This window comes from Bombyx mandarina, chromosome 16, assembly GCF_030267445.1.
Source record: "Bombyx mandarina strain Sakado chromosome 16, ASM3026744v2".
NCBI classification, from domain to species: domain Eukaryota; kingdom Metazoa; phylum Arthropoda; class Insecta; order Lepidoptera; family Bombycidae; genus Bombyx; species Bombyx mandarina.
The window spans coordinates 10,947,047-11,063,145 of NC_143222.1; the positions used below are offsets into that span (position 1 = coordinate 10,947,047).

Genomic DNA, 116,099 nt, shown 5'->3' on the forward strand with positions numbered 1-116,099 from the left:
TACTTGGGTCCGCGGTCTGCTCCCAACATCTGCAGACCAATCAATCAAAATATACTTTTATGCATATAGATTGATATTTGAAAGAAAATCAGATTTGATTTATTCCTCATCTAATAAGTAGGCAGTACTTTTGGTCAGTAATTTTGCCATATTTCACACACATCTTTTGCATTAACTTGCCTGGCCGCTCGCAACTAGAATATGCCCTAGAATAGGTAGGGAAATATATAAAAGGACTATATTTTACACGGAAATACACTCGTATGTACTACGAGTATATGGACAGGTGCAAAACATTGTCACTCAGTTTTAGCTAAATATGAGTTTTATTGTAATTCTTTACATATGTCAATATATCGACTTAAATATACCGAGATGTTAATAATAATATTCACTATTTTGATTGAAAGATCTTCGTTTTTTCTACATCTGTAGTAGACATAATTATGTCGACGAAGTCTCGTCAACAAAATTAGATTGTCCTTCTGATGCTGATATGAAAATATTTAAAAACGCTTTTTGCATTTTTTTTAGAGCATCCAAAAATTCGTTACAGCGTGGGGTCAACGGCCTCGTGTGAACGCGGGGAGCGTCCGCTCAATGCGTTCACTTCAGATTGCGGGTCACTTTGCTTAATCTATCAAGGGAATCTAATGTCCCATTTGCGTTAGTAGTTAATTCACATTTTCGCTTTATTTTTCATTTCATCACAACTTCAAATAAGTAGCTAGTGATGCTGGATCTCAAAGGAATGCTGGTAATGCACAGAGCACAGCCAATCCCCAATCTACCGAGAGGGATTCCCTCACACCCCGCTTGCATCTAATGCTAATCAATTTCCAGTTTCTTGAAGGAGCCCTCGACACTATCAAAGAAATCAGCTATGGTCTTCGGTTTTCCAGGTCTTAGTGCTTCAACGATCCTCTTCTTGTTTTCCTCGACGAAATAATCTTCGTTTGCTCGTATTTTTTCTAATGTATCTTCTGTAAATAGATTTGATGTTGAATTTCTTTGTTCAAGGTACACAAACAGTGGTCGTACTGCAGCAATACAAATCAATGCAAATAAAACCCGTCCCTGATGCAATCGTCAAGTTAGGGTAAAATTAACTTTTAAAAAAATATGAGTGATGTCATAAAATTCTTCGGAGCTTTTTAATTGAACATAACATACGAAACGAAGAGAGAACCGAAATCTCTGAGTATATCCAGAGATGCAAAATATTCCTGAACTCACAGTTCAGATTAGGACTACAGATAATCCAAAGTTTTGAAGTCGTCGTGGCCGAAAGGATAAGACGTCTGGTGCATTAGTGTCTAGCGATGCAACGGTGTTGGAATCCCGCAGGCGGGTTACCAATTTTTCTAATGAAATACGTACTTAACAAATGTTTACGATTGACTTTCACGGTGAAGGAATAACATCGTCTAATAAAAATCAAACCCGCAAAATTATAATTTGCGTAATTACTGGTGTTAGGACCTCTTGTGAGTCCGCACGGGTAGGTACCACCGCCCTGCCTATTTCTGCCGTGAAGCAGTAATGCGTTTCGGTTTGAAGGGTGGGGCAGCCGTTGTAACTATACTGAGATCTTAGAACTTATATCTCAGGGGGGTGGCGCATTTACGGCCACGTTTACCACATTACGTTTTTAACCCTAATCTAAGCCCTTTCTTTATAGACTGTTAATATTGCTCTTTCGCACGAGTACTTACGTTGACACTCCTCTAAGCTCTTAAACTTGCCACCAGCTTCCTTAGGTAAGATATCAATATCAATGATCTGCTCTAATGTGTTGCTACCGTTTTGATGGACGATGAATTTCTGAATATTCTCATTCTTGTAGAACGCTTTTGTGAGTGTGTTCACGCGGTCCATGAACGTGGGCGTATTTATGAAGTGCAGACCATTGAATTTCGCTAATAATGAATCCTGAAATTCGTGAATGATTTTCTTTAAAACATAACACAATGCTCGTGTGGGGGGGCATTACCTATTGAAATGTACTTACAGGGAAATAAGCTACGAACTTTTGTATATTCTGTATATCCAATTTGGACAGTAAGCCCATTTTTATTCCTTGTAAATCGAAGATGAAGATCAGTCCTGGCCATGTTCCCTCCTCGTACTGCCATAGGTCCAGCATCATAAAGACACCCCTGGTTGATTAAAGGCATATGAGTTGAGAGGTAGGTTTACATAATTTGTGAATGTGGTAAACGCAGGACACGTCATTGGACAACCTTCCGGTCCGAAGGACATAAAATCCGTTGTAATAGTTTAATTGAGACTTCGACTTTATATATAAAATTGGATAAGTCTAGAATACCTCCGAGTATTTTTTACTTAAGAGGCAAAGTGAAAAAACTCCAGAGGTGTATAAGGGTGAAGTTTTATTAATTTTCAGAAATCTTGTTGCACAATCCGACTATATACTCTCTCATCTGTAATGGTTTAAATTTGCGCCTAAAATATTCAAAAAAAGGTCAGGAACATAAAATTTCGCGTGACGTCATATGAGGCCAAAATAGACAATGCTCTAACAATAAACATAAGATCAGCTACATAAATGCTAATACATACAATGCGTCGTGATTGGAATTTAGTTTCGCATCAGAAATAGGAATATTAGAATGTTGAGTGAATCTAAATCGATTAAAATCTCACTGATAGTATTTTAATCATCCATTGAATTTAGTGAACATTCCCAATAGCTAATCTTCACATTGTTATTAACGTCCGATTGCTAGCCTCAACAAAAAAAAAATCACAGTCAATCAACAGAAAAATATCAGCAGGGTAATATTAGTAATACAAAATAGTCGTACTTAACAGCGGTGGCGAAGTCAAACTTGTTGACATCTGTGTCCAAAATCCTACCGTAAAAGATCGCATCGCCCCCCTTGGAGCGATTCGGTAGGATAGTGACGAGCCTTAAAGAAAGAAACAATAGTCTTAAAAGATGAATGGAAAGGAGAAACCCCATTCTGGGCCTAAGCGTTACACGAATGGGATATGTACCAAAAAATTCGTCTATTTTGCTTAATTAACCTGTTGAAATCTTAGCTTCATTGGCAATGGCCAAGTATAGAAAATAAGTTGAATTCAATTTTTTGTTTTAAACAATCTTTGTAAACATCTGCAACACTTATTTCAATATACGTAACTAGCTCCACAAACGTGCGGATTAGAATTAGAGCATCCATAAAATAGGATCGATTTAGTGGAAATCGAGTGTAAAAAATAATTAATACTCTTTTGCTTTAGGATAAATGACTGTTTTTATAGGTATTTTAATCAATGTAAATAGAGTATGGCCATCGAATCGTGACACAACTACTTACAATGGCGACAATTCAAAATATCTACAACTGACAACATTTAATATAGCATGAAAGGATAGTTTTGAATTTTTATATTAATGTGAATAAGCCATAGAAAAACACAAATGTATTAAATCGTGTTAAGTATTTTTTTTTTAATTTCTTTACGGCCAATGGTACAAGACCTTATAGCATTCGTGTTATGTTATCTTTAATGTTGCCAACTGAAGATATTTTGGATTGCCGCTATCTAGTTGTGCCATGATTCGCTGGCCAGACTATAAACTTAATCTCATTGAATAACGTAACGTAAAGCACCAAAATCTACTAACAAAAATCATTAAAAGAAATAAATAACTGTGCCATTTAGTTATGACACGAAATCATGTCGGCAACTGCGGCAATTCAAAATATTTTCAACTGGCAATCTTAAATATAACATGAAAAAGTCGATTTGGTACTTTGAGTTTTTCTATGGTGTAGTTACATTAATAATTTTACTGGTGGTAGAATCTCTTGTGAGTCCGCGCCTCCCGCCCGCCTATTTCTGCTGTAAAGCAGTAATGCGTTTCGGTTTGAAGGGCGGGGCAGCCGTTGTAACTATACTGAGACCTTAGAACTTATATCTCAAGGTGGGTGGCGCATTTACGTCGTAGATGTCTATGGACTCCAGTAACCACTTAACATCAGGTGGGCTGTGAGCTCGTCCACCCATCTAAGCAATAAAAAATAAAAATATAAAAGGCATGAAATAAAATGAAATGAAATGTGATGAGATAATATGGGAGCACGTAATTATTTATATTTTATATAAAAAAGTTATCATATAAATATAGTTTTTCATATAAAAAAGTTTTCATTAAAATTAAAATAAGACTGACCTAAAGGTCTTAGTTACCAGATCATAAAATACCTTAAAAAATCATATCGTGCGCAGCGCGTTTCGCATTACGTTGTTTTTAATTTTTGGCTTTCGTTCGTTTTCGTAAACAACCTAATGCGCGATTTCTCGTAACAGGTTACATTTTTATTTTCAAAGCAACCTGTTGCTGCAACAGGTTTCGTAAAAAATTACTCATCTTTAGTAGAAAACAGCCTCAAAAATATCGTTTTTATTAAAATATCTCGAACAATAAACATAACCTAAAATGTAAACATTGTCTGATTTTACCAATTTGGCCATTGCTGGGAGACCTGAAAATTGGGCTCATGAAACCTTCTTAGGTATTGTAACTTATGCCCAAATTCTAGCACTGTAACGCCAGGCCCAAGTTTGTATGGATTTCGGGTTTGTCCTTTAGAGCTTATGTTTGACTTTTGAATATAGAACTTTTCTGTGAAAGCGCTGATAAGATTAGGTCACTTAAGTATTTCCCCTTACATCCAATAATAATAAATGTTCAATAATCCTATTTATTATTAGAATGTATTTCTATATCTTTTCTTTGACTATACCTGATAAGCAACGTGATATTCGCCTAATTAAGTGCTTGCTGTCTTCAAAATAATCGTATTGGTAAAAACTTGTATTTGACAATATTGGTGACTATTTTAATACATGTTTTCCCTCGTGAAAACTCACGGCAGTTATATATCGAAATTGTTTATTGCTTCTGTTTTATTTAGAAATTATAATTATCAGTAGAGAAATTCAATTATCTCAGTTAAAATTAATTTTGAATACACCCAGCTCATGCAAACTAATATCCTTTTCCAAATGGAGTTCAGTTCCAATTAAATCCAATCGAATTAAATTAATTCAGCTTCTAAAATACCATACGATTTTTTACTAGAGAATTCGGTCTTAATATGGATTTTCCAGTAAACGAAGAAAGGAATTAGATTATGTTAACGCCTTTGCCGTATCTGCGTGTCGTCTATAATCTATAATAAGCGAACTACTCTGTAATTTAAATATAATCTGTCTCTTAACATTTTTACGAGGGAACAATTCCCGCTTCTTATTCTACCTACTTCATTCAATTTATACAAGCTTCTTGCTTCTTTACAAATGTACTTCATTCAATTCATCAAAAATACAAAACTAAACATCTCTACTCTAACAAATAATTGTCTAATATAAAATAAAATGTCGTAACAGAAAACAACGGGATTTCATTGTATCATCAGATACAGATTACAGTAATTAAAATAGACGTCCGTTGACTATTGTAGGTTCAGAATTCCTCATTGTATCAGTATGGAAAAAATAAAATATATGGCAATACTTTACGCGGTCAGGAAGAAATTTTCAATATCCTTATTTAAGCTTCGGTCCTTGAAGAAGGATGTAAACAACGTCCTTAGGGTATACTGATTATCGATCTCCTGTTTGGAGACTTGGATGCTGCGGTCACATTTGTGGTAGATCAGGATCAGATCTAGATCTGGAATATGAAGAAACAATAAAAGTAAACAGTAGAGTACCTTTTTCTTTAAATTATAGAGCGCACCTTTTTATTTATTAAAGTTAGTAAAATTTTATTCATTCTCTTCGATATTTCGGTAGTATAACTGTGTATTCTTCTTCGAATGAGGTTTTCAGTTTTTCTGAGATAGAAAAGCCACAATCAAAGCCCTTCCGTTAATTTATCAGCGTCTGTTTTCTATTGCAAATAGTAAATGTGTTTTTTTTTTCAATCATTAAACAGTTTCCGCTGATGGTTCTTGTTCACCTGATGGTGGTCTGGAAGAGATTGCTCTTTCTTGGTTTTATTTTCTACCTAATCGCCGGTAGCCTGTGGGTTATTCCAGCTATGAGCAGAACGACAAGTGAGCTCACGGGCAGTGCTTCGCTGAATCTACCACCGGATCAAAATCACGACCTACTGAGAAGGGGGAAAAATTCACTGGGTAGATAGTTCTTAGCGATAAGACTCACACCTTGTATTTTATTTATTGATATCGCACATACGGTTCAATAACGTTACTTATGCAAATTATGTAACTTTTCAGGAGAGACTTTGGAAAATTCAACATCTTATTATATAATTCTTATATAGTTCTAGGCTGTAGAAATAAAATGATGATATTTAAACTGCAACTTTAAGCTTCATCAGTAAAAGCGAATACCGCTGGCGGGTACCAATTTTTCTAATGAAATACGTACTTAACAAATGTTCACGATTGACTTCCACGGTGAAGGAATAACATCGTGTAATAAAAATCAAACCCGCAAAAGTATAATTTGCGTAATTACTGGTGGTAGGACCTCTTGTGAGTCCGCACAGGTAGGTACCACTGCCCCGCTTATTTCTCCCGTGAAGCAGTAATGCGTTTCGGTTTGAAGGGTGGGGTAGCCGTTGTGACTATACTGAGACCTTAGAACTTATATCTCAAGGTGTGTGGCGCATTTACGTAGTAGATGTCTATGGACTCCAGTAACCACTTAACAACAGGTGGGCTGTGAGCTCGTCCACACGTCTAAGCAATAAAAAAAAATAAAAAAAAATCTTTCTCGTCTCAATAATAAAAAATGTATTTTCTCATACTCAGTTCAGTGTTAAGAAAAATTGCATAAGTGACTTTATAGTACCTTATGTGTGATATATGAAAAAAAAATCATAAATTTGCTATTAAATTGTGCAATAAATCATATTATATTCTACATTTTTTAAGACGATTTTATTAAGTTGACGCATACATAAGTACGTACTATCTATGTACAGGAATCTTTAAGAATTATATTTACAAGCTTAGACATGTCCTATTAACTTGAAAATTTGCACATTTATCAAGAAACGATGACAAGATGACAAGAGAAGATGCATATGACTAGGAGATGTATAGAAATGGTAGTGCAAGGTAGAGGGGGAAGAGGTCGACCAAAGAAGACATGGATGGAGTGTGTGAATGACGATATGAGAGAGAGAGAGAGGAGTGAGTGTTGAGATGACGGCTGATAGAAGATAATGGAAGAGATAAATTAGCTGTGCCGACCCCACCTAGTGGGATAAGGTGGAGAAAAAGAAGAAGATGATAATTCAATCAATTTATTATGTTGCCCTAACAGCCTGGCCGGATTATCGGAGTTTAAACGTATTCTTTTAAGATTAAGCTCTATTTATTTGTACTGCTCTAGATGGACAGATTTATTTTTATTGCTTAGGGTGGTGGAGGGGTCACATGCCCACCTGGTGTTAAGTGGTCGCCAGAGCCCATAGACATCTAAAACGTAAATGCGCCATCCACCTTGGGATATAAGTTCTAAGGTCTCAGTATAGTTACAACGACTGCCCCACTCTTCAAACCGAAACGCATTACTGCTTCACGGCAGAAATAGAAGGGGTGGTGGTACCTAACCGTGCGGACTCGCAAGAGGTCCTACCACCAGTAATAATGATGAGTTCAAGCCCTAAAATTTTTTAAGTGGTTGGTGCTGATGATTAGGGACGCATTACAGTTGGTGGCATGAAAATCACCAACCTCCGATACGCCGATGACTACTCTTCTACTACTACTACTCTTCTTGCAGCGAATGAGTCGGAAATGGTTGCGCTTCTAGACCGAATGGAGCGGATAAGCAAGGAGATGGGACTTTCCATAAACAAGTCCAAAACCAAAGTCATGGTGGTGGATAGGTCTGGAAAATTGGAACTCACTGGCGCATTAGACCTAGAAATAGTGGACAATTTTAACTACCTGGGTTCCAACATCAGTAACAATGGCTCGTGCGAGAAGGAAGTGCGCCAGAGAATTCGTATGGTTAAGAGTGCCATGACTCAGCTCGGAAAAATCTGGAGAGATCGCAACATATGCGTAAAGACTAAAACCAAACTGGTACGGACTCTAGTCTTCTCGATTTTTTCGTATGGCGCTGAGACGTGGTCACCTAAATCTGCAGGCCGTAGACGCATTGACGCCTTTAAGATGCGGTGCTGGAGAAAGATGCTGCGTATTCCGTGGACAGTATTTCGGACCAACGTATCAATCTTGCAAGAACTCAAAATCTCCTCGCGGCTGTCATCCGAGTGTCTTCGCAGAGTCCTTGAATACTTTGGTCACATCGCACGGAAGGATGGTAGCAATCTCGAGAGGCTCATTGTGACTGGTAAGGTAGATGGGAAAAGACCTCGGGGGCGCAACCCAATACGTTGGTCCGATCAGATCCACACCGCTCTTGATTCCACTTTTGACAACGCCCTCCACACCGCCAGAGACAAAAATGGATGGAGAAAGATCGTGCGTGCGAAGGTGATACAAAAGGGTGGTCACGACCGTCAGCAATGAGGAATACGACGCAAGGAGGAGGGCTGATGATCATAACGCGGTATCCGCCAGCCAACTTGAAATATGAGGTCTACTAATCAATTGTACACCGGTTATATCAACGTTCGAACCAGAACGAATAGTGGAAATATGTGGGAAGGTCTCTCGAGTAGACCAATCGTCTTCAATTTCAGTAACACTACCTTACACAGCTTATGTTTCCACTTCGATATGTGAAAAAGAAAGAGTGAAATATAATTTCGCTATCTCCCTCGGACTCCCGCACTCAGATAGATCTTATGAACCGTTAATTATTTATTTATTTGCTTATTTTTAAATATTTATTTGTTTCTTCGTTTATGTATTAATTTATTTAATGTCAGCTGAATTATGAATACAAAGAAATACGCAATAGTTGGCACAACATCTTGGCATTATAAATAAGAACAATTGTAAAATAACGCAATGAAAATTTTTGCGACCCATCCGCGTTGTAATCGTCAGTTCTTAGCCAAAGGATCCCACAGACACAGCCCACTGAATTTCTCGCCGGATCTTCTCAGTGGGTCGCGTTTCCGATCCTGTGGTAGTTTCTGCGAAGTTCCTGTAACACAAGTTCTTTACGAACTTATCACGGGACCAGTTAACGTGGCGTGATTGTTAGTAAATATTTATAAATATTTACTGTTCTTGCTAGGGCTAGTGTTAGCAACACTCCCGGTTTAAGCCCCGTGAGCTCACCTACTAGCTAAGGTTACGCTGAAATAGCCTCTCAAGGCGTCATCAGCTTAGGTAGAGAAAAAAGCCAACGTAGAGAATTGAAATGTTCACTAACACTTTTAATTAAAGTTTCCAAGTATAAATTGAAGCAATTTCAACATACCGGTAAGGTTCTTTGGCAGATGCGGTTGAGTGTCCAACCATTGGCGTAGCTTGGCAATATCATCTGCAGTGATACCAGTCGGCTTACTATACTCTTCCTCCAGACTAATTCGCTTTCGCGCCGGCATTTTAGTCTGTAAAATTATACAGATAAGATATCATTTATTATCTGTGCTGTGCCAGCCTTGAAGAGCTCATGCAACTTTCGGATTAGATATTATTGTAAACAGTTTGTTGGTTTTAAATTTCAATGCAAGGTATTATGTAAAAAACAAAAGGTTTTTTTTTTATTAATAAATTCTACCAAGTATTTTATGAATACGCTTTTATTAGCTTCATACGTATGTTAGTATGTAAGGGAATCTTTGAACATGATTTTGACCACTTTTAAAACGTCGGATTAACTCTAAATTTGGCATACTTATTAAGGACTGATGACAATTCAATATTTTAAGCAGTTTGATCCGTTATCCTTACAAGGATAATCAGAAAGAGAAGCTGACCTCGTAATAACTGTTTAGAATGGATTAAAATCGCTGCTTCTTTGACGCATCTAATAATTTCGCGCCCATTTTACTGGTTATCATATCAGTTAGTACAAAGCCAAGAAAGCCGACCGCCAACTCATCGATGCGTTTGAGATGTGGTGCTGGAGGAAAATACTCGGAATTGATTGGACAGAACGAAGATTTTTTTTATTTATTACTTAGATGGGTGGACGAGCTCACAGCCCACCTGGTGTTGAGTGGTTACTGGAGCCCATAGACATCTACAACGTAAATACGCCACCCACCTTGAGATATAAGTTCTCAACGGCTGCCCCACCCTTCAAACCGAAACGCATTACTGCTTCACGGCAGAAATAGGCAGGGTGGTGATACCTACCCGTGCGGACTCACGAGTGGTTCTACCACCAGTAAGCAGCAACGAATCTATTCTTACCGAGCTTAGGATTTCGATACCACTCAGCGCGTAGTTTCGAGTTGTCCAAAGACAATATAGGAAACCTGCTGGTAATACGCAAGGTATGCAGAAGAAGGTCCAGAGGTAGAAGTCCTTTTTTTATGATTGAAGGATTACTGGTGGCCCGGAGGCTTTTCCTGTTTCATCAGGACAGATGGGCAAGCAAAGGCTCAGCCAGGAGGGGCGGGATTTGCTAAAAGCTGCCCGAGCGCCTCCGAAGGAGACCTAACAACTCAAGAGCAACTGCTTCGAGGGAAAAGTCCAAGGGCTGACCAGATATCGGATATACCTAGACCAGATATAGATCGGACCAGATATCCTCTATCTCAGTCTTACCACCTCAGTCCACCACTTAGATCCAGGAGAAAGTTCCCTCAAAGGCTCTCAGCATTGAAGCTTATTGACGCAAGGAAGAGAGATAGCAGTTACTATTTCTAAGAAAGGCTTAAAGTTCAAGTAGTAATGGTATTTTTTTTCTCTCCTACCTATGCTGATAGCCTCGAGAGGCTATTTCAGCTTCTCCTTGACGTGTAGGTGAGCTCACAGGGCTCAAACCGGGAGTGTTGCTAGCACTGGCCCCTAGCAAGAGCAGTGCTTCGCAGAATCTACCTCCGGATCGGAAACGCAACCCATTGATGATTGATCCGGCAAGAAATTCAGTGGGATGTGTCTGTGGGTTAATTTACTCGTCGAGCCCTTCATCGCAAACGACGGGTTCGGCGAGGACGGTGACCGGTGCCTGAGGTACCTACCTTTAATGGATCGGGAGGGTCCATAATGACGTGGATAAGGTGACGGTGGTTAAGGAGAAAGGTTAAAATAAAATAAAATAAAAAACTAACCTCCATGTGTTCTCACTAAAGTTTTAAATGTAAATGTATGTGATAAACTGATACTCGATAATGAATATCTATTGAAACAAAAATCTTAGGCTATATCTCCAACTGTGGAAACATTAAAAAATATACGTAACATTTACGAAATACGATTCAAATTTCAATAACCTAATTTCATGGTTTATCAAAATTTATTCAAGAAATATTAGTATTTTACCGATAACAAAGCATCATATCTTCGAACTTCATGTCATTACATTATTAATTACAGTGTACTTAGATTGCAATCAGCATGATCGATAGTGTGTCCAATTCCGGAATAAAAATAGCCTGAAACTAAGCCAAAGACTATTAAGGTTGTTTTTAATGGCTCCAATGCCTTTTTTTTTTGTTAGGAGGAAATCACCGGACTTCTGCCCTCCACTGGGGATGGAGGGCGGGGCATGTCGGAGTTGAACCGACTAAAACCTTCTGTCGCTCAACAACCACCATCCAAACCTCGCATGAGACAGAACTCATGAAAAGGTAAAAGGGGGAAAGTGAAGTGTTTATTGCGGAGCACATCTCACCCATCACCCTCCCCTGCGGGACGCCGGACTGGGCTCCAATGCCTTAGGCACTGATTTTGCCAATGTCAAAGATACAAAAATGACAGGTGCTTACATAAAATATACTATTAGGATTCATCGCTTAAGCTAGGGCTGTCCAATTCACCATTAACTGATCGCAAAAAGAAACCTAATTTCATAGTATAACTATACGGGCCAGCACGCACATCATATTGCATACCGATGCATTTTATATCAAAGTCATTCATTTTCCACTCAGTTCGTGTACTGCCATCAGCAAGGCGTCACGTACTGGCATAATTTTATTTTTATCACATAAACAGTCACCAATCAGTGTAAGCATATCAATAAACAATTACTCAATATTGGAGTTGTTATCATTATCACAACAGAGGGTTGTGTGGACAAACCGTATAGTAACATTAAACAAAAGAAAATTGTCAAATGTTTTTGCCTTGAAGACTTATAACGGTGCCTTTATGCTATATGGTCCGATAGTACAGCTGTCTCATTAAGGCAGGTATTCGAGTCTCTTGCGAGACCTCTGTGTCGGGAGGTTAAAGGACCCACGAAACCATCACCTTTTTTTTCCTACCTATGCTTATAGCCTTGAGAGGCTATATCAGCGTTGCCCTGGCGTGTAGGTAAGGTCTCGGAGCTCAAGCCGGAGGAGTTGCTAAAACTGGCCCTAGCAAGAGCCATGTTTCGCAGAATCTACCACCGGATCGGAAACGCTACCCACTGAGAAGATCCGGCGAGAAAATCAGTAGGCACTCTTTCCCGAAGCATTTCAAACTTACCATCTTTTCCCTACATAATCGTTGGTAACCTATTTCTTTTCTTATTGCTTTTGTAGGCAGACGTGCATTAACATATAAACGGCATGATATGTGCGTGGTAATGATGTTTAAATTAAATTTGTAATTGGAGGTCATTTAAAACGGTAAATGATTTAGATTGCTGTCCTATAAAAACGGTATAGAAGTACCTACCTGTACCAAACCGCAATAACTGTCATGAGAACATTGCTGAACATAGGTGGAAGAAGCCCAACCCAAGATGTACAATGTCAATCGCATACCCGGTCGCATCTTTTTTGTTTTCCTACCTATTCTAGTAACTTCGAGGGGTTATTCTATATTCGCCGAGCTAATAGGTGGGCTCACGGGGCTCAAAACGGAGGTGTTGCTAACACTGACCTTAGCAAGAGCAGTGCTTCGCAGAATCTACCACCGGATCAGAAACGCGACCCACTGAGAACATCCGACGAGAAACTCAGTGGAGTGTGTCTGTGGACTGGGTTGAAAGATGGCTTTTTGCAGTACAACGGCTGCCCCAGTCTTCAAATCGAACCGCATTACTGCCTCACGGCTGAAATAGCCAGGGTGGTGGTGCCTACCCGTGCGAACTCACAAGACGTCCCAATACCAGTTTTTGGACCCAAACGAACTTGCTATGGGTCCTATTGTGGATTTCACTGTTCATTCGAGGTCGTGTTAAGCTAAAGCGGGGTAAACAAGCAAACAAATAAAATATATTTTCCTTTAACTAAAACTTCCAGACTAACTGGCTAATACACTAACTAATTACAGATAGAGATCTGCTGAAAAAAAATCTACCACCGCATCAGAACGTCGACCCACTGAAAAGATCCGATGACAAATTCTATGGGTTAAGTTGCACGACGAATTCTTTTTTTTTTTTTATTGCTTAGATCGGTAGACGAGCTCACAGCCCACCTGGTGTTAAGTGATTACTGGAGCCCATAGACATCTACAACGTAAATGCGCCACCTACCTTGAGATATAAGTTCTAAGATCTCAGTATAGTTACAACGGCTGCCCCACACTTCAAACCGAAACGCATTACATACTGCTTCACGGCAGAAATAGGCGGGGTGGTGGCACCTACCCTTGCGGACTCCGATCGCCGATGCATGGAATGGCTTTAAGCATCGAGCACCGAGTAACGCTTTACAATAATAGGGCTTCGGTAATCAATAAACATAAGGCCGTGAGTCTAATCAACAATTTAAACAATAATTTTTTTTAAATTCCTTGCGACGAGGTCTTGTACACGATAATTATAATGAAACAAGCTGACCCGGCATACTTCGTAGTGCCTCAATCGATAAATAAAAGACCTAAACTTTTGTATAAAATAAACAAAATCTTATAAAATATAATCAAAATATAAAATAAACAAAAGTTATCCGTCCGACGGGGTACACATCAAAGGAAAAACAAAATTGTTATTTTTATTTAATTCCGAGCATTTTCATATTTATCTACCTTTTAAACTTTCTCTGGACTTCCACAAATAATTCAAGATCAGAATTAGCCAAATCGGTCCAGCCGTTCTCGAGTTTTAGCGAGACTAACGAACAGCAACTCATTTTAATATTATAGAAGATAGATAGATTATAATAATTATAGTGAAATTGTATTTATATTTAAATTGTTGAATTACTCTGTCTGACCTGTGATCTATTGGACTGATAACGAATTGCATTTTTTCAACTACATATTGCAAACGTTTTTTTTTTTTTTGTATCTTTCCTTCACCTATTAGCTTATAACTTAAGGAGCTATTCCGGCTACACGCGGACGGATAATGTTTTATTTAATTTTCTTTATTGCTTAGTTGAGTGGACGTGCTCACAGTTGACCTGGTGTTAAGCGGTTAATGGAGCCCATAGACGTCTACTTACTTCGCATCTTATATCGCAATGTAAATGCTGCCACACACCTAGAGATATGAGATCTAATGTCTCAGTTTTTACAGTACAGCGACTGTCCCATCCTTCAAACCGAAGCGCATTACTGCTTCACGGTAGGAATAGGCAGGGTGGTGGTACCTACCCGTGCGGACTCACAAGAGGTCCTACCACCAGTAAGAACATCACTAAAGTTTGCTGCAAAGGCGTCATAAGTAATAAAAAATACTTTAATTAGAGTACAAATTTCGTTAAGATAATTTATTCAATCGAAAAATAATTCTGGAAAAATCATTAGTGCGGTCTTCATCTGAGCAGCAACATTCCATTGTCGGAGACGTAGTTCGAGCCGGTTATGCTTCTAGCTTTGTCACTCGCCAGGAACAACATCAACTCAGCTATTTCCGATGGTTCTCCTAGTCTCTTTAATGCCGTGGCAGCCTTAAAAATTTCCCAGGTAATTGGAGTATCAGAATTCTCAAGGATATCAGTTAAAACAGGACCTGGACTGATGATGTTGGCTCTGACACCATGAGGAGCTAACTCCAAGGCAATGCCACGTGTAAAATGATTCAAACTAGCTTTCCCCATGCCATATGCCAGTAATCCTGGCAACGGTACCATGATTCCACCGATACTGGATACGTTTATGATGTTTCCCTTTGTCTTGATGAGGTGCGGAGCTGCGAGGCTCGTTATCAAAATTACCGCTCTCAAATTAGCCGCTGTGACTACGTCGTACGATTCAAGGAGGTTGCCAGCGAGCAGGGACCCGGCTTTGTTCATTGCAGCGTTGTTAATGAGCACGTCTAGCTTCCCGAAGGCGTCAACGGTTTGCTGGACGATGGTCTTCGCGTCGTCGTCTTTTGAAATGTCAGTTCTTATGACGAGCGGTTTTTTGCCGACTTGCGCACATTCCCGGGCCACGTTGTCCAGTTTCGTAACGTTTCGACCTACTATGGCCACGTCCGCACCTACCTTAGCGAAGTGTACGGCGGCAGAGGCACCGATACCTGAGCTGCCGCCGGTGACGAGAACCACTTTATTTATGAAACTCATAACGTCTACTTCGTCCAAAGCCCCTGCGTAAACTGAAAGGTATTTATTGGGAGGCCAAACGTTAACCCCTTCGCTATCTATCACAAACAAACAAATGAGACATTTAGTGAAAACCATTCATAAATAATCACTAACATACCTAAACGACATGACATGTGCGTGGTAATAAATATTGTGTTTCCAATAGATTTTTTGTTTTGTTCAATTAATATCCAGACTTATTTTCTGGTTAAAAGCTGCGTCCGGGCCGTTTTCTGGGCAGCCCCGCTGATCTAGAGCAAGCACCCTGTATCAAAAAGTTGTCAACAGCTGTGGCGAGTATATTATTCGGCCAATCTAAACGTACCATCATAGTTCTAATACTGGAACACATCGGGTTAATTAAAAACAAGGAAACTCATAAATCTGCTGTCATATTGGAGTCGGGAGCTAATTTCACAAACAACACGTAGATAATTACTAGAGGTCGGAGTAGGTAGATTGACTTAAGGTCGTTGACGTCAAACGTAGAGGATAATATGGATATGCCCCCAAAATACCGGAACTTCATATTTATTGTGATATTTGTTCCGGAATTTTTAAATTAGCATGAATCTGTGTTTAAGGTGAAAAACTTATTAATAATATTAATCTACGCTATCAGCGCTAGCTAAAGGTGAAAGAAACCAGTATTTTATTTTATACAAAAACGCCTTGAAATAGTTGCACCGTATTTTGTCCCTTTCTGTTGAATTAGAAATGACGCTTGTCAGTATGAGACAAAACTTAGACAGGGCTTTTTGTTACTTTATCTCATAAATATAGAAATTGTATCCGATGAGGATAAAAAATTATTTTTTCAATTTAAAAAATAATCATTATGTATAAAATGGAATGTCCATATTATAATATCTTAATGCAAGTATAGAAAATCAATCTACCTACTCCGACCACTGATAATAACAATAGGGGTTAAAATATAAAATTGCCATTTTTTTGTTGTTTTGTTTTTATTTTTTTTATTATTGCTAGATGGGTGGACGAGCTCACAGCCCACCAGGTGTTAAGTGGTTACTGGAGCCCAAAGACATCTACGACGTAAATGCGCCACCCACCTTGAGATTTTATTGTATTATGTAGTTCGAATTTACTTAAAGAACCTTAATGGTTTGGGATTTTTGAATTAAACTTTTTTCAAATGGTACCTATGAGGTTCTTCTTTTAAAAAGTGTGCAAGATTCGACTATCGACTTTCATATTTTTTTTTTATTCAGCTTAGACAAGAAAGATGGATACTTCGAAAATTCGAGTGATTTTTGAATACGAGTTCCGACGCGGAACTAACGCTGCAGAAACAGCTCGCAATATCAATGTCGCGTTTGGAGAGGGGACTGCTAATAAACGCACAGCGCGATTTTGGCTTAAGCGCTTTCGTGATGGAAATTATGATTTGAAGACCGAACCACGTGGAAGACCATGTGGATAACAATGAATTGAAAGAGATGGTCACATCTGATCCGAGTCAAATTACCAAGGAATTAACGGCATATCTTAGTGGCATCCAATCCGAGCCAAACTACCCAGGAATTAATGGCATGGCTTGACGTTACCTTACTAAGATTATGGACTCATTTACGTCAAATCAATAAAATAAAAAAATATGAAAAACTGGTGCCTCGTGATTTCACTGATCTGCAGAAAGAAACGCGTGTTGAAACTTGTTGAATCGATACAGAAATGAAGGAATATTGGATCGAATTGTAACTTGTGATGAAAAGTGGATTCTTTACGATAACCGTAAGCGAAAAATGCAATGGTTCCTTTACTCCTTTACTGTGCACGCGGTCAGACTGTGGAATTCGTTGCCGGCTGACATCCGAGTTTGCAAGTCTGTTTCTGTTTTTAAATACAAGGTCAAACAATTCTATCTCTCATCAACCGAATGATCATTGTTCTATACCTACTCTTCTTATATACTGTGTTACTTATAATATTTTGTATTCAAGTTTAACAATATTTGCTATGTGTATGTGCATTACTATAATTCTCATGTTGTATTTGTTATTTTAGCTGTTCTACACATACTCATCACTTTTAATTGTTATTCTCATAATCCTCTCGCAGGTCTGCTGGAAGAGATTTCCTAAAGAAATAAGCAGTGCCTTTGTACATAATTTTCCTATTACTCTGTACTATGTCTTCTTTTTTGTGTGTACATAAATAAATGAATAAAAATGGTTGACCCCAGGTCAAACGTCGCAAGTGTCCTAAAGCAACGCATACCAATAAAAAGGTAATGGTAACTGTTTGATGGTCTCAGCATGGTGTTATTCACTATAGCTTTCTCCGATCTTATCAAACAATAACGGTAGATGTCTACTGTACTGAACTCCGGACAATGATAGCAAAACTTGCAGTGAAACAGCCCTGACTCATGAATCGATCTTCACCATTATTGCTCCATGATAACGCGAGACCTCATACAGCACGAGAAACCGTTTTAACTCTACAGGAACTGCAATTAGAAACCATTCGTCACCCTCCGTATTCGCCAGACCTTTTGTTTAATTTTTTTTGTTTAATATAAATATAATTTTTTTACTAACAATCACGCCACGTTAACTAGTCCCGTGCTAAGTTCGTAAAGAACTTGTGTTACAAGTACCAGATAACGGAAATAAATATAATATTTTTATTATACACATACATATATTTAATATACACCCATAACCCTGGAAAGACATTTATATTTATCATACAAATATCTTCCCTTGGCGGGATTCGAACCCGCGACCCCCTTGTGTAGTGACCATGTCACTTACCACTACACCAGACGGCCGTTAAACCTTGCTAAGACGGACTACCATTTTTTTCGTGATTTGGACAAATTTGTACGCGATAAAAAGTTTTCTTCCCAGGAGGCAGTACAAAATGCTTTCACCCAGTTTGTAGAATCTAGATCAACAGAGTTCTATCGTAAAAGCATAAATGACCTTCCTATTAGATGGCAGCAATGTATAATAATGGTAGATATTTTGATTAAATAAATAATATGTTAAATGAAGAAAAAAACGAATTTCAATTTTTCAGTACAAATCGGCAATTTCATATTTTAACCCCTAATATTATCCGCCACTATAACCCGAGACTTATCAAAGACGATATTGAAATAGTACATTGTGCACCATTTTCCGCATTTTCCATTTTCCAAATTTCCAACTTTTCTCCCTTGGTGCACATACTATTTTTTCTCCTACCAAGCCGAAATTTCGTGGAGTACCGAGCCGGGGTCCAGGGGCGAAGCCCCCTTGGGGTCCAAGGGCTAAGTCCTGGCCGGGGGTAGGGGGGGCGGAGCCTCCCGTACTCACAAAAAAAACAATTTAACTGTTTTTTTTATTTTTAAATAAACTTCTACTAATTAAATAAGAACTGTCTGATGAACTCATCTTTGTTTGATACTTCACTATTAAATTTTATTGCCTTTTGTTTATTTTACTTTTACACTAAACACAATATTGCAAATTACCCGAACACAACAATGACGGAGAATTTTAGGTGCATGAGAGCAGACGTACCCTGTTTTCCAATTACAGCACAAGAGCGCATTATGCGGCATAATGCTCAACGATAATATACCTAAACAAAATTTCGATCAATGCCAACTTAAAGAAAAAACACTTGTCAATTTTCTGTCACTGAGTCGGTATCGATTGCGAGTATCACGCGAGAACAATACTTTTGAGTGCTCGATTGTGCGAAGCGTTGCTGTAGTTGAAACATTCAACGTTGAGCATTATGCCGCATATGAGGTGTTTCAGGATTATCCATTCATTCTGGGACACCCTGTAAACTCGTTTGTACGACAATACAGGGTGTCCCAACATCGAGCAATAAGCCTACCGTTGTCTACTTACCGTTGTCGGAAGGCTTATTGCTCGATGCTAATCTGAAAGTATTTTTATAGTTTCCAATCTTATCATTCGTAAATTCGTATCGTTATTGACTTTATAAGTATTTCGAAGATAGTTTTAAAGTATTTTAAATGCTTCTAAGACTGTCACAGTCAGTGATGTAGCTTTAATTTGTCTTTATAAAAAAACGCATCGAATTCTGTAGACGGGATCACCATCTACTTGGTTTTTTTCATAGTTATTCGCTGGTAACCTAAAGGGCTATTCCAGTTTCGCGCAGAATGTTATGTGAGCTCACGGTCTCAACTTGAGAGAATTGCTGACACTAGCCCTAGCGAGAGCAGTGCTTTGCTGAATCTACTAACGGATCGGAATCGCGACCCACTGAGAAGATCCAGTGAGAAACTCAGTAGGTAGATAGCTCTTAGCGATAAAACTTACTCCTCGTGAATCGCAACGAGTATCATAGTCATTAGGCCACGGATATTCCCAATGGTCCGGTTTTGGCTACGTAGACACGCACGTTTGACGATGCAGGCAAAAAAAATGATGCGAATGTGATACACATTACTAAACTACGCTGTAATGGTGTCTTATGTGTCTTAAGTAATAGAAACCACTTTAATTATACGTAGTTCAAATTTCGTTAGGATAATTTATTCAATCGAAAAACTCAAACAATTGAAAATGCATTAGATGCGGTCTTCATCTGAGCAGCAGCATTCCATTGTCGGAGACGTAGTTCGAGCCGGTTATGCTTCTAGCTTTGTCACTTGCCAGGAACAACATCAACTCAGCTATTTCTGACGGTTCTCCTAATCTATTTAAAGCTGTGGCGGCCTTAAAACTGTCCCAGGTAAACTGGGTATCAAAATTCTCAAGGATATCGGTTAAAACAGGACCTGGACTTATGATGTTTGCTCTGACACCATGAGGAGCTAATTCCAAGGCAATACCACGCGTAAAATGATTCAAACTAGCTTTCCCCATGCCATATGCGAGTAATCCTGGTAGCGGTACCATAGTTCCACTGATACTGGATACGTTTATGATGTTTCCCTTCGTCTCGACGAGGTGCGGAGCCGCGAGGCTCGTTATCAAAATGACCGCTCTCAGATTAGTCGCTGTGACTACATCGTACGATTCAAGGAGGTTGCCAGCGAGCAGGGACCCGGATTTGTTCATTGCAGCGTTGTTAATGAGCACATCTAGCTTCCCGAAGGCGTCAATGGTTTGTTGGACGATGTTCTTCGCTTCTTCGTCATTTGAAATGTCAGCTTTAATGATGAGCGGCTTTTTGCCGACCTGCGCACATTCCCGGGCCACGTTGTCCAGTTTCGTAACGTTACGACCTACTATGGCCACGTCGGCACCTTCCTTAGCGAAGTGTACGGCGGCAGAGGCACCGATACCCGAGCTGCCCCCGGTGACGAGAACCACTTTATTTGTAAAACTCATAACGTCTACTCCGTGCAAGGTCCCTGCGTGAACTGAATGGTATTTATTGATACGACAAAACGTTCGCCTGTTCCTTATCTATTATCTATTACAAACAAATAAGCGAGATGACGAGTCGTTTAGTGGAAACTATTTATAAATACGCACTAACATAATAATATACGACATGACATATGCGTGGTAATAAACGTTGTGGTTCTAATAGTTTTTTTTTTTTTGTTAAATGTAAATTGTAAAGATAGACAGTAATTTAAGGTCATTTAAATTGTTAAATTATTTTAGATTTTTTTATTTTTTTTATTTGACGTCCTCTTCCGCTTCAGTTTGATTTTTACGGCCCACCCGGTGTTAAGTGGGCACTCAAGCCCATAGATATCAACCATCTACTTTAAAACTTGAGTTTTCAGTCTCACTTATTGCAGTACAACGGCTGCGCACTCTTCTAACCGAATCGCATTACTGCTTCACGGCAGAAATAGGCAGGGTGGTGGTACATACCCGTGCGGACTCACAAGACGTTCCATTACCAGTTTTAGGACCAAAACGAACTTATTAAGAAAGCTTGCTATGGATCTTATTATGGATTCCATTGTTCGGTTGAGGTCGTGTTAAACTAATACGGGGTTGAACAAACAAACAAACAAACAAATAAAACATATTATATTACTGAAATAACAGACTAATAGACTAAACTAACAAACTACAGACAGATCTGCAATGCCTTGAATAACCTAGTTTATTTGATGGATAGATGGATGATCTTGGTCACGACCCTCGTACATTTTTTTCCTACCTAAGCTGATGGTCTAGAGTCTAGAGAGACCATATCAACGTAACCTTAACTAGTAGGTGAGCTCACGGGGCTCAAACCTGACGAAGTTTCTAACACGAACCCTAGCAACAGCCGTGCTTCGCAGAATCTACCACCGGATCGGAAACGCGACCCACTGAGTAGATCCGGCGAAAAACTCAGTGCGCTGTGTCTATGGGTTAATTCGCTCGTAGAGCCCTTCGTCGCAAGCAATGGGTTCGACGAGAACGTTGACCGGGGTACCTAAAAGCACCGTTAGTGGATCGGGAGGATCCGAAATGACGTGTTTTGAGCGACGTTCATTTGGTCCGCAGGATCGGCTATGTAGTTTCCGGCGGCTACGATGAGGGGATTCGCGTGTCATGCCGCTTTATCGAAGTGGCGCATTGATGCCGACTGTAGATACTTACTGATGGACTCTAGGTCTAGGACGTCGTGCAGGTCGATGATCCTGACGAACCCGGGGCTCCGATAGCTATCCTGCAAAAGCGGGATTGAATAGTTTGAAGGGGTTTCAAGTTAGTGCGGGCCGCGTGAGCGAACACTACACTTGATAGGTCATGACGGCGCAAGTTTTGTAGAGTGTCACCTTATTTCTAAGGGACAATTTACTTCGCCTGCAAATAATCGGATAGACCCTCAAACATGAGGAATAGGCCTGCCTTGCGATTCTGTAAGCGTTGTTTAACAAACTCGCACGTGAATTTGGTGTGAGTTTTCAAATTGGCATTCTGTAAATTTCATTGTAGTGCCGAATCTACACTAGCGCCCCTCGCGGGAGATCAGAAGTGAATTGAACTAGCAAGCGTGAGTTTTTTACATAAAATGTATGAGTTGATGTTTGAAACGGCATTCTGTAGTGAAAATCACGTTTAATTTCGACAAGAGCTTCGCATCGCAACATCATTTTATTTGTCAAATCAAAAGTTAGTGTTTTAAGTGTTTGTTGTGAGTGAGAATATACGAAAACGTAATAAACCGCTGTTAATTATTAAAAAAATACTATTAATTACCAAAATTGCACTTTAAAATAACTTTATTCTTCATCGATATTTTATGGAGTGTATGTTTTTATTGAAAACATTGTTGAAAGAGGCTGACGCTACGGATCAGCGTGAAATGCGTCGAAAAACCTACGAAATTCACAATTTATCACTTTTAACTTGAGATGACGACTATGTAAAAGTATAAAGAAAGTGTATAGATTGTCGAAGGATCTTATTAAGCAGTTAGGATGTGAATTACACCCTTTCATGAAGACCACTAAAAGTCAGTGAAAAGGACTTTCAACTCTTCTAAAGGTAGGTAGGGTCATTTCGCCTGTTCGCGTCCATCGCCCAATTCGCGTCCATTTTACGGATCTCCCTTTCAAAACTCTATAAATTAAGTATACTAACACACTAATAAGTCAAAATGTCATTATATAATATATATAGAAGAGGCACGCACACATAGACAAAAGTTCCGTGCGATCAAGCAATCCTTTTTAAAAAAAAATTTAGTGACGGCTGTTCAACAAGAGAGCGCGGACGTCCGGGTTTACGAGACAAAAATAGTGGGCAGCGGTGCGTTTGAAGGTAAGTCTTATAATGTTTTATGGGTCTTTTGGATACATAGCTGTTTCTAGACGTTGATAATGATAAAAGGAATTATATTAAATATGAATTTGCTATTTTATTTTATAGTCAACAGTTAAAATAAGGTGGACGCGAATTACTACACCGAATTTATAAAACTTCCACTTTGCGTCCGCAACGGACGCAAACTATATCTACAGGGAATAATAACAAAAGCAAATCGCGTCCATTTTTTTAATTAATTCCCTTCAATTGGTTTGTTTGTAAGTATTTTTGAATACTAAATTTATTATAGGTACATTTTTGAATACTAAATGTATTGTAGGTACATTTTTGATTATGACTACAAGTTTAATACCTATTCTACTTTGAATGAAAAGTATTTTTTTAAATTCTAATTGTTTCTGTTTAAGATGAGTTATTCAGAGATAAGAAAGAAGAAGGAAAAAAGAACATACACAGAAGAAGATTTAAGGGAAGCGTTGCATGAAATTCGAGAGAATAAGAAATCGGTAAGACAAGTATGCAAAGAATATGCTATTCCGAAGACCACAATATTGGACAAAATCAGTGGGCCCAGACCAGGTGGAGTAAACAAACCGGGCCCAGAACCTGCGCTAAGAGTAGATGGTGAAAAAAAGGTAGTTGAATGGCTTCTGAACATTTCCAAATGTGGATTTCCAGTGAAAAAACAGGAATTGCTTGATACTGTTCAGAAAGTAATACGAGATGGGGGGTTTCAAAATAAATTTAAAGATGATCGCCCAGGTCAAAAATGGTTTGAAAAATTTTTGGCCAGAAATAAAGAAATCTCACTTAAAAATGCGGAAGGCATTAATAAAGCTAGAGCCCAAGTAACAGAAGAGTCAATCAGATTGTGGTTTAAAAATTTAGATGAATATTTGGACAGTATACAGCAAAAAGATATTCTGAGTGATCCTAAAAGAATTTTCAATGGGGACGAAAGTGGTTTTGCTCTTTGTCCAAAAACAGGAAAAGTTTTAGGCCCAAGAGGGTTCAAAAACTTATACCAAATAAAACCCAGTAACGAAAAAGAAAACATAACGGTATTATTAACATTTAATGCGAATGGAGATATGTGTCCACCTTGTATTGTGTTTCCATACATTAGACCACCAAAAGCTGTAGTAAATAGTATGCCCCAAGATTGGTGCTTAGGCAGATCGGAGACAGGTTGGATGAGAGGAGAAGTATTCTTTGAATACATCACCAACGATTTTAACAACTGGATAGTGGAAACTAACATTAAAAAACCCGTGCTTCTGCTGGTAGATGGGCATAAATCGCATATGTCCTTAATGCTAAGTACGGCATGTGAACAAATGCAAATTATTTTGTATGCCCTTCCGCCCAACACCACCCATATTTTACAACCAGCTGACGTTATCGTATTTGCACCAGTAAAAACATATTGGCAATCTACAGTCCGCGCATTCCTATCAAAGCCAGAAAAATTTCATTCTGCCGTCACAAAAATAAATTTTTGCACATTGTTAAATGATGCATTAAAACATCCTAACATGTCCGACAACATCAAAAGTGGGTTTAAGCGATGTGGTCTTTACCCATTCGATGCAAATAGTCCAGATTACACTAAATGTGTAAGAAATACTTTGGAGAATGTACAGGCCGTTGGGCAACAGTCACAAGATGTTACCCGCTCGGACATTAAAAGCTTTAAAAAGCAGTTAATAGTTTGAAAAAGTCTCTCCCTGCAGAAACGGGATTTGCTGAGATTTCTATCGAAACTGAATCTGAGAAGTCACATAATATGGAACTTTCAATAGAACAAAATAGTACCATTTTGAAACCCATTGATTGTAAATTGGATACAACTAAAGAAATCTTCATCTCTTCATTACACGAAGAAAACGAAAATGATCAAGCTAACTCAGATCCTACTGTACAGGTTCAAATAGTATCAGTTCTAACACATTCACCACCAAAACCATTAGCCGAGACGTGCAAATCAAAAATAACCACCAGGAATAGAAATCTAGCATCTGCTGAACTTGACGTGATATATCCAAGTAATTCAACTCTCGATACCAACAAAAACGATTCCTTACCTGACTTGTCCCTTTCGACGTTACATCTCTCTGGCAGTTACCTCGACGTCGGCTCTGTCGTGTCCTTAGACGACGTTCTAATTGTACCATTTGAAGATATTCCATCATCGCCCACTATGTTTAGTGTTGAAAAAGAAACTCTTACTAAGGAACAAACACTAGAACCGGCCTTGACTTCTTCGATTCATACAGCATCAGCTGTATCGCTACCTACTCGAGTACCACCAGCTTCCGCAGTTGTTGGAGAATTAACACAAAAGAAAACCTCTGATCCATTTAAAAACCATCTGATGCTGCCTGAAATCTCTAACAAAGCAAGAAAAAATAATCAAAGAACTCCAGCAGCCATATCTTCTGCCGCATGGAGAAAGTACTATGAAGATAAAGAGCAGATCAAGAATGAAAAGCAGGAAGCAATACGAAAAAGAAAGTTAGAACGAATAGAAAAGCAAGAACAGAAAAAAACTTTAAAACACCCTCAAACGGTTCGTAAAACTGCTCCGAAACGAAAAAAGGAAATACACCCTCTTGAAGAAGTCACAAAGAAAACTGTAGATGTGGAAATTGAGAAAGAAAATTTACCAGCCGTGGAGCGAGTGAAATGTCCTGAATGTGACGATATACTAATTTCAGATGTAGAAGAGGACGATGAGAAAAACATTGGCTGTGACAAGTGTATTAGATGGTATCATCTGAAATGCACGCGATTAGTAGGATTAAGTTATTTAGAGGCCAAAGATAAGTCTTTTGAATGTGACTTGTGTCATTAATTAAAATTCTAGGGCTTTAATCATCTTTCATCATTATCAATCATCTTTAATAAGTAAATTATAAAAAATCCAATCTCTCTTTAACTATATTATTATAAAAATATCACCCCTTAATTCCTTTTCTAAGCTGGTGGACGCCAAGTGGTCCAACGGGTGGACGCAAATTGGATTTTATGGACGCAAAGTGGGTAAATCGCATAATTCTTAATTTTGTCTTTAAACAAAAAAAAACACAACACGTTTCGAACTAAACTAAAATTTACGTTAAAATAGACTATTATAATGAACACATTACATAAACATTTAATTGAAATTAGTGCTGGGACGTTTTTATTTTCTCCTTCAAACTTGCCAACTGCACTAAGTGGACGCGAACAGGCGAAATGACCCTATTCCACGTGGTAAGATTGTGTCTTTATATAAAATAGGTACTTTGTAAAATATTAGTAAAGTTTGCCCATTTTCCCAACTCTCCCATTATTGTAAAACAATACCCCTAAACTAATCTACCAAAAATATCCTGAAAGAATACATATTAGATTCTCTAATAACTATATGTATTGTTTAATGATAATTTCTTATTTTCAGTTATTGTGCACCTTGTTATTTTTGGTCAATTGAAGTAACCAAAAAAATCATAAAAGAAAATATAAGAACATATTTGTCCCAGACATCCCAGTGTATATTTGAGGTTGTGGAGGCTCTGAACAACCCAGCAACTATGTATAAATATTTAAGATTCCCACAGAATGCTCAAGAATGGCAAAAGTTGAAGAAAAAGCGAAGAAAAAAGAAGGTGGTTTAAGCTAAATAAAAAAAAAATTTCTTCATAAAAATTACCAATATTAATGTAATGCTAAATATTGCAGTTTTTATGAAAAATTTAGAATCCTTTGGGTTATTGGGTGTATTGATGGGAAGTTGGTGGCCTTAAAAAGATCTGCTATAAAAAAAAAATGGTTTTCACTGTTATAAAGGATATCATGCAAGAAATGTACAATTTGTAAAGCTATTAATATTTTTCGAAATTCTGATATGTAATCCATAAACGAAATGTGTATTAAGAACCTATGTATTCATTTCAGTTAAATTGTAATTGTGTTTATTGCTATAAGTTATTGTGAAATTTAGTATTTATCTTAAATAAACTTTATTCAGTTATAATCAAAACAAAATAAAATCTACTAGATTAATCAACGACAGCAAGTAATGATCATTATAATTATTTAACATCTTTTCGGGCTTTCTGTATATGCTCAACGTTCCAACCTTATAACACCTTTTGCTATTTTTTTTTCATTGCTTAGATCGGTGGACGAGCTCCCAGCCCACCTGGTGTTAAATGGTTACTGGAGCCCATAGACATCTACAAAGTAAATGCGCCACCCACCTTGAGATATAAATTCTAAGGTCTCAGTATAGTTACAACAGCTGCCCCACCCTTCAAACCGAAACGCATTACTGCTTCACGGCAGAAAGAGGCGATAATGCTATGCTATGCTAGCTAATACCTGCTAATAATAGCTAGCTAATGCTAATATGGAGGAAGATACTCCTGAAGCTTTGTAGCACCGCCTTCATTCCACTGCCCGTAACTCAGTGGAAAGAACAATAGGTATGTTAAAGAGTAGATTCAGGTTTTTGCTGATCTATAGGGTGCCAATTTATCACCCTGATAAGGTAGCAAAAATAGTTGTTGCGTGTTGTTTTGCACAACATTTGCAATTGTGCAGAGCTGCCAGTTCCCATGATCTCAGATGATGAGATTACATGTACATTATGGTGGTCATGTTGAATTACTTTGTTAAATTTTACTAATTAGCTTACTTATAGTGTGAAGTAACTTCAAATATAAATTAATGATTTATAAAAATAGTTTTATTCAATAGTTATATACAATAATTTTGAAATTTGTTTGCAACAGTAACTTATGTGGAAATACAGGTTTAAAATTGCTAGCTGCATGTGCTAATTCCACCGTCCTTCTTGCAGATTGTCGACTATTCATTCCCCCATGGTTGTAAGTTTCATTAAGTTATACATGGTATTGTGTTCAAAAATGCTTTGGACGACACACATATTATTATGATCACCCTGAATCTTCACCTACAGTTCCTCTATCTACAAAATTTTCTCAATAATTTGAGGACACTCTCCTTTTCATTGTAAAAGTGGTGTAATAGCAGGTCAGGTGTTGAGGTGCTGAAAAAAATAATAAATTTATTTAAAAACAAGGTTAGGTAAAATACAATGTTTACAATACATGCAACAAAATGTTTTTATTAACAAGTAAAAGCATTATACACAAATCAATGTCCCTAATATGGTTGCTCAATGAATAGGTACTTTGACCTGAATAAACGCTTACATATCAACCCAATCTCTTGACTAACATGTGAGACCTACTGTGGCTGGAGCTACTAGTAGTACCATCACAATAAGTAGAAGTTACTTGCATTTAGTTAGAGGAGGATGACTGCAATTTATTTTAAACGGAGTATGCAGCCTACATAATGTCAGTTTAGTCAATACTTTTTTTTTTTTTTAGTATGATTGAAGGATTACTGGTGGCCCGGAGGCCTTTCCAGTTTCACCAGGACAGGTGGGCGAGCAAAGGCTCAGCCAGGAGGGGTGGGATTTGCTAACAGCTACCCGAGCGCCTCCGAAGGAGACCTAACAACTCAAGAGTAGCTGCTTCGCGAATGAATCTACTACCGGATCGGAATCGCGACCCGCTGAGAAGATCCGGCGAGAAACTCAGCGAGCTGATTCATGGATTAGGTTGCACGGCGAACTCTTTGTCGAGTTCGACAAGTACGGTTACCGAGGTCCCTAAGCCTGCTCCTAGTGTTAGAGCTGAAGGCGTCTAATGCAAAGGTTATTGGATCTGATGGATCCGTAAGGACGTGTCTAGGGCTAATCAATACTCTGGCACCGCCTGCCACCCCTGTACCAGTATGCACACCCTTTACCATAGATACAGTCACCTCTGCATCAATAAAAAACATTCCAACAACATCAATCCAACTTGCAATACCTAAATTGTTAATGATTTGATTTATTTAATTCAAAATTTTTTTTTTGTTGGTGAATTTGAGATACAAATAAATTACCTTCATGCCCTTTTAAAATGAACATCAATAAAAACGTAGTAGATAGATATATCATACATAAATAGATGTTAACATGTCCTAAATATCTCACCGGGAATGGATCTTAACTGACAAGAGAATTAAATTCCTATATTTTCTCCTATATTTGTTCCTTGTTCTCTTATTGAACATGTTGAGATTCGATTAATCCTTTTGTTTCGCTAGCTTTTAACCCAAAACGTTTATCAATGCCTCTATTTGCGCCAATGTCGGATGAGAAGAACGCTCGATAAATCTGTTGGTAATATATTTAAATTTTACATTAAAAACAAGTGGATGAAACATTGATAGCCTCAAAACTAAATTTTACTTACCTCATAATTTTTATTTAACGTTAAATTCACTCACAAAGTAACAACAAATCTAGAAAAAGCAAAATAAAAACTTCCGAACTTTCCGAAAACAATTAAAATTTTGTTTTTTAATTCTGGTATTCGCCAGTGCACGCAAAGGAACTTAGCGTACAGCCAGAAATTACAATTAATTTCATAAATATGTATATGACTTTTTCTTTCTAGTTTCTTTTCATAATGCGCTCTTGTGCTGTAATTGGAAAACAGGGGTAGACACTAACTCGCATGCGCACTTGTACCCAGGGAGAAAAAGTTACACTTTCTTCCCTGTACAGCGGGACGAAAACCGACTTTCGGCGTAGGTAGGAGAAAAAGAAAATAGCCTTATATAATACTTTAACTGAGCATAAAACTTCCGGCCATCTAGTTATGTTAGCGGAATCAGATCCTAAGTTTAGTAAACAACAATGGGTTTAACAAACAAAAAGTTGCGACGCCAAAAAGTGCCTATTACGGATCGTCGATTTCCAAACAACCAAAGTTAAGAAAGGAGGTATAATGATTTGCTTGCATCCGACTCGTAGTCTTCATGGTATCGATGATCATGGTACCTACTTGCAAAACAAAGAAATATCGGGAATAAACTAAAATTAAAAATCGTGATAAGAACCCATTTAAATAATAGTACTTTTAATAGTGATTGATTTAATTTATTTTAACGCCATCTATTGGTAATTTAGAGAAACACTTTCCTTCTTACAAAAGTGTCCTTAAATTTTGTTAGATGTTAGTCTAATCAAAATTCGTAAATTTTGTACCTATAGCTATAAACAGAGTCGAAAAATATTTTTCAATCGTATGCATTCTAATGCATTTAATTCTTTGGCACGCTCTACAATATTTGAAATATTTGCCTTTGAAATATTTCAACATAGTTATGAGGTAATATTAGTTGTGGGAGTAACAACATATCGTATATGATTTCGATACGGTGTCCACATATAAAAGAGGCAAATGGGTTGTCCGTTGTGTTTATATAATTAATCATAGAACTGGTCAAAAACACAATGCACAGAACGCATGCCTTTATTTAAAAAACCAAAGTCTGCGTACCCAGGCCTATTCCTCATGTATGAGGGTCTATCCGATAATTTGCAAGCGAAGTAAATTGTCCATTAGAAATAAAGTGACACTCTACGAAACTTGCATACGCGCCGTCATGACCTATGCAAGTGTAGTGTTCGCTCACGCGGCCCGCACTCACTTGAAACCCCTTCAAAATATTCAATCCCGCTATTGCAGGATAGCTGTCGGAGCCCCGGGTTCGTCAGGAACATCAACCTGCACGACGTCCTAGACCTAGAGTCCATCAGTAAGTATCTACAGTCCACATCAATGCGCCGCGCCACTTCGATAAAGCGGCACGACACGCGAATCCCCTCATCGTAGCCGCCGGAAACTACATATCCGATCCTGCGGACCAAATAGACGTCGCCCAAAACACGTCATTTCGGATCCTCCCGATCCACTAACGGTGCTTTTAGGTACCCCGGTCAACGTTCTCGTCGAACCCGTCGCTTGCGACGAAGGGCTCGACGAGCGAATTAACCCATAGAGACAGCCCACTGAGTTTCTCGCCGGATCTACTCAGTGGGTCGCGTTGCCGACCCGGTGGTACATTATTAAGATCCATAGCAAGCTTTCTTATTAAGTTCGTTTTGGTCCAAAAACTGGTAATGGAACGTCTTGAAGTCCGTACGGGTATGTACCACCGCCCTGCATAATTCTGCCGTGAAACAGTAATGCGATTCGGTTAGAAGAGTGCGCAGCCGTTGTACTGCAATAAGTGAGACTGAAAACTCAAGTCTTAAAGTAGATGGTTGATGTCTATGGGCTTGAGTGCCCACTTAACACCAGGTGGGCCGTAAAAATCAACCTGAAGCGGAAGAGGACATCAAATAACATAAAATAAAAAATAATAATTTAACAGTTTAAATGACCTTAAATTACTGTCTATCTTTACAATTTACATTTAACAAAAAAAAACCTATTAGAACCACAACGTTTGTTACCACGCATATGTCATGTCGTATATTATTATGTTAGTGCGTATTTATAAATAGTTTCCACTAAACGAGTCGCCTTCTCGCTTATTTGTTTGTAATAGATAATAGATAAGGAATAGGCGAACGTTTTGTCGTATCAATAAATACCATTCAGTTCACGCAGGGACCTTGCACGGAGTAGACGTTATGAGTTTCACAAATAAAGTGGTTCTCGTCACCGGGGGCAGCTCGGGTATCGGTGCCTCTGCCGCCGTACACTTCGCTAAGGAAGGTGCGGACGTGGCCATAGTAGGTCGTAACGTTACGAAACTGGACAATGTGGCCCGGGAATGTGCGCAGGTTGGCAAAAAGCCGCTCATCATTAAAGCTGACATTTCAAATGACGAAGAAGCGAAGACCATCGTCCAACAAACCATTGAAGCCTTCGGGAAGCTAGATGTGCTCATTAACAACGCTGGAATGAACAAATCCGGGTCCCTGCTCGCTGGCAACCTCCTTGAATCGTACGACGCAGTCACAGCGACTAATTTGAGAGCGGTCATTTTGATAACGAGCCTCGCGGCTCCGCACCTCATCGAGACGAAGGGAAACATCATAAACGTATCCAGTATCGGCGGAGCCATGGTACCAATGCCAGGGTTTCTTGCATACTGCATGGGGAAAGCTAGTTTGAATCATTTTACGCGTGGTATTGCCTTGGAATTAGCTCCTCGTGGTGTCAGAGCAAACATCATCAGTCCAGGTCCTGTTTTAACTGATATCCTTGAGAATTCTGATAATCAGATTACCTGGGACAATTTGAAGACTGCCACGGCATTGAAAAAAATAGGCGAACCGTCAGAAATTGCCGAGTTGATGTTGTTCCTGGCAAGTGACAAAGCTAGAAGCATAACTGGCTCGAACTACGTCTCCGACAATGGAATGCTGCTGCTCAGATGAAGACATGTAATAATTTTGTAATAACGTATGCATGCTTGTAGTAAATGCAATGCATGTAATAAATGCAATGCATTCTAGAATTGTTTTTCGTTTGTTTAAATTAACGTAATTAATTTTTTTGTATGACTTAAGTTTTTTTAATTCCCTATGACACATATTCGGCATAGTTTTGGTAATGTGGATGACATTCGTGTTAAATTTTTGATTTTCTACATGACCAGGCGATCTCGTAGTTCGTCTGTCTCAAAGTGTATTCCGGAATTTACGTTTCTCTTGAACTCCAGCGAACGTTTAAGGCGATGATCTCATCTACAGTGATCTATGGCCTTTTTTATACGAGTATAGACAAAGTAAAGTGACGTCATAGAAAGGCCGCCTTTAAACCATTTGAAGCATTAAAAATTACCTTTGGAATGTTAAAGATCTTCAACGCATGATATGATAGGATACGTCAATCTACCTACGATATACTAGAAATATAAAATTAATAAAGATATGAATTTACGAATGATTAGATTGTACTAATACCTTAAGATTACCAACGAGGAATAAGCGTATTCAGCATAACAATCTACTTCGATAAGGCCTTAGTATCATGATAATCGCCTTAACGTTGCCGCCGCTGACTATCCACCGAATCCTGATCACGCAGGAGCCAGTCACAGTCCATCATATCCGCTAACCTCCGCACTAGACGCATTCAACTCTAAAACAAGGAGCAGGCTTAGGGACCCCGGTAACCGTACTCGTCGAACTCGACAAGGAGTTCGATATGCAACCTAACCCATGCATCAGCCCGCCGTTTCTCGGCGGATCTTCTCAGCGGGTCGCAATTCCGATCCGGTAGCAGATTCATTTACTAAGCAGCTACTCTTGAGTTGTTCGGTCCCCTCCGGAGGCGTTCCTGGGGCTGTTAGCAAATCCCATCCCTTCTGGCTGATACTGAAATCCTTTGAAATAGATTGGTCAACAACGTTCTAATACTATTCTTTACTGGTGGTAGGACCTCTTGTGAGTCTGCGCGAGTAGGTACCACCACCCTGCCTATTTCTGCCGTGAAGCAGTAATACGTTTCGGTTTGAAGGGTGGGGCAGCCGTTGTAACTATACTTGAGACCTTAGAACTTAAAGCTCAAGGTGGGTGGCGCATTTACGTCGTAGATGTCTATGGGCTCCAGTAACCAATTCACACCAGGTGGGCTGTGAGCTCGTCTACCCATCTAATACAGTCGTGTATCTGGTCTAAATTATCTTTTGCACCATAGGTATGTGTAGATTACGGGGACGAATTGTTTTTAAAAGCATATTTAAAATTCTAGTTGACATTCGAGGTAATCCCGCGATGATGGTGTTACAGTAGTTTTTTTAGGTAGATTCTGGAACGTACTCGTGTTTTGAACATACGGATCCACTCAGAGATGTTGTCCAGGAATTGAACAAAATCATATAATTATATTTTTATGCTTTTATTATGTACTTTGCTTTTTAAAATTTTATATTATTCGATTCACATTAAGTCTGCGGCTTATTGCTTATGTTGGTGTTGCGCACGCGTCTGTGTCGCGTCTGTCTGTCCTCACGTTTTGTTCCGGGTCTCCCCGCACTCCGCTACCGCGTACCCCCCACGTTTAGGTATCGTCGCCGACATCCTCCCCGCCTTTGGAAGGACAGCTGCATCTTCCAAAATTTCAGAATCTTCTGCAGTAGGTAGAAGGCAGATCTTATTTATGGCTCGTCGCTCGATGCCTCGATAAGTATTAAAATCAGCGACTCTGCCTACTCCGTCATCCCCAGGATAAAGCCGCTGAACTCAACCAAGTCTCCACTTTAGTGGTGGTAAGTTGGGCTCTTTGAAGACTACCAGATCACCTTCTTTTAAGTTTGTCTGTAGAGTACGCTATTTTGCGCGCTGTTGCAATTCAGCCAGATATTCTTTCCTCCATCTTTCCCAGAAATGGCGTCACAATTGTTCGACCAACTGGTATCTGGTACGTATTTTCATGTCAGTCCCTTGCGAACCAGGTAGCGACGTCAGTGGCCGCCCAATCAGGAAATGCCCTGGGGTTAAGGGAGAAAGATCATTTGGGTCGGCTGATAAAGGAGTTAAGGGGCGGGAGTTGAGGATCGCTTCAATTTGTGTAAAGAGAGTGTTCAACTCCTCGTATGTGAGACTAACATTTCCCGCTATACGCTTAAGGTGAAATTTTGCGCTTTTCACGCCCGCTTCCCAAAGTTCACAGAACGTTGGAGAACAAGGAGGACTAAAAACAAATGTTATGCCCCTATCAGCCGCAAAATCGGATAGGGAATTTAAGTCTGATCGCAATATCCTGCTCAACTCATTGCTCGCTTCAACAAAGTTTTTGCCAGTATCACAGTAAATATAATGTGGCCTACCTCGTCTGGAGATAAACCCTTTGAGGCAAGAAATAAAAGCTTGGGTCGTGAGGTCACTGACCGTTTCAAGGTGAACAGCTTTCGTAGCGAAACAAATGAAGATACAAAAATATAATTTAATTGTTCTACTGCCACGGCCCTTTTTACTCGCGATCATGAAAGGACCAGCAAAATCAACTCCCGTCAACTGAAAAGTGAATGATTCAGTCACCCTTGCCTTAGGCTGAATACCCATCAAGGGCTCCATGGTCTTACCCTGCATCCTAACACACATCATACATTTTCGGACAATGCTTCTAGCAAGCATTCTACCGCCGATGGGCCAATACTGTTCTCTAAATGAACTAAGAAGCAATTGAGGGCCCGCATGAAACAATCGTAGGTGCTCATTCAACCTCACGATTTTTGTAAGATGATGATTGGACCTCAGCACAATTGGATGCTTTGTGTCATATTTAAGACTAGCATGTTTTAAGCGACCACCTACTCGTAGCAGCCCCGTAGCATCAATAAAGGGAGATAACTGCAAAGTATCGGATTTAGATTTAAGCGATTTATTTTTCTTAAGTGCAGTTATCTCACAGCCAAAAGAGTCTTGCTGAGCGGTTTTAAGAAGGAATGTAAGAGATTGATGAAGTTCAGTTTCATTAAGAGAACCAGTAATTGTTCTATTAGCAGGGTTTTTACAATTGTTGATGAACCGGAATACGTATGCGAACATTCGTTTAAGTCTTAAATAGTTTGAATAATTTTCTCCTCTCTTCCAAGGGGACTCCTTGAATGGAATAAATACTGAAAATCTACCATCTTCAAGATGCTTGGTGGTTGCAGTAAAGTAGCGTTCACAAAATTCATCGTCAGCAGACATAGTAGGTTTTGAGGATGGAACTTCTTCAAGACTCCAAAACCTTGTCAGCTGATCACTGATATCTTTAGTGAAGTTACAGTGCACCTGTATATTCTCGTTCAGCTCACTACTGTAAAGAGGACCTGCTACAATCCAGCCTAATTTAGATTCCTGAAGAACCGGTTTTGCAGATCCTAATTTTATTTGATTAGGTAACATAACTCGAAGAATATTTCGGCGCGTAATAATAAGTCAACATCTGATGGGCGGAAGAACTTAGGATCCGCTAATTGGATATGCTGGCGCAAGTTAAGGTTCGTTACATCTACTGATGTATTCGGCAACAAGCCCGTTATTTTCGGAACAACTAAGCATTTAAGAGGTGCACTAAAATTATTAACACGTGATTTTATAGTCAAATGACAACTATTAGATATGGACGTTTTACAATTATTTATACCAGATACGCATAACGTATCCATGTTCCTACCAATAAATCCCATTTGTTCTTTCAACTGTCCTGTGATGAATGATGATTGGCTGCCCGCATCAAGTAAAGCACGAGCAAGGTAAGTATTATTATTTTCAGGATTTATAACTTTTATCAAGGCGGTGCCAAGAAGAATTTGACCAGCAGATTTAGCAGGCAGAGATACAGGTACGTAACTGCAATGACTTAGTGAAGTATTTGTTTCAAGTGTGGGACTATCCACATGCAACAATGTAATATGTTTCTTTCTACAGATTTTACAGGTACCTAAAAGTCGACATTCATTTGATGCGTGTCCTCTTCGCAAGCAGTCTTTGAAGTCGTCGTGGCCTAAAGGATAAGACGTCCGGTGCATTCGTATGTTGCGATGCACCGGTGTTCGAATCCCACAGGCGGGTACCAATTTTTCTAATGAAATACGTACTCAACAAATGTTCACGATTGACTTCCACGGTGAAGGAATAACATCGTGTAATAAAAATCAAACCCGCAAAAATTATAATTTGCGTAATCACTGGTGGTAGGACCTCTTGGGAGACCGCACGGGTAGGTACCACCACTCCGCCTATTTCCGCCGTGAAGCAGTAATGCGTTTCGGTTCGAAGGGTGGGGGTAGCCGTTGTAACTATACTGAGACCTTAGAACTTATATCTCGAGGTGGGTGGCGCATTTACGTTGTAGATGTCTATGGGCTCCAGTAACTACTTAACACCAGGTGGGCTGTGAGCTCGTCCATCCAACAATGCAATAAAAAAAAAAAAAGCAGTTAAGGCATAGGTTTAATTTAGAGACCTCAACACATTTCTTTTCAGGTGATAATTGCTTAAATGAAGGGCAATCTATGATCCGATGTTGCTGATTACAAAATGGACACGACATAGAAAATTTGGTATTGGCAGAAGTCACAAAACTTTTGGTTGTTTTATTATGGTAATATTCTTTAACTTTCGGCTCAGATTTTTTATAATTATTCTTGTAAAAATTGAATTTATTTCCGTGTTTCTCACTTCTGCTTACTGCCATTGTCTCAAGAATATCAGCGCGATTACGTAAAAATGTTGTAAAGTCTGATAGCTCAAGTAAGTTGTTAAAGGGATTTTTATGTTCCTCCCATTTACAAAAGTAATCGAATCTAGTTTAGTTGACACCAAGTATATAATGAAAATATCCCATTTGTCAGTAGGCTGTTCTAAAGTGTTAAGAGCCCTCAAGTTTTTTTAAGACATGATCAATAAGAAATCGAATAACTCTGTGAGACTCGTTTGTGATTGATTCTATTTCAAATAACGCCTTTAAGTGGTTATTAATAAGAATCTTTTTGTTATCATAACGTTCACATATTAAGTTCCAAGCTATAGTGTAATTTTTCGAGCTAAACTCAAGTGATTTTATGATTAAGGCTGCACCACCCTCCAAAGATGATCGCAGATAATGAAATTTATTAATGTCTGATATAGTTTCATTCGAATGAATTAAAGAATCAAATGTGTCCCTAAATTCTAGCCATTTTAGATAATTTCCATCAAATGTAGGTAATTTTATGGTAGGGAGTTTAATGTTGCTCAAATTATGATGACTACAGCTATTTGAGCATGCCGAGCGAGCTGAGTGAAGGCTCCCCTCTTTTTCGTCCCGTGCGTTACGACGCGACTCAAGTATAGGTTGAGCTAAAGATAATGTACCATAGTATAAGTTTTCGAAACTATCTATATCACTGCTGTCATCTTCGGTACATGACAACATTTCAATCTGAGACTGAACTTCATCAAGCTCAAACAATAAATTCTCAACTTTGTCTAAACGAAATTTCAATTCTCTAAACTTTAAATCACTAATGTCCTCATGATTAGTAATGTTAAAAGCTGAAACGTAATCCTTAAATATTTTCAAACGACCTTAATAATACCACGTGATCTAATTAACTCTTTCATTTTCTTAACCTCAGAGCTACCACCAGACAACATATCTTGATCTTGAGGCATTTTATTGAAGCGTACTTAATGAGCTAAACAAAGTTAATGTGCACTGTAAAAGTAAATGAACGACTGACCAAAACAAATAGGCAGCTTTTCGGTGAAGCGAGAAGGTTCGCAAAAGAACATATTTATAAATTTTGCTGGGTTCGAAATGGTAATATCCTTATACGAAAAGCTCCAAATGGCGATGGTAAAAAAAATCCAGTCTATACCATACGATCAAAGGATGACTTGGATAGACTTTTTCGCGCATCTACTACTTGCCCGGAAATCACCAACGCGACTGCTGACCAGGTCTAATCATATTATAATTTATCAAAACATTATATTATTATATACTATTGGAATATCTCACGCTTTCAAAAATGCTATGCTGTACATTCGAACTCTCTTCAAAGCACTCGTAATATATACATACAACGTGGCCGAATTTAAATTTACCTATAACGTCACACATAATTCATTTAGTCAACATGACTTCCTTAGAAGTAATAAATGACATTGACAATTTTTTTAACATAAAGTGCCACAAACTCGATAAAGCTGAAGAGTGCGCGAATGTTTTATGCCCCTTTAACTTTAAAATACTTAGTGTAAATATTAGGAGTTTGCAATGTAATTTTGACGGTCTTCTAGTTTTACTGAAAAGGCTTAACACGTCTTACGATACCATAGTATTAACTGAATGTTGGATCAAAGAAGGCTCAGTTATAGGTCAACTGGATGGCTATACGTCACATTGCTCTACTAAATATATTAACTAATCCGGTGGTGTAGTCACATACGTTAAGGACACATGGAGAGCCGTAGTTAGTGAACCCGAGCTCATGGACGCAAACTGCTTACTAGTGAACATTCCAAATGTCCTACAGTTATTGGGAATCTGTCGCTCCCCCTCGTTTCGAAACAGAGACGCCTTTATAAATTCAATTTCTGATGTAATCACTCATATGGCTAGTTCTCAATGCTCAATCATAGCTGGAGATATGAATATCAACATTAACGATAGTGATAGTTGTTCTGAATATCTAAACCTGTTGGTTCAGTCTGGATATAGGTCAGCAATCGACATCTCTACGAGGAACAATGCTATACTTGATCATATATTCGTAAAGACTCGTGTTCAGTGTGAGTCCATCGTTTGTTTGTTGTTCGTAACGGACCACTATCCTGTAATGATCGGATTTGCGAAAAAACATCAGCCTTCCCAGAAACGCCTCAAACACCTTATTAAACTTGACTATGACTCTATCGAATCAAAAAAACAAACTGGTCTACAATTCTAGAATCATCCTGTCCCACAGACGCGGCAAATTCCTTTATGTCTATCCTGACCACCGTCATAAAGAAATGCTCCAAACGGGTGAGTACTAGTCGCTCACAAGCCAATATGACGCCCTCAAAGCCGTGGATGACACCAGGTTTAATCAGATGCTCGGTTCATAGAGACAAATTACATTTAGACGCAAGAAACTGTCCCAAGGACGATCCCAAAATCACAGCCTACAAACGCTACAGAAATTTTTACCGACACCTTCTCCGCAAACTTAAAAATGAGTACGGTCAAGACCAGTTAATATCTAATCAGAATAACCCTAAAAGGCTCTGGGAAATTATTAAACGCATTACCCATTGTTCGAAACAAAAAAACAATTCCTTTAACTTATGCAACATATCTTCCACGGTTAAGGACTCGCTGAATTACTGCAACAGCTACTACACCTCTGTGGGCCAAAATCTAGCCAACAATATTCTCACAAAAACAAACGAATCTCAGAATTCCCTCGCTACCCAAAGCAACAATTCATTATCCCCATCACAATCTCTATTTTTCCACCCTACAAATACTGATGAAGTAGAAAAGTTAATCTCACAACTAGATACCAAAAGCGCTCCAGGATTAGACAAAATCGGAAATTACCTCATAAAACGTATTAAAACCCTTATTTTAACCCCATTGACTAGAATATTCAACCTGAGTCTCTCATCGGGCATTTTTCCGGAAACCTGGAAAGAAGCTTTGGTTATCCCTATCCACAAAGGAGGCAATTCCGATCATCCAAAAAACTACAGGCCCATATCCCTACTCACTTCATTTTCTAAGCTTCTTGAAAAAATCGTAAACAAACAATTAACAGCATTCTTGGAATCTAATCGCCTAATCTCAGAGCAGCAATATGACTTTCGCCAGCACAAATCAACCGAGCAAGCAGTCTGCCTTCTCACTGTTTGTAAATATATCGAGGAGGGCAGATGCTGCCTGGGTGTCTTTCTTGATCTAGCAAAAGCTTTCAATACCGTTTCAGTTCCCATCCTTCTGCGCAAATTAGAAAACACTGGAATTAGAGGACTTTGCCTTAATTGGTTCTCAAGTTACCTCACAGGTAGAAGACAATGTATAAAGGTAGGAGACCACATCAGTAACTTTTCTACGGTTTCCTTCGGAGTACCCCAGGGTAGCATTCTTGGACCTACACTATTTCTGGTATACTTGAACAGTCTGTCACATATTAAAATAGACAATGCGAACATAATTAATTACGCTGACGACACTGTCGTAGTTTTTCACGAGTCCTCCTGGGAAAGGCTCCAAACTACAACACAAAAAGGCCTTCAAGTAGTTGCTGACTGGTTAAATAAAAATTTACTGACTATAAATCCATCAAAAACAAATTACATCTGCTTTCACAAAACAGTTAAATCAGCCCCACCTCCAAACTTATCTCTAGCGATACATGCTTGCCAAAAAAACAATTTCCTTACACCAATAATAATTCTTCCATGTGATTGTCCGGAAATACTTAAAGTTAGTTCCACTAAATACTTAGGCATCACTATCGATGAAAAACTTACATTTAAAGAGCATATAAGCTCTACTACTTCTAAAGTCCGGAAATTAATTTTCTCCTTTAAGTTGCTCCGAGACGTAGCAAGTATAAACATATTGAAATCCATCTACCTCGCCCTATGTCAATCCATATTCTCATACTGCATCCTGGCCTGGGGCGGAGCAGCCACTTCTCATCTAATTACCCTTGAAAGAGCTCAGAGAGCAGTATTGAAAACTATTTTAAAGAAACAATTTCGGTATCCCACAGACACTCTCTTTAAAGAATTTGGGGTCCTGAGCGTGAGAAGAATATTTATCCTTAGGGCAGCCCTTGATTACCACAGAGAAGTTCCTAAAATTACCAACATCAAAGTTCGTGCTACAAAACGCACTCCTATAATCCCGACGCCCTCAGTTAGGACGGCTTTTGCTCGTCGTTTTAGCTCCTACATGAAACCTTACTTATATAACAGACTCAATAAAAAATACAAAATTCTTAACCTAAATTACGAAGAAGTTAACAGAAAGTTAATAAAAGAACTGCTTACCTACTCTTTTTCGGAGGACTTGTTACTGGTGGTAGGACCTCTTGTGAGTCCGCGCGGGTAGGTACCACCGCCCTGCCTATTTCTGCCGTGAAGCAGTAATGCGTTTCGGTTTGAAGGGTGGGGCAGCCATTGTAACTATACTTGAGACCTTAGAACTTATATCTCAAGGTGGGTGGCGCATTTACGTCGTGGATGTCTATGGGTTCCAGTAACCACTTAACATCAGGTGGGCTGTGAGCTCGTCCACCTACATAAGCTATAAAAAAAAAAAAAAAAAACTTTCTGAAATGCATTAAGTAACCCTAAACACGTACTTATGGTAAAAATCATTACACCTGTTCCTTTTCTTTTTATATATGTGTATGTATATATATGTATATGTGTGTGTGTATATATATATGTATAATATTTCGCTTAACTATTTTGATTTACTTGTATATTCCTACCACATACCTACCCGCAGAAGAAAAAAAATAAGGAAAAAACTTCGTTCCAAAAGTTAAAAAGAAAAGAAACTCAACACAAATTAAAGAGGGACATTTACGAATAAAAGGAAAGGACAGAGCTACTCCCCTGGTGTTGGAATCTCTCCATGATGTTCCACTGGTTTACTTAGTGTCCAGCTGGTTGCTTGAGATAGTATATTAAATCCGGTCACGTCCGTGCTGTCACGGTCTGTAAATTTTGTCCAGGAATTGAACAAAATCATATAATTATATTTTTATGCTTTTATTATGTACTTTGCTTTTTACAATTTTATATTATTGGATTCACATTGAGTCTGAGGCTTATTGTTTATGTTGGTGTTGCGCACGCGTCTGTGTCGCGTCTGTCTGTCCTCACGTTTTGCCACTTTGAGAAGACGGCACGACATGAGAACCCTCTTGTCGTGGCCGCCGGAAACTACATACCCGATCCTGTAGACCGATTGGTAAACCGTCGACGTCGCCCAAAGCACGTCATCACGGATCCTCCTGATCCATTAACGGTGCTTTTAGGCAATACAAGCACCGGTCACCGTCCTCGTCGAACCCGTCGCTTGCGACGAAGGGCTCCACGAGCGAATTAACCCACAGACACAGCCCACTGAGTTTCTCGCCGGATCTTCTCAGTGGGTCGCGCTTCCGATCCGGTGGTAGATTCTGCGAAGCACTGCTCTTGCTAGGGCGGTGTTAGCAATTCTCCGGTTTGAGCCCTGTGAGCTCACCTACACAAGCTAGGGTACGCTGAAATAGCCTCTCAAGGCTATCAGCATAGGTAGGGAAAAAAAAAAAAAAAAAATCACCTGTTGTTCCGGGTCTCCCCGCACTTCGCTTCCGCGTACCACCCACATTTAGGTATCGTCGCCGACACGTCATTTCGGATCCTCCCGATCCACTAACGGTGTTTTTAGGTACCCCGGTCAACGTTCTCGTCGAATCCGTCGCTTGCGACGAAGGGCTCGACGAGCGAATTAACCCATAGAGACAGCCCACTGAGTTTCTCGCCGGATCTACTCAGTGGGTCGTGTTGCCGATCCGGTGGTACATTATGCGAAGCACGGCCCTTGCTAGGGTTCTTATTAGCAACTTCGTCGGGTTTGAGCCCCGTGAGCTCACCTACTAGTTAAGGTTACGTTGATATGGTCTCTGTAGACCATCGGCTTAGGTAGGAAAAAAAATGTACGAGGGTCGTGACCAAGTTCATCCATCTATCCATCAAATAAACTAGGTTATTCAAGGCATTGCAAATCTGTCTGTAGTTTGTTAGTTTAGTCTATTAGTCTGTTATTTTTTTTTTTTTTTTAAAGAAAAATACATTTTAAAATACTTAAAATATATAATAATCTAAAGAATTTATATAATTTAAAAAAAAAGAACACAATATTCCAAACCTAAAAGTACATGTTATTATCCGCAACATGCTTCGTCAGATTACAGAAATAATGTTATCAGCAACATGCTTCGTCTGTTATTTCAGTTATATAATGTTTTATTTATGTTTGTTTGTTTGTTTGTTCAATTGTTGTATATTAGTTTAACACGACCTCAAACGAACAATGAAATCCTTATTAAGATTCATAGCAAGCTTTCTTATTAAGTTCGTTTGGGTCCAGAAACTGGTAATGGAACGTCTTGTAAGTCCGCACGGGTATGTACCACCACCCTGCATAATTCTGCCGTGAAGCAGTAATGCGATTCGTTTAGAATGGTTGGGCAGCCGTTGCACTACAAAAAATGACTCTTAAAACTCATGTCTCGAAGTAGGTGGTTGATGTCTATGGGCTTCGGTGACAACTTAATACCAGGTGGGCCGTAAAAATCAAACAGAAGCGGAAGATAACGTGAAATTAAAAAAAAAACCATCTAAAATAATTGAACATTTTAAATGACCTTCAATTACTGTCTAGCTTTACAATTTACATTTAACAAAAAAAAACCTATTAGAACCACAACGTTTATTGACATGCATATATCATGTCGTATATTATTATGTTAGGGCGTATTTATAAATAGTTTCCACTATTCGACTCGTCATCTCGCTTGTTTGTAATAGATAAGGAAGAGGCGAACGTTTTGTCGTGTCAGTAAATACCATTCAGTTCACGCAGGGACCTTGCACGGAGTAGACGTTATGAGTTTCACAAATAAAGTGGTTCTCGTCACTGGCGGCAGCTCGGGTATCGGTGCCTCTGCCGCCGTACACTTCGCTAAGGAAGGTGCGAACGTGGCCATAGTAGGTCGAAACGTTACGAAACTGGACAACGTGGCCCGGGAATGTGCGCAGGTCGGCAAAAAGCCGCTCATAATCAAAGCTGACATTTCAAACGACGAAGAAGCGAAGACCATCGTTCAGCAAACCATTGACACCTTCGGGAAGCTAGATGTGCTCATTAACAACGCTGGAATGAACAAATCCGGGTCCCTGCTCGCTGGCAACCTCCTTGAATCGTACGACGCAGTCACAGCGACTAATTTGAGAGCGGTCATTTTGATAACGAGCCTCGCGGCTCCGCACCTCATCGAGACGAAGGGAAACATCATAAACGTATCCAGTATCGGCGGAACCATGGTACCAATGCCAGGGTTTCTTGCATACTGCATGGGGAAAGCTAGTTTGAATCATTTTACGCGTGGTATTGCCTTGGAATTAGCTCCTCATGGTGTCAGAGCAAACATCATCAGTCCAGGTCCTGTTTTAACTGATATCATTGAGAATTCTGATAATCAGATTAGCTGGGACATTTTTAGGGCTGCCACGGCGTTGAAGAAATTAGGAGAACCGTCAGAAATTGCCGAGTTGATGTTGTTCCTGGCAAGTGACAAAGCTAGAAGCATAACTGGCTCGAACTACATCTCCGACAATGGAATGCTGCTGCTCAGATGAAGACATGTAATAATTTTATAATAATGTATGCATGCATGTAATAAATGCAATGCATTCGAGATTCTTGTTTTTCGTTTTTTTAAATTATCGTTATTAAATTTTTTGTATGACTTAAGTTTTTTAAATTCCCTATGACACATAGTCGGCATTGTTTTGGTAATGTGGATGACATTGTGGTGTTAAATTTTCGATTTCCTACGGGATCTCATAGTTCGTCTTTCTCAAAGTGTATTCCGGAATTTACGTTTCTCTTGAACTCCAGCGAACGTTTAAGACGATGGTCTCATCTACAGCAATCTATGTCCTTTTTTATACGAGTATAGACAAAGTAAAGTGACGTCACAGAAAGGCCGCCTTTAAACCATTTGAAGCTATAAAAATTACCTTTGGAATTTTAAAGATCTTCAACGCATGATATGATAGGATACGTCAATCTACCTACGACATACTAGAAAAATAAAATCAATAAAGATATGAAAATTTAATTACGAATGATTAGATTGTAAACTATTGAAATACCTTGAGATTACCAACGAGGAATAAGCGTATTCTACATAATAATTTACTTCGATAAGGCCTTAGTGTCATGATAATCGCCTTAACGTTGCCGCCGTTGACTATCCACCTAATCCTGATCACGCAGGAGCCAGTCACAGTCCATCATATCCGCTAACCTCCGCACTAGATGCATTCAACTCTAAAACAAGGAGCAGGCTTAGGGACCCCGGTAACCGTAGTCGTCGAACTCGACAAGGAGTTCGATATGCAACCTAACCCATGCATCAGCCCGCTGTGTTTCTCGGCGGATCTTCTCAGCGGGTCGCAATTCCGATCCGGTAGCAGATTCATTTACTAAGCAGCTACTCTTGAGTTGTTAGGTCTCCTCCGGAGGCGTTCCTGGGGCTGTTAGCAAATCCCATCCCTTCTGGCTGATACTGAAATCCTTTGAAATAGATTGATCAACAACGTTCTAATACTATTCTTTACTGATGGTAGGACCTCTTGTGAGTCCGCGCGGGTAGGTACCACCCCCCTGTCTATTTCTGCCGTGAAGCAGTAATGCGTTTCAGTTTGAAGGGTGGGGCAGCCGTTGTAACTATACTTGAGACCTTAGAACTTATAGCTCAAGGTGGGTGGCGCACTTACGTTATAGATGTCTATGGGCTCCAGTAACCACTTAACACCAGGTCGGCTGTGAGCTCGTCCACCCAACTAAGCAATAAAAAATAAAAACTTGTTGCGTGTGCAAATCTTAGAGTAAATCGGAGTTTATCGAGCGCTATGTAAAGTTATTGATCAGAAATCGAGATTCGATAAGGGTCTATGGTAACCAGGACCTTGGCGATACTCCTGGCGTTGCTGATACTCACCATTGACGGTGACCACTCTCCACCAACCACCCAACCGATCTTTATATATTGGTAAGAACAAAGAGTGGTCAATGTAAGGCTATTGGTATTACTAATATTACTAGCATTGAAACAAACAAATTTGGCAAAATTTTTATTAATCTATTTCTAATTTTTTAAACGATCCCTCTATCCCTCCGAATATGTCTGTGATTGTCTTCGGTTTTCCGGGCCTCAGCGATTCCACTACCCTCTTCTTGTTCTCCTCAGCAAAATAATCGTAATTCGCTTTGGCATTAGCAATGACGTCCGCTGTAAACAAATTCATGTTATAATCGATCGTTATTCGTTTTGGAACAAAGTTCCTTATGGGATAATGCGGAGCAGTACCTTAACCGGAAAAAAACGTCCGTAACGTAAGATTTTTATTAGTAATGCACACAGTGTACGACTTAACTTTGTAATAAGGTACAAAAAATAATATATTTTTTTATCATTGATTGACCACGATCTCAGAGCGTTCGTTTGCGCAATACACTAACGGCCGTTTTCAATAACCTATCTATCCCTAGTTTCGGTTACTAAAGATAGACAAATCTATATTTTTGTCCTTACTTACGTTCCAATAACCTATCGACGGGCAGCAGTTCCTATCGGATTTATCTATCCATCGTCGGGAGGACGGATAGCCTGCTAAAGATAGAACGCTCATACAAATCGTGCTTACTTCCGTTTCAATATGAGTTTTAAGTAACTCTCCGGTAGGCAGCGCTATCTCTAGTATAGGCATTCGCTTATCTGTCAAAATCGGCCGGTTACATGTTTATCTTTCGAAAGTAAATCGCTATAATTTAATAATTGTTTCTCTTCATATTGGCATATTGTAGCAGTGATGATAGTGATATGGAATTATTTCAAATGATAATGGATTGTGATGCAGATAGTGATAGTGAGGCCGATATCATATGGTTAGGAAAATAAAGATCGTCTGAATTACATGGCGAAGATCAATAATTACGAATTTGACTATATATTTCTGAGCAAAGGTGTTGTGAATGAATTGATTAATTTAATGAGACCATATTTGAGTGTAACGTCAAAAAGGTAAGATAAATTTTAACCATAAAAGTACTCGTTATTACAACTTATATTTGTTTATAGCAATAGCAAAATTATACCTAATTTTTGTTGTGTTACAAAATCACACTCAACAGGAATTCTATAATACTGCTGGATTCCCATGGTGCCCTAAATGACATTCATATACTAATACAATAACCTGGTAGGCTATTTACCTTCATTCTTATTACACACTGATACCTCTACATTTTATATTTGTGTTACAGATTCAAATATAGGAGAGGAATTTAGAAATAGAAAAAGAGTATTTTGAATGTGTAATTTGTGGGCAATGCATCATTGATGTTTCAAAATGTTGTTGCTTGATGGCCTGGGTCTACTCATGATACAACTATAATGAACCATTCCGATTGAAAAGGTATTTCTTATTTATATTACCTTATTTATATTATTATTATTATATCTTATTATTATATTTTTATTTATTTATATTATATATTTAGGTGTTTATATGAATTTAATATGACACTATTATAATAAATTATCTACATATCAAGAGAACATTGATAACAAGGTGGACTTGGAAATTGCTATTTGCTTGCCGATAGAGGCTATCCCCACAACCCCATCTTTTAACGTGATTAATTAACCCACATACTCAATCGGAACGATTTAAAATGAATCACATATTAAAACAAGAAATACTATAGAGAGGTAATCTTTTTTTTTAGTTAAGAGCTTGTTATACTGTATTTTAAAATAATTTAAGCGAATAATGTATAATTTTCAGATGCATTGGTGTTTGTAAAAGAAGACTCCCTGTATATCATTGAAAAGTAGATTAAAACTAGAAAATATGCAAGCTGTTATTATACCTGCCATGCTGCATAATATCGTCAGAAGTATGAATTTAGAAGAATTAGAATCAGAAATTTCAGTCGCAGATACATTACAGGAAAATAATATAATTGTTCATAACAAATTTTCAAAACTTACATCTGAAATACAACTATGTACTTATAAATAATTGCTTCCAAAGATAATTTATAAAATAAACTCCAAAGATAATTTGACTATTTTTTATTTTCCAAAATGATAATTACATGGTAGTTAGTACATGCAAGATATTTAATTTAGAATTTGTACATATACTTAAAAAACTATCTAACATAAAATTATTATTGCCTACTTAATTTATGAAATTTAATATTCCTTTTAAGTAATTTTTAATTTTTTAAATTATCTAAATCTAACGTAACTTTTGCTACAACAATCTCCTTTTCTTTATTTTCCAAGTCAAGTCTCTTTTTTGCTATTAGATATTCTGCTAATGCATTGTCCCTATGCTAGCCTTGCATTTCTTTTCTTCCATCTTGTTTCCGCTTGGCTGTAAAAGTGTTAAAAATATTATATGTGACCTACAACAATGTGCATGCTTTATCCAAAATTTCATCTGCAATCCTTACCACCTCCAGCCTGTAACAAAGAGCATAATTATTTCAAATACTACGGCAACCTGAAGAAAAAATCATGTTTATCAATGTGTTATTAGAGACAAACAATCAACTAATTATACTAACCTTACTAAGGTTGTTTCTTATGTTGCCGTAGCGTTCTTTAAGTTTTCCCATTTTAGTCGAAGCTGCGATGGAGTTCGTGGGAAACGGCGAATCGACGAATTAAAATCATTTACAAGGGTTTGCCAAGCCTGCTCCTTCAATTTATTGTTTGTGGCATTTGTTGCCTTATTATTGAAATGTTTTTTCGCCGCCACAAGTTCTGCTAGAATCATCGTCTCATCTTTTGTCATGGGTGCTGCCTTTCTTGACTGAAAAAGATATATTTTCTAAACTTGAACTCAAAGTTTTCAAAGTAAAATTATTATTATCAATGTAGTTCATAGATACTTACAGAATTCATTTTATTTCACTGTAACTCTTTAATTATAAACACACTTAGAATTATAAACGAAAGTTTTAAAGCGTTTTGGAGGTAAGTCATCATCGAATATAGTAGGTAAACAAACAAAAGAAACTGATCACTGCTTATTGGCAAACGGACTGTCAAAACGTTTCGTTTCATAATTTCGACTAGGATAAAAATAGCAATACGTCCAATTTAAAAAAATCTACATATGTTTTTATTACTTTTTGTTATAAACAAATGTGTTTATGATAGTCTACAATATGCTGGTTAAATTATAGTTATAATTTAGAATAAAATAAAATAAGTCTTGATCCTGATGTTGTTTCGTATTTGTAGTAGAACGAAACGTATCAAGAGGCTCGGATAAATCGGAGGGAAGAAGCTATCTACTGTTGGTTAAAGAGAGATAGCACTTATCCGTGATTGTGAAACGCAAACTAAGGATAGATACGCTCTTGCTGATATTCGGAGATAGCTATCTATCCGAAAACTCAGATACGTTATTGAAAACGGCCGTTAGTCTTATGCAAACGACCGTGAATGAAGTGTACCACAATAAGTTCGCACGTTACTGAATGACCGTGGGTTGTTGCGAAACCTCCAGTTTTATTTTCTTTATACCTCGAATAGAACTTTAAATTAATATTTTTATAATAAGGAACTTTGTTCCTATCCGGTATCCCACGACACCACGTACATCTTTTTTTTTAATTTGACTGTAAACACTGCCTCTTCAAGATCTAGATTCATTTAAACTGTACCAATCTGTCTTTTTAACACGCTCTCATTAGCTTTTTACGTTCAAGATTAGCTTCTGATTAACTTGAAAATTTGCACGCGCATCGAGGACCGATGACAAAACAATAATTTTATTTAACTTCGTTCTAATGTCCTGACCAATATTATCAAGTAAGAAACTAGCTGATTATTGCTAGCGCGTTGTTTCTATTTAATCGTCTTTTTCTTTTTTATACTATATATTATTTTAGCATTCTTTTTTTGTAATAGTCCATTTTTTTGGTAAAAGTGGGGAAAAAACAGTTTGAATTTTAACTATTCGTCATTGGCGAACTGGAAATGACGTGTCTACTGTTGAAGCTATTTCAGATTTTACGCTTGTGAGTGTGTTAAGCGGTTCTCAATCTGTTTTTTAATAAGTCTGGTAGTTAATAATAAATGAAATGAGAAATTTAAATACCTTGAGCTTCCTCAAACGGCTTGTACTCTCCTCCTGCTTCTTTAGGCAGTCCCTCAATCGGAAGATATTTGCCGATCGTCTTGGAACCAATCTGGTGGATAACCATCATGTCGATGAGTTCTTTCTTCATGAACGGCTTGAGAATCATCAACAAACGGTCCATGAATGATGGCGCATTCAAGAAGTGTAGGCCTTGGAGTTTGACGAACATCGCCTCCTAAAAATGTAATCGAGTACTTAAGACTTATTTTAGATAAAAACAACGGGACGTGCACTAGTACATAAGCCGTGAAGTAGTTATGAAGAAATCGAATAACACTTCATATGAAAACTATTATTTATTCGACTCTTACCAAGATTTTCACATTACTAAAAGCTTAGTAAAAAATAAATAATAGTTTAAAAAAACTAACAAAATACGCTTTTATAGAAAATCCAACCAAAAAATAGAAAATAAATTTTAATAAATTTGAATTAAAAAAAAAAGCGTGGGGTGCTTTTCAGGTTATTATGAAAATAGCCATTCTACTCATATCTGTTCATAAAATATTTATAACTACTGATATCGTGCATCCCACGGTTTTTTTTACAATAAAATCATTTTTTCTTACACTATTTTTAATTAAAATTTATTTTCTATTTTATAGTTGGATTTAGTATGAAAGCGTATTTTATTAGTTTTTTTAAACTATTTTTTTTCCAGTTTTTAGTTCAATTTCAATTTTTTTTCAATTTTTTTTAATATTGAATTTTCATCGGTCCTTAATAAGTATACCAAATTTCGAGTTAATCCGACGTTTTGAAGCGGGGTCAAAATCATGTTCAAAGATTCCGTTACATAACACACATACGTCTGAAGCTAATAAAAGCGTATTAACAATGCATCCTCAAAGTTTTCGGAACAAGCTCTCAATATCCTGTGCTTATGAAATCTCAGGGCGTCTGCTCCTAACATTCTATCAGCAGTCTTCAGTCTACCCGTGATCACTTGAAACACGTCCGAATATAAAAGAATCGGTATACAGTCAAACCTGGATAAGCGAGAGTTCAAGGGTGCACAATCTTATTCTCGCTTATAGAGGTTTCTCACTAATGCTCCCTCTGAATTTCATTTCGCGATTTTCCGGATTCAAACGCATTCACTATTCACTTAATGACAGTACTTTAATTTTCCGTTTTGACATGCAGAACCGAACGTTCCTTCGCAATTGATTGACGATAAACTGAGTAAGTCCGATAAAATAACAACGTTATTTAGTTCCACGAAATAGAATAGGTTCAATATTGACGAGAAAACAATTCAAAAACAATAGAAGGAAGTTCCACAAAAGTTAAGAATGAGTCATAAAATAGCAGATGTTAAATTTGTAATTTGTTTTTTCATTTGTTCCTCCTAAATAATATAAATAAATAAAGCTCGACTGTCGCTTATAGAGGTATAGATAAGTAGCAGTCTCACTTACGGAGGTCCATGACGAAAAACGACTCTCTCTTACAGAGGTTTCTGTTTCTCTCTAATAGAGGTTTTGGGAGCTTAAAATGACGGGTCCTGGGCTATTACTCTCACTTTTTTTTTTTTTTTTTTTATTGCCTTTGTAGGCAGACGGGCATATGGCCCACCTGATGGTGAGTGGTTACCGTCGCCCATGGACTTCAGCAATGCAAGGGGCAGAGCCAAGCCGCTGCCTACCGCTTAATACTCTCCACAAGCCTCGTTTGAAGAAGGACATGTCATAGCGCTCGGGAAACACCGTGGAGGGGAGCTCATTCCATAGCCGGATGGTACGTGGCAAAAAAGATCTCTGGAAACGCACTGTGGATGACCGCAGTGGCTCCAGGTAGTATGGATGAACTCTACTCCGGTGGCGGGCGGTGCGATGGTAAAAACGAGATGCTGGTATCATCTCGAACAATTCCTCAGAGCACTCCCCATGGAACATACGGTATAAAATACAGAGGGAACCGAAGTCCCTCCGCAGACCCAGAGGCTCCAAACGATCCGAGAGAATGGGATTATCGACAATCCGAACGGCCCTCCTCTGTATGGAGTCAAATGGAAGAAGATGGTATTTGGGAGCCCCGGCCCAGAGATGGGAGCAGTACTCCATGCGAGGCCGGACTTGTGTTTTATAAAGCAAAAGTCTTTGTCCAGGCGTGAAGTACCGCTTCGCTCTGTTGAGGACTCCCAGCATTTTGGACGCCAACTTGGCTTTGCCTTCCAAATGACTCCGAAACTGGACATCGCTCGAAATGTCGACCCCAAGTATCCCGATACTCTCGGAAGGTTGCAGGGATACTCCTTGAATTGAACCAAGTTCAATTCACCCCATTCGGAGACTCGCCCCAGAGAGTTCTCCACTTCAGACACAAGTTTTGATCGTCTCTCTTGCACCGCGCTCCGAGAAAGACTCTGATGGCCGATATATCGCGCATCCCCCGTGCTGTCATCCGCATAGCAATGCATGCCATCAATAGACAGCATGTCATTGATATACAGGATGAAAAGCGTGGGGGAGAGCACCGAACCCTGTGGAACGCCAGCGTTAATGGTCATGGTATCAGAACAGTCACCGTCTACAACGACCGTGATGCTCCGCCCATCCAAAAAGCTAGCGATCCACTTGCAGAGACCCTCTGGGATTCCGTAAGATGGTAGCTTCGATAGAAGTGCCCTATGCCAGACCCTGTCGAAGGCCTTCGCGATATCAAGGCTCACAGCAAGAGCCTCGCCCTTGCTCTCCAAGGCTTCAGCCCACCTGTGAGTAAGGTATACAAGAAGATCACCAGCTGAGCGACCGTGACGGAAACCGTACTGTCGGTCACTGATCAGCTGGCGATCCTCAAGATACTTCAGGAGTTGTGTATTTATTATTCGCTCCATCACCTTGGAAAGCAAGGAAGTTATCGCGATAGGCCTGTAGCTCGATGGGTCCGACCGGTCACCCTTCTTGGGGATAGGGTGGACGTGGGCGGTCTTCCATGAAGACGAAACCCTGTTAGTGCAATAAGAGAGGCGATACAAACGCGTTAGCGCAGGTGTCAGCTCAGGGGCGCACGTTTTCAAAACCACTGCGGGGATGCCGTCTGGCCCACTCGACTTATGGACGTCCAGGAGTCGGAGCTCCCGTCTGACTGCACACTGTGTGAAGCAGATATCCGGCAGGGAGATATCACACCGGGGGATGTTCGGTGGTGTGGCACCCCCGTCGTCCATAGTCGAGTTCGAGGCGAAGAGTTTGACCAGAAGGTCAGCCTTCTCTTTCGCGCTGTGGGCCAGATTGTCATCGGACTTGCGCAGTGGTGGGAGACTTGACCTGCAAAAGTTTCCTTCTGCAGCTTTGGCGAGCGACCAAAAAGCACGGCTCCCGGAGGGATAGCTCTTCAATCGCTCGCCAACTCTAGCGACGTGCTCCGACTTTGCCTTGGCAATTACCTTCTTGTAGGACCTGGAAGCGGCGTTATATTTCCGCCTTTCCCCTGAGATGTTAGGATCCCGACGTCTCCTGGCATTATCCCATGCCACGTATGCGGACCGCTTGAGGTGTGCAGCATCCCTGCTGGCATTGTTATACCAGGGTCTGCTGCGACCCCCAACGGGCACTTTAGAGGAGGGAATAAACAATTCCATCCCCTGGAGCACCACGTCTTTAAGACGGTCCGCACAGACGTCAGGATCAGCAGAGGAAAAGCAGAACCGCCCCCATGGGTAGGATGCGTAAAATTCACGCAATCCATCCCAATCTGCTGACATATACCGCCAAACTCTTCGATACCCGGTCGTCGTTCGACGATCAGGACGAGAGAGTGGTACGGCAGCACGAATAAGGCAGTGATCAGACGATTCAAGCGGAGCGTTGACCACCACACTGTATCCGGCCGGATCTGTGGTCAGCAGAAGGTCCAACAAAGAAGGCTCGTGCCCCTCGATATCTGGGACACGGGTGGGCTGTGTCACCAGCTGGGAGAAGCCGTAGGCAGTCCGACCCGGGAGGTCAGTGGTTCTGGACCCCAACCACTCTTGGTGATGAGCGTTAAAGTCTCCAAGAACCACCACCTCCGCAGATGGGTACTGCTCAAGCACGCGGTTAGTCCCCTCTTGCACATGCTCAAACAGAGCTGAACCTGCATCACTGCTGTGGGACCTGTACAGGCACGCGTAGATTCGGCTACGGCCCCCGTGATCTACGCGCAGCCACAAGAGGGACAGGTCCCGTTGTTCGAGGCCCCGAAGACGGCGACAACAGACATCAGCCCGGACGAATACGCACACCCCGGCTTTACGCAGGAAGTTGTGCTCCAATACGTAGCCGGGGTATTCAAGGTATGAGGTATCATCCGGAGCAGATATCTGCGTCTCCGTTAAAAAAAGCAGGGCAGGCTGCGCCGTCTCAAGGTGGTGGTGTACGGCGTCAAGGTTGCTATGTAGGCCCCTGACATTGCTGAAATCCACATTAAATGTGGAATGGGGAACCGCCTGTGAAACCCTTTTCTTTTTCTTTGTCGACTTCATGATTTTAAATTTTCGGAGAGTAGGATTAGGAGAGGTAGGATGTTGGAGGTGAGATCGAGGTAACACCTGAATGAAGCGCGGAACATAGTACGCGCTCGACCACGGGTTGCGTGAGAGACTGACTTATAGAGTTTTCTCACTTATCCAGTTCTCGCTTACCCAGGTTTGACTGTATATGAAAATCTTATTAGGTGCCTGTTGTGCAATAGTGTTTATAGTTGTAGATAGGTTTTTTTAGGATAGGTTTAGCCAAGTTTTGAAACAATTCGACTTGTGATATACATATTATGTATAAATAATGTTCTGTGTACTATGATGCAAAATGTTCTTCGTGAAAATGATTAGAAATTGTCTAGCATAGTAGCATTAGTACAATAACTCTATCAGGTGGAGCCCGTGAGATCATCGTCTATCTATCCCAGCGTCGTTGAACCCTTAGACTATCTTAGCGATTATGCAGGATGGATTAATAAACATAATTACAAAAACAAAAACCTGACAATAGCCACATAAGGTCGATAAATCGAATTTACCTGCAAATAAAATAGAAACTGCTGTACGGTCTGAATATCGAGTCTGGCAAGATGGGATAGAGTGATCTTGTCCAAGTCAATAACTATGACCAACCCTGGCCAAGTCCCCGACTGGTATTGCCAGAGGTCAATCACCATTAATACTATCCTGTAAATAAAAGGGTCCATATTGATTCATCTGAGACCTCCACAAGTCAGATATAAAATTTCATAAATTTGAATTAATTATAGTGTAACAAAAAATGATTTTGTTGTAAAAAAAACCTGGGGTTCTTTTCAGGATATTATCAAAATAACCCTTCTACTGATATCTGTTCATAAGATATTTATAACTACTGATACCATGCACCCCACGGTTTTTTCATAAGAAAATATTTTTTTTTTACACTATTGTTAATTCAAATTTATTAAAATTATTTTCTATTTTTTAGTAGGATTTTCTATAAAGCTTATTTTGTTAGTTTCTTTAAACTATAATACTATTTATTTTTCATTTTTTAGTTGAATTTACATTTTATCTATAACATTTTTTTTAAATATTGAATTGTCATCGGTCCTTAATAAGTATACCAAATTTCGAGTTAATCCAACGTTTTGTAGGGGGTCAAAATCATGTTAAAAAATTCCGTTACATACATACGTCTGAAGCTAATAAAAGCGTATTAATATCCAGTATGGTCCTAATGATATTACATACGTTGAGTTTTAAGAACGGTAATAGAAGAAAGAGCCTCTGAACATCAAAAGAATTTGATAGATTTTTTTTTTTATTCTTTATCTTTTGTACGCACAGTTAATATAATACAGTAATTGCGATAAGATATAAAAAATGGCGAGCTTAACTCAACAATTGAGTTATCTACCAGCTAACCGTTCGTAAAGAAGGAAAGCTTTACATGAGCGGGTAGATGAGTACAATCTAATCAATTTATTTATTGATACCATACACAATAAAAATAACAATAACAATAATAAGAGATAGGATATAGAGATAGGATCGAATGTAAATACGACCAACTTCCCTAACTCATGAGGGCGAATCTTCAATTGTATTATGACAGATACCATTCTTCAAAACTTAGAACTAACGCGCTACCACAAGTACTAAGCTGAAGCTAGAAAAAGATTTACTTTTTTTATTGCTTAGATGGGTGAACAAGCTCACATCCCACCTGGTGTTAAGTGTTCGCTAGACTTTATAGACATCTACAACGTAAATGCCACCACCCACCTTAAAACAAGAGTTCTAAGGTCTCAGTTTTGACAGTACAACGGCTGCCCTACCCTTCAAACCGAAGCGCATTACTGCTTCACGGCATAATTATGTAGGGTGGTGTTACCTACCCGTGCGGATTCACAAGACGTCCTAGCATCAGTAAAACAGTTACAATATGATATGATGACTCAGACACTAATGTCTGAGTCATCATATCATATTAAATTGTATTATTAATAAACTCGATTAATAGCCGGTCAGATTGGTTCTTGTTTATTTAATTCGGTTTTCCAACAGATTATAATTATAATTACGAATATTATAATCATTAATAGAGTAATAAATGATTCTTAGTATGTGCACTTAGTTAATAACAAGAATATACAGCATTCAGATAAATATAACTCTGTTAAAACAAAATAAATTAGGAACAAATTATACATACATACCATTGGAGTGTCTGTTTGTAATATTAAAATAACCGCTTTTTACTACATGCATATGAATATATACTTAGTCTGGCCATAAATACTGTTATAATTAAAATTAAACAAAATATGACATTTGAATTTTGAATCTGTCATTTTTATATGATTGCTCATTGAGTTTACTCATTTTGGCGCCAATACATTGAACAATATGTTGCGATATTAAAATGGAGTGGGGTGATAAAGAGAACAGAGTCGCTGTGATTGCATTACACAAAGTAGGTATGGAGCCAAATGCAATTTTTAAAACTCTCCATACGCTTGGTATTAGTAAAATGTTTGTGTACAGGGCTATTAATAGGTGCAATGAGACCTCCTCTGTTTGTGACAGAAAACATCTGGCCGTCCACGTAGTGTTCGTACGAAAAAGGGGGTCAAAGCAGTAACGGAAAGAATTCGAAGAAATTCTGTCCGAAAGCAAAAGATTTTATCTCTGGAGATGAAGATAGCACCTAGAACCATGTCGCGTATTTTAAAAGATGACTTAGGACTTGCAGCCTATAAGAGTCGTACTGGTCATTTCTTAACTGATAATTTAAAAGAGAATAGGGTAGTTAAATCGAAACGACTACTGAAGCGGTACGCAAAGGGTTGAGCAACATTTTAACAAACAAAACGACCGTATTTATGCTCAAAGCTCTAAGGAAGCTTCCCAATTAGTCGACAGAGTGCAACGTGGGCACTATCCGACTTCAGTGATGGTTTGGTGGGATATTAGCTATGAAGGAGTGACTGGGCCATACTTTTGTGAAAAAGGTATCAAAACATTGGCACAAGTGTATCAAGACACCATTCTTGAGAAGGTAGTGAAGCCCCTTAACAACACCATGTTCAATAATCAAGAATGGTCCTTCCAGCAAGACTCGGGGCCAGGTCAAAAAGCTCGGTCTACGCAGTCTTGGTTGGATACGAACGTTTCGGACTTCATCAGAGTTGAAGACTGGCCGTCCCGATCTTAATCCGCTGGATTATGATTTATGGTCAGTTTTAGAGAGTACGGCTTGCTCTAAACGCCATGATAATTTAGATCCCCTAAAACAATCCGTACGATTGGCAGTGAAAATTTTCCCATGGAAACAGTGCGTGCTTCTATTGATAACTGGCCTCAACGTTTAAAGGACTGTATTGCAGCCAATGGAGACCACTTCGAATAAGCTTTTTATACTTTAAATTGTTTTATATTTATGTATTAAACTAACACACTGTAAAAGTAATAAATGTTATTTGCAATAGATTTTTTTATTTTTAATTATAACAGTATTTATGGCCAGACTAACTATATATACGGTACATACACCAAAATAGCATTTTCTACAATTTTTGTATGTCTGTCTGTTTGTTCCGGCTAATCTCTGGAACGGTTGGACCGATTTTGACGAGCCTTTCACTGATAGGTAGCTGTAGTCATTTATGTTGAATAAAACTTTTTTGATTTGATTTGATTTGATTTGATGGTATAAGGAGTACTTAGGCTACTTTTTTTAGAATAGCTTCGCCCCGCGGCGTCAACTGTGGTACGACCATAACCACGGGTAACATCGCGGGACTCAGCTATCAACAATAAAATTTTACGTTTCCGAACCGAAGCTAGGGCGGGTCGCTAGTAAATAATAATTAGTTATCAATAATTTATATATTAGATATACTAGATATACGTTTTTGATTATGTTTTTTATTATTTCTGAAACACCAAAATCAAAAAAAAATAACAAAGCTTACTTGATAGCCTCCTGGAATATGAAGTTTTTGGCGTTATAGTCGAGGAGCCTGCAATATATAACTGCCGAGTCATCATACGCTCGAACCTCTAACGGTAGCACCAAACTAAAACAAGAGCAAAACTTTAAAAATAAGGCCCTCCTGACAAACCCCTACTGAGCAGTGACCTCGAGACACTGCTCGGTATGGGGGACGCGGTCATTCTGGCAGGCGATTTAAATTGCCACCACACTAGGTGGAACTGCCATCGCACGAATGTGAACGGTAGGCGTCTCGACGCGTTCATAGACGACCTCACATTCGAGATATTCAACCCCCCGACCCCCACGTGCTATCCGTACAACGCCGCGCGTCGTCCGAGCACAATAGATCTGGCACTGCTGAGGAACGTAACTCTGCGCTTGCGCTCCATCGAGGCAATGTCAGAACTCGACTCAGACCACCGACCTGTCGTAATGCAGCTCGGTCGCCCAGTCAACCGCGAACCAGATACGAGGACCATGGTGGATTGGAAGAAGCTGGGCACGTGCTTAGCTGACACCACTCCACCAATCCTCCCTTGCGGCCCGGATTCAACTCCATCCCCCGAGGATACCGTCGAATCCATAAACATCTTCACTGATCACGTCTCGACGGCGATCATAAGATCCTCGAAACAAGTCGATGTGGAGGACTGCTTCCACCGCATCAGACTTTCCCCCGATCTTAGGGACCTCGTTAGAATTAGAAACGCGGCGATCCGGGCCTACGATCGATATCCCACGGATTCAAACCGGACTCGGATGCGTCGCTTACAGCGGGAGGTCAAATCCCGCTTAAGCGACGCCCGAAACGAAAACTGGGATAGTTATTTAGAAGAACTCGCGCCCACCCACCAAGCATACTGGCGACTAGCTAGGACCCTCAAGTCCGAAACTATAGCCACTATGCCGCCTCTCGTACGCCCCTCAGGCCAATCACCGGCTTACGATGACGATGACAAGGCAGAGTTGCTGGCCGATGCACTGCAAGAACAGTGCACCACCAGCACTCAACACGCGGACCCCGAACACACCGAGTTCGTCGACAGGGAGGTCGAGCGCAGAGCTTCCCTGCCGCCCTCGGACGCGTTACCCCCCATTACCACTTCCGAGGTCAAGGAGGCGATCGATAGCCTACAACCACGGAAAGCTCCCGGCTCCGACGGCATCCGCAACCGCGCGCTAAAACTGTTACCAGCCCAACTGATAACGATGTTGGCCACGATATTAAATGCTGCTATGACGAACTGCATCTTTCCCGCGGCGTGGAAAGAAGCGGACGTTATCGGCATACACAAGCCGGGCAAACCGAATAACGAAACCGCGAGTTACCGCCCCATCAGTCTCCTCCCGGCGATAGGCAAATTATACGAACGGCTCCTTCGTAAACGCCTCTGGGATTTCGTATCCGCGAATAAAATTCTTATAGACGAGCAGTTTGGATTCCGCGCCAGACACTCGTGCGTCCATCAAGTGCACCGCCTCACGGAGCACATCTTACTAGGGCTGAACAGGCGGAAACCCATTCCGACAGGAGCCCTCTTCTTCGATATAGCGAAGGCGTTCGACAAAGTCTGGCACAACGGTTTGATATTCAAACTGTATAACATGGGAGTGCCAGACAGACTCGTGCTCATCATACGAGACTACTTGTCGAACCGTTCGTTCCGATATCGAGTCGAGGGAACGCGTTCCCGGCCCCGTCACGTCACAGCCGGAGTCCCGCAAGGCTCCGCCCTCTCCCCGTTACTATTCAGTTTGTATATCAACGATATACCCCGGTCTCCGGAGACCCATCTGGCGCTCTTCGCCGATGACACCGCCATCTACTACTCGTGTAGGAAGAAGGCGTTGCTTCATCGACGACTTCAGACCGCAGCTACCACCATGGGACAGTGGTTCCGGAAGTGGCGCATCGACATTAACCCCACGAAAAGCACAGCGGTGCTCTTCAAAAGGGGTCGCCCTCCGAACACCACGCTGAGCATCCCCCTCCCGACTAGGCGCGTCAATACCCCCGCCCCCGCCGTTCGCCCGATCACGATGTTCGACCAGCCCATACCGTGGGCCCCGAAGGTCAAATATTTAGGCGTCACCCTCGACAGTAGGATGACATTCCGCCCCCACATCAAGACGGTACGCGATCGTGCCGCCTTCATTCTAGGACGTCTCTACCCGATGATATGTAGGCGAAGTAAAATGTCCCTTAGAAATAAGGTGACACTCTACAAAACTTGCATACGCCCCGTCATGACCTATGCAAGTGTAGTGTTCGCTCACGCGGCCCGCATACACTTGAAATCATTCCAAATTATTCAATCCCGTTTTTGCAGGATAGCCGTCGGAGCCCCGTGGTTCGTCAGGAACGTCGACCTCCATGACGACCTGGACTTAGAGTCCATCAGTAAGTATCTGCAGTCGGCGTCCATGCGCCACTTCGATAAAGCGGCACGACACGAGAACCCTCTCATCGTGGCCGCCGGTAACTACATTCCCGATCCTGCGGACAGAATGGAAAGCAGTCGACGTCGCCCAAAACACGTCATCTCGGATCCTCCCGATCCACTAACGGTGCTTCTAGGTACTTCAAGCACCGGTCACCGTTCTCGTCGAACCCGTCGCTTGCGACGAAGGGCTCGACGAGTAAATTAACTCCCAGACACAGCCCACTGAGTTTCTCGCCGGATCTTCTCAGTGGGTCGCGTTTCCGATCCGGTGGTAGATTCTGCGAAGCACGGCTCTTGCTAGGGTTCGTGTTAGCAACGTCATCAGGTTTGAGCCCCGTGAGCTCACCTACAAAAGTTAGGGTTACGCTGACATAGCCTCTCAAGGCTCTCAGCTTAGGTAGGAAAAAAAAAAAAAAAAAAAAAAAAAAAATAAGGTATTACTAGTGTCGCGGCGCCTGACTCGTTTAGCACAGCAAGCTAGCCAAAACGTCATACCCTGAACATTTACTACTACCGGCACCGCGCGCTGACAGCATTTTTTTTTTTTGTGATTTTATGACCTGGTCACTGAGACCTTTAAGTCATATCTTATTTTAATTTATATTCGTATTTTTATGAAAAATTATATTATGGAGTGAAATGAAATGAAGATGATTAATTTGAGACATTAATCAACTGGGATGAAATTAAATGAAATGAAATGAGATGATATGGGATAAAATATAATCTCAGTAAAATGGTGGTCATTTACTAAGATTTTTTCAGTGGAGTTTTTGGAGGATCCCGAAAAGTTACGTCCAGCGGCTTTGCTTCATTTTCCCACATTCGTGCACTTTCACAGATATTAAACAGTTAATAAACCACCATTATTACACATTTAAACCTGAAGAAACACTAAATAGACAAAATAAAACAAATCACACTTCACTCCTCGCTTTCCCGCCAAAAAGTCCTCCAACAATATTCTTAATATACCTCACAATAATCATTATTGGCTCAAGATCCTTCCTTTTCGAGAAAGGTCACATTCTTTAAATCCATCGACGTGCAATCAGAACTAAAGCATTGTAAATTGTAATTAAAGCAAGTAGCAAGAATTAAATTGGTCTTATTATAGAAGCAATAAAGCCACAGTGTCTCGCGTAGACAACTAGAACAAAACGAAACCGTCTGGTGTAGTGGTAAGTGACATGGTCACTACATAAGGGGGTCGCGGGTTCGAATCCCGCCAAGGGAAGATATTTGTATGATAAATATAAATGTCTTTCCAGGGTTATGGGTGTATATTAAATATATGTATGTGTATAATAAAAATATTATATTTATTTCCGTTATCTGGTACCTGTAACACAAGTTCTTTACGAACTTATAACGGGACCAGTTAACGTGGCGTGATTGTTAGTAAATATTTATTTTTTAATTTTTTTAATTCAAGTTTGACCTTCACCGGCCAATCCACTAAGAACCTTGAGAAACTATAACAGCGTAACCTTAACTAGTAGGTGAGCTCAAGGGGCTCAAACCTGACGACGTTGCTAACACGAACCCTAGCAAGAGCCGTGCTTCGCAGAATCTACCACCGGATCGGAAACGCGACCTACTGAGAAGATCCGGCGAGAAACTCAGTGGACTGTGTCTGAGGGTAAATGATTGCCTAAAACGGCCTACGCATATAGAAACCCATCAAATACAGCAGTAGCTAAAGTATGACTTACGGAACTTTCATGCTGACCAAAGTCCTCCCATCAGGAAGTCTATCCTTGAACAAATTTGTGAACAGCGTACGCAACGTGCAGTTGAGGTCAAGGACCTGTTTGGAGACCTCCATGCTTCTGTGGCAGCAGTGGTAGACGAGAATGAGGTCCATATCTACGAGAACAAAGTAAAACTTGTGAAGATTGTGAAAATTATAATTTGCGTAATTACTTACTGGTGTTAGGACCTCTTGTCGTGAGTCCGCACGGGTAGGTACCACCGCCCTGCCTATTTCTGCCGTGAAGCATTGTTTCGGTTTGAAGGACGGGGCAGCCGTTGTAACTATACTTGAGACCTTAGAACTTATATCTCAATGTGGGTGGCGTCTTTACGTTGCAGATCTCTATGGGCTCCAGTAACCACTCAACACCAGGTGAGCTGTGAATTCGTCCACCCAACTAAGCAAAAAAAAAAAATTGTGTATTTCAAAGACAGCGTATACATAGTTGTGGAGATTAGAGTCGCGAAGCAAAAACGTGCCTTCCAGATAAATTATAGTTTTTGTGTATCGTAAAATCGCTAGTAGCTAAGAGGCTATTTAGACACATGGATTGGTAGGTGAGCTCATACGGCCCCAACCTGAGAGAGTTTGCCAACGCTGGCCCCAGCAAGAGCAGTACTTCGCAGAATCGAAGTCGTCGTGGCCTAAAGGATAAGACGTCCGCTGCATTCGTATGTTGCGATGCACCGTTGTTCGAATCCCGCAGGCGGGTACCAATTTTTCTAATGAAATACGTACTCAACAAATGTTCACGATTGACTTCCACGGTGAAGGAATAACATCGTGTAATAAAAATCAAACCCGCAAAAATTATTATTTGCGTAATCACTGGTGGTAGGACCTCTTGGGAGTCCGCACGGGTAGGTACCACCACTCCGCCTATTTCCGCCGTGAAGCAGTAATGCGTTTCGGTTCGAAGGGTGGGGGTAGCCGTTGTAACTATACTGAGACCTTAGAACTTATATCTCGAGGTGGGTGGCGCATTTACGTTGTAGATGTCTATGGGCTCCAGTAACCACTTAACACCAGGTGGGCTGTGAGCTCGTCCATCCATCAATGCAATAAAAAAAAAATTAAAAAAAAGAATCTACCACCGGATCGGAATCGCGACCCACTGAAAAGATCCGGCGAGAAACTCAGTGCGCTCTGTCTATGGGTTAAGTCGCTCGTCGAGCCCTTCGTCGCAAGCGACGAGTTCGACGAGGACGGTGACCGGTAACAATAATAGAAAACCCACTGAGTTTCTGGCCAGTGTTAGCATCACTCCTGCTTGAGCCCCGTGAGCTCACTTACCTACTAGTTAAGGTCACGCTGAAATAGCCTCTCAAGGCTATCAGATTTGGTAAGAAAAATAATTATTGTTGGATGCCTCACGACTTAATGTTGATGACAACAATAATTAACGTAATGTTGTTAATTATTGTTGCAATGCATGCAATCTTAAGACGTGAAGTCGAATCATATAAAATATCAAAATTGTAAAAAGCGAAAACCAATCTGTTATTACTAGTTTTTGCTGTTGTTGTTTTTGTTATAGTCATTCGTTCATCGATAATTCATTTCCAGATATCACTTTAGTCACGTGGCATCGGGTTTTGGAATGAATTCCTTCATTCACTGGGTTTCCTCAGCTCTATAAAGTGACGTTAGCAAGAATCAGTCAGGAATGTGACCGGGCTCCAATGATAAACATATGTCTGGCGTGATTAAACAACAAAACATGGTAATGGAAGGTAGTTGTAGAAACAATCACAAAGAATTGAATGTCATCTACAATTAGCCTGTAAACGAGATGATAGTACGTAATTATGTAATTACATGTAATCGTGTGTCATTTAGACGTAACGATTTAATTTCGATACCAGTACGATCTTTTCCTATTTTTTTATCATCATATCTATATCGGATAGCTAAATATTATTATATTATTAGGTTAGTTTTACAAGATTGCGTGACGCCAAATTTAGATTTATCCACGCGAACAAAACATTAAAAAGTAGCGTAAAATGTGTTGAAATATGCTTTTAAGACTTACATTGTTCCCGTAATTTTCCTATTTATTTTTTGGTAACCTAAAAGAGCTATTTTAGCTTCTCGCGGACGGGTAGGTGAGCTCACAGGCTCAACCTGAGAAAAATTGCTGACACTAGCCCTAGCAAGAGCAGTGCTTCGCAAAATCTACCACCGGATCTTCTGATTCCTTACAACTGAGAAGATTCGACGAGAAACTCACTGGGCTGGTCTATGGGCTAATTCGCTCGTCGAGCTCTTCGTCGTAATAGACAAATTCGACCAGGACGGTGACTGGTATTCCCGTAAATTAACATTTAATACTTATGTGTTAAAGTAATATTTTTTAGCCATAATATTATTTTACCAAATAAGTTTCGAGTGTGGGAGTCGAACAACTACGAGTACATTGAAATGAAATTTTCGTTGACACATGTATAATTAATATGTATTAGCCAAAGAATATTATATATATATTAGCGAAGTCGTTGTGGCCTTAAGGATAAGATTTTTTTTTTTTTTTATGATTGAAGGATTACTGGTGGCCCGGAGGCCTTTCCAGTTTCACCAGGACACGTGGGCGAGCAAAGGCTCAGCCAGGAGAGGTGGGATTTGCTAACAGCTACCCGAGCGCCTCTGAAGGAGACCTAACAGCTCAAGAGTAGCTGCTTCGCGAATGAATCTACTACCGGATCGGAATCGCGACCCGCTGAGAAGATCCGGCGAGAAACTCAGCGAGCTGATTCATGGGTTAGGTTGCACGGCGAACTCTTTGTCGAGTTCGACGAGTACGGTTACCGAGGTCCCTAAGCCTGCTCCTAGTGTTAGAGCTGAAGGCGTCTAATGCAAAGGTTATTGGATCTGATGGATCCGTAAGGACGTGTCTAGGGCGTCGACGGTGACTGGCTCCTGCGTGATCAGGACTCGGGGAAAAGTCAGCGGCGGCAACGACAAGGCGATTATCATGACGCATAGCCTTATCGAAGTACCGTTCCGACGCTGACTTCATGTATTTCTGGATAGATTCGAGGCCCAGGTCGTCGTGTAGGTCAACGTTCCTCACGAACCACGGAGCTCCGACGGCTAACCTGCAAAAGCGGGATTGTAAAGATTGGAGGGTGTCTATGTGTGTGCGGGCCGCGTGAGCGAACACCACACTCGCGTAAGTCATGACGGGCCTTATGCAAGTTTTGTAAAGTGTCACCTTGTTCCGAAGGGACATTTTACTCCGCTTACAGATCATAGGGTAGAGTCTACCGAGAATAAACGCGGCACGGTTACGGACTGATGATAAGACGTCTGGTGCATTCGTATGTAGCGATGCACCGGTGTTCGAATCCCGCAGGCGGGTACCAATTTTTCTAATGAAATACGTACTCAAGAAATGTTCACGATTGACTTCCACGGTGAAGGAATAACATCGTGTAATAAAAATGAAACCCGCAAAATTATAATTTGCGTAATCACTGGTGGTAGGACCTCTTGGGAGTCCGCACGGGTAGGTACCACCACCACGCCTATTTTCGCCGTGAAGCAGTAATGCGTTTCGGTTCGAAGGGTGGGGTAGCCGTTGTAACTTTTTTTTTTTTTTTTATTGCCCTTGTAGGCAGACGAGCATACGGCCCACCTGATGGTGAGTGGTTACCGTTGCCCATGGACTTCAGCAATGCCAGGGGCAGAACCAAGCCGCTGCCTACCGCTTAATACTCTCCACAAGCCTCGTTTGAAGAAGGACATGTCATAGCGTTCGGGAAACACCGTGGAGGGGAGCTCATTCCATAGCCGGATGGTACGTGGCAAAAAAGATCTCTGGAAACGCACTGTGGATGACCGCAGTGGCTCCAGGTAGTACGGATGAACTCTACTCCGGTGGCGGGCGGTGCGATGGTAAAAACGAGATGCCGGTATCATCTCGAACAATTCCTCAGAGCACTCCCCATGGAACATACGGTACAAAATCCAGAGGGAACCGAAGTCCCTCCGCAGACCCAGAGGTTCCAAACGATCCGTGAGATTGGGATTATCGACAATCCGAACGGCCCTCCTCTGTATGGAGTCAAATGGAAGAAGCTGGTATTTGGGAGCCCCGGCCCAGAGATGGGAGCAGTACTCCACGCGAGGCCGGACTTGTGCTTTATAAAGCAGAAGCCTTTGTCCAGGCGTGAAGTACCGCTTCGCTCTGTTGAGGACTCCCAGCATTTTGGACGCCAACTTGGCTTTGCCTTCCAAATGACTCCGAAACTGGACATCGTTCGAAATGTCGACCCCAAGTATCCCAATACTCTCGGAAGGTTGCAGGGATACTCCTTGGAATTGTGGCGCCACGACAAAGGGGTCCTTCTTCGCAGTGAACGCGCAAACTTGTGTCTTTAACGGGTTGAATTGAACCAAGTTCAATTCACCCCATTTGGAGACTCGCCCCAGAGAGCTCTCCACTTCAGACGCAAGTTTTGATCGTCTCTCTTGCACCACGCTTCGAGAGAGACTCTGATGGCCGATATATCGCGCATCCCCCGTGCTGTCATCCGCATAGCAATGCATGCCATCAATAGACAGCATGTCATTGATATGCAGGATGAAAAGCGTGGGGGAGAGCACCGAACCTTGTGGAACGCCAGCGTTAATGGTCATGGTATCAGAACAGTCACCGTCTACAACGACCGTGATGCTCCGCCCATCCAAAAAGCTAGCGATCCACTTGCAGAGACCCTCGGGGATTCCGTAAGATGGTAGCTTCGACAGAAGTGCCTTATGCCAGACCCTGTCGAAGGCCGTCGCGATATCAAGGCTCACAGCAAGAGCCTCGCCCTTGCTCTCCAAGGCTTCAGCCCACCTGTGAGTAAGGTATACAAGAAGATCGCCAGCTGAGCGACCGTGACGGAAACCGTACTGTCGGTCACTGATCAGCTGGCGATCTTCAAGATACTTCAGGAGTTGTATATTTATAATTCGCTCCATCACCTTGGAAAGCAAGGAAGTTATCGCGATAGGCCTATAGCTCGATGGGTCCGACCGGTCACCCTTCTTGGGGATAGGGTGGACGTGGGCGTTCTTCCATGAAGACGGAACTCTGTTAGTGCAATAAGAGAGGCGATACAAACGCGTTAGCGCAGGCGTCAGCTCAGGGGCGCACCTTTTCAGAACCACAGCAGGAATGCCGTCCGGCCCACTCGACTTATGGACGTCCAGGAGTCGGAGTTCCCGCCTGACTGCACACTGTGTAAAGCAGATCTCCGGCAGGGAACTATCACACCGGGGGATGTTCGGTGGTGTGGCACCCCCGTCGTCCACAGTCGAGTTCGAGGCGAAGAGTTTGACCAGAAGGTCAGCCTTCTCTTTCGCACTATGGGCCAGACTGTCATCGGACTTGCGTAGTGGTGGGAGACTAGACCTGCAGAAGTTACCTTCTGCAGCCTTAGCGAGCGACCAGAAAGCACGGCTCCCGGCGGGATAGCTCTTCAGTCGCTCGCCAATTCTGGCAACGTGCTCCGACTTCGCCCTGGCAATAGCCCTCTTATAGGACCTAGAAGCGGCGTTAAATTTCCGCCTTTCCTCAGAGGTATTAGGATCCTGGCGTCTCCTGGCATCATTCCATGCCGCGTATGCGGACCGCTTGAGGCGTGCAGCGTCCCGACTGGCATTGTTATACCAGGGTCCACTGCGACCCCCGACGGGCACCTTGGAAGAAGGAATGAACAGTTCCATCCCCCGAAGCACCACGTTTTTAAGTCGGTCCGCACAGACGTCAGGATCACCAGAGGAAAAGCAGAGCCGCCCCCATGGGTAGGATGCGTAAAATTCACGCAACCCATCCCAATCTGCTGACATATACCGCCAAACTCTTCGATACCCGGTCGTCATTCGACGACCAGGACGAGAGATCGGTACCGCAGCACGGATAAGGCAGTGATCAGACGATCCAAGTGGAGCGTCGACCACCACACTGTATCCGGCCGGATCGGTGGTCAGCAGAAGGTCCAACAGGGAGGGCTCGTGCCCCTCAATATCTGGGACACGGGTGGGCTGTGTCACCAGCTGGGAGAAGCCGTAGGCCAGGGCGAAATCGTAGGCAGCCCGACCCGGGAGGTCAGTGGTTCTGGACCCCAACCACTCTTGGTGGTGAGCGTTAAAGTCTCCAAGAACCACCACCTCCGCAGATGGGTACTGCTCAAGCACGCGGTTAGTCTCCTCTTGCACATGCTCTATCAGAGCTGAACCTGCATCACTGCTGTGGGACCTGTACAGGCATGCGTAGACTCGGGTACAACCCCCGTCATCTACGCGCAGCCACAAGATGGACAGGTCCCGTTGTTCGAGGCCTCGTAGACGGCGACAACAGACATCAGCCCGGACGAATACACACACCCCGGCTTTACGCAGGAAGTTGTGCTCCAATACGTAGCCGGGGTATTCAAGGTACGAAGTGTCATCCGGAGCAGATATCTGTGTCTCCGTCAGAAAAAGGAGGGCAGGCTGCGCCGTCTCAAGATGGTGGTGTACGGCGTCGAGGTTACTATGTAGGCCCCTTACATTGCTGAAATCCACATTAAATGTGGAATGGGGCATCGCCGATTCCTATACTGTAGCTATACTGAGATCTTAGAGAATATATTATTATCTCAAGGTGGGTGGCGCATTTACGTTGTAGATGTCTATGGGTTCCAGTAACCACTTAACACCAGGTGAGCTGTGAGATCGACCACCCATCTAAGCAATAAATAAAAAAAAACCTCTTCGTTGAACAAGTCTGCGCAAATTTCAATTCAATTTCAAAATTCAATTTGATTTAAAATTTCAAACCACCCATCTAAGCAATAAAAAAAAATAAAAAAAAAGAGGTAGAACACGCACCATGACTAATGAATAAAGCAAAATAATTTATTTAACCTTGGAAATTCCGAAGCCACAAGAAATGATAAGTAGGTATATATTGTATTTAAACATTGGTGTAAAATTATATTCATAAGAAAATTAGGTATCATATGATATACTTTATTTTCAGAATTTTCTATACTCAATATAATACATTCTATACATAATATAATAAAAAGAGAAATATTTACAATATAATAGCTATCTTAGAAAATATTTACAACAAAATATAACTGTGCCAAGCCGTCATCGCTTAGCACCGTGCCCAGAAGGCGGATATCATTCCCACGTTGTATGGCAACGCTTAACCTCTGTGCAAGATATAAGCCAGCCCTTTGGTCACTAGATGTTTCGACCAACCTCTTTGCTACCTCATTAAAAAGGCGGTGTGCACTAGAACCAAAGGAACCCAAAGTTTGACCCAAACGGCTCAAATATGAAACCTCTATCGAGGTTAATATATTTGGGCCGTTTTAGGTTTTCTGCAGTAGCAGCAGCCGCTCCAACCTTAGCAGAGGTTTCTGGAAGATGTGACGGTGCTAAAGTGTCGACGCATGTGGAATCCAATACTAAAGGCTGTCCTATCCTCCACGGTGTAAGAGTCATACCGTCTGGTTTCCAACCATCACTACGTAATAGACCATTTGGCTCTAAAGAAGTTTTTTTTTTATAGCTTAGATGGATGAGCGAGCTCACAGCCCACCTGGTGTTAAGTGGTTACTGGAGCCCATAGACATCTACAACGTAAATGCGCCACCCACCTTGAGATATAAGTTCTAAGGTCTCAGTATAGCTACAACGGCTGCCCCACCCTTCAAACCGAAGCGCATTACTGCTTCACGGCAGAAATAGGCGGGGTGGTGGTACCTACCCGTGTGGACTCATAAAAGGTCCTACCACCAGTGAAATGGAAGATGGAAGATTAGCGGTGGTAAGAGTCCGACGGTTGGTGTCGGTTGGATGTCTGTATCTGGTTGGAGTGCCAGGAAATGCATCCTGGACTACGCTGCCATGAAAGTCCGTGGTGTCCCAGCTGGTCGACCATTTCCATTTCCCATTAAATCTTTAATTCCAACAAAAAAATTGCTTCATTAGAAGTTAACGTATTACGTACCTAATTATCATCTCTTGATTTTTATTTAAATTAAAATCACGAATCCATAATGTCAAAGCTTCTATCAATAAGCGTCAATAATATTTTTACTTCGGAAGTTCTGTGATGAAGATTGAATTTCCGAAAAAAACTACAGTTTATTCCTTGCGAAATTATTGAGTAGTTAAACGTCGTGTCCGAATCTTGTGCGACTTGCGAATTACGTCAATAACTCGCTTGAACTAGGAAGTAATGACTCTTCATTTTATTACAGACATGTTTATCCAGTTTTTATACAACAACGATTTTAATTTGACTCTATAGTCTATATAAATATTTACAATGGATCAGACGGCCCTTTTTTGTAAGATAGATTTGTTTATGTATAAGCTTAGACTGTCGGTATAGCACACGCTTGAAGATCTTCTCTGTCGTTTTTCCTTCGTATTTGCTACGACGCGTCCGTGAACTATAGAGCAGGTAGGTAGCCTATACTGATTTATCAATTATTGAACTTCAATACGATGTCGTGTATTCATAACCGTGGTACCTATTTATTTGTAGAATTATAACAATAACATTAATGTTGTGCCAGTAAGAGTAACGCCATCTATCGCCGAATAGCAGAAACGAATATCAAAGGAACTAGTGACATCGAAAACGTCCGAGAAGTACAACGCCATCTGTTGTCAAATGGCGGAAGCGCATATCGAAAATACTCGAACTCTAAGGAATGTTCTCGATGATTCTAGGGATGTCGTATCGATTATAAACGCGTTGCAGAGATTACACGAAGTCAGTTAGTAACTGTTCGAAGCGAAACAGCAAACAGAACACCTGAAGCGAAGCGGAAAAAGCGAATTGAGAATTTTAAAGTGTTCGATTAGTGTTTTAAGTGTTATAAGTGCTAATACAGTTTTATTATATTTATACTTCGGTAGAGCGTTTATTTATAGCCCACAGTGCGTAACAATAATATTAATATTTATTTATTTCTCTCTTAAGGGTATCCTAAACATCTTTTAGAGTCATCATATGCATGTGACAATGAAATACAATGAACACGGAAATTGATTCAATTTAATATAATGTATGCTAAATAGTTATCTAGTCCAAGAAAAAAAATATACAAATATAGATTCCAAATCACAGCAACTCTATGTCGTTTTGTTTGACTATTGCTCACATTTAAATATAATTATCAAAGCAACATTCCTATTTACGAACGAATTTGGTGAGATAAAATATATTTACATTCGACAATTTTGATGACATTTAATTTTGAATTTGTATATGATGAACCTGTTTTTTGTTTTCCGTAACCAACTCTCGGCTTAAAAACAATTGAATGTATTTGATTACGACCTGGATTCACAATAAAGATTCTTGAAGATCCTGCTTACTGGGGTTAGGACGTCTTGTGTTAATAATCTTTTAGTGACTTCGCTTTGGACTGGCGTGAATACAGTATTTAAATTGAAGATTTCAAACTACAGTTGGCTCCACTTTGGTGGGAATATTATATGAAAAAGTTGTCGTGGCCTAAAAGATAAGACGTCCGGTGCATTATTCGTGTTGAGCGATGCACCAGTGTTCGAATCTCAGGCGGGTACCAATTTTTCTAATGAAATACGTACTCAACAAATGTTCACGATTGAGTTCCACGGTGAAGGAATAACATCGTGTAATAAAAATCAAAAACCCGCAAAATTGTAATTTGCGTAATTACTAGTGGTAGGACCTCTTGTGAGTCCGCACAGGTAGGTACCACCACCCTGCCTACTTCTGCCGTGAAGCAGTAATGCGTTTCGGTTTGAAGGGTGGGGCAGCTGTTGTAAGTATACTTGAGACCTTAGAACTTATATCTCAAGGTGGGTGGTGCATTTACGCCGTAGATGTCTATGGGCTCCAGTAACCACTTAACACCAGGTGGGCTGTAAGCTCGTCCATCCATAGAAACAATTTTTTTTTTTTTTTTTAAAGTTATTATTTTTCAATTAACAATCAAAGTCAACTTAACAATGTCAAGAAGTGTTTTAATAAGAATTGCGACGTTCAAGACTCAAATGTCGACGAAATAACAACGCCTTGGTCGTCCGTGACCAAAAGAATTGTAAAATATTTAAAAACTTGTTGAAAACGACAATGATAATAATAAAACCGACATTTTCAATAGCTATTTGAACAAAAACTTAGTGATGACAAACGAAAAAAGACTTGGCACTGATATTTTATATTATTATGATTAGGTATTGTTGTTATTCTACTACATTTATTTAAAATCTTAATAATTACACAAAAAAAAATTAAAAAGATATTAAGCATACAATTTTTAAAAAGCACTATATAAAAATAGATTGCCGCTGATAGCGGTGTCTACGACACAAGCCACCAGTGGTTAGGACTATAGAGTGAGAAACATCCTCAAAATACGCGCACTATCGAGAATACCTGCCTTTTGTATCAGGCCCCTAACCCAGCTGGATAACCAAAGCTTCTTAAGATGTTTATCGAAACTTTTCGCTATCAAACCGTGTACCGACACAACTATTGGAACAATGATGGTTGAGTCAACATACCACATGTCTGGTAGTCTCGTGGGCCAGGTCTAAATATTTTATAATTTTTTTTAATAGGTATTATTATTATACTATATGTGGGTAGGCCCTCCACAAGAGGGACCAACGACCTATTGAGGTTCGCGGGGACATGCTAAACGCAAGCAGCGCAGGACTGATCTTTGTGGCGAGGCTTGTGGGAGTCCTATGTCCAGCAGTGGACGTCTGTAGGCTTATAATATAAATTACTAGCGGCCCGCTCCGGCTCCGCTCGGGTCTTTAACTAAAATTTCAGCGATATTTGACGTTGTTTTATTTTTTTTAAACAAAAGAACACTTATTGCGGTATAACTATAATAGTTAGACATATGCTGTCGCGACACTTTTTATAAATAATAATGTGTTCTACAAAGTCGTAGTACATTATTTTATTCTATCATCAATAGTTTTCGCAGGGCACGCGATGTAAAGAATATTTTAGGGAATTTTCTTTGCACCTTGGGTAACATTATGGGAGTTTTAGTAAGTATCCCAATTTTTTTTCAAAAAAGATTTTAGCCTATGTCACTCGGGAATAGTTTAGCTTTCAAACAATTAAAGAATTTTTCAAATCGGTTCAGTAGTTTCGGAGCCTATTCAATACAAACAAACAAATCTTTCTATCGTAAATCTATAGTAAAGTATACATTTACCTATATAATATTAGTATTGATTATAAAAAAGCTTACCAGTTAAACGATCTCTTGGTAAATGGGGTTGGGTCTGAAGCCACTGCCTCATCTTCCTAACGTCTTCAGGTGTAATACCTGTCTTCTTCTTGTATTCATCTTCTAAAGTAATTGCCTTCACAGCCTGTGACATTGTTCAAGCTGTAAGTCATTAAATTTGATATTAATTTATAGACAATTAAGCGGTAGTTGACACAATATTATAATGATAATTAATAAACTCACGTACACTATATCTTACAGGTCCTACACCTCTTGTGAGTCCGCACGGGTACCACCACCCTGTCTATTTCTGCCGTGAAGCAGTAATGCGTTTCGGTTTGATGGATGGAGCAGCCGTTCTAACTATACTGAGACCTTAGAACTCGTATCTCAAGGTGGGTGGTGGGTGCAGATGTCCATGGGCGCCGGTATCCACTTAACACCAGGTGGACTGTGAGCTCGTCCACACATAAATGCAATAAAAAAAAGAATGAAAATATCAGTGGTCATATACTGGTTACGTAGTTCAGAAGAAGTAAGTGTATATGTACACTTGAATCAAACTTATTTTACTGAATCCTCTACAATTAATACATGCTTACGTAATGAAATTAATAATAAAAAACTTTGTATATTAAAAAAATAAAAACCAAATCAGAACTTTTTTAAATACTAAGGCAGCTTGTTTCGAAGCAAGATTGTAAATAAACAAACGTACGGTCTATGTTAAGAACCTCTTCATTGAGGTTGATTAAGTGAGAATTAAAGTTTGTGAAAAATTAAGTACACTAATTATTATAATGTGAAACGTAAAGTAAATTTAGTAATTAAGTAAGTAATTAAGTTCAGTAAATTAAGTAATTAATGTAAAGTAAGTAATTTCAGTAATTACAATGAATTCTAACAACCCAATGCCTAAATTCCAGATGAAATTCATTTTAAACTTTAATAATTCTCTTTTATCTTCGAAGGCAGACAAGCATTCGGCACACGTGATAGTGACTGGTCACCGATGCCAACGGACATCAGCAATGAGGAGGGAAATACTATTCAGACCTCGTTTAAAAATACATACGCGCAGATGAAAACGAAATCGCAGTCCACTGAGAAGATCCGGTGAAAAACTCAGTGGACTGTGTCTATGGGTATGCATTAATTAGAATACTGGCAACCGCGGAACAAATTATGACAATTTATGAGTTGAAGAATGACCAGTAGTAATTTTTAAGTCGAATACGTGCGCATTTTTTTTATAATAGAATTACAAACGTAATATGTATGATAAAAAAAAATTCTGGCTTGGAATCAAAGTCCTTTAAGTCATAATATGATGATAATATATGAAACCTCGGAGCACAGATGATACACAGAGAAGCGTATCGTAATGTTTAAAGTTTGAAGGATCAGACTATAACTCAGTGATTCTCAACCACTGTTCCGCGGCACTTTTGTGTGCCGCCAAATTTCAAAAGTGTGCCGCCAAATTTTGCGAATATATAATAATGTTAATATTATTAAATTATATCATTTGAAAAGAAAAATATTTTGAATATGAATATATATTTAAATCCACAAAAAAAAAAGTATATTTTAAATAATTTTTCTTTTTTTTGTGTGCCTCCAAATTTTGAAATCGTTAAATATGTGCCGCAATAAAAAAAAGGTTGAGAATCACTGCTATAACTGTAACAATTGGAAATTTGACCTCGATCCATCATGACATATATGAACCTAACCACTTAACCACAGTTGAGCCGTCTGCCCATCTATAAGCACTGGAAAATATATATAATATGTATTCAAGGAATTACACTATTAAATATTATAATGAATTCTAACTCCTTTCAACCAGAAAATAATTACGTTTGCGAGTTCATTATTTAAAAAAAAAACACTAAATAATTAAAAAATATATATCTGTGTTGATTTGAAGCAATTTAATATACACATATATATAATAGAAAAATCACTTAAGCATCTATAAATATACTAGATAAGTACACGCGTTAGTACGTAAAAAATCAATAATAAAAACTTACATTTATGTAAATAAATATGTATATAGTGGTTTTATTAAGTGAAGGCGACGTCGAGTTGGTTCGTATCACAAAAATGTTATGGTCGCAGATTTATATTGAGTCGCTCTGTTTGCGTGTAGGCTAATTATAATAAACTGACTGATCAACATGAAGATATGATGCGCTATGATCTGTTTGGCTAGTCACAGCCTCGAAACAAAACGCGTTGTGGCCACAATTGTATAATCTATGGCTGCGGATTTTTTGGAGAGAAAAGTGACTTTTGGCGGGAACGCGACGAAGGAGTTGTGCGATTTGTTTTATGTCGTCTATTTAGTGTTTCTTCAGGTTTAAATGAGTAATAGCGGTGGTTTATTAACTGTTTAATATCTGTGAAAATGTACAAATGTGGGAAAATGAAACAATGCCGCTGGATCCTCCAAAAAGTCCACTAATAAAATCTCAGTAAATGGCCACCATTTTACTGAGATTATATTTCATCCCATATCATCTTATTTAATTTCATCCCAGTTAATTAATGTCTGAAATTAATCATCTTCATTTCATTTCATTTCACTCCATATTATCATTTTTCATAATAATATGAATATAAATTAAAATAAGACATGACCTAATGGTCTTAGTTACCAGGTTATAAAACCCCTTAAAAAAATGGAGGGAAAAGTGAAAATTAATGTTGTGTAAATTTTTTGTTTATACGTGTAAAAATGGCGAATTCTTATCCGATTTTTCTTTAAAAAGTGCACAACTTTAGGCAAACGGAATAAGACTAAACATTATTTTTTGGGTGCTTCAAAAAACTCATTCAATTCTGAATTAGTTACCGCCATTTTGACAAAAAAAAGTATTATCTGAATGAAATTTGAAATTCGACATCGGCATTCCGAAGTCTATACTACAAGAAAGGAAGGTTAAAACTCAAAAATGTATACTCGAATGAGCCGATACGAAACGTAATCAAAATTCACATAACCTTATACTCGACTGTGGGGCAGTGTGTGGCTGTGTAGGAAGTAGACTCCACCGCCGGCTCCTTTTTTATGTTTGGAGGATTACTGGTGACCCGGAGGCCTTTCTAGTTTTACCAAGACAGGTGGACGAGCAAGGGCTCAGTCAGGAGGGGTGGGATTTGCTAACAGCTACCCGAGCGCCTCCAAAGGAGACCTAACCACTCAAAAGTAACCGCGAATCAATCTACTACCGGATCGGAATCGCGACCCGCTGAGAAGATCCGGCGAGAAACTCAGCAGGCTACTACCGCGCCGCGGCGCCGGCTCCATACTCGACCTTGGTCAATAAAAACCCAGTTTTTATAGACACGTTTTTAAAATAGCTTCACTTAACATATAGCGTAGCTTGCCCCGTAAGATTTGAAGTTAAAGTATCACAACCAGTTTTTACTTTTTATAAGAATAACATCTAACCTAATTGTAAAACCAAAACGAATGATTGCTGGATTAGTGAGTAAACTGGATTAGTGATTAGTTACTGGTGGTAGGACCTCTTGTGAGTCCGCGAGGGTAGGTACCACCGCCCTGCCTATTTCTGCCGTGAAGCAGTAATGCGTTTCGGTTTGAAGGGTGGGGCAGCCGTTGTAATTATACTGAGATCTTAGAACTTATATCTCAAGGTGAATGGCGCATTTACGTTGTAGATGTCCATGGGCTCCAGTAACCACTTAACACCAGGTGGGCTGTGAGCTCGTCCACCCATCTAAGCAATAAAAAAAAACTGGCACCATTATCATAGCCTCAACATATACAGGGTGTCCCACAAAGGGTATTTGAAGCCGAAAACTGTACAGAGTGTTCTATTATAATAATAATCGATTTGATGAAAATAATATGTTCCCAAATGGTTCCCAAGACAAATAATTTCGGAATTAAGAGTACTTGAACATGACGCACAAACTATTCTTCTGTCAACAGTTGAATTATGTTTTACGCAAAGTACCGTAATATGATTTGTATGTAGTAAAAAATAATGTTTGCCACATATTAAGACATGCGAATTTTTTTTTAAAGGTTTCAATTTTTTTTATTGCTTGGACGGATGGAGGATCTTTTTTTTTTATTGCCCTTGTAGGCAGACGAGCATACGGCCCACCTGATGGTGAGTGGTTACCGTCGCCCATGGACTTCAGCAGTGCCAGGGGCAGAGCCAAGCCGCTGCCTACCGCTAAATACCGCTAGCCTACCGCTAATCTTACGACTTATCTGCCTATTAAGTGGTTGCCGGAACCTTCAGCCTTATTCTCAATTTTATACATAGTTCAAAGGCTGCCCGGCCCTTCAAACAGAAACGCATTACTGCCTCACGACTGAAATAGGCAGGATAGTGTTATTTACCCGTGCGGGCTCAAGACGCCCTGTCCCACCAGTCAATAAACCAGCCAAACGTAATTACTGAAATTGTTATAATGTATTTTACATTCGTTTTAACTAGCTATTTCTGTTTTTTGTTTTTTTTTCCTACCTAATCTAGTAACCTTGAGGGGCTATTGTAGATTGACCGAATTAGAACGTGAGCTCACGGGGCTCAAACCTGATGACGTTGCTAACACGAACCCCAGCAAAAGCGGTGCTTCGTAGTATCTACCACCGAATCGGAAATGCTACTTACTGAGAAGATCCGGCGAGAAGCTCAGTGGGCTATGTGGGTTAATTTACTCGTTGAGCCGACGGATTCGACGAGAACGATGACCGGTGCTTGAGGTAACTAAAAGCACCGTTAGTGGATCGGGAGGATCCGAAATGACGTGTTTTTGGGCGACGTCGTCTGCTTTCCATTCGGTCCGCAGGATCGGGAATGTTATTTCTGTTGCGTAGAACGTCCCATTTGACGTGGTTCGAGAGACACAATAATATCAATTTACCCTCATGTCTCAAGGTAGGTTGAAGCATATACATTGGCTCCAATCCACTTAAAACCCGACGATACGTAATCATTCTCCCGTCTAGGTCAATCTAAAAAACCAGTGAAAAAGCCACATTAACTAGCAAAGATACATCCGGGCATAATTAAAATCAAAAGTACTTGTATTTGGGTATAGCAAAAACAACAAGGCTACGTACGTGATGCAAAAAGCTGTGAAGCTTTACGAAATCTTATCTTATGTGTCAAAGGTTAAGGTTGATGTTGAATCTAATAACATATACACTCGCATTTTTTATTGCTTAGTTGGGTGGACGAGCTCACAGCCCACCTGATGTTAAGTTGTTACTGGAGCCGATAGACATCTATAATGCGCCACCTACCTTGAGATATAAGTACTAAGGTCTCAAATATAGTTAGAACGGCTGCCCCATTCAAACTGATCAGTGTCTGATGGCATATCTTACGTCACGGTTGCAAAGTAGGCAATCTTCTTGAATATCTCACTCATTGACGGGCTTGGGGAGCTAAGGCGAGGTTTTAGCTGTGATATCCTGAAGATACCCTGCAAGTGGATCGCTAGCCGATTGGATCGAAGACAGCCGCTGCTCTATTGACCATTCATGCGGATATTCCACAAGGTCCTCTTCCCCAGGCTTTTCATGCTGCATATCATTGAAATGCTGCCCCCTGATGGGGTGAATTTCCCCGGTAGTGATGCACGAAACCGGACTTTAGGCTCTGGGAGCGTGGTGCAGAGGATACCATCAAATCTTGTATCTGAAGCAAAGAACACTCTGGGGCGGACCTCCGAATGGGGTTCATTAAATTTAGTTCAATTCAACTCATTGAAGACATAGGTTTGCGTGTTCACTAAATACGACTATACCGGTGTTCGAATCCCGCAGACAGGTACCAATTGTTAAATGAAATACGCATTCAACTCAAACAAATACTTTCGGCAATAAGGGAAAAACACCTTCATTTTTTTTTGATTGCCTTTGCTGACAGACTAGCACACGACCCACCTGATGGTGAGTGGTTACCGTCGCCCACTGACTTCAGCAATGCCAGGGGCAGAGCCAAGCTGCTGTCTACTGCTTAATACCCAAAATTACAATTAATCTTACAATTTATTAAATCTTAAAAAAAAATTAAGTTACAATTGGGTAATACTCAATTTACACTATTAATAAAAATTAAACCCTTTATTACAATGAATTATAATTATATTGTGTAATTTCTTCTTATCAGCCCACAAACGTCCAATGCTGGACGTAGGCCTCCCCCAAGCCTCGCCACAAAGACCGGTCCTGCGCTGCCTTCATCCAGCGGATCCCCGCGAAACTCAAGATCGTCGGTCCATTTATTTAGTGGGAGGCCTAGCCACGCTACGTCTTCCGGTACGCGGTCGCCACTCAAGAACTTGTAATTAACCCATCATAATTCAAATCGGACAACAATGACACAACCGCCGCCTAGCTTGCCCATTTAAGGTAATAAAAATATTATTAAGATTATTTGCGCTAAAGAGATAATAATAATCCGTTACAAGCCTTTACGTTGGTTTGATTAATGATTGACTTGATATTGATTAAAGAAAGTCATTCTACACCCAAAATAAGAGAATTCATTCTAGTCGCCCTCCGTCTCCGTCGCTATCAATTACATTCCGACCTGATTATGTTTTTATCAATCCCAATTCTATCAATACAACGGAATTGCAAAATATTCACTTGCTAGAGGCAAGGACGTTCACATCCTACGTCATCGTCACGTCATTATACAACTAATTTGCACTATTTGTTCGAAACTCACTTGCGAATCGATGTATTAAAAAAAAACAGAATTTTTTAAAGTGTAATTTTTTTAAGTAAGAGAAAAATTTAACTGACGACAGATTCGTTTCGGCTTTTTTTTTAGGAAATCGCCGGACTTCCGCCCTTCACTGGGCATGGCGGGCGGGGTATGTCAGAGTCTAACCGACTAAAACCCTCTGTCGCTCAACAACAGCATCCAAACCTCGCATGAGACAGAACTCATGAAAAGGCAAAGGGGGGAAAGTGAAGCGTTTAGTGCGGAGCACATCGCTCCGAACCACCCGACCGTGGAAAGGGGACAGGACAAAGCAAGGTAGGTCGTTTCTCTTATACACAGCATTCCCTATATTACAAGAGAAATTGGATTTAAAGATAAAAAATGAAGAAAACCACAATATTTCACACCGAAAAAGAAGTTTCACTTCTTTCAGATGCAACAAGGCGTTATGATCGCGTTATCGTTGCTGCTGCTGACTACTCCCCGAATCCTGATCACGCAGAAGCCAGTCACCGTTGACGCTCTAGACACGTTCTTACGGATTCATCAGATCCAATAACCTTTGCATTAGACGCCTTTTGCTCGCCCACCTGTCCTGGTGAAACTGGAAAGGCCTCCGAGCCACTAGTAATCCTTCAATGCTAAAAAAATAATTAAACAAGTTGCACGTGCAGATTTTTTTTTATTTATGAACAACGGTTTTTTATTTATTTTTCTTTATTTTCAGTCTCTTTACTAAAAAAATATGTTTATAATAATGCATTTTTGATACCGATCATCGTGAACCAATGCCTATAAAAAAACTTAATAATTAACAAATAAAAACAAAACTCACAAATAACTCACGCATCCACTCTGAACAGGTACGACTTTCTAACAAATAGTTGCACTGTTATTTTACCATACCTCCAAATACAGTTCATTTCTACTTAAATCTATGTGTGTAAAGTTGATATTCCTTTAAAAGTTTTGTATTCGTTTTGTGTTGTTCGGATTCGTGGCATTCACTAACTTTCGTTGTTGGCCGCAGTTGTGTTAAGCGTTGCTATCACACGGTCACGTTGCGGTCTTGTGCCCGATTCAAAGGTGAGTACCAATAAATTGTATTAATTAAATTCGTCTACTCCTTTATTAATAGCACTTCTTTTTTTTTATTGCTAAGATGGGTGGACGACCTCACGGCCCACCTGGCCCATAGACATCCACAACGTAAATGCGCCACCCACCTTGAGATATAAGATCTAAGGTCTCACGTATAGTTACAACGGCTGTCCCACCCTTCAAACCGAAAAACGCATTACTGCTTCACGGCAGAAATAGGCAGGGTGGTGGTACCCACCCGCGCGGACTCACAAGAAGTCCTACCACCAGTGATTACGCAAATTATAATTTTGCGGGTTGCATTTTTATTACAGAGAGAGAGTCTATTTTTCTGATTAAGCATTTGTCTTAAGGTACCCATTAAGTCAACACCAGACAGAAATGTAAACGCGAAATCGATTGATTTGTTTCATTTATATATTTATTCTCTTATTTCATTAGACGAATAAATAGACTTGCTTTTTAAAAAAAACTTGTTCCTTAAAATTTGTTTTTGTTTTACTTAAATACAATTTTCGACATTCCAATTCTTAAATTTTGTATTATTTATTTTTATTGTATATCTATTCTTGAATTTCGATTGTCGTTTATAAAAGGCGAGCTTAATTCATATACGAGCTTTATATACAAACAAACAAAAATCAGAAATACATGTTTTAAAAAAGTTTTACACAATGTGTATACATATTACTCTAATATGTAAAAATAGTTTTAACTAACACGTTTTATTTAATCCTGACAGTGACATCCACTGTTGTCGATGAACACTGACAATGCCAAGGGCACAGCTCGTTGTGGCACGGTTATATACCTACTCTGTATTATTTTTTGAAGTTTAAGTTACCTCATAAGAAGAACTGTTAGGAATACACTATAATTTTATAAAATTCATTTTGATAAATAAAAGAGTTGCTCTTATGTTAATTATAAGTTTTAGTATTTTTATTTATATTGAAAATTTAATTCGATACAACTTATCATTTAAATTTATCATTTAAACATCCTATTTGCGTAAATGCATGTAACCGGCAGTAAAAATTGACCAACAAAAGACTAAGATAGTCTTTGTACTCACTCATTTAAGTAATATATTTTTTTCGATGAGGGCATAGATCTAATTCTTTTGTTTTTAATATACCTAATAAATAGTTTATGTGAAATACTAAACAGTAATTATATACGATGATAGTTTCAATTTTTAGCTTCAGGTTATATTTTAAATTTATTTGTGTACAAAAAAAAAAGAAATTGTTTAACAAATAACAAAAAGCGATTAAAAGAAAACAAACAAACAAACAAACAAAATATTGTTTTTACGGGATAACTTTTCTCCCCTCCACGGTGTTTCCCGAGCGCTATGACATGTCCTTCTTCAAACGAGGCTTGTGGAGAGTATTAAGCGGTAGGCAGCGGCTTGGCTCTGCCCCTGGCATTGCTGAAGTCCATGGGCGACGGTAACCACTCACCATCAGGTGGGCCGTATGCTCGTCTGCCTACAAGGGCAATAAAAAATATATATAAAAAAAGAAAACTGTATAAGAGGATTAGCCATCCGCTTGTTAATTTAAATGTTTGGAATGATCTAGAATTTGGTTCTAAATGTCGCGGTGAACGGATCAGCTGTGACATGCTTCGACGTTATGCATCAAACATTAAAAGCCAAATTAAATTTTCATTGACACGTGCAAATTACGACGGCCATGTCTGGGCGTCCTGGTCTTAATTTGACGACATTGGACTCCGACATCAATGTCGCTACCCAGCATTCGGTAGAGTACAGGAGCGAATGAAGGAACAAAGTCCAAAGAAAAAAGCTCCGTAAAGGCCATAACCCTTATCACTGAGGAGCATGATGCAAGGATAAGGAGGATGTAAACTACAATTTAGAAAAGAAATTGTGTGTGTGTGTGTGTTTTTGAAATTCACTCTATTATATATACTACATACGTCACGTCTACAACAAAATTATATAAATAAATAAATTATTTCAGTTATAAAAAGCACACCTATTAAATTAATGTTTCATAAATACGTGAAAAAAATATTTATTTCCAACTATGATGCTTAAATAATAATAATAAAATAATTTAATTTCTTGATTTTTTTGTATTATATAGTTATATTTGTTTTAAATTTATTTGTTTAAATTTTATCAACCGGATTGCTTCAATCAATCCTGCTAATAATTTTTAACTTAACGTGATAGGTAGGTATATATCGTATATAAGGATATAGGAATATTGGTATATAGGCCTCCATTCTGCCTATTTCTGCCGCGAAGCTCTCATACGTATAAAGCTTTGTTGTTCATAATAATTATTATAAATATATTAATACGTGAAGCAAAAACTTTGTATCCCTTTTTACGAAAATTGCGCGGACGGAGGAGTATGAAATTTTCCACACTTATAGAGAATATAGAGAAGAAGTGCATAATGATAATTTTTTTTTTAAATAATGCATAACAGATACATTAAATAAATAAAGAAAACATTACACACACTACATACCATGTGTTTGACGCACACACGCATGCATAGTATTTATTGTCAAACTTTTGTTCTTGACGTCTGTTGTCAAATTGAGAATAGATTAAAATGAAATATTGTTTATCTTTATTAATATTTTTTTATAGAGTAGTAGCCTTGGCGAAATTTGTGATTATAAACGTATAAAATACAATCATAATAGTGTACATACTTACAATTCCAATTATAGTCGAATTTCGACTACTGCGGGACCTCTAGTTATTATAAATACAAAGTTTTTGGTCCAAGGAATAACATAACAGAACTTTACATAACGTGCACAAAATGCCATAAAAATATATTTATATATAATTACATGTGTTGTACGAACAAAACTCAGTTACTTCGCAACTTCAAGTGTACTTTTGAAATTATTCAATTTTATAACCTTTAGTTTTTTTGTTCCTACCTAAGCTGATAGCCTTGAGAGGCTATATCAGCGTAGCCTTAACTAGTAGGTGAGCTCGCGGGGCTCGAACCTGATGACGTTGTTAACACGAACCCTAGCAAGAGCCGTGCTTCGCAGAATCTACCACCGGATTGGAAATGCGACCCACTGAGAAGATCCGGCGAGAAACTCAGTGGGCCCTTTAGTTGCGGATTGACTGTGCCCCACTTTTTTTAACGCCGGGGAATCCATTTACGAATACCCGGTCGAGGGAGCAACAGACCGGGTTATGCCCTGGCATTCCTGACATCTTATTTTTCCCGACCTAATCGTTGGTACCCTTAGGGGCTATTCCAACTATGCGTGGACCGGTTGATGAGCTCACGGGCTCAACCTAAGAGAATTGCGCTGACGTTCGTGACCGATGGTAACCACTCACCATCAGGTGGGTCGTACGCTCGTCTGCCTATAAGTTAAAAAAACAAACAAAAGAAAATATACCCAAATAAATATGAATGTTTGTGTTACTATTAATTTGTCAGTGGAATGGATCGTGTTCATATAGAAGTCGTTTTATCTGATTAATTTTTATTTTATGACTAGCTTTTGCCCGCGACTCCGTCCGCGTGGAATAGTTACTTTGGCATAACGGTAAATTTTACCTCCCACTTCACTTACGTAGCAAAGTGAAAATACATATCTTTGAATTATAGAAGGTTCAGGAGCTATATAAACTCCTATTTTGCAACATTCTTTATTGTTGCTCCACTTGTATTGGCCTTACCGTGATGTTATATAGCCTATAGGCTTCCTTAATAAATGGGTTATCTAACACTGAAAAAAATTTTGCAAATTGGACCAGTAGTTCCTGAGATTAGCGCGTTCAAACAAACAAACTCTTCAGCTTTATAATATTAATACAGATTTTTATTTTATGATTCGAGTAACTTTTCCATCAGAAGATCGAACTGCACACGGAAGGTAAATACTCAGCAATGGTCACAGCGGCTAGTTAATAGATTTCCTTAGTTTTTATTTCGTTAAATTCGAAGACTGACAGCCATGATACCACACAAACCGGTAGAACTAGAAGCATGAAAGTTCTTGCATTGAGATATAAAGTTGATTTCACAGAAAGAATCCCGCAATCCAGATTAAGAGATGAAACGGTTGCTAAAATTCCATTAGAACATCGGTATATGCTGGATATTTTATCGCTGATACTCTGTAAGGTCTATCATCATCTATTGGGATATGGACATGTGATGAGACGAAATGAAAATGAGGTTGGTAAGAGAGTGTTAACTATGAATGTGGAAGGATATAGATGAAAAGGTAGACCTAAGAAGAAATGAATGGATTGCGTGAAAAACGATATGGGTAAGAGGGGAGTGAACGATATGGGTATATGATAGAAGAGTATGGAAGGAGAAAACATGTTGCGCCGAATCCAGGTGACTGGGAGAAGGGCAGGATAATGATGAATGATGACTCCGTAAGGTCTATCGCATATTCTCGGGATCAACGACACGATGTTTCCAAAACGTCCTGAAGAAACTGTTTTATTCGGTTATACGCCCGAAATTTAAATCGAAGGCGTTCCGAACGAAAGCGTCTAGAAATTTCGGAAATTAAGTAGAAAATCTAATTTCTTCTTCGTCGTTTCCTCATTACTGAGGGTCGTGACCACCTTGGTCCAGTTTTTGTACCAGCTTCCTTCAATGTTGCCTGCATTCAGCCTGCTTAATGGCGCCCGGGAAGCTGGTGTTTGTGGCCTCCTTGACAATGTCCGTCCACCTGGTTGGCAATCTTCCTCGACTTCTCTTTCCTTCCACGTGAATAAATCGAATACCAAATCCCATACTTCCACTTGTGTACATTTAATAGCAACCTAGAAAATTTTTAAAGTCAAAAAACTGGACAAGAAAACGAACCGATGCTATTAGAAGGTAACTAATATCGGCGAATTGACCTTCAAATTAATTAACGATTCAAGGTTCGAATTCGCGGAATAGTCTTCGATCGTGAGGGGTTACGGAAAAAATACCGGTCATATCAATCTTTTATGACATCAGATCATAACGCCATTTATGATGGAATGCATTAAAATCAAACAAACTGCATTAGTTTTGTTGCCTAAGAAGGTAGATGAGCTTGCCTGATACTTAATGACCACAGTCGCTAATAAATATCTTTTCAGCACCAGACCACAACCAGGGATGAGGGTTATTTTCAGCTATCTTTGGAAAAGGACATATTGTCCAAGACACTAAAGAATGTGGATTTCAAACCAAAGACGGATCACAGGTGCCAAAAATAAAATTATTTAACAAACTTGATGAGTGCAGCGTTTCCGGAAAGTAGGGATGTAGGTACTTTGTTCCAGTCACGCCATGTTCAGTTAGAGATTTGACTTTCCTCAAGGTACATCCGTAGAACATATATGGTACAAGGAAAAAAATACTCAACATAATCCTGGGATTCCAATAATAGACGCATTCAACGCATGGTTGAATACCATTGAATAAAAAATACAATATCTTCGGACTTCTTAAATGACACAACATAATTTCTCTTCTTCAAGCCGTGTCCACCCAATGCTGAGCGTAGGTCTCTTCGAATGCACCCCATTCTCTTCGGTCTCTTGCTTTTCGCATCACTCCAGTACTTTTGTCCCCCAACGACTGTCAGTGCGATGACATAATTATGTGGCCGGCCCACTTCCACTTGGATTATAGTCTCACTATTCTCCCCAGATTGAATAGCCTCTCCTTTGGAAGATAGTAAGCAGTATTTCTTCTTCTTCTTTTATTGGTTTACGTGTGTGACGTCACAGTGACAAGATACCGATCATGACCACATTTGTAAGAAAATCTGAGGAAATTAGAAATGTTGCTATTTAGTATGTGTCCCCTTTAGACCTGCAACTTTTTAGATGCATAATAGTGCTATTCTATATCTGTAGCTCTGTCTATTTGTAAGGTCTCTAGGCCTAAACTACGGAACCGATTTTGTAATTCAAGTTTTTTAAATAGCTCGTATACTACCAAAGAACACAAGCTACCTTTCTAAACTAATAACGTATCTCCATTCGCGCGATATAAGTGCAGTCTGTGAAGGCGAAGCTGCGTGCGGAAATCTAGTGCTAACATAACGATATGAGTCGCCACCTAAAAAGTCAATAATCGTAGTGAAGGCCAGCCTCTCGGAAAGGTTACCTAACCTCCGGTTTTGCTCCATTTCACACGATTAATATCTACCTGCTGAACAGTATCATAAGCAAGTATCATTGGCAGATGATTGATAGCACCCAAAGGTTCTTATTAGGGATCTAAAAGTTGCAACAAAATAGGTATCGTGAATTAAAATTGCACAATTTGTAAATTTTTAAAACTTATCATCTATACATATAAATAAAATTGGAGTGTCTGTTTGTAATATTGAAATAGCCTCTTATTACTACATGCGTATGTATATACGGTACATATACCAAAATAACATTTTTTACAATTTTTGTCTGTCTGTCTGTCTGTTTGTTCCGGCTAATCTCTGGAACGGCTTGATCGATTTTGACGGGACTTTCACTGATAGGTAGCTGATGATAATAATATAAGGAGTAACTTAGGCTCCTTTTTTCTGACTAGCTTCGCCCAGCGGCTTCACCGCGGTACGACAATAACCGCGGATAACATCACGGGACTCAGCTTTTTGTTTTTTTTTATTGCTTAGATGGGTGGATGAGCTCACAGCCCACCTGGTGTTAAATGGTTACTGGAGCCCATAGACATCCACAGCGTAAATGCGCCACCTACCTTGAGATATAAGTTTTAAATTTCAGTATAGTTACAACGGCCGCCGCACCCTTCAAACCGAAACGCACTACTGCTTCACGGCAGAAATAGGCGGGCGGTGGTACCCACCCGTGCGGACTCACAAGAGGTCCTACCACCAGTAAGTTCTCATTCGCATTTTTCCATCAGCTTTAGATGAACTGGAACACTTTAACTGGTGGTAGGGTTCTGTGTAGAAGCCCGCCCGGGTTGGTACCACCGTCCTGTCTATTTCTGCCGCAAAACAGTAATACTGTGTTCCGGTCTGAAGGACAGGATAGCCAGTGTAACATACATAAGGCTGCCCATTCAGGCCAGGATAGGCAGCGCATCTGAGTCACTGATGTAGTTTGGATGTCTATGGGCGACGGTTATCATTTCCCATCAGATGAGCCGTAAGCTCGTCTGCCTATCGAAAGCAATAAAAAATAAAAAAAAAGAATAGAGTAGAAGAATAGAATTTGCTCGTGAGCGTGGATTGAACGTTAGCTTATAACTCGTTTCGTCAATCGGCGCTGCCGCCGCGTGGAACAGCTTTGACCAACTTACGCTGTGTGGTAATATGGATCTAACACAATATTTTGTAACCTTTGGCACTTGCAGTACTTGGCGAGAAATCGGGATTCGATAATTTCGACAATGGTGAGTATAAATGTTAAAGTTTTGGCACGTATTACAACAGGATTCAATTTAGTGTAATCGTGAAAACTTTTTATCGTGGATCGGTCGGGCGTTCTATGCATATAGAAGAAAATTGGGCACGAAAAAATATCACATTAAAAATAAAGAATAGTTCAAAAACTTATATAATATTATCACCATCTTTTCATAATTAAAAGACTAATGATTAATGTTTCTGAAGACAATCTTGTACGCATATAAATTGTTAAAAGTGTGATAAAAAAAAAATTGGGAATTATCTTATTCCTGTAGTAGAAGCTGCCAGAAAATTCATGGGATGACACAGATGTTAAATTAATACATAAAGGTAATAACAATATGGACTTGATATAAATTTCATTGCACCTACCACTATTTACTCTGTACTACCTTTGGTTGACTGGTAGAGAATGATTTAGGCCTTAAGTCCGCCAATGTAAATTTTACATGAAGTGTAATATATAAATAAATAAATTTATAGTTAATTTGTGTTTATTTAAAATGAGCTCACAAACTGTCTGCTGATCCAACCTCGGAGACAAAGAACTACAATGATTTAAAAGTAATAAATCCTAGATAAAAATCGAATATTATTGCACTAAAAGTACCTATTACTTCAGACGCTACGAGTGTCTTAATTCTTTTTGAACAAGTGGGCGTGCATTGCGTATCTTAACCACCCACTACGATATTGTGTCAACAGCGGCATGTAAATGTTCTCGAGGAATCAGAAAAATAGATGCTTAAAAATTATAATCCCCGCAACACCTCCCTCCCCCAATTTTAAAGTTCGAGGAAAGTTAATTCAAGCCTGGTTGTTCCTTAGGATCAAAAAGTTTAGGTTTCAGTTAAAGTCGAAATATTGGTTTGATTTTTTTTATTATTTATTTCTTAGATGGGTGGACGAGCTCACAGCCCACCTGGTGTTAAGTGGTTACTTGAGCCCATAGACATCCACAACGTAAATGCGCCACCCACCTTGAGATATAAGTTCTAAGGTCTCACGTATAGTTACAACGGCTGCCCCACCCTTCAAACCGAAACGCATTACTGCTTCACGGCAGAAATAGGCGGGTCGGTGGTACCTACTCGCGCGGACTCACAAGAGGCCCTACCACCAGTGAGCTCACAAGAGGTCCTACCACCAGTAATTTAGATCTCAGTAGGTCACTATTCCGATCCGGTGGTAGATTTAGCGGAGCACTGCTCTTGTTGGGCTTAGTGTTATCACATTCTCTCAGGTTAAGCCCGTGAGCTCACCTATCTGTGCGGGTTTAGCTAGAATAGCACCTTAGGATACCAACGAATAGGTAGTGTGAGAAAAAAAAAGTCGCCAGAATTTTAGATGAACTGACACTTGTCGTTAGTGCTATAAAGCACACAGTTTCTCGCCGGATCTTCTCAGTGGGTCGCGTTTCCGATCTGGTGGTAGATTCTGCGAAGCACTGCTCTTGCTAGGGTCAGCGTTAGCAACACTCCGGTTTGAGCCCCGTGAGCTCACCTACACACGTTGGGGTGAAGCTGAAATAGCCTCTCAAGGCCATCAGCATAGGTAGGAGAAAAAAAAAAGCGCTATAAATTAAATGAATCGTGGCCTAAAGGATAAGACGTCCGGTACATTCGTATCGAGCGATGCACCGGTGTTCGAATCCCGCAGGCGGGTACCAATTTTTCTAATGAAATATGTACTTAAGGATTGTCACGATTGACACTTCCACGGTGAAGGAATAACATCGTGTAATAAAATCAAACCCGCAAAATTATAATTTGCGTAATCACTGGTGGTAGGACCTCTTGAGAGTCCGCACGGGTAGGTACCACCGCCCTGCTTATTTCTGCCGTGAAGCAGTAATGCGTTTCGGTTCGAAGGGTGGGGTAGCCGTTGTAACTATACTTGAGACCTTAGAACTTTTATATTATCATGGTGGGTGGCGCATTTACGTTGTGGATGTCTATGGGCTCCAGTAACCACTTAACACCAGGTGGGCTGTGAGCTCGTCCACCCATCTAAGCAATAAATAAAAAAAATGACTCAAAATAATAACTAAACAAATAATCGTCTTGACTGAATCAAATAAAATGTCTCGTTTACAAAACGAAGGAATGTTGTTATTCTTTTAGAAAAAGGAAAAAAAATAACTCGAATTTTAATAATATGTAAACCTATTTTTTTCAACTTGAATATCTGACATTTAAAGACACGACACAGAACTTTTAAAGTTCCAGATACGTTATTAATTCATTACGCTATTATCGTCGTTATGCCTTGAGATGTGAAGGTGAATTTTCTTTGGCTGATATTAAAAAAAATATGACTTTTATATTCCGGCTAATAGTTTTGGGTAATTAAAATGGTTTTGTATTATTATCATCGTACAAGATCGTGAGATGGTAGTGTAGACAAAGGACGTAAAGACATAGTTTAAACGGTAGGCAGCGGCTTGGCTCTGCCCCTGGCATTGCTGACGTCCATGAGCGACGGTGACCACTCACCATCAAGTGGGCTGTATGCTGTTTTTTTTTTTATTGCTTTGTTGGATGGACTAGCTCACAGTCCACCTGGTGTTAAGTGGTTACTGGAGCCTATAGACATCTACAACGTAAATGTGCCACCCACCTCGAATAAGTTCTAAAGTCTCAGTATAGGGGGTCGGGACCGGGGTCGTATCCGTGACCTGGCCCCCTAAGAGCTAGGGGTCCCACCCGTTTTGTGCGGGGAGAGACCCAGACATGGGGTGGCGTGCTTTGCACGCTCACCCGCAGTAGGAAGCCGGGTGATGGTAGACCGCGTTCCCCCGACCGCTCTGGGGGAAGGTGTAACACGGCGCCATCAAAGCGGGCTCTCGGCCCGCTGAACGAGGGAACCGGTGGTCGTGTCGCTGGCGGCCGCCGGTCCGGCGTCCGTGGGACGGTGGGATGGATGTAATATGCTCTGCGTCAACCCTGTCCCGCCGTTTCAATAGCCCCGACTGGGCTACTGGGCTCCGGCCCGGTCCGAGGTAGGGCGCCGGTTGTGAGCGGCAGGAGTTTTTAGTGAGGCTCAACTCCCACATACCCCACCTGCCGCGCGGGTGGGGATCCGGCGACTTTCTCCTGTGGAAAAAAAAAAAAAAAAAAGGTCTCAGTATAGTTACAACGGCTACCCCACCCTTCGAACCGAAACGCATTACTGCTTCACGGCAGAAATAGGCAGGATGGTGGTACCTACCCGTGCGGACTCCCAAGAGGTCCTAGCACCAGTGCCTATACGGCACTAATAAAAAAAAAAAGTTTATCGGATTGAGTTTCGCACTTCAGAAAAATTTTTCCTGTACCATTAACGTCCAATAGGTAACGCGCGTGCAGTCCTCGACATTGCGAGTACAAGCATAAACTCGAAAATCCATTTTCTCAACTTTTGATGACAATTTCACTTATAATTTGGCATACATTGTAGATTTCAATATATACATGTGACTAATTTGAGGATACGTCATGTATAAAATTTGTTAGCTGGTAATCGATTCGCATTTAGTATGAACTAGAGGTCCCGTAGTAGAATTGGAATTGTAAGTTTGTACACTATTATGATTGTATTTTATACTTCTTTAATCACAAATTTCGCCAAGACTACACTATAAAAAATAATAACATAGACAATTAATATATAATGTATTCTCAATTTGACAACAGACGTCAAGAACAAAAGCTTGACAATAAATAGTTTGCATGCGTGTATGCGTCAAATACATGGTACGTGTACGTAGTGTGTGTAATGTTTTCTTTATTGATTTAATGTATCTTTTATGCATTATTTTAAAAAAATATTAGTGTTGTGCACGTCTTCTCTATATTCTCTATAAGTGTGGAAAATTTAATACTCCTCCGTCCGCGCAATTTTCGTAAAAAGGGATACAAAGTTTTTGCTTCACGTATTAGTATATAGATATACATATTGATACATACACCTTTAGAATTGAATTGGTTAAATAAAAATTTTTAAGAAAATGATTTTTACACCTTGAACAGCTTATAAACAGGTATACTAACAGTTAATAAAAAAAATTAAAACTAAAAATAATAGTTTATGTTTTAGTTAGAAAAGGACACAGTACACTTTCCGTTTGTTTTATATCAAGAATTTAAGGCTTAAATTTATTAAAATCAATACTGAAAAATTACAATTCTTCAATTACGTTTTTGGCATTTACCAAAAAAACAAGAATTTTAGATTTAGACACTTCAATTCTAAAGGTGCAATAAAAAAAGCTCTTGCTAGGGCTAGTGTTAGTCGGGGGCCGGAGGCGGAAATACGCCCGTACGTTCTGGCTCCTGTAGGTAGCGGCCTCCCCCCGGTGAAGGTCAAGAGGCGACCTGAGGGGGTAGAGGCCGCGCGGCGCGCTACCAGCACTCTAGCGCGCTGCCGAGGAGTAAATAGAGCGACCGGTTGGCGGTGTATCGCGTCCTGACCCGGCAGGCTGGTTCTGGTTCAGCGGGGTATTTCGGGACATCAGCGGCACCGTCTGGGCGGCCCGACGGGCGGCCGTACCGAGACGGCCGACATTTCAGAGCCTTCGATTCGCCTCGAAGGCTCCGTCGGCTGGGCATCCTTGGGGTGAGCCGTCTGGTTGTAGTGTTGATCGCGGTAACCACCCCTTTTTTTTTTTTTTAACGCTGGGGAATCCATTTACGGATACCCGGTCGTGAGGGGTAATAGACCGGGTTATGTCGGACTCCGGCGCCTCCAGAGAAGAAGAGGAAGAAGAGGAAGACCAAAGTCCTCCTCTTCTTCCAATTCCTACCGGGAGACTACGCCTTGAGAAAGGCGCGCGAGGCGCTGCGCGGCGTCTACCACGCAGGACCCGCCCCGCAAAACCGACTACCGACTAAACCCCATCGAGCTCCACCACTCCGACTCCACGAAACCTACGGTACCGCACAATGCGCGCCGCAGGCTCGCCGCCGCCGGTACCCGTCCTGACAATAGGACGGGATCCAATCCCCGGGAAGATCCCGCAGGACGTCGTCTCGGGAGACACCGTGAGTGGCGCATAGGAGCCACCTTGCGCCGCCTCACCACGGAACCGACAGCAGAGCACCGGGCGCCCCCGCACCCAGTACCCAACAGTCCCTACGGGAGATTAACGGGAGCATCGTGCCCGCGTCGCCCACCCCGCCTTCTTCGCTGAGGAGCCGAAGAGGGATTCCACTCCCTTTCGCGCTCCTCAGCCTCGCGGAACGCCATGACCAGGTCGCAAAATCTGGCCATGGCCTCCCACGAACTCTCGTCCTCTAGCATGCGAACAATGACAGCCCGCAAGGAGAGGTCCCTCCCCAGCACCGCGATGAGATCTCGCCGCGGGTGCTCCCAACGCGGGCACGCTTCGAGTGCGTGCTGAGCGTCATCATCCGGATGCCCGCTACCTCATCCGGGTTCTGACCTCGGAGGGGATCGGACGTCGGGTGTAAGAGTGCAGGGGAGTCGTTTAGTGAGTGGGCTCCAAAATCCTTGGGCCCGCGGTCTGCTCACAACACCATGCAGATCGTTGAGTCTCACATACCCTGCGCATCCCTTTTGCGCGGGACCTCGTAGGAGGTTCGGAAGACTAACCGATAATAAAAAAAAAAAAGGGGCTAGTGTTAGCAAATTCTCTCAGGTTGAGCCTGGGAGCTCACCTACCCGTCCGCGCATAGCTGGAATAGCCTCCTAGCCAATAGGTAGGAAAAAAAGAACACTATAATCCTTTTTGTTCTGAAGTAAACAACGAAAATGTATGTAATAAAAAAAAACACAAAGCTCAGCAAAGCGAATCAAATCCACAATACGTATTTAATAACATTTACGTTTTATAACAGCAATTAACGCATTCCGTGTAGGTAACGCGGACATTTTGTTGATGTGATCGCGTGTTCGAAAATGGCACGTCTCGTTTTGTGTCCGACGTTAACGCCCACTAAGTCAATCCGGCCCGGACTTCACTTTTAATAAAAAAAATTGGTTTAATTTGACAAATGATTGTGTTGCTATGTGGCAGTTGCTGCATTGTAAAACAACGTAGGACTTTACAGTATCTAGTTGTCTATTTAATTCCCCCACCCTTCAAACTGAAACGCATTACTGCTGCATCGCAGAAATTGGCAGGGCGGTGGTACCTACCCGTGCGGACTCATAAGATGTCCTACAACTAGTAATAATAGCTAATATAAAATACTAGACCGATCTCCTACAAAATAATATTACCACTAATTAATAATGTCCTTAAAGTAATAGGGGGCAGTAACTTATAGGTACACGTGATTTTTACTGTCCATACATTCATGCCATCCACGAAAAGCAATCTGTACCGACCTACCTTTGTGGACGGTCTATCTTATACTGTGATATTCTACACATGACATTTAGAAGTATTGATTATTACGTACTAATATTAAACATGGCTATTAATTTTATTTTACCTGTTAATCTTTAGAAAGCACTTATTTTCACTTCGAACATCATTTTAGTATATTATTATATTAGTATATTATTATGACGACGCCTGTAGCTGAAAGTAAGTATTGTATTTTTTGACGAAGCATGTTGCTGATAACTCTGTTTCTATAATCTGACGGAGCGTGTTGCGGATAATAATATGTACTTTTAGGTTATTAAAATATTATTTTGTTTTAAATGTTTGAAAATAAAATTTTTGTATAACTTTTTTTTTTTATTGATTAGATGGGTGGACGAGCTCACAGTATACCTGGTGTTAAGTGGTTACCGGAGCCCATAGACATCTACAACGTAGACGTGCCACCCACCTTGAGATACAAGCTCTAAAGTCTCAGTATAGTTACAACGGCTACCCCACCCTTCAAACCGAAACGCATTACTGCTTCACGGCAGAAATAGGCAGGGCGGTGGTACCTATCCGCGCGGACTCACAAGTGGTCCTACCACCATTCATTACGCAAATTATAATTTTGCGGGTTTGATTTTTATTACACTCACAGAATGCTGAAAATTACGACTATAGACATTATTAGTAAATGTAATTCTATATGAATACAAATGAAGTTTTTCAGATGAATACGTACGAACGCAAAAACACTTTTTAAATTTCGTAACTTCGTATGAAAATTCTAATTATTCGAGAACTTTTATACCATGTGGAACGTCGAAATAACACACTAATAGCTTAACCGTAGTAAACCGGCAAAATCTTTGAAAATCTGATTTGAAGGGGTGAAAAGGGGTTAGGGCGACATTTTTCCAACTTTAGAGGAGAACCATATACAGTTTAAAATTTCGAAAAAAATATTATATCATAACAAAAAAACTTCTTCGGATATTACAATAGAGTAAACTTAATTGAAGTTCAAATAAAAACATCGGACTGTTGATGTTAATACCAAATAAAACGCACCTTTAATTACAAAGATAAATGTCGCGTATTAAGTAAAATGTAGCTTAAACCAAACAGCATTCCACCCTCGATATACTAGTGTATTTAAATGTGGATAGATCGGATTGGATTTACATTCTTATTTTTACAGTTAGTTAGTTCAAACTGGCACACCGGATTTGCGTGATAATAAGATGAATGTCAATGAGTGTTTTTTTTTTTCAAATAGATTTTAGTGTAAAAATCTACTAGATTTCACCCTACGATCCCACATTTCAAAATAGCGTTGACAGTCATATTCAAAGCCTTCATCAACAACAAAATCAATTATTTTGTGCAGCGAAACTGTATCTATAGTACATATAGGTATATAGTGATTACGTAAATTATATCCATAGTTTATTATTATAAATGCCAAATTGAGCTTTTCCGTTTTTTTTTACGCTTTCACGTCTTATACTCGACCGGTCGTCATGATTGTGCATACAAGCTGTCAAGAGTTCAGACAAAGACATTTGTTTTTTTTTTTCGGGCCGGGGTCCGAACCTCCTACGGAGTCCACGCGCCTAGGGAGCGCGCGGGGTATGTGGGACTTGACGATCTGCAGGTGTTGGGAACAGACCGCGGGCCCAAGGGATTTTAGGGCCCTACCGCACTAAACGACTCCCCTGCACTCTTACACCCGACGTTCGATCTCCTTCCGGGGTCAGAACCCGGTCAGAGTAGGGGGTTCCCGCGGTCAACACTACAGACAGACCCGCGGTGCCACCCCGAGGACGCCCGACCGACGGGTCGTCGAGGCGATAGTCGATAACCAACGACGCCGGTCTCCGCGGTACGGCGGTCCTACCAGACAAAAGCCAACTTTCATCCACCAATAAGGATCCGGGGAGATATTTTTCTTTCTAAATGAACTAGAACGAAGCCGCGGCTAAAGGCTAGTTTGCGATAAGTCACAATTTATTATCTAAATACAAAGATATCAATCACGTTACACAAGGTTTCCGGTTACGACCGAAATTTATTTGCAACATACCAAGTTACGTACACTGTGTCAAGGTGACCTCAAATATTTGTTAAATGTTACGCGCGAATATATATATTTTTTGTTCCTATTTATTTGCGAGACCACCGATTACCAGTAATACAGTCAACTGTTTGATTTACAATTTAATATGTTTATTGGTATTCACTTATTTCCGACTCTTCGATTTCGACCGGTCGTGTGGTCTGAACAGTAATCAAATGTCGACTTTTTTTCTTCCCATTCGCTGGTAGGTGAGGGACGGGTAGGTGAGCTCACGGGCTCATCCTGAGAGAATTTGCTAACACTAGCCCTAGCAGCGGCAAAGCTGTGCTGAATCTACCACCAGGTTGGAAACGCGACCCACTGAGAAGATCCGACAAGAAACTCAATGGGCAGTGTCTATGGGCTAGTTCGCTCAACGATTACGAGAGTATGAAAGGTGATCGGACGTCGGAAATAAAATAATGCCAATAAACAAACATAGCGTTGTTTCTGTTTTTATTGCTTAGGTGGGTGGACGAGCTCACAGCCCACCTGGTGTTAAATGGTTACCGGAGCCCGTTGACATCTACGCCGTAAATGCCGGCTCCCACCTCGAGACAAAAGTTCTAAGGACTCAGTTTTTACAGTACAACGGTTGCCCCATCCTTCAAACTGATTTTATTTCTTTTATTTATAACTAGCAATCCGCCCTCGCTTCGCTTCGAAAACTGTAATTTATTATTGATTTCTTCACTATTTAATGGATGTTATTATAGATACAAACCTTCCTCTTCAATCACTCTATCCATTAAAAAAAACCGCATCAAAATCCGTTGCGTAGTTTCAAAGATTTAAGCATACATAGGGATATAGGGACAGAGAAAGCGACTTTGTTTTATACTATGTAGTGATATCTACTGATCTTTCCCATATTGCTCTACGGGGCGGAGACATGGTGCATAAAAAGCCGGGATATCAAAAAGATCGATGCCTTTGAAATGTGGGTGTGGCGGAGGATGCTGCGAATACCGTGGACTGCCATGCGAACAAACGAGTCCATTCTAAGGCAGCTAGACATCCGAAAAAGGCTCTCTTCCATCTGCCGGGAACGTGTTATGAGCTTCTTCGGACACATTATGCGATCTCCCAGACATGAATTAGAGAAGCTCATAATTACGGGTCGAATAGAAGGCAAGCGCGCCGTGGGCAGAACACCAGCCAGATGGTCAGATCTAGCAAGAGAAGCACTCGGTGGTAGTCTGTACCATGCAGTCCATGCCACCCATGATCGGGCGCATTGGAAGTACGTCGCATGTGGTCGCGATCCTCAGTAGTGAGGGAACGATATAGAAGAAGTGATATCTACGACTCAGGAAAATCTTTTTTTTTTTTTTTTATTGCTTAGATGTGTGGACGAGCTTACAGCCCACCTGGTGTTAAGTGGTTACTGGAGCCCATAGACATTTACAACGTAAATGCGCCACACACCTTAAGATATAGTTCTAAGGTCTCAGTATAGTCACAACGGCTTCCCCACCCTTCAAACCGAAACGCATTACTGCTTCACGGCAGAAATAGGCGGGGCGGTGGTACCTACCCGTGCGGACTCACAAGAGGTCCTACCACCAGTAAAAAATCCATGACAATCCTGTAAAACTTCACTCGTTTCATACTAAAAGTGCCTGGGTCTGCGACTAATAAAACATTAGTGTCCACCACGAAACATTCAAAGCGTGAATATGATGTGGCATTCGCATGTATGTATGTGTAACACTCTGGCGCCAGGAAAGTGATCGTGCGTACAAAATTCTGTGGGTCAAGGCGTTTTATATATAGTTAAATTAAAACATAGCTAACAATTTACCAGAAGCGACATTTATAATATGCTAATTTGTGAGGCTTAATTTGGTAACTAAAAATTCTAAGTCAAACAAAACCAAAAAAAATTCACTAACTTTGTCGCTTAAACGAGCTCACAGCTCATCTGGTGTTAAGCGGTTAATGGAGCCTATAGACATCAACAACGAAAAAGCCATTGACATTGGTTCAGTGTGCTTAGTACCAGTTTTTTAACGTTCACGATAGCGTAAAAGTTAACTCAAAATTTGTATGGAGTTGGAACCTTTGCATACGTTTGCCTGTAGGAGCGCTGTTCCAACTGTATACAAATTTGAGTTAACTTTTACGCTATCGAGAACGTTAAAAAACTCTCACTAAGCACACTGAGCTCTCAGTTCTATAGTATATAGTTGCCATGCCCCTGAAACCTAAACCGATTACTGCATCGTGACCAAAATAGTCAGTTTGATGCACAGGGGCGTCCTCCCAAAGTGCCCTACAAACAGTAATTACGAAATAAAAAAAAACACGGTTTCCAAATTCTATTCCACTATGTTCTTCCTTCACCGAGGAAATCAATCGTGAACATTTGTTAATTACGTTTTTCATTACAAAAAGTTTTTTTTTTTTTTTTTTTTATTGCTTAGATGGATGGACGAGCTCACAGCCCACCTGGTGTTAAGTGGTTACTGGAGCCCATAGACATCTACAACGTAAATGCGCCACCCACCTCGAGATATAAGGTCTAAGGTCTCAGTATAGTTACAACGGCTACCCCACCCTTCGAACCGAAACGCATTACTGCTTCACGGCGGAAATAGGCGGGGTGGTGGTACCTACCCGTGCGGACTCACAAGAGGTCCTACCACCAGTGATTACGCAAATTATAATTTTGCGGGTTTGGTTTTTATTACACGATGTTATTCCTTCACCGTGGAAGTCAATCGTGAACATTTGTTGAGTACGTATTTCATTAGAAAAATTGGTACCCGCCTGCGGGATTCGAACACCGGTGCATCGCTTCAACACGAATGCACCGGACGTCTTATCCTTTAGGCCACGACGACTTAACTGTTAGCTCATGCACAATTAAAGACTAATACTTATTAAAATTATTTATTTATGCATTCCTTATTACCTCAGTAATTATTGTAATGTACCATCATACGCGGATCTTGTTAGAATAGATAGCATCGCAAACAATAAAGAAAACATGTATAATGATGTGTATGATTATGTGTGTAGCGTCCGTAACGAAAAAGTGTGTCCTATTAAGGTTAGATTTTTTTTATAAATGAACTAAATTTTTTCACTAAAATTACCTTCGAACTTTGATAAACAGCGATTTACCTGAGTTTTTTTTAATTATTATTAGAATCTTTGAACAGTCGATATCGGTAGGAATGGGCAAAAAAACAACTTTCTCTTTCTCTATTGTCTACCGCAGAATGTACCCTAATTACCTTTTTATTGCCATATAGGCAAACGAGCCTACGGCCCACATAATGCTTAGTGGTTACCGTCGCCCATGGACTTCAGCAATGTCAGGGCCAGAGCCAATCCACTGCTTACCGTTAAGTACTCTCTAAAAGCCTCGTTTGAAGAAGGACATGTCATAGCGCTCGGGAAACACCGTGGAGATGAGCGCATTCCAAAGCCGGATGGTACGTGGCAAAAAAGATCTCTGGAAATGCACTGTGGATGAACGCAGTGGCTCCAGGTAGTATGGATGAACTCTACTCTGGTGGTAAAAACAAGATGATCGTATCATCTCAAGCAAACATATTACTTTGCACATTACCAATTAATTGCTGCAATCGCTAACCCAAGTTTTCCACCTCAAGTCTGAAGGTAGCATTCTCGTAGAATTTCATTGAGTCACGATCGTCTTAGGTCATCATGAAGCTTAACTATTAAAAATATATATTTATAATACTTAATTTATGGCTTCGTTTTATTGTTCTAAACGCTATAACAAAATATTATACGCCATAAGCGCATAATACGCATCGCATTTTAAAAACAGTATAATAAAAAAAAGAAACTGACTGAATCAACATTTATTTCACACGCGTCCTGTTAAGGAAACGGACGTCTAACAAGTAAACGGTGAGTTATTAAATATTTTTCAGCTTCAATTAATGTATTTCAAAGTATGTATTGTATTAAATAATAATAATAACTAGATGATAAACTATACCGATTTCGAAGGTATTTTAAGGTATCTCACTTATTATACACACACACACACACACATACATAAGTATATTGGAGTCCAATATCATTTTTATGTTGTTTTTATTTGTTTTTACCGTGTATTCCGTCGGGAAAGTTTTGAGGAATTGCTTGAGATGATTCCTTCATCTTCTTTTAAGCATCGCACCGCCCGCCACCATCGCAAAGTTCATTCATACTACATATCTGTAACCGCTGCATTCATCCATAGTGCGTTTCCAGATATTTTCTTTGTGTACGTACCATCCGGCTTTAGAATGATATTCCTTTCAAAGTCTTTCCGAACGATTTGAGATGTTCTTCTTGAAACGATATTTGAAAAGAGTCCTCAGTGGTAGCTTGCTTGGTCCTGCTCCTGACATTGCTGACCACATAATTTAGGCCATGAATCATGTTCCACTTACCAGAGGGCAGTCGATTTGTCTACCAGCTATTTCAGTGTACGGTTCCCTTTTTAACCGACTTCAAAAAAGGAGGAGGTTGTCAATTCGACTATATGTTTTTTTATGTATGTTACTTCATAGCTTTTGATGGGTGAATCGATTTTGATGATTCTTTTTTTTATTAGAAAGCTGACGCTTCCCGTGTGGTCCTATATAAATTTAGTCCAGTTCTGATAATGATGTCCTTGAGAAAACCATATATGTCTTAAATTTGCATTAAGTACATGCGCGAAAAATAGATGAATAACTCAATATCACGCCAACCGATGTCGATGATTATTGTTTTTAATGTATATTAATTTGTTTTGGATTATCTTTTTTTTTCTATTTGAAGTTAGTTTTTGTAAGAGCATCTCTATTTACAATTATTCAGTAATGCATTGACATAAAACCTACTTAAAAAGCTGTAGAAATGAAAAACGAAAGTTAAGTTGAAAAACGTAAGTGATGGTCACATAGCTGGTTGATATTAATTGTGTCGAAAAAAAAAATAAAAAAAAATATCAAACCAATCCCATTGATCGATGCAAATAATATAATTCCACTAGCGCTTCGTACATTGTTTTATACGTGCTGATTTAATCGCAACTCCGCATAGTATTGGATAGTGTTTTATTATTTTACCGGTAATTTGCGGCCTCAAAGCAAGCGAGTAAATTAAATATCTGGCCACTGAAAGAGCGTGTTTCTGAAGGATAGTGATCAAACGTACGATTATGAGTTAGTGTAAAGCCGGACCTATTTGTTTTTTTCTTACAATTCTAGTAACCTTGAGGGGTTATTCTAGATTCGCCGAACTAGTAGGTGAGCTCACGTGGCTCAAACCTGAGGACGTTGCTAACACGAGCCCTAGCAAGAGCCGTGCTTCGCAGAATCTACTACCGGTTCGGAAACGCGACACACTGAGAAGATCCGGCGAGAAACCCAGTGGGCTCACCTGGCTATATAAGCTCGTCGAGACACCACGAGTCCTTCGTCTCGTCTTGTGGCTCCCGTTCTCTCTCGAAAGCGTGTCGGTTTTAGCGCTGTAGTCAAAGGGTCTCGGGAAGTCTCGTAATGAAAATGAGAGCGCGCCTGTACACACTCATTCGTTTAGTTATCCTCCAACTGCGTCAGTTTCTTCTAGGTCCATCGCAACGGTGTGGTCTCGTGTCGAACCTCTACGTGAGAGCGGACGAGAGGCACACGAGACGACTAGACGAGGGTGTACAACCGGCATTAAGTTTGCCATAGAAACAAATTTGTTGTTTAATTACCTACTAACGTATGTGTCACCGTTCTCGTGAACGATCTGGTGAACGATCGTATCGTACGTGGTTTTTTCTGATGGTACGACCTCTTGTGAGTCTTCACGGGTAGGTACCACCACCCCGTCTATTTCGGCCGTGAAGCAGTAATGCGTTTCGGTTTGAGTGGGTGGGGCAGTCGTTGTAACTATACTGAGGCCTTAGAACTCGTATCTCAAGGTGAGATACGAGTTCCACCGATGACCACTTAACACCAGGTGAGCTGTGAGCGCGTCCACCTATCTAAGCAATAAAAAAAGTGGTTGGATGCGACGAATAGTTCGACGTACATCCTAGTCCTACAACGTAATGATCGTACTGATTTTCGTTCCAACTACGCGCGGACTGATAAGTGAACTATAGAAGTTCAATCTGAGAGGGCTGGCTAGCCCTATTAAGCGCAATTAGTGTTAAATGGTTACAATTTTCCATAGAGATTACAACGTGGATCCCGCCTGTCAAAACATGAGGCTGTGGACGCTACTCTATACTATAAATAGCATCTTTCAGGCCAGGATGCATGACCGCTTTGAGGAAAAATAGGCTGATTAGGGGCATTTATCAATGCGAACTGATTATAAATATGTTCTACTACTAAAGAACAAAGTTTTTTTTTTCTCTGTCAAAGCTTTAATAAGCAAGAATTCCACATGACCAGGACTGCTATGCCAAGAGCAACCGATTATGATGATGACTACTAAAGGTCTTTCTTGAAAATAAAACCTGAACGCATTAATTCTTTATTTCTCCGGTACATTCAACAGAAGAATGCGAAAAGTTTAAATTTAAATATTATTTTATATATTATTATACGTTTTTTTTTTATTAATGCTGTTCTTTATGACTTGTAACACCTTTGACATAAACAAGTCACCTTAACTACACTGTTCCTTGTGACACACTTGTTGAATGTCAAAATATAAATAACAATATTAACTCTACCACCGGTTCCAAAAAAGCCACAGTCCTGAGAAGAACCGGCGAAACAAACTCAGCGTGCTTTTTTTTTTGTTTTTGCTGAAATATTTTCTTTTTTTTAAATAAATAAAAATATTTACAATAAAGGAAAAAACAAGTCAAAAAATACAATTAAAAAAAATTAATAATAATGAAAAATGAAAAGATCAGGAACGAACGCCTCATTCCCACGTAGTGCCATCTAGTAAATAATCCTTAACTTTATAATATGCCTTGTTTTAGTTGTGTGTGCCATTAAAGAACACATTGTGAATTAAAGAAAAAAAGAAAACGTCAGAAGGACGTATAATGACAAGAAGTACGACTATAATGGACAAATAGATTAAATCATTAAATTTATGTGACAACAACAATGTTCCCAAAAAAGACGATCTTACATGGAATTTTTACATTTTTATTTACATCCAAATATAAATTGAGAAAAACAAATAATAATATTAAAAAAACGCCAGTTCAGTGGCCCGCCGTGCAAGCGGATCCCACTTGGGTCGTGACGCAATGAACCTCGAAAGGTCACCAGAACAGGTTCTGTGAATCGGAGATGCTTCTAAACAAGCTAAACCAAACAGATGCTATCGGCGTTTATACGATTGTCTGACAGTCACATATACTCGTAATATAGTATAATTTTTTTATGGGATTTTATGACCTGGTAACTAAGACTTTTTAGGTCATGTCTTATTTTAATTTATATTCTTATTTTTATGAAAAATGATAATATGGAGTGAAATGAAATGAAGCTGATTAATTTGAGATCTTAATCAACTGGGATGAAATTAAATGAAATGAGATGAAATAATTGATATGGGATAAAATATAATCTCAGTAAAACGGTGTTCGTTTACTGAGATTTTTTCAGTTCACTTTTTGGAGGATCCCGAGAAGTTACGTTCAGCGGCTTTGTTTCATTACACTTTGTTTCATTACACTACATTCCAACATTTGTGCACTATCACAGATATTAAACAGTTAATAAACCACAGTTATTACATATTTAAACCTGAAGAAACACTAATTAGATAAAATAAAATAAATCACACAACTTCATTCCTCGCGTTCCCGCCAAAAAGTCCCTGGTTATATAAGGAATCTACTCATATAGCTACAATAGAAATAGTATTTGCACCGGCTTAGCGAGTCATAAACATAATTAAAACTACTGTTACAGATACATCTCGCGTTTTCTATTGTCATTTACAGTTTTCGTGGTCACGGACGACGATCGTCAATTCAATCAACCATAAAAATAAACAGTTTTTTTATAAACATTTGATTGGATCTCGGGTACTGGTCAAGGGTTACTGATAATTTACAGACTGTCTTTCAGAATCACTAAAATACTTAGATATGATTATTAAAAATCTAAGAGTATGCTGTGTATTTAATTTTGTAGTATGTACATAATATATTATGTATATGTGTCTCTTCAGAGCATGAGCTGGTAGTGGCTCTTTAGACTATTAGCGATTAAGTAGGAAAAAATTTGTCTGTGCATATAAACACCAATCTTTCAAACTTCTTAGAAATAAAAAATCTTAAACCATTCTTAGAACGTTTTCATAGTATAATAGTAGCATAATATTTTTTTTTAGTAAATCATTATTGTTTTTGTGTTGGTTTTCCAGTTCACGTAAATTTATGGAATTTATTTCGACATCTAACACACATACAGAGTAAGTACCAATTGTTCTCGATTACCGTTTTTCTTCAAACTAGAGGTCCCGCAGTAGTCGAAATTCGACTATAATTAATTGGAATTATAAGTTTGTACACTATTATGATTGTATTTAATACTTCTATAATCACAAATTTCGCCAAGGCTACACTATAAAAAAATATTAATAAAGACAAACAATATTTAATCTATCCTTAATTTGACAACAGACGTCAAGAACAAAAGTTTGACAATAAATAGTATGCATGCGTGTGTGCGTGTGTATGTAGTGTGTGTGATGTTTTCTTTATTGATTTAATGTATTTTTTATGAATCATTTAAAAAAAATATTAGCATTGTGCACTTCTTCTCTATATTCTCTATAAGTGTGGAAAATTTCATACTCCTCCGTCCGCGCAATTTTCGTAAAAAGGGATACAAAGTTTTTGCTTCACGTATTATTAAATAGATTTCTCATTTAATTAATTTTATATTTTAAAAAATAATTATGATCTCATCAAAACATTTGACGGGGTAAAACACAAGCTGGTTTGTTTACCACATCCCAAAACGGGTTTTCCGAAAACTTGTATGATAACAAACCACCTCATTTAAGAAATTTAATAATTTATGAAAATAATGAGAACTTTTTGCACGGATCGGTGACTTTTAAATTGGTGTTCAGCTTTTGTTCGCTTTGTAATTAAATGTCCAATGCGAAGAATTTTTATAATATATTAGAGGGGTGGACGAGCTCACAGCCCACCTGGTGTTAAGTGGTTACTAGAGACAAAGACATCTGCGACGTAAATGCGCCACCCACCTTGAGATATAAGTTCTAAGGTCTCAAGTATAGTTACAACGGCTGCCCCACCCATCAAACCGAAACGCATTACTGCTTCACGGCAGAAATAGATAGAAATAGAAATAGAATTACTTAGAGTCCACACAGGTTCTGCCTACCTAGGTCTAATATTCATCAGACGATTGTCACTAAAACTTTGTGTTAGCGATGAATTGTTTTGAGCTAAAAATTGGAAAATAAATTGCGTATTGATCTAAATATTTTTGTACAATACACATAATGTTTGTTTTATTGAGTTCGTAAACAGGCGCCCTAATGAGAAGCGTTCATCATGTCACGGGTATCACTGTCTATGGCTTATCATATTTACTGGAGACATATCTATATCTTTTTACTGGTAGGAGGACCTCTTGTGAGCCCGCACGGGTAGGTACCACCACCCTGCCTATTGCTGCCGTGAAGCAGTAATGCGATTCGATTTAAAGGGTGGGGCAGCCGTTGTAACTATACTTGAGACCTTAGAACATATATCTCAAGGTGGGTGGCACATTTACGTTGTAGATGTCTATGGGCTCCAGTAACCACTCAACACAGCTCGTCCATCCAACTAAGCAATACAACGCAAATACAACGAGCCACCTTGACACATAAAGATCAAAACCGAACGGAATCTGACCGGACCCCATATCTTCTCTCCAGATGCTGTGCCACACACTCATTCTGGTGCTGGCTGCAGGCCTGACCAGTTGCGACGTGTCTCACCTCGAGACAACCACGCCTGATCCTCCACCGAAGCCCTACGTGTTCTCCTATACTGCTGGACGATTCCCCGGACACGTTGACAGGGAACACACCGAAGTCAGTGACGGCAGCGGAGTCGTGAGAGGTACGGTACTGTTTTACTGGTGATAGAACCTCTGGTGAGTCCGCCTATTTCTGCCGTGAAGCAGTAATGCGTTTTGGCTTGGAGCAGCCGTTCTAACTATATTTGAGACCTTAGAACTTATATCTCAAGATGGGTGGCGCATTTACGTCGTATATGTCTATGAGCTCCAGTAACCACTTAACACCAGGTGGGCTGTGAGCTCGTCCACACATCTAAGCAATAAAAAAAATTAGATTACAAAGCAACCATAAAAAATTCAGATATGCCTTCGCATGGTACTAATCTCTCCGGGAATTCAGCTGACCTGGGCCAGCTTTTGCTTGTTTATATGCCAGTATCCTCTCCCTAAATATAATTTGGTTCCCAAATTCATGATGTCCCTATTTTGATCACACACAAATGAGGCTGTTAGCGCAAAAGTGGCGTAACCCACAATTCAAATTCGTGTTTATGTATTGCAATTTATTTAAAACATAATAAATTTTCATGCAAAATCGGCCTATCCTTAGTTTCGTCCATAGATAAATAGATACCATTGTAAACAATATTATAGCGCGTATTTTTTTTTGCCTACGAAGTATTGTAAAGGAAATTCGAACCTCATTATCTCCACACTAACTATGGTAAGCCTAGAATTTTGCGCTGACGGCCTCAAATATCCACATCCATCTTATCAATTTCTGTAACCACACAAACATGCGTTCTTATTGGAGGAAGACTCGGAGAGCTGATGTACGGTATTCCGAGTTAGTGGTGGTAGATGGCGGGTAAGTTTTGTTATCTGTAGTCTACTTATCCAATGCAGTCAAATACATGGAAATATGTAGAAAGCTATATGAGTGAGGAATAATGTAAAACCATACCTAGGCTGGTGACATAGGAAGTGCTGTCCACTGAGTTTCTCGCCGGATCTTCTCAGTGGGTCGCGTTTCCGATCCGGTAGTAGATTCTGCGAAGCACTGCTTTGCTAGGGCCAGTGTCAGCAACTCTTCCGGTTTAGACCCCGTGAGCTCACCTACATGTTAGAGTGAAGCTGAAATAGCCTCATAAGGCTATCAGCATAGGTAGGACAAAAAAAAGGAAGTGCTATTGCTAAACTCAATTTTAATTGGGAGTGGTCAGGCAGAGTGATTGAAGGATTAATTGGAGCTTTAGAATATGGAAGAATCAAGCTTGTTGGGGTTCAAGCGGAATAAGGGACTCACCGATGATGATGAAATATTTTACCTAAGTTTTATTTCAAACAGCCTCTCTCTTTAATCAGATTTATCCGAACTTTATTTGGTCATTTGAGTTTATTCATACCATCGATAGCTCCTTTTATCATGAGAGATGAATTTCAATGTACGTGCATTATAAATATGCTTTATGTTGAAAATTTATATTGCCTAATGATAAAATGTCCCGTTTCCATTACACAAAGTCTGTACAGGTTTGACTGCGACTATTTTTGTGTCTGAGGCGTTAATTTTGAGCCACATATTGCAACTAAATATATGTGATCCAGTTTATTCAAACCATCGATAGCTACTTTTATCATGAGAGATGAATTTCAATGTACTTGCATTATAAATACGCCTTATGTTGAAAATTTATATTGCTTAATAACTGTCCCATTTCCATTACACAAAGTCTGTATAGGTTTGACTGCGACTATTTTTGTGTCTGAGGCGTTGATTTTGAGCCACATGTTGCAACTAAATGTATACAATCCAAGATTAAATTAGTTTAATTTGTGTTCAATTATCCTCAGAAGAACCAATTCTACGCAACACGGAATTTGCGCAATTTGAATTCTAACGTAAACAGGTGAAAGTTGCTTTTTAGTCATAAACTTCGTTGTGTACTTTGCGTTTGGTCTTAGTGATACTACAAGAATATAGAGCACGATAATATGTTTTATTCTACAGTACTATGATGCGGTAACTAGCAGTTATAGTCTATAGAGTTTTATATAACACTAGCTGGCCCGGCAAACGTTGTTTTGACATATAAATTATTTCTAGGAAAGATAAATAACCTAGATACCGACTGCAGCGCCATCTGCCGGGCCGATTTGTAAATCTAAACCATGCTCGAATCCACCTGAAGGTACACAGAAAATTTCATTAAAATCGGTCCAGCCGTTTGGGAGTTCAGTGACAAACACACGCACAGAAGAAATATATACCTATATAAAGATTGTGGCGGGTAGCCGTCATAGAACGCAAGATATTTGACAGATGCCTGAATCTCCCTTACGACATTTTCAAGATAAGCTTGTTCAAGTAACAACACATCGTAACAAGTTCCGAACAACTACATTCGGACCGTCGGTCTACCGAGCCACTTCACAAGCTCGGTGGCAAATCTCATCTTGGTCATTACTCATCCCTCCCTGAGTCGCATTGCTCATGTCGAAGAGTCGGGACCATCTCCACCATCTTGGTCGTTAAACCTCCCGAAACACTTTAAAAATACGTGCACCCAAAATGAAATTAATTAAGCGTAAAGGTTACCCACCAGCGAGACCTGAGCTCTGGCGCAGTTCCATCGTTTGAGACGAGTATACTGGTCGTCTTATCCGTTGCGTTTTTTTAGATTTCTCGTTCTTTTTTCTGTGTATTATACAACCATTCATGAGTCTGTCCTCTGCTTCAAATGCTAATATTGACAGGAATTCATTTTCCGACTGTTTAAATTTCCTTCGACCACGACGTGGTTTATTATGTTTTTAATATATTTTTATTTTAATAATTTAAAATTTTCCAATTTTAGACATTTTTCTTTTTCTTATTTGCATAGCGTTATTTAATAACTATTGTTTACGTTCATAATTAGAATCCTGATTTAGCGAGTATTTAGTAGCAGCTAACATTAAAATATGTGTATGCTCTATATACATAATAATAAAATAAACAGCTTCGAAGTAATGGATATTACCGTATTACCATTAGCCAAATAACAGGTGAGACACAGATACAAAATCCTTGAAACAATTGCCGACGCAATTTCTAACAAAGCTCAATCCTTCAATGAAATTCATGCAGTGTAAGTACATAACAGTAGAATTAAAAATAGTCCGTGAAACAAATGCATGAAAGGTGATTTTGGCTGTTAGCCTAACTCGGATGTTAGACGTTATGTTTCTAACATCGATAACAATATTCAGAGCACGAAACATAGCTAAATGCTTAAATTAGTTTAAGCCTCGTCAAAGACGAGAAGAGATTACAAAGCACACGAGATGTGGCGTAATTTGAAGGTCTCGACTAGAATTGCGTCTCAGTTATTTTTAAATATAATTCGAAGACCTTAAAGTAAGTGGAGGCAAAATAAGCTTAGAATTACAAACGTGGAATAAGTAAGTGCAGATAAGAAGGCTACATTAATAAACAATAATGAGATCATTTATTGTGGATTCAAATTAAATAGTATTAAGTTAATGTATTTATAATAGTAATATATAATTTAAAAAACTTCACTAACCATTTCCGCCAACAATAGAACAACTATTTATTATTTTGGTAGGCGTTGCGAGCCCGTATGGCTCCTCATTCCTGACTTATCGGCTGTGAACAATAGTAGTTATTTTTCATAGCATTATACGGCCGCTCATCTGATAGCTTAGAGAGGCTATTCGTGACACTGGGAAAATTCGATCAAATCCGCACAACACTAGAAACCCCATTTCACGAGGCCCTTCACGCGGCCAATTAACGCAAACGCTGGAAAATAAAATAAACCATAAATAAAATATTTTCTAAGCAATGACGGTCTTTACTGGTGGTAGGACCTCTTGAGAGTCCGCACGGGTAGGTACCACCGCCCCGTCTATTTCCATCGTGAAGCAGTAATGCGTTTCGGTTCGAAGGGTGGGGGTAGCCGTTGTAACTATACTGAGACCTTAGAACTTATATCTCGAGGTGGGTGGCCCATTTACGTTGTAGTTGTCTATGGGCTCCAGTAACCACTTAACACCAGGTGGGCTGTGAGCTCGTCCATCCATCAAAGCAATAAAAATAAATAAAAAAAGCGACCCTCAACGAGGAAACGACGCCAGGAGGAGGAAATACAGTCGTTCATGCCAAGAAAATTAAAACTGAGATTCCGTGAGAGCGAGTACAATTGCACTGTGTTCAAAAACATTTTCTCCATAAATTAACATTGTCTTTTTTTTTCCCTACCTATGATGATAACCTTGAGAGGCTATTCCAGCTTCACCCTAACGTGTGTAGGTGAGCTCACGGGGCTCAAAACGGAGTGATGCTAACACTGGCCCTAGCAAGAGCAGTGCTTCGCAGAGTCTACCACCGGATCGGAAACGCGACCCACTGAGAAGATCCGGCGAGAAACTCAGTGGGCTGTGTCTGTGGGTTAATTCGCCCGTCGAGCCCTTCGTCGCAAGCGACGGGTTCGACGAGGACGGTGACCGGTGCTTGTGGTACCTAAAAGCACCGTTAATGGATTGGGAGGATCAGTAATGACGTGTTTTGGGCGACGTCGACTGTATACCATTCGGTCTACAGGATCGGGTATGTAATTTCCATCGGCCACGACAAGAGGGTTCTCATGTCGTGCCGCCTTCTCAAAGTGGCGCAATGATGCCGACTGTAGATACTTACTAACTGAGTCAAGCTCCAGGTCAACATGGAGATCCACGTTCCTTAGGAACCATGGTGCTCCAACAGCTATCCTGCAAAACATTGTCAATAACCTTTCTTCGTCACTTTCCAGGAAAATTCGCGTACGTCGACCCACGTCACAAGGTGCGGACAGTGGACTACGTGGCTGACAAGGAAGGCTTCCATCCGATACTGAGCGACGTGCCTCCAGAGCACCCAGCTGACTCTGAATCCGTTGCCTTGGCTAAAGACAGGCACTTCCAGCTATACTCCAAGATTGCTGAAGAGCACGCCCAACATCCACATCCTTATGGTATGAAAGTTTGTCAACTGGTTAATACAGAGGCAATTTTGCGACAGCCAACCCTGATGCTAATTGGTTACCGGAGCTCATCTGGAAACACTAGTTCTAAGACTCAGTTCTATAGTACAACAGTCGCACTTCTTTTCAATCCATAACCAGAATGATTAATGGCAGTAATAGGCAGGGCGGTGGTAGCTACCCATGTCAGATCACGAAACGTCCTATAAGTAATTACGGAAACGATGCTATTCTTTCATCGTGGATGTTATTCGTGAACATGACTTAAGTAAGCATTCAATGGTGGCTTTCTTCTATTTAAACCAGCAATGCAATGATCTATGTTTGTAAAAACCGAACGTTTATCTGCCTGTGAAGGTAACAAAGCCTTACCTGCTGCGATGCAGTGATGGGTTTGAAGGGGGCAGCCGTTGTACCATAGAACTGAGACTTATGTCTCAAGGTCTCTTACTGCTGGTAGGACCTCTTGTCAGTCCGCGCGGGTAAATACCACCACCCTACCTATCTCTGTCGTGAAGCGGTAATGCGTTTCGGTTTGAAGGGTGGGGCAGCCGTTGTAACTATACTGAGAACTTAGAACTTATATCTCAAGGTGGGTGGCGCATTGTAGATGTCTATGGGCCTCGGTAATATCTTAATACCAGACGGGCCATGTGCTCTGCCACATATCGAAGCAATAAATAAATAAAAATACAATGCGCTCAACCGAAATCAGTTCTCAACTTAGTCGATTATCACGTTGTGATGCCCATTCGCTCCGGTAGTTAATTAAGACAAATTTAATTTCGCTAATCCTATCAAGTATTTAAATCATTAAGTCTCGTTACAAATAGTCATGTTTTTTTTTTAATTTTCGATCACAAGCAAGCTCCGAGTTTACAGCATTAAGTGTTACAAAAAAATTAAGTCTTGCATATATATCTTGTACATTCTGTGGGTCTTTATAAGCCATAGCCTATGAGTCTTACAATACAAAGCTACACCAAGTCATTACAATATTATTTTTGTATCAATAAAACGGTGTTACTCTTAGTAGATAGATTAAGTGGATTTAATCAATTGGAGGCGAAAAGTTTTCAAGCGGCGTCCGCGTACCGGAAGACGTAGCGCGGAGCACCGACGACCTATTGAGGTTCGCGGGGATCCGCTGGATACAGGCAAAGCAGGACCGATCATTGTGGCGAGGCTTGGAGGAAGCCTATGTCCGACAGTGAGCGGACGTATGTGGGCTAATAGATCGACTATCTATTTAATTACACACAATCAGGTGATGATGAATCTTCATCCAACAACAAATGCCCAATCCACGCCCCAATCCCAATCTGCATTCTACGTCTCCACAATAAAGTACGGTAACGTTACAGAAACCAGCGTTCCTCGTCAATCAGCCGCCGTCGCCGAAGCCACCTTGAAGCACTCTGAGCTCTTCCGCGTTATCGCCGAGCAGCACGCGAGGATCGCGGCGGAGAGAGAGGCTCTCCTCAGGGAGGAAGAGGAGAAACAACACCTGCAGGAACTTGAACAGTAGACCGATTCGAGAAGACCCAAAGAACTTTTCGATAGTTCAATTTCAATTTTATTAAAACAAAATAGAATAATCTGATTTTTCGTAATCTCGATAATTATGATACTAACCATCATCACGTCATGTTACGAAATTCATCAATGATTCTCTTCGCATATGTAGGTCATACAATTTCGCGTACTGGTGAAACTGGAAAGGTCTCCGGGCCACAAGTAATCCTTCAATCATAAACAAAACCGCTTCGCTTTGGAAGTTTTCACTTAATTACTCTGAAAGTGAATTATTAGTGCCAAAAACCACGCTCCCGTGGATTCTTTTAAGAAGGCTTTCAATACATTATTAAAATCAATCAGTATTGATTACACGTTTAGTAAGATCGGCTTCATAAGAATTTCTGCCAGGAAACCAACTTAGAAACAGACTATCTTAAAAGGCTTATAATGCTTTTACAAAATACACCTTTTGCTATTGTCAAATACATTTCACTTTCGAGTAATTTTGAGTAGACTATTTTAAAATTGTTTTAGAGATGATGAATTCAGTTTCTTATAAATCTTAGTAACTGTGAAACGATTGAAATTAATATTTATTTAAATATATATTTATAACTAGCTGACCCGGCAGACTTCGTAGTGCCTCAATCGATAAATAAAAGACCTAAACTTTTGTATAAAATAAACTTAAAACAAACAAAAGGAATTGTTTCGGCGGGGGACACATCAAAGGAAAAACAAAATTGTTGTTTTTATTTAATTCCGAGCATTTTCATATTTATCTACCTTTTAAACCTTCTCTTCCACAAAAAATTCAAAACCAAAATTAGCCAAATCGGTCCAGCCGTTCTCGAGTTTTGGCGAGACTAACGAACAGCAATTCATTTTTATATATTATATAGATTAGTATTTGTATATTAGGTCATTATTGGATTATTTAGCGTTTAAGATTCAACTGTAATACTCTAAAATGCCATATATCGTTTCGTATTTTAGTCGAGCTAGTGTTTATGATCTTTTTATTGTATTCTTTTTTTTTTTTTGCATTTTCATGAAATTCTCCTGTCGAAAAGTCAATAAATGACGTTGATTGTAGTTTTTTATTTGATTTTCGTTACTTGTCAAAAAACCAAGCCCTATTCGATCTACTCATGTAGACTACTGCAACACAGATTATTATTTTTAAGGGATTTTATGACCTGGTAACTGAAACCTTTAAGTCATGTCTTATTTTAATTTATATTCATATTTTTATGAAAAATGATATTATGGAGTGAAATGAAATGAAGACGACTAATTTGAGACATTAATCAACTGGGATGAAATTTAATGAAATGAAATAGGATGAAATATAATCTCAGTAAAATGGTGGTCATTT

General features: G+C 39.9%; 4 protein-coding genes and 4 long non-coding RNA genes across 11 annotated transcripts; 4 read left to right on the top strand and 4 right to left on the bottom strand.

The window, feature by feature from the left end:
- Positions 1-293: 293 nt before the first annotated feature.
- LOC114240524 (clavesin-1) lies at positions 294-11,265 on the bottom strand. 2 transcript variants are annotated; one of them, XM_028171096.2, is made up of 7 exons: positions 11,219-11,265; positions 9,415-9,547; positions 5,557-5,710; positions 2,829-2,933; positions 2,012-2,159; positions 1,716-1,932; positions 294-983 (listed from the first exon to the last, which is right to left on the bottom strand). In XM_028171096.2, the coding sequence occupies exons 1-7, from the start codon at positions 11,222-11,224 to the stop codon at positions 829-831; spliced, it is 918 nt and encodes a 305-aa protein (XP_028026897.2). In that variant the 5' UTR covers positions 11,225-11,265; the 3' UTR covers positions 294-828. The 2 variants fall into 2 exon arrangements, with proteins under 2 accessions (XP_028026897.2, XP_089589797.1); XM_089733671.1 differs by lacking the exon at positions 2,829-2,933.
- An 11,507-nt stretch (positions 11,266-22,772) lies between these two features.
- Positions 22,773-28,025, top strand: LOC149501353 (uncharacterized). The gene is made up of 2 exons (XR_016324309.1): positions 22,773-23,016; positions 26,741-28,025. It is a non-coding gene; the product is annotated as an uncharacterized LOC149501353 (long non-coding RNA).
- Positions 23,216-26,295, top strand: LOC149501354 (uncharacterized). Its single transcript, XM_089733660.1, has 2 exons — positions 23,216-23,292; positions 23,706-26,295. Exon 2 carries the CDS (start codon positions 25,085-25,087, stop codon positions 26,150-26,152), a length of 1,068 nt encoding a protein of 355 aa, XP_089589786.1. The 5' UTR covers positions 23,216-23,292; positions 23,706-25,084; the 3' UTR covers positions 26,153-26,295.
- LOC114240469 (uncharacterized) lies at positions 28,009-30,135 on the bottom strand. Its single transcript, XR_003624502.2, has 3 exons — positions 29,619-30,135; positions 29,357-29,539; positions 28,009-28,354 (listed from the first exon to the last, which is right to left on the bottom strand). It is a non-coding gene; the product is annotated as an uncharacterized LOC114240469 (long non-coding RNA).
- A 16,410-nt stretch (positions 30,136-46,545) lies between these two features.
- LOC114240442 (uncharacterized) lies at positions 46,546-76,737 on the bottom strand. 2 transcript variants are annotated; one of them, XM_089733695.1, is made up of 7 exons: positions 76,580-76,737; positions 74,559-74,699; positions 63,257-63,410; positions 59,075-59,179; positions 55,652-55,799; positions 50,609-50,825; positions 46,546-46,716 (listed from the first exon to the last, which is right to left on the bottom strand). In XM_089733695.1, the coding sequence occupies exons 2-7, from the start codon at positions 74,689-74,691 to the stop codon at positions 46,562-46,564; spliced, it is 912 nt and encodes a 303-aa protein (XP_089589821.1). In that variant the 5' UTR covers positions 74,692-74,699; positions 76,580-76,737; the 3' UTR covers positions 46,546-46,561. The 2 variants fall into 2 exon arrangements, with proteins under 2 accessions (XP_089589821.1, XP_089589822.1); XM_089733696.1 differs by lacking the exon at positions 59,075-59,179.
- On the top strand, positions 46,956-48,552 carry LOC149501355 (uncharacterized). The gene is made up of 2 exons (XR_016324363.1): positions 46,956-47,902; positions 48,275-48,552. It is a non-coding gene; the product is annotated as an uncharacterized LOC149501355 (long non-coding RNA).
- On the bottom strand, positions 48,550-50,602 carry LOC149501356 (uncharacterized). The gene is made up of 2 exons (XR_016324362.1): positions 49,065-50,602; positions 48,550-48,960 (listed from the first exon to the last, which is right to left on the bottom strand). It is a non-coding gene; the product is annotated as an uncharacterized LOC149501356 (long non-coding RNA).
- A 5,462-nt stretch (positions 76,738-82,199) lies between the features above and the next one.
- On the top strand, positions 82,200-115,816 carry CPR56 (cuticular protein RR-1 motif 56). 2 transcript variants are annotated; one of them, XM_028171074.2, is made up of 4 exons: positions 82,200-82,357; positions 108,091-108,277; positions 112,994-113,194; positions 114,568-115,816. In XM_028171074.2, the coding sequence occupies exons 2-4, from the start codon at positions 108,091-108,093 to the stop codon at positions 114,729-114,731; spliced, it is 552 nt and encodes a 183-aa protein (XP_028026875.1). In that variant the 5' UTR covers positions 82,200-82,357; the 3' UTR covers positions 114,732-115,816. The 2 variants fall into 2 exon arrangements, with proteins under 2 accessions (XP_028026875.1, XP_028026874.1); XM_028171073.2 differs by lacking the exon at positions 82,200-82,357 and adding an exon at positions 101,938-102,099.
- Positions 115,817-116,099: the final 283 nt, after the last annotated feature.

What these genes read in the sequence shown, in the direction of transcription:
- LOC149501354 (XM_089733660.1), top strand. Translation starts at nt 25,085, where the DNA reads ATGGAACTTTCAATAGAACAAAATAGTACCATTTTGAAACCCATTGAT.
- CPR56 (XM_028171074.2), top strand. Translation starts at nt 108,091, where the DNA reads ATGCTGTGCCACACACTCATTCTGGTGCTGGCTGCAGGCCTGACCAGT. An exon ending in CGGCAGCGGAGTCGTGAGAG is followed by an intron (nt 108,278 to 112,993) that starts GTACGGTACTGT and finishes GTCACTTTCCAG; the next exon opens with GAAAATTCGCGTACGTCGAC. An exon ending in CCAACATCCACATCCTTATG is followed by an intron (nt 113,195 to 114,567) that starts GTATGAAAGTTT and finishes GTAACGTTACAG; the next exon opens with AAACCAGCGTTCCTCGTCAA.
- LOC114240442 (XM_089733695.1), bottom strand. Translation starts at nt 74,691, where the DNA reads ATGTCACAGGCTGTGAAGGCAATTACTTTAGAAGATGAATACAAGAAG. An exon ending in ATATTCCAGGAGGCTATCAA is followed by an intron (nt 55,800 to 59,074) that starts GTAAGCTTTGTT and finishes TTTTATTTACAG; the next exon opens with GATAGTATTAATGGTGATTG. An exon ending in GCCGTTTGAGGAAGCTCAAG is followed by an intron (nt 46,717 to 50,608) that starts GTATTTAAATTT and finishes ATTTGTTTACAG; the next exon opens with CGGACGTCATTGCTAATGCC.
- LOC114240524 (XM_028171096.2), bottom strand. An exon ending in TCTGCCAAAGAACCTTACCG is followed by an intron (nt 5,711 to 9,414) that starts GTATGTTGAAAT and finishes TTCATATTCCAG; the next exon opens with ATCTAGATCTGATCCTGATC. An exon ending in GAGCTTAGAGGAGTGTCAAC is followed by an intron (nt 984 to 1,715) that starts GTAAGTACTCGT and finishes ATCTATTTACAG; the next exon opens with AAGATACATTAGAAAAAATA.